The sequence below is a fragment of the Pipistrellus hanaki genome, assembly GCF_964339955.1.
Source record: "Pipistrellus hanaki genome assembly, chromosome: 1".
NCBI lineage: Eukaryota > Metazoa > Chordata > Mammalia > Chiroptera > Vespertilionidae > Pipistrellus > Pipistrellus hanaki.
The window spans coordinates 21,242,691-21,353,157 of record NC_140503.1 but is presented as its reverse complement, the minus strand read 5'-3'; the positions used below and the strand labels follow the sequence as shown (position 1 = coordinate 21,353,157).

At 40.6% G+C, this 110,467-nt stretch overlaps 2 protein-coding genes across 4 annotated transcripts; one reads left to right on the top strand and one right to left on the bottom strand.

Annotated features, from left to right (window-relative positions):
* Positions 1–1,429: 1,429 nt before the first annotated feature.
* Positions 1,430–72,762, top strand: YLPM1 (YLP motif containing 1). Of its 3 annotated transcripts, XM_084892029.1 has the most exons (21): positions 1,430–2,461; positions 21,050–21,283; positions 22,623–22,802; positions 24,815–25,785; positions 42,613–44,736; positions 47,167–47,287; positions 49,406–49,829; positions 49,943–50,032; positions 50,493–50,688; positions 51,155–51,273; positions 52,383–52,537; positions 54,962–55,024; positions 55,546–55,665; positions 55,881–56,057; positions 56,145–56,228; positions 56,514–56,597; positions 58,092–58,172; positions 61,390–61,441; positions 67,273–67,403; positions 71,941–72,124; positions 72,358–72,762. In XM_084892029.1, exons 1-20 carry the CDS (start codon positions 1,607–1,609, stop codon positions 72,085–72,087), a joined length of 6,408 nt encoding a protein of 2,135 aa, XP_084748155.1. In that variant the 5' UTR covers positions 1,430–1,606; the 3' UTR covers positions 72,088–72,124; positions 72,358–72,762. The 3 variants fall into 3 exon arrangements, 2 of the variants coding, with proteins under 2 accessions (XP_084748155.1, XP_084748156.1); XR_014795709.1 differs by lacking the exon at positions 61,390–61,441; XM_084892030.1 differs by lacking the exon at positions 42,613–44,736 and having other exon boundaries at positions 1,431–2,461.
* A 17,707-nt stretch (positions 72,763–90,469) lies between these two features.
* Positions 90,470–98,856, bottom strand: PROX2 (prospero homeobox 2; the record flags this gene model as incomplete). Its single annotated transcript, XM_084867464.1, has 4 exons — positions 90,470–90,802; positions 92,171–92,365; positions 93,640–93,741; positions 97,555–98,856. The coding sequence occupies 4 exons, from the start codon at positions 98,854–98,856 to the stop codon at positions 90,617–90,619; spliced, it is 1,785 nt and encodes a 594-aa protein (XP_084723590.1). The 3' UTR covers positions 90,470–90,616.
* Between the last annotated feature and the right edge of the window lie 11,611 nt (positions 98,857–110,467).

The window sequence follows — 110,467 nt, the reverse complement described above, 5'->3', positions numbered from 1 at the left end:
CCTGCACACCCCCTACTGGGGATGTGCCTACAACCAAGGTACATGCCCTTGAAGGAATCAAACCTGGGACCCTACAGTCCGCAGGCCAACACTCTATCCACTGAGTCAAATTGGTTAGGGCTAATTTTTTTTTTTTATTGTTGTTAATCCTCACTCGAGGATATTTTTCCATTGATTTTTCATAGAGAGTGAAAGGGAGGGGGTGAGACAGAGAGTGAAACATCAATGTGAGAGAGACACCCTGACTGGAATCCATTTGCTAGCTCTCAGTAGATGGCTCACACTCTATCCACTGAGCCAAACCAGCCAGGACAAGATGTGTAATTTATATATATATAAATTATATATATATATAATATATATATATATATATAATTACATATATATATATATGTAATATACACTTCAGCAAAAAGTTAAAAGAAACAAATTCCATTCTGAGAATGAGCAGCTCTTTCTTATGATGAATATTTAGATTTCCCACTTTGCACTCACATCCACCTCCGAAGACAGATGAAGATCTGGGTTGCTCATTAGGAAGCAAGGTCAAATCTTTAAATGGCGCACAATTTAATATTCTCAGATTTAGGTAGCATTTTCAGGATTCAGTGTGTATCAGCTTTGTTTTTCAGTGATTTATTCAAGCTACAGGAGTTCACGTTTAGTATTTTGCTGAGAGATTTGGTTATAATGTAGGTCGGCCTCTCTAGACAATCTTTGTATCTGTTCTTCGCTATCTTTGCTTTTAGCTGAGACTCTCTAACATGAGTTCTTATGTTGAATTATTGTGAAGAATTCAATTTCTCCCCTTTTATAACTGCTGGTGTTATCTTTCAGATGCCTGCAGGAATTGGTGTAGTCTTATATTCTGTCTTCAAAATACATTTCCACTCTTCACAGATTTGTTCTCAGCTGGGTTCTTTGTTATAATGGAATTAAGCCTATTCATTTAATTTGAGACGAATTTGACAGCTTTACAATTTTTCCGCTTTTTATTCAGATCACGGTAAGCCTCTTCATTATTTCAAGCCTAATTTTATCCCACTCCGATAGGATTTTGTATGGCTCCGTAGTTTTCTTCGTATAAACTCTACATATTTCTTATCGGAGTTATTTCTATGTGTTTCATGTTTTGTTTTGTTTTTTGTTGTTGTTGCTGTTGCGATTGTCGATGGAACCTTTTTAATTTTTAATTTTTTTCCCCCCCATTCAAAAATGAACTCCGTGGAGCAATAGGATCTCTACCACCACCCCTTTCCGCGGGGAGACTCTATGGTTCCTCCGTGCTATGACCGCGTTCTACTCGCGCCTACAGTATCCGAACCTGAAGGAAGGTGGCGACCGAGAGTTGCCAAGCAAAGGGCCCCTCTAGCTCGCCTTTGTTCTCCTCTCTGTGGCTACTGCGCAGGCGTAATCGCCCCAGTGCCGACCCCGCCTTCCCGGTCGTGGGCCCAGCTCGGGAGCGCCGGCGCACTGGCGCGCTCCGCTCACACGCTCCGGGGCCTGTAGGCGCCGCGAGTTCCGGCTGTCGCCGCCGCCGCCGCAGCTCCTGGAGGTCGGTTGCGACGAGTAACGGTGCTGGGACTAGCCCTGCGCCTTCTTAGATATGTACCCGAGCTGGGGCCGATATGGCGGGAGCAGCCACTATCCGCCGCCGCCGGTCCCGCCGCCGCCGCCGGTGGCGCTTCCTGAGGCCTCGTCCGGGCCTGGGTACTCGAGCTCGACGACTCCCGCGGCCCCCTCCTCCTCGAGCTTCATGAGCTTCCGCGAACAGCACTTGGCTCAGCTCCAGCAGCTGCAGCAGATTCACCAGAAGCAAATGCAGTGCGTGCTCCAACCCCATCACCTTCCGCCGCCCCCGCCGGTGATGCCCGGGAGCGGCTACGGAGACTGGCAGCCGCCGCCGCCACCGATGCCCCCGCCACCGGGGCCGGCCCTCAGCTATCAGAAACCGCAGCAGTACAAGCACCAGATGCTGCACCACCAACGAGACGGGCCTCCCGGTTTGGTTCCCATGGAGCTGGAATCCCCTCCTGCATCGCCCCCTGTGCCGCCAGGGTCCTATATGCCCCCGTCCCAGTCTTACATGCCCCCACCTCAGCCGCCACCCTCGTACTACCCGCCGGCCTCGTCTCAGCCCTACCTGCCTCCCGCCCAGCCGTCCCCTTCTCAGTCCCCACCTTCCCAATCCTACCTGGCGCCCACTCCTTATCCTCCCTCTTCCTCCTCGCAATCCTACGGGAGCCGTTCCCAGTCCTACTTGCCCCCTTCTCAGGCATCTCCTTCCCGCCCTTCCCAGAGCCATTCTAAATCCCCGCTGCTAGCTCCTCCACCACCGTCCACCGCTGCTGGGAATAAGTCAGCTGTCCAGCAAGAGCCTTTGAAGAGTGGTGCCAAGAACAAGAATGCTGAACAGCATCAAGCTGCCCCTGAGCCAGATCCTTCTAAGATGACTCCACAGGTAAGAGAGCAGGTGCCGGAGCCTCACCTTTTCACCTCGAGGGCCCTAAGTGAGCAGGCCTTCGGGCTTTAACCAGCGCTTAGCCTACTTATGACACTGTGACTAGCTAATGCGCACTCCAAAGGATTCCATGAAAGTCAGGGGTCTGACTGCTCCGCTTTTTTAATTACCTAAAATGTAGATTATTAAAACTGAAAATGTTTCTAGACACGACAGAGTAGTGAGGTGGCTCAAAAGTTACTTCTTAGATGTATTCCTTGGTTCCCTTTGACCGACTTCTTAGATTTTGTTGCTTTTGCAAATTGTGTTTTAAAATGCTTAAAAATTGTATTTTAGACTAAAATTTCCATTTGAGAGACAGCATAAAAAAAAAAGAAGCTTCCGAAAGAACTGACACCTGAAATGCATATGAACTTTATGACCAGTGAGCTACTTTAAAAGAATTTTTTAGGGGCCACAGACAGCTATCAGCTTCCTGAATTAAAAGGTCTCACCAATTGAAGGATTGAAATCGTGTGCTTATCAGGAGCATCCTAATTATGCTCATATATATATATATATATATATGCAATATATAGGGGAGTCTACACATTTGACCCTTTGGGGAGTCGATCGGTCATGTAAGAAATTGACCCATACATGCTTGTCTCACATCACTTAAAGATTTAAGACATGACCAATTTGCTGTATTGCATTGGTATTATCGTTCATTCCAGAGTAACAGCCTTGGGATTTGCCAAGATTAAAAAAAAAAAAAAAAAAAAAAATGTGTGATGCCTCTTCATTCATGAGAGAGCCATTCCTCTAAACTTCTATTTGAAGTGGTGCTTCCCAGAGAACGGTCAAAGACAGATAGGATAGCAGTAATAAGTTCTTCCCTTTAGAAAGAAGATAGAACTGAAGTGGATAAATTATTTCTTATGATTTCCTAAAATAGACTTTTAGCACTTCCTAATCTACCTTAGATTTCCTAATGAATCAAAAGATCCTTTTAATTTACAAACTCAGATTTACATATCAAAGATTTCCAGCCGAAACCGGTTTGGCTCAGTGGTAGAGCGTCGGTCTGTGGACTGGAAGGTCCCGGGTTTGATTCCGGTCAGAGGCATGTACATTGGTTGTGGGCACATCCCCAGTAGGGGGTGTGCAAGAGGCAGCTGGTCGATGTTTCTCTCTCATCGACGTTTCTAGCTCTCTATCTCTCTCCCTTCCTCTCTGTAAGAAATCAATAAAATATATTTAAAAAAAAAAAAAAGATTTCCAAAAGATTGGGATGAGGTATTTGAATATTATAGTGATTTGGCATTAGAAATTAAGAACAGAAATAAGTTGTTTTAAGTAAGCAAAACAACTTGTTTGGCACATCATCAGGAGAAAACACTTAAGGTGCTGGGGTAAAATAGTAGAGGAAGGGATTCTGTTGGCTTATGCTAGAGTACCATCCCACCAGGTTATTTCCCCCAGATTCCTCTATTTTAGAGACAGAATTTGTCTCCTTCCCCACTCCACTCTGAAATTTCCAGTATTGTTGTCAAACACTGCGTTAATTCAAAATATGACCTTTATATCTTCATCTCTACTGGACTGTTTTTCTGGCCTTTTAGAGAGATAAACAAATTGTTTTATTGGGTGGGGGGAAGGGGATCAAACCTGTCTTTAATATAATACCATGAGCACTGCTTTTGCTTTTCTGCCTTTGTACCCTTGTATATAGTGGACTTATTTTAGTGCTTTGAATATTCAGTACCACCAGTTCTTTGGTGAGAGCCATAAAGAAAGCAGTCGGAAAGAAAGCTATTAAAGATGAGAAGTGTGAATGGACTAATTATCAAAAACAGGCATTGTAAGCCTGTTTAGGCTTTCCTACCTCTACCCTAGAATTCATCCCAACTTCCTCAATCTTTTTTTCCTCCCTATAGTTGTATTGCTTTCAAGGCACATCTCACATATCAGGGTCTCTGAAACCATGCCCCAGCTCAGCCATTTGATTGGTTCTGTTCTTCAGATTGTAAGTCCCTTGCAGACAGGGACTATCTCACTCTCTTTTTATCTCCTGTAGCACCTAGGACAGTACCTTGCAAATTGTAGGCTCTCCACAAAGGTTTGTTGAGTAAGATACAAGAGTTGCATGCCCTAGACTTAGGATGCTTTGATTTATTAGGTGGTAAATATTTTCTTCATGCAAATCTCAGATAATTAATCCTATGGCATAATTTTCTTTGATTTATATTCTATTTTTGGAAAATGTCATTTAAAATGTGAAAGATTTTAAACATACAGAAGTTCCCACTCCTCCAATCCACAGTTTTGCTTTACTCCGAACATATTAAATGGAAAATTCCAGAAATGCTCAATTTACTGTGCTGTTCTGAGTAGCGTTTTGAAATCTTGCTCCATTCTGTCCATCCTTCCTGGAAATGAACTATTCCTTTATCCATAATTTCCACCCTGTATCAACTACTTATCTATTTGCCCATTAGTAGCCCTCTTGGTTAATAGATTAACTGTTGCAGTATTGCCATACTTGTGTTCAAGTAATCCTATTTTACTTAATGGATGCAAACACAGGAATAATATATTAGCAATTTGGAAATGCCAGAGAAACTGTCAGATGCTTCTTTCAAGTGGAAAGGTGAAAGTTCTCGAGTTAATAAGAAAAGGGGGGGAAATGACATGGTCAGGTTGCTAAGATCTATGGCAAAAACAAATCTTGTATTCGTGAAATTGTGAAGAAGGAAAAATATTTGTGGTAGTTTGCTGAGAGAGTCCACATTTATTATAACAGTATATTATTATAATTGTCCTATTTTATTGTCAGTCTCTTAGTGTACCTAATTTATAAATTAAACTTTGTCGTAGATATGTATGTATAGGGGGAAAACAGTATGTATATAGTTCAGTACTGCCTGCAGTTTAGGCATCCGCTGGGGGTCTTGGAGCGTATCTCCTTCACTTAAAAGGGACTACTGTACACAAAAGTGAAAATGGTGTGATTCCTCCCCCCCATATACCCAACATTCAGATTCAACAACTCAAGAGTTCGCCATGTTTACTTTACCTAGGCCTTTTTTTTTGTTGTTGTTCCTGCTAAAATACTTTAAATCAAATCTTAACTCTCATGTCATTTCATCCTTATATTCTTAGACATCTTTCCAAGAAACAGAGCCTTAGATTAACACTGTAACACCTAGCAAAATTAACAACTGTATACCTGATCCATTCAGAGGTCCCTTACTGTCTCGCCATACTAATGGAATTAAAAATAAATCCTTCATAGCATCTATGCTAAAATTCCCCAATAGATTTAATTATGTTTGGTTAGTTTGTGCAAATCAGGATCCAATATAGATATTTTGGATAATTCTTTGCTGTGGGAGACTGTTCTGTGCATTGTATTGTATTATGTTTAGCAGCAGCTTTGTCTCTACCTACTATATGTTACCCTGTTTCCCCCAAAATAAGACAGTGTCTTATATTAATTTTTTCTCCCAAAGTTACGCTAGGTCTTATTTTCAGGGATGTCTTATCTTTCCATGCGTTAGGTCTTATTTTCAGAGGATGTCTTATTTTCGGGGAAACACGGTATTAGCAGCCCCTCGTTGTGATAACCAGAAATATTTTCAGACATTGCCAATATTCCTTGGGGGAGAAGTGGGAGGGCAAAATCACCCTCAGTTGAAAACACCAGATTTAACTCAATTTCTTCTGTTCTCTTTTTCTATCCCATGCTATTGAACTTGATGAAAAATCTGTTGGTTGTCCTGTAGAATGTCCTTCATTCTGGATTTGTCTGCTGTCTCATGGTGTCATTTGACTTATTCTTCTTTTTTCCATGTTTTTTGTAATGTAGAAGTTAACTCTGAAGTTCAGCTTTAGATTTAAGCTCAACTTTATTTTGGCAAGTATACTTTATAACCTAGGTAATGCTGTGTGCTTCATTTATATCCCATTAGGAGACACTCAATGCCTGGTTGTCCCACTGTTGGTGGTGCCAAGATTGATCAGGGGGCGGCAGTCTGGTCCCTCCACTGTAAAGCTTCCCATCAATTTTGCATGTTCCTTCCATCTAGTGGTTCATCCATTGATGTTCTTTGCCTGAGTAAGTTATTTCTTCATTAGAGGCTACAATGTGGTGATTTTTTTTTCATGCCATTTCTTATACATTTATTAAATAGAGTTCTGTAAAGAAATACTTCCACTCATGAACCATGATTGTTTGATTGGAAATACAGTTAGTATAGGAAAGACAGGATAAATGCTTGATATCCTTCCATTTAGTTTCTGGTTTTCAGAGTAAAGCATTGGTGATTTAATGGAATGCATATTTTATCAATAATTAAATTTTCTGTTTCTTTAATGGACTAACTAGGTAAAGTGCATATTAGCCTTTTTTCATGAGTTGTGATTTTATCCTTTTAGTCTCAAAACTTATTTGGGAAAAGCTGTTGAATTTTTGTTTTGTTTTTTTGAGTTTTTAGTCCTTTATTTAATGTTCAAGTACTTTCTGAGTAGCAACTATGTGCCAGGTACGATGCTTAGTATTGAAGATGAAGTGGTAAACACCAGGCCTCATTGACTTGTTCTGATGGGGGGCGGGGAGGGGGAAAGAAGACATTTAAGTAACTAAGAGAAGAACAGGGTGTTATCACATTATAAAATACAAAATTTAGGATTATAAAATATAAAATATCACTCACTTGTTCCATAAAGAATCGGGAAAGGTGAGGTGTGTGTGTTTTTTTTAAGCTCAGGATCCAGCACATAGTAAGTGAAAAACAAATTTTTTGGAGTGGGGTTTCTGGATACCTCACAATTTCTTTTTTATTTCTTTTTTATTTTTTAAATTATTATTATTATTATTTATTTTACATATGTGTCCTTATTCCCCCATTACCCCCCATCCCCCACTCATGCCCCACCCCCCTGTTATCTGTGTCCATTGATTAGGCTCATATGAATGCATATAAGTCCTGTGGTTGATCTCTCCCCCTAATCCCCACTGTTCCCTACCTTCCCTGAGGTTTGACCTTATGATTGATATTTCTCTGTCTCTGGATCTATATATTTTTTTTCCCCCATCAGTTTATGTTCATTATATTCCACAAATGAGTGAGATCATGTGATATTTATATTTCTCTGCCTGGCTTATTTCACTTAGCATAATGTTCTCCATCTCCATCCATGTTGTTGCAAATGATAAGAACTCCTTTTTTATCTCAGCATAGCATTCCATAGTGTAGATCAGTGTTTCCCAACCTTCTCTCATGATGAGAATCACCTGGTGGAGTTGTTAAAACACAGATTCCTGAATCCCAACTAAGAAGTGCTAAACTAGAATTTTTGAGAACATATAGGTAAAATTGCATACCTAACTTAGTGCTCTGTATATAACATCTGTGTTAGAGCACTAGTTAATAGGTAAAATTGCATACCTAACTTAGTGCTCTGTATATAACATCTGTGTTAGAGCACTAGTTAAGTATACAATTTTACCTATATGTTCCCAAAAATTCTAGTTTAGCACTTCTTAGTTGGGATTCAGGAATCTGTGTTTTAACAACTCCACCAGGTGATTCTCATCATGAGAGAAGGTTGGGAAACACTGGTGTAGATGTACCACAGTTTTTTAATCCACTCATCTGCTGATGGGCACCTAGGCTGTTTCCATATCTTAGCCATGGTGAATTGTGCTGCTATGAACATAGGGATGCATATATCCTTTTTTTTTTTTCTTTTTTTCTTTTTTTTAATTGCCCTAGGAGTGGGATCACTTGGTCATATGGGAGTCCCATTTTTAGTTTTTTGAGGAAACTCCATACTGTTCTTCACAGTGGCTGCACCAGTCTGCATTCCCACCAGCAGTGCAGGAGGGTTCCTTTTTCTCCAGCACTTGTCATTTGTTGACTTGTTGATAATAGCCATTCTGAGAGGTGTGATTTGCATCTCTCTGTTGTTTTGATTTGCATCTCTCTGATGATTAGTGACTTTGAGCAGGTTTTCATATGCCTCTTGGCCTTCCTTCTGTCTTCTTTCAAAAAGTGTCTATTTAGACCAGTTGCCCATTTTTTGATTGGGTTGTTTATCTTCTTTTTGTTAAGCTGCATGAGTTCTCTGTAAATGGAGCTTAAACCCTTATCATTGATATCATTGGCAAATATGTTCTTCCATGCAGTGGGCTTTCTTGTTGTTTTATTGATGGTTTCCTTTGCTGTGCAAAAGCTTTTTATTTTGATGTAGTCCCATTTGTTTATTTTCTCTTTAGTTTCCATTGCCCTAGGAGCAGTATCAGTGAAGAATATGTCAGAGATTTTTCTGCCTATGGATTCTTCTAGTATTTTCATGGTTTTCCATCTTATGTTTAAGTCCTTGATCCATTTTGAGTTTATTTTTGTGTATGGTGTAAGTTGGTGGTCTAGTTTCATTTTTTTGCATGTATCTGTCCAATTTTCCCAACACCATTTATTTTATTTTTATATATTTAAAAAAAGATATATATTTTATTGATTTTTTTACAGAGAGGAAGGGAGAGGGATAGAGAGCTAGAAACATTGATGGAAGAGAAACATCGACCAGCTGCCTCTTGGACACCCCCTATTAGGGATATGCCCGCAACCAATGTACATGCCCTTGACCGGAATCGAACCTGGGATCTTTCAGTCCTCAGACCGACCCTCTATCCACTGAGCCAAACCAATTTCGGCCCAACACCATTTATTGAAGAAACTGTCTTGACTCCATTGTATGTTCATGCCTCCTTTGTCAAATATTAATTGAACATAGTGCTTTGCGTCGATTTCTGGGTTCTCTATTCCATTGGTATATATTCTGTTCTTGTGCCAATATTACGCAGTTTTGAGAACAGTAGTTTTTTAATACAGCTTGATATATGATATTGAGATCCCACCTACTTTGTTCTTCTTTCTCATGATTGCTGTAGTTATTTGGGGTCCTTTTTTATTCCAGATGAATTTTTGGAAAGTTCTTTCTAAGTCTGTGAAATACGCCGTTGGTAAAATAAAATAAAATGGGAAGTGCATTGAATTTATAGATTGCTTTGGGTAGTATGGACATTTTGATGATGTTGATTTTACCAATCCATGAACATGGTTCCATCTGTTTATGTCTTTCTCTATCTCTTTTTTCAGTGTCGTGTAGTTTTCTGTGTATAGGTCTTTTACCTCCTTAGTTAAGTTTATTCCTAGGTATCTTAATTTTTTTGGTGCATTGGTAAATGGGATAACAAGTATTTTTTTTTAAATGATTGGATATAAGAGGGACTTCTAACCTAGTTGAAGAGGCCTCCCTTTTTAAGTGATATTTAAGTGAAACCCAAAGAATGGGTAGGAATTGCCGAAACCGGTTTGGCTCGATGGGTAAAGTGTCGGACTGCAGACTGAAGGATCCCGGGTTCAATTTCGGTCAAGGGCATGTACCTTGGTTGCGGGCACATCCACAGTGGGGGATGTGCAGGAGACAGCTGTCGATGATTCTTTCTCATCGATGTTTCTAGCTTTCTATCCCTCTCTCTTCCTCTCTGTAAAAAAATCAATTAAAAAAAGAATGGGTAGGAATTAACCAGAGTTAAAGAAATTAAGTTCAGTAAGGCATACTAAAATCTGAGGGTGATGGTTGTAGGCACAACCAGATTAGGAAGGGCCTATCACCACTCTCCTTAGGGCAGTAGGAAAGTAGTGAGAGATTTTATATAGCCAAATGTGACAGATTGGTATTTGAAAAAATTCACTGTTTGCAATATAGAGAGTAGACTCAAAAGGAACAGGAGTGATTTATAGAGAATATTTAATAAATAATTCAGGCAAGAGATAGTAATGGCTACCATGGCCAGTTTTGCTCAGTGATTAGAGCGTGGACCCTCAGACCTAAGGGTTGTGGGTTCAATTCTCAGTCTCCTCCCCAGAGCGGGAGGCAACCAATAGATGTGTCTCTCTCATGTTGATCTCTCTCTCTTTCTCCTCCCTGTCTCATTCTCCCTTTCCCCTTCCTTTCACTCTCTAAAAATGAATGAAAAAACATCCTCATTCCTCAATGAGAATTAAAAAGAAAGAGAGAAAGATAATAGTGGCTTAGATTTGGATGGTGATCCTGGAGATGGAGAAAAGTGGAAGACTAGAGAAATGTTTAGGTGCTAAACTCCAATTTATTGAATATTAGAGAGGAAGGCATTAATGATGATGTCTGGCTTTGTAGAATAGACTGCTGGGTGGATGATGATCCCATTTATTAATAAAATAGGAGAACCTGGAGAAGGAGTTAGAACCATTCTGGGAATGAGGGGGAAATGATGAGTTAAGTTTTAGATCTACTGAGTTTCAAGTTCTTTTTTTTTTTTTTTAAATATATTTTTATTGATTTTGTACAGAGAGGAAGGGAGAGAAATAGAGTTAGAAACATCGATGAGAGAGAGTCATTGATCAGCTGCCTCTTGCACACCCCCCACATAGGAGTCCAAAGGGAGATGTCCAATTGGAAGTTAGATATAGGTTGGAATCTAGAAGGAGATCTGGGAAACATGATAGACTTGTGAGTCATCAGCATAAAAATGGTATTTGAAGTGTGTAGAGTAAGAATAGAGGTTAATGGACATTGAGTCTAGCCTCACAGAATCTCGGTGTCTCAGGGAACCAGCAGGAAAAAACGGCCACTTAGATGGAAAATCAGGACAGTGTAGTGCCACAGAGGTAAAGGGAAGACTGTTTCTACGAGGAGGGAGTGGCCAGTGTGTCATGTACTGCTGAGAGGTTGAGCAAGATAAAGACTTAGAGTTATATTTTGCATTTACCGACATGTAGATTATTGTTGACCTTGGCGGGAGCAGTTTCATAGTGACTGAAGCCATATTGCATTGATTTGAGGAGTGATGGAAGGTGAGGAAATGGGGATGGTGAGTATAGACCACTCTTTCAAGAAGTTTGACTGAAGGAGAGAGAATGAGGGCAAAGGCTGGAGAAAGACGTGAAGTAAAGAAGCTTTTTTTTTTTTTTTTTTTTTAAAGATGGAACTAAGATTATCTGGTGACCTTAATTTCTTGGAGTAGATTGTAAACCTCAAAAATACAGAAAATAAATATATTTTAAATAAATTTTTAAAATGGAAATCTAATATCAGATTCTCCCTCCTCCCCTTCACTTTAGGATATAAAAGACATAATACATTTAGTTTTATAGGCGTTTATAATAATAAACCTGGATAGGCAAGGCCTCAAATTAATTTTTTAAAGTTCTCTCACTCTTGCTTTCTCATTCTCTTACTTTCTTATTTTCTTTCTCATTCTCTTTATATTTCCCTACTTGAAAAATTATTTAGTGCCTAGTTCATAACTGTACTTACTGGTAGCCAACAGTCAGTATGTGCTTGGTGAATAAATTAGCACCTTTTTTGGGTAATGATATTTGTGAAAAATAATTCTTGCATCCTAACTTTTTAATTCCATTCAATTTCTTTCTTTAAAAAAATATATTTTTATTGATTTCAGAGAGGAAGGAAGAGGGAGAGAGATAGAAACATCAGTGATGAGAGAGAATCATTGACCGGCTGCCTCCTGCATGCCCCACACTGAGGATCAAGCCCAAAACCCAGGCATGTGCTCTTACTGGAAATTGCACCATGACCTGGCTCATAGATGGATGCTCAACCACTTAGCCACACTGGCCAAGGCAAAAATTTTTTTTTATTATGACATATGCTGTGATTTGACCTGATTTGTGAGCTAACATTCCATATGAGATGGAGTTGTGTGATATGATGGGACATTTAGAAGAATCAGGTACTATTCAGCTTCATTAGCAAGTGTAGGCAGATTTTATTCCTTTCTAAAATAAAAGTAAATCATTCTTCTTGGGGTCACTGAGGGCATTTTTTTTTTAATGATGTCATCATTATTCATTTAGAGAGCTTTAAGAATGTGTCCAAACTTAGTCCTAGCATTGAATTAAACATGCTTCCTCCTTATTGGGTTCATATTAAGTAGAAATTGACCTACAGTGCCTTCTGTCAGTAAACTGGCAATTACTTGAGCTTCTAATAAGGTGTTTAACTCTAGACTAAGTCTAAGACAAAGATAGGAAGCATGAAATAAGGAAGGTGCAAATTCATAAAAAATCTTCATCTTTGTAACTATTAGTTTCTAGTTTGTGACAGTTTGCATCTTTGTATCTTTTGGTGATGTTTCAAAGCAACCAAAAAAAAAGAAACTTTTAACTTCTGCTAGAAACAGAACTTATTTGCTTTTCTTAAACTGAAAGGTAAACATATTGCTATTTTTATAAAATAAGAAAAAAAGGTTGAAAATGTTTTCATACTGTATTATTATTAACTATCATGATCACTGTACTATTTTGATGGATTGCTTATTTTTACGATTGAATGGTAAAAACAATTATATCCTGGAAGCTGATGATTATGTGTATGATAATTAAAAACAAAACCCCAATTATAACCTAAACTTCAAAATGGAGTTAGTGAGATAAAATGTATTCTATAGCAGTGGTCGGCAAACTCATTAGTCAACAGAGCCAAATATTAACAGTACAATGATTGAAATTTCTTTTGTGAGCCAAATTTTTTTAACTTAAACTTCTTCTAACACCACCTCTTCAAAATAGACTTGCCCAGGCTGTGGTATTTTGTGTAAGAGCCATACTCAAGGGGCTAAAGAGCCACATGTGGCTTGCAAGCCGCAGTTTGCCAACTATGGGCCTAAGAGAGTTGTCTTCAATTGATTAACAGCAATTTACTGACATCCTACAGTATGGTCCAACACTGTTTGTTTAAGCACCAGATTTAAGAAAGAGTGAAACATTAATCTTCTAAGAAAATTATCCTGTGAGTGGTAAAATTATAACAAAACAGTATGTTAAATGAGAGTTTGCATAGATAATGTATATTTTATGCATTTGCTTCCATATAGAAAATTGGGGAAGTATACAATAAAATATTAGCAATATAAAATATTCTGGTTATCCAACAATAATGAATCACAGTGAATGCCAATAAAATGAATCCATTTAACATAGAGACCAAAAATTTATTGTAAAATATTTATTTGGGATATAATCTAGAAAAAACAGAGCTCAAAAATCATAAAGACCCTTGTACATATGTGTGTCATGTATGTGCCTAAATCCCACCTATAAATAAAGCTCTGTCAGAGCTATAGAAAAAATAATAATAAAGAGCCGAAACTAGTTTGGCTCATTGGATGGAGCTTCGGCCTGCGGACTGAAAGGTCCCAGGTTCGATTCCGGTTGGGGGCATATGCCTTGGTTGCAGGCACATCCCCGGTGCGGGGTGTGCAGGGGTTGGCTGGTCAATGTTTCTCTCTCGTCGATGTTTCTAGCTCTCTATCCCTCTCCTTTCCTCTCTGTAAAAAATCAATAAAATATATATTTTTAAAAATCATAAAGAATGGCTGAGTCTTAGAATGAACAAAAAATAAATATAAATTACATTTCCATACTATAATTTTTCTAACAAATTATATGGCAACATTATATATCATCTTTTATTTAGTTTTTGGATATACTGAAAAACTATTTTAGGGATTTATCAGTTTTACCAGGCCATTTTTCAACCTTTGATAGTCAAACATTCTCTTTTGTAGTTCCTATTATAAAAGTTACTAGTGGCTCGGTGTCTAAAATTCATGCACATTAAAAGGGAATTAGAGGAAATATTTTATTTTATTTTTTAGTTTTTTTTAATTTTTTTAAATTAAATTATTATCTTTGTACATTTACCGTTGCGCCCCATACATGCTAGAGGAAATATTTTAATATCACTATTATATCCTGTCAGAGTCTGGGCTGGCACCCATGGGGAAGCAGTGTCAAGTCCCCGCCCACCTGCATGCATCTCGCGCCTGCAGTGCCTGGTGCCTCCTGTGATGGGTCTTTATGGCATGAGGGTGTCACGACCACAGGCTTTTTATATATAGGACTAGAGGCCTGGTGCATGAAAATTCATGCACTGGAGGGGGGCGGTCGCTCAGTCTGGCCTGCCCCCTCTCACAGTCCAGAAGCCCTCAGGGGCGGAAGGTAACCCTGCGATCAGGGGAAGGCGAGGCCCCCATCACACCTTTGCTGCTGCCACTGCTGGCAGTGCAAGCCTCAGCTAACCCTGCTTACCTGAGCCTCGGGCGACCCTGGGCGGCTGGGCAGCCACCATCTGAGGCTTGCCTGCACCTTGGGCATTGGCTGGGCAGCCAACATCTGAGGCTTGCCTGTGACTCGGGCTGGCCCTGGGGGGCTGGGGGCTGAGAAGACTGGGGTACTCTGGAGGAGGGCTCACAGAGCTAGACTGGACCTACTTGGGGGCGGGCCCAGCTATGTTTCACGCCTGCTGCCCCAGCAGGGTTAAGGGGACTGGGCACCGCCATCTTGTGGCTGTGGGTGCCACCATCTTTGAGGGTATGACAGTTAGTTAGCATATTCCCTTATTAGCTGTAGAAGCTGCCATCTTTGTGAGGGTGTGATGGTCAATTAGTATATTCCCTCTTTATTAACCAGTAGGACTTTTGTTAAATCCTCAGCTCTCAGTAATGAGTTTCAAAGTTTTCCAACATCACATTTTATTAAATCCTGCATCCTAAAATAAAACACAAAACACACAAATTCTGCATCCTTATAATTATAGTAGAAATATATGCTGTTGTTAATTATAGACATATACCGGGCAGTATATTAGTGAATATTTTAGTGATGTGACAACTTTTTTTCCTTATTCAACTTTATAACCATGGAGATTATATAGTGACTCCTGGGATAATGAAGATCCTGTAGTTATTTGAGTGGTAAGATTTTTTTTGCTGATTTAAACAATTAGTTATTGCTTTTTTTTATGCAGTCATTTATCTTTATTTGAATATTTTGTTCTATACAGTCACCAAGAACTATAAAGTAACCAAGAACACTGAATTAGTAACTACTGAACCATTGCTCCTAAGGTAAATGCAGGGTTATGTTCCTGTGAGCCTTTGGTCACATTTTCATCAGCTAATCAAGGCATAATCTTGATTTATGTGTGTTTCTGTCTAAAGACCCTTATTTAATATATATTGTTGATTCATTAAAATTGATTTCACAGCTAGCAACACTAACATATGCATGAATGAAGCTTTATATAACATATTTTCTTTTTTATAATTTTAATCTTTATTGTTCAGATTATTATAATTGTTTCTCCTTTTTTCCCCTCATAGCTCTCCTCCAATCGGTTCCCACTCTACCCTCAGCCCTTACCTCCCCACCACTGTCCTCATGCATAGGTGTATGATTTTTGTCAAGTCTCTTCCTGCACCCCCTCACATCCCTTTCCTCCTGAGAATTGTCAGTCCACTCCCTTTCTATACCCCTGATTTTATTATATTCACCAGTTTATTCTGTTCATCAGATTTTTATTCCCTTGATTTTTAGATTCACTTGTTGATAGATATCTGTTGTTCATAATTTTTATCTTTATTTTTTTCTTCTCCTCTTTTTGAAGAATACCTTTCAGCATTTCATATAATACTGGTTTGATGGTGATGAACTCCTTTAGCTTTTTCTTATCTGTGAAGCTCTTTATCTGACCTTCAATTCTGAATGATAATTTTGCTGGGTAGAGTAATCTTGGTTGTAGATTCTTGCTATTCATCACTTTGAATATTTCTTGCCACTCCCATCTGGCCTGCATAGTTTCTGTTGAGAAATCAGCTGATAATCGAATGGGTGCTCCCTTGTAGGTAACTAACTGTTTTTCTCTTGTTGCTTGTAAGATTCGCTTTGTCTTTTGCCCTTGGCATTTTAGTTATGATGTGTCTTGGTGTGGTCCTCTTTCGTTTCCTTTTGTTTTAGGTTCTGTGTGCTTCCTGGACTTGTAAGTCTATTTCTTTGACCAGGTGGGGGAAGTTTTCTGTCATTATTTCTTCAAATAGGTTTTCAGTATTTTGCTTTCTCTCTTCTGGGACCCCATAATTCTGATGTTGGTATGCTTAAAGTTTTCCCAGAGGCTTCTTAACACTATCTTCAACTTTTTGGATTCTTTTTTCTTTTTGCTTTTCCGGTTGATTGTTCTTTGCTTCTTTGTATTTCAGATCTTTGACTTGATTCTTGCATTCCTCTAGTCTGCTGTTGGGTCTCTGTATAATATATATTTTTTTTATTTCAGTCAGTGTATGTTTAATTTCTAGTTGGTCCTTTTTCATATCCTCCAGGGTCTTGTTAAATTTATTGGCCTTTTCTAGGAAATTCTTGAAAAACCTTATAACCGTGGTTTTGAACTCTATATCCAGTCTTTTGTTCTCCTCCATTTCTTTTGTTTGTGATCTGTTTCCTTGTCTCGGGATTTTTGCTGCTTCCATAGTTGATAGTGTGGCTTTATGTGTTAAGGTGTCCTATATGGTTCAACGGATCAGCCTCCCAGTTATCTGAGGTGGACACTCTTGGTGCACCCTTTTGTGGACTGTGTGTACAGCCTTGTTGTAGTCAAGATTGTTGTTGGTATCACTGGGAGGAATTGACCTCCAGGCCAATTGGCTGTGAGGACTCGCTGTGTCTATAACGGAAGAATTACTGTGCTGGAGACACGCTTATGGGGCAGGACTTGTTCCCGTGGGGCTTCGGTGCTCACTGAGTCTGCCTCTTGAACGTGTTCTTTATGAGAGTAGTTGAAATCTGGTGTCATCTCACACAGACCACTAGATACACTAGCTTCCGGCTCTCCAGTGCAAGTTAGCTACTGTCTGAAGGTATCCAACAGGAGCTACAGAAAGAACTAGTTTTCTCCTCTTTGCTTGGGGTTTGGAGGTTTTGGAGCTGTCTGACTGGAGCTGCAGTTTATTTGTTTAAGCTGCGACAGGGTAGGCCATTTATATGCCACAGCCGCAGTGTGGAGCTTGGGTATGTTTGTATATTGTGCAGAGTGGGGTCTCAGGGCATCACTAGGCTAGGGCGTGACAAACAGCAATGGCTGCCAGTCAGTCTTCTCTGCCTTTCCGCAATTCCAAGTCCTCATGCCCAGTGTCCCAGTGCAGTAAACAATGATTGCTGGGCGCACCTCTGCAAGAAAATCACCCTCACTTTCCGACCTGATGGCCGACAGTCCAGCTTCTCCTCGTAGGAGTTTGGGTCTCCCGCGTGTCCCCAGAAACTGGATTTCAGAGTTTGGGAGCTTGTCTCCCTTCGGGTTGAAAAAAAGCATCGCCCGCCACCAGCCCTATTCGTGTCTTCGTACCTCCTCTTTCCAGGGCTGGTGCTCTTTTCTCTTTCCTTCTAGTTGTAGAACTTCCACTCAGCCAGCTTTCCCATGATTCTGGGTGATAGATGTTTTGTCTTTTAGTTGTAGTTTTGAAATGGTTGTGCAAGGCAGCAGTTTAGGTGTTTACCTTTGCCACCATCTTGGTTTCTCCTATATAACGTATTTTCTCTATAGTGTATGTCATAGCCTTCTGGCACCTAGGAACACTAGTCAGCACTTCAGCACTGTGCTTGGTGGCCACTTTAAACAACAAAATCACTAATAAAAAAAGCCCAGAGCCAGCCGGTGTGGTTGAGTTGTTAAGCATTTACCTATGAACCAGGAGGTCACAATTGGATTCCTGGTCAGGGCACATGCCTACGTTGTAGGTTTGATCCCTAGTTTGGGGCATGCAGAAGACAGCCAATCAATGATTCTCTGCCATCATTGATGTTTCTATTTCTTCCTCTCCCTTCCCTTCTGAAATCAATATATATATATATATATATATATTGGGTCGGCAGCTAAGTAATTGCGGATTTTTAAAAGAAAATCAGACAATTTTTTCATGGAACTAAATAACTTTATTCTGTAATGTATTGCCCATTTTTATCAATGACCTTTTGCCATCTTTCAGGCAGCATCATAATCCCACGTTCAAAAAACTTCTGGTTTTTATTAGCAAAAAACTGAATCAGGTACGATTTGACATCATCATCATTATTGAAATTTTTACCATTCAAGGAGTTTTGTAAAGATCGAAACAAAAAGTAATCAGATGGTGCAAGGTCAGGACTATATGGTGGATGTGGCAAAACATCCCAACCAAGCTCCATTAATTTTTGCCGAGTGACCAAAGATGTGTGTGGCCTTGCATTGTCATGATGGAATACAACACCTTTTCGATTTGTCAATTCGGGCCGCTTTTCTTCAACTGCATTGTTTAATTTCGTTAGTTGTTCAATGTAGACATCAGAATTGATCGTTCGGTTGGGTGGTAAGAGTTCAAAGTAGACAATTCCTTTGTAATCCCACCAAACTGATAACAAAACCTTCTTTTGATGAATATCAGCTTTTGATGTTGTTTGAGTTGGTTCACCTGGCCTGCTCCACGATCTTTTCTGCTTGATATTGTTGTAAACAACCCATTTTTCATCGCCAGTTATCAGTCGTTTTAAAAATGGATCATTTTCATTACGTTTCTTTAGCAAATCGCAGCTGCTAATGCGTTGCGTTAACTGTGATTCTTTCAGTTCGTGAGGAACCCATGTATCGAGTTTTTGAACATAGCTAAGTTGTTTTAAGTGATTTTCAATGCATGTATGTGATACATGAAGCTTCTCTGCAATCTCACGTGTTGTACTGTGACAGTCTGAATTGATTATTGCTTTGATTAGGGCGTCATCAACTTCAACTGGATGACCAGAGCGTTTTTCATCTTTGAGTGAAAAATCACCAGAACGAAATTTGGCAAACCAATTTTGACACTGCCGTTCTTTTAAGGCTTTGTCACCATAAACAGCACATAACTTTTTATGAGCTTGCGATGCGTTTTCCCTTTGCAGAAATAAAAAAGCAAAATATGACGAAAATGTTCCTTTTGATTTTCCATTTTTCAACGAACGCCAAACGAAAACTACAAAACAGATCAAAAAACTTTTTTTACTGATTAACAGCTGAATAGCCAACTATCAAATAACAAAATGTGTTTTACATTTGTACTACGTCTGCAAACTAAAAATTCAACTGAAGCCATATATGTGTGAAACCCGCAATTACTTAGCTGCCGACCCAATATATGGCAAATTCACAACTACAGAATCAATGAATAATGAGGATCAGCTGTGTTTTCTTATTTTTTTTTCCACGTTAAACTTGTGATCTTTTATTTTATTTTTTTTATTTATTTTATTTTTTAAAAAAATATATTTTATTGATTTTTCACAGAGAGGAAGAGAGAGGAATAGAGAGTCAGAAACATCGATGAGAGAGAAACATCAATCAGCTGCCTCATGCACACCCCCCACTAGGGATGTGCCCGCAACCAAGGTACATGCCCTTGACCGGAATTGAACCCGGGACCCTTCAGTCCACAGGCCGACGCTCTATCCACTGAGCCAAACCGGTGCAGGCGTAAACTTGTGATCTTTTAAAGTGAAAGCACAAAACAGGCTTCCAGAAAATGAAATTACATTATAATTTGGAAGTCAGAGTGAGACTTTTAAAATAAATAGAAAGCATTTAAAAAACACATTCTATTCTAATTTACGCACACAGTAGTTTCCCTTTATCTGTGCATTTCCTTTCTGCAGTTTCAGTTACCTGTGATCAACCACTGTCCAAAAATATTAAATGGGAAATCTCAGAAATATACAATTTGTAAGTTTTAAATTGTGCACCATTCTGCTTTGCTTATGAAATATCACACTGCCCCACACTGATCCATCCCATCATACCTTTGTCTGGCACATCCATGAAGTATATACTATCCATGCCATTAATCACTCACCTGTTTCAGTTATCAGATCCCCAATATTACAGTGCATGTGTTCAAGTAACCCTTATTTTACTTAATAATGTCTCATTCACCTCACTTCATCTCATCACGTGGGCATTGTATCATCATCACAAGAAGTGTGAGTTCAGTACCATAAGATGTTTTGGGAGAGAGAGAGAGAACCATATTTGTGTAACTTTTGTTACATTACATTATTATAATTGTTCTGTTGTATTGTTATTGTTGTTAATCTCTTATTGTGCCTAATTTATAAACTAAACTATCATAGGTATGCATAATTAGGGGGAATAAAGTAGGATATATAGAGTTCAGTACTATCCACTGTTTAGGCCGCCGCTGGAGGTTTTGGAATGTATCTCCCTTGGATAAGAGGACTTCTGCATATACCTAGGACTATACTACAAATATTTAAAAGAATATACAACAGATGATTAAAAGAGAAGGCAGTGAGAAGAGGCAGGATTATTTGTTTGTGTTCATTAATTAAAAAATCCCCCTGGATAAGTCTGAATCAACTGAAGACAAGTTAAAAGCAGATAGCTGTGAATACTGATAGGTTTACTTGATCATTTATCAAAAAGACTGCTCTCACTTCCAAAAGTATGTGTTTTAAAGAGTAGAGAAGTATGTTCAATTGATATGTATGGCATGGTTTAACTTAAATGTATAAATTTGGGGAAGGAATTGAAAATCTTGCTTATTTGTCTTTCTCAGTCTAGCTTTGCCTTTTCTTGCATATAGACACATGAATGAGGACACAAATGTGGAGCTCTCTAAACATCAAGTTGCAGCTATACAGGATTGTCAAGTAAAATTCTTAAAAATGATTTCTGTTGTAGGAACAGCAGCAGTATTGGTATCGACAGCACTTGCTTAGTTTGCAGCAGAGGACAAAAGTGCATTTGCCAGGACACAAAAAGGGTCCTGTCATAGCAAAGGATCCACCCAAGCCAGTAAAAGAAGTTACAGTACCTGCCACCAGTCAAGTACCAGAACCCCCTCCATCTGAGGAGCCCCCATTACCACCTCCTAATGAGGAGGTACCACCCCCTCTCCCTCCTGAGGAATCCCAGGTAACCATAAAGTTAATTATTTGGTTTTTATTAAATTGCTCAACTTTTTTTCTGATTCATATATATATATATTTTTATCATGAATAGATATATGTTTTTATGTGTGTTTTTAAGTACATGTAAAATTCCATTTATGGAATATTAGATTATGCCTTATCGGGTTTGGAAAAGGCATTTTTTGGCATTCCCTGTCCGGAGAATGCCAGCACCATTCTCATCTCTCTCTTTCCCTGGTATATTACCTTTGTCTTTTCCTCTCCTAGGTTCCAATGGCCCTTTTGCTTCTATAACTTGTTTCCAAAGCCCTTGCAGCCCAGCTGGCTCACTTCCACTACCTCTGTAACTTTCTAAATAAACTTTCTCTTACAATTTGGGGAAAAAAAGAAAAGGCTTTCCCCCCCCCCCATGGTTTAAATCAGAGTGAAGAGTTAGACACTCTTGTAAATTGTGTCTCTAAGCACGAAAGGACTGCCAGGTATTTTCAGATTGGCAGCACACAGCAATATTTAAGAGCTTCAACTTTTTGCCCTAGCCAGTTTGGTTCAGTGAATAGAGCATCGGCCTGTGGACTGACGGGTCTCAGGTTCAATTCTGGTCAAGGGCACATGCCTGGGTTGCAGGCGCAATCCCCCGTGGTGTGTGTGCATGCGAGCACGTGCAAGAGGCAGCCAGTCAATGATTCTCTCTCATCATTGATGTTTCTATCTCCCCCTCTCCCTTCCTCTCTGAAATCAATAAAAATATATATTTTTTAAAAATAACTTATTATTGTCAAATGACCTAGGCTGCTGTCCAGGGACTGCCATTTGCTGGTGGTGACTCTGAGCAAGTTAGTTAACCATTCTGTACTTCAGTATCCTCATCTGCAAAATAGATTGTAGCATTAAATGTAATTTAGGATACTTACTGACACATGGAAAGTTCTCACCTTGGTCCAAAGGTCATTGTCCTCCTCATAGTCATATGTGGAAATTTTATTGAATCATAATAATTACACTGTAACCCATTGATGAAAGGTAACTAAGGTGCAAGAGAAAGATTTCTCATAGAGTGAAAAGGACATTAAATGTAGATTGACTTTGTTGGGTAATGATTGTCCTATTTAAGAACAGTGAAATGATTATTCTAGTAAAGACTGGAGTTTATAAACTCCTAGGTATTGGTATCCATTATCACAGTAAAGATAGAGCTAGGTATTTATCTAAAGATAGAATAGCTTTTATCAATCAGGCAGAGTTGTAGGGATTCTGGACTTGTATTACAATAATTTATAAAATAGGTTTCTTACTAATTTAATTGCTGTTTTATGATTTAAAAATGTATCTTCTTTTATATTTAGTCTGAGGACCCGGAAGAAGATGCCAGGTTAAAACAGTTGCAGGCTGCAGCAGCACACTGGCAGCAGCACCAGCAGCATCGAGTTGGCTTCCAGTACCAGGGAATAATGCAGAAGCACACTCAGCTACAACAGATCATACAACAGTACCAGCAGATCATCCAGCAGCCACCACATATGCAGGCAAGTGCTTCTTCAATTCACACATGGCAAATCGACCCAAGAAATTTAAAATACTAGTTATTCCTGAAGGAGATTGAAATGTGAAGAAGGAAAGATATTTCTCAAGTCGTGCCCAAGTAGTTATCTGCCACATTAACTTGGGGGCTTGGGAAATGTGGTATTATGCAAATGCTCTCATATCAACCCAGACAGATGTTAGAGTACTCTTACTAAGTTACTAAGTACTGATTATTACTAAGAGATTTAAGAACCAGGGTTCTTATCATTTAATTATAAGTTTATTTGTGTTTTGCCTACAAACCACTACAGTAACAGACAAGCAAAAATCCACCAAAAAAGGTCAAAACAACCACCACAAAAAACCTAACGAATATACCATAGAAGATGAAATGACTTAGATACTTGCTTGTCTTTTATTGTTGCAGTATAAACTTATGTCTGTATGTCTATAATAATAGATTGTTTTTTAACTTCTTATAAAAGCCTAATATGCAAATTGAACCACAGAATGACCAGTCACTAGGACACACTGATCACCAGGAGGCAGATGCTCAATGCAGGAGCTTCCCTCTGGTGGTCAGTGCGCTCCCACAGGAGGAGCACTTCTCAGCCAGAAGCTGGGCTCACGGCTGGCAAGTGCAGCAGTGGTGGCAGGAGCCTCTCCGCGGCAGCCCTAAGGAGCAGAGAGCTGAGCAGTAAAGAGCAGTGAGCAGGCAGGCAGTAAGGAGGGAAGGGTCCTGGACTGTAAGAGGGATATCTGACTGCTGGCTTAGGCCCACTCCCCGAGGGGTCCTGGACTGGGAGAGGGAACAGGCTGGGCTGAGTGATACCCCCACCACCACCCCCACCCCGTGCACGAATTTTGTGCACTGGGCTTCAGTCCATAGTAATATTAAAAACTTGGAAAATACTTATTGTTGAGGTAGCTATTTGCTTTTAGTGTTTGCTTGATTTTTTCAACTCAGTGGTAACTTATCCAGGATAAGGCAAAAGTAGGTTTACAGTTGAGAATACACAAAACAGTTTATTCTTGTATTATTATTTAACTAGAGGCCTGGTGCGTGTAATTCGTGCATGGGGGTGGTGTGGGGGCTGTCCCATCAGCCCAGCCTGCACCCTCTAATCCAGGACCCCTCAGACATCCCTCTCACAATCCTGAACTGCTGGCTCCTAATCGCTCACCTGCCTGCCTGGCTGGCCACCCTGCCTCCCCCCCGACTGCCTAATCGCCCCTCACTGCCCCCCCCCCTGTGAGTCTGATTGTCCCTAATTGCCTCCACTGCTGGCCAGGTCGCCCCCAACTGCCCCCTCCTGGTCAGCCTGGTCACTCCTAACTGCCCCCTTTTTCCTCTTCCCCCCCCTTGGCAACCTGGTCACCCCTTACTGCCACTTCTGTCAGCCTGGTTGCCCCCAACTGCCTCCCCCCCCCACAATCCCAGTCTCCCCTCATGGCATCCCTGCCAGCCTGGTTTCCCCATGCAGTCTGCTGTTCAGTCATTTGGTCGTCCCTCACTAACCCCCCTGCCTGCCTGGTTATAGGCAGCCATCTTGTGAGGGCGTGAGGGTTAATTTGTATATTACCTATTTATTATATAGGATTATTATATTATTTTCCATATGAACAACTGTAAGCCTACTTTAGCTCCACCCTATATAATTGAATCAAAGGAAGAAAGAAGAATGATCATCACCAAATGGATTTACCAAGCTTATCCTTATCCTCCCAAAATCTTTAGTGTTTTAATGTCCTAAGACTTTATATGCCCTTGATGCATTAATATTTTTTAAAAATCTTTATTGTTCATATTATTACAGATGTTCCTCTCCCCCCCCCCCTCCATTTCTCCCCTCCACCAGGTTCCACCCCACCCTCTGCCCTTTCTCCACCCATCATTGTCCTCATCCATAGGTGCACAGTTTATGTTCAGTCTCTTAGCACATTGATGCATTAATTTTGATCTTGTTATTAATTCTATGAATGTCTTGAAATAATTTTATGTCTTTATTTGTAGACCATGTCTGTAGATGTGCAACTGCGACATTATGAGATGCAGCAGCAACAGTTTCAACATCTCTACCAAGAATGGGAGCGAGAGTTTCAGCTGTGGGAGGAACAGCTTCATTCCTATCCGCATAAAGATCAACTTCAGGAGTATGAGAAGCAGTGGAAAACATGGCAGGGACATATGAAAGCCACTCAGACCTATCTCCAGGAGAAAGTCAATTCATTTCAGAATATGAAGAACCAGTATATGGGAAACATGTCAATGCCACCTCCTTATGTTCCATATTCTCAGATGCCTCCACCTCCACCAACAATGCCTCCTCCTGTACTGCCTCCATCATTGCCACCACCAGTGATGCCCCCTGCCCTACCTACTTCAGTGCCACCACCTGGCATGCCTCCACCTGTGATGCCACCTTCTCTACCAACCTCTCTGCCCCCACCTGTGATGCCTCCTTCTCTCTCTTCAACAGGGCCACCGCCAGTTCTTCCTCCACCTCCCCTCTCTTCTGTGGGGCCACCACCAGTTCTTCCCCCACCATCTCTCTCTTCAACAGCACCTCCACCTGTCCTGCCCCTTCCACCATTATCTTCAGCCACACCTCCTCCAGGAATACCTGCCCCTGGGGTTCCACAAGGGATACCTCCTCAATTAACAGCCCCAGTTCCATCAGTCTCTAGTTCTCAGAGTTCACAACTTCCAGAGAAACCTAGACCAGCGTTACTTCCCACTCCTGTGTCTTTTGGTTCAGCTTACCATCCTCCATTGCAATCAGCTGTTGGCCCTGGAGAACAAGGGAATTCTAAAGCTCCTCTGAGCAAGTCTACTCTGCCATACAGCTCATTCTCATCTGAGCCAGGACTTGGGGAGTCTTCAATTGCTCCATCTCTGCAAATCAAGGACATGCCAATGAGGTCAGGTGGACTGCTTCCAGATCCTCCTAGAAGCAGTTACATGGAAGGTCCAAAAGGGCCAAGGTAGGTCTGACTTTGTTTTTTTGGTTGGTTGGTTGGTTTGGCTGATTTCTTGATTTAGGCTGAGTAGGCCTTGATGGTATAAAAAACTTCATTTATACAGTTTTGGTACTCTTAGCATTTTAATCTATACACAATCCTGGTTTACAATTAATTATGCTAGTGTTCACTTACTAGACATAATGAAATGTAGAAATGGTAACCATTTCTTGTGATGTCACTACCTTATCCTATATGTAATAGAGATTATGGTGTAGGACAGTGGTCGGCAAACTGCTGCTCTCGAGACACATGTGGCTCTTTGGCTCCTTGATTGTGACTCTTCCACAAAATACCATGTGCGGGCAGGCGGGCATGTACAGTACGATTGAAACTTCATGGCCCATGTGCAGAAGTCAGTTTTCAGCTCTCAAAAAGAAATTTCAATTGTTGTACTGTTGATATTTGGCTCTGTTGACTAATGAGTTTGCCGACCACTGGTGTAGGATGAATGTGATGTTTCAGAGTGATGGTTATCAATTACTTACTGATGTTTTAACTTCAGATGTAATATTGATTAGACTTATTTATCTCTTTTGCTTTTTTGTTTATTTGATAAATAATTTAATTGATAAATTCTCTTTGTTAGCTTATAAGCTAACTGTTGGAGATAAAGATTAATAAGCCAATATTGTAGTGAAATAAGGCAATGAAATTTAGTGTAAAGATATATCAAACTTTTGTTTTGCCTATTTGTTCAACAAATATTTATTAAGTTCCTATTCTCTGTTTATAGCAGTGAGTAAAACAGAACAAATGTTCCTTAATTTGGGAGATATTTTTCTTTTGTCTACACCACTTTTTTAAGAAAAAAATACTTTTATTGGTTTCAGAGAAGAAAGAAGAAAGGGAGAGATAGAAACAATGATGTGAAAGAATCATTGATCAGCTGCCTCCTGCATGCCCCCTACTGTGCCTTGACTGGGAATCAAACTGAGACCTCCTGGTTCATAGGTTGATGCTCAATCACTGAGTCACTCCAGCTGGGCTGAACCACATTTTTTTTATAGAAAAGTACACACAAAAATTTACTTGTGGTTCCTGAATTTTTTTCTCTTTATCTTTTAAAATATGTTAAATTCATTTTTCTAAGTTTGTAAAAGTATATTTTTCTCACCACTTTGACCTAAATGATAATTTTCCTAAAGAAAAAAATTCAGTAAGATTTTCTTCCAATTGGAAATTGTAATAGGCATATTTTAGACAGGACAGAAGAGGACTGAAAAAAGTAAAAGTCACCTAATTCTACTGTTAATTATTTTGGGGGAATAATAGTTTTTAAAATATATGTTTTTAAAATGGCATCATACTACGTATATTGTCATAACTTGCTTTTTCCACTATCAGTACATTGGTTAATTTTCCATCTTAGTGTCAATGGATCTACATATCATTTTTAATTTATACCTAATTTCAACAATTGACAACAAAATATATCTTGTATTTGTTCCCCAAGTTTCTAATTCTGAAAACAATACAGCTCAAACTTAATCCAAAATCAAAGCTAATTAGAGGCTATTAACATGATTTTCTCTGGCTACTAGAAGCCTTGCCAGAGACTTTATATACATTGTCTTATGGAGTCTTCTCAACAACTTGTGAATTTGTATGCCCTACTTTTACCCTTTACAAATGGGCTGAGAGGATTGGGTAACTTGCTCAGGATCAAATCACTGGGACATTAGAGCCTGAGTTTATACCCAGAGAATCAGAGTAAAAGCACTAGTGTGTAAGTATTGTATGTAACACTCAAGTTTCAATGATATTCATGCTTTCAGTGATGTGCATATTTACAAATACATTTGTAGCCTTTATTTATTTATTTGGTATGTGTATCTTCTTGATTTGAATTCCTACTTATCTATTGGATTGAGTATTCCTTTTAGATCTGGTGACTGTTTTGTTATCAGAGAAACACATAACACTTCCTAAGACAAAGATTTCCTGCTCCCTTCTTTTCCTGTCATATTAACATTTCTCTCTTTTGCCTACCAAATCTTAAGTTTATAAATTTAGGACCAATTTTAAGTTTTTTTTCTTGTCTCACGGTACAATTAATAGCTATGGTGCTAGGAGGATCTTAGCAATGATATAATGCAGTATCCCCTCTTAGCAATTCACGGTTGTGTTGTATTTTAGTTTGTAATCTTGTGCATATTACCTTATTCCTCTCATTGATCTCTTGAGGTAAGTAGATAAGGAAGCTGAGCTTTGGAGATGTTATAAATAAATTGCCCTAGATGACACAGCTAGCAAATAGTTGAGATGGGATTAGAATCCAAGGCTTCTTACAGTTCAGTGTGCTTCCTATGATAAGCAATTGATGGGCTCTGCTTGAACACTGACCGTTTTTTGGAAAGTTTATTTCTTACACTACCCTAAATATATTACTGTAACTTCTACCTGTTGACTCTAGATCTACTTTTATGATACAACACATCATGAATTATCCTCTCTTTTACATTATGTTCCTACACTTATTTAAAGATGATCCTCTTGTCTTCTTTCTCAGCCTTCTTTACCCACTCTGCTCTGCCATCACATAAACTCAGATTTCTTTCTTTTCACACTAACATTGGTTCCAGCCTCCTCCTGCTTTATTGCTCACTGTCATTAGAAGGGCTTTTGGTTCATCAAGTCTCCTTCAAAGGAAGAGGACTGTAGACCTACCCTGTTTCCCCGAAAATAAGACAGTGTCTTATATTAATTTTTTCTCCCAAAGTTGCGCTAGGTCTTATTTTCAGGGGATGTCTTATCTTTCCATGCACTAGGTCTTATTTTCGGAGGATGTCTTATTTTCACACTTTGTTATAAATAATATTCTAAATTGCCCTTTTTTGGTCAGCACTCTCAGGTATGATTGTAAGTACAGCTTAGTGAATTTGTTCAAATTAGATGCACCCATGTTATTACTACTCAGATCAAGAAATAGAAATTCTAGTGTATGAGATGTCCCTTCCCATATTCTCTTTTAATACCACTGATTAGCTTTATCTGTTTTTGAACTTTATATAAATGGAATCATACTGTATGTACTCTTTTGAGTGGCATCTTTCATATAACATTATATTATTGTGAGATCATCCATGTTGTGTGTAGCTGTAGTTTGTTCATTCTCATTCCTGTACAATATTTTATTGTATGAATATACAACAGTCTATCCATTCTGATACTAATGGTCATTTAAGTTTTTTTATTATTATGAAAATACTGCCATGTGTCTTTTGGTGCTATATGTCTCACCTTAAATGCATACACATATGTGTGTGGATGTTTAACCCTTTGCACTCCGAACCATTCTGGACATTGGCTACCAGCTACTCGACGCTACTTTGCGGCGGAAACTCAATTCCCCGTAATCACTAATAAACTGCAATCTCCCCTGAGAGGGGACATCCGAGTGATATGCTAGAATTCCAATGTCCCCTGAGAGGGGACAGCGGAGTGCAAAGGGTTAATTTTGTTTAGATATATACCAAAGATTGGAATTGCTTGATCATAGGTAGGTATATGTTCTGCTTTGATAGATCTTGTCAAACAGTTTTCCAAAGTGGTTGCTTTAATTTATATTCTCACCAGCAGTGATTCTGTGTTCGTTTGGTTTTGCATCCTCATTAATACTTAGTATTGTTAAACTTTTAAATTTTAGCCATCTTGATGGATGTTTAATGGTATTGTAATATGGCTGGAGATTTTACTTCTGATAAATTTCACATCTTTATTAGAGCCTAGTGTGCAGCTGTAAGGACATTTATCTTTTGATTCAATATATTACAGTATCTTATATTAATTTTTGCTCACAAAGACGCGCTAGATCTTATTTTCAGGGGATGTCTTATTTTTCCATGAAGAAGAATACGGTACACATTTATTGTTAAATGAAAATAAAGGAAATTTATTACCTGTATACTGTACGGTAGTACGGTAGTTGTCAACACAAACCAGACAAACTGTGAATCCTATAGTATCAAGAATTTACTCATTTATTCAGTGACAATCATGTCATCATCTTCTGGAACATCATCATAACAATCTAATTCCTGAATTTCCTGGTGAATTTCTTGTGACTCCATTTCTTTCAGAATCAGTGGACCAAATCTCTCATGTTTAGCAATAGCACTGTCTTTAAATGAGTACTTCTTGTCAAGGTAGCCTGCTTGCAGTGCATTTGCAATGCAACTGTCAGTGATTTTCTCCCATGAATTCTTCACCCAAGTCACAACTTCTTGCAGTTTAGGTTTCAGAAAGTTTCCATGCTGATTTCTCTCCATTCTATTTTCAATGTAGTCATTAATTTCCATGCGCAAATTGTCTTTGAATGGCTTGTTTATTGCAATATCAAGAGTCTGGAGATAGGCCGTCATTCCTGTGGGAATCATTATCTGATCTATTTTTCTTTTGTGAAGAAATGTCTTCATGTTTTTAGCGCGGTGAGTGCTGGCTGCATCCCAAACTAGCAGACCTCTTTGGCTCCCTCGCATAACAAGCGGCAGCATTAAATCGACCTACTTCCTTATAACTGCTTGTGTGGCCCAGGCTTTTTCAGTTTCAAGAATAAAAATGCCCAAAAAACGTTCAGTCTTTTCCTTCTTGCCCTTAGAAATGATTAAAGGTGGGATTTTAGTGCCATCCAGATGAATTGCCAAAATACAGGAAACACGTGCTCTTTCCTAAGCAGTGGAGGGAATGTAAACTAAGGAGGCACCCTGCTGTTCAATTGTTGTTTGAGATGATTGGCTCATAAACACTGCAGTTTCATCCATAGCAATCATGTTGGAAAGATTGTATTTAGAGAAGTCAGCATCATCAATAACGGACTTGAATGCAAATGCTCGCTTAATAACTTGAGTATCTTCCAACCTAAACAATGTTGTAGATCTTCTTCTTTTTTTTTAAAATATATTTTATTGATATTTTACAGAGAGGAGGAAGGAGATAGAGAGCTAGAAACATTGACCAGCTGCCTCTTGCACACACCCTACCGGGGATGTGCCCGTAACCAATGTACATGCCCTTGACCGGAATCGAACCTGGGACCTTTCAGTCCGCAGACCGACGCTCTACCACTGAGCCAAACCGGTTTCAGCTGTAGATCTTCTTAAAGACAGTTAACTTCGCTGAAGGAAATTATCCAGCCAGTGTTGTGATGCTTTGAAGTCTTCGGGGGCTATGTCAACTGTGGTGCATTGCAAGGGCAAATTCTTGAATCTGAGCCCTATTCACAACCAAAGCCTTTGCTCTCCTGTCAACAACCCATTCACAGATCAGGTCTTCCAGCTCGGAAAATAATGGTTGCCAACCTGATCCACACTTGTGCTTTTTAGCATTTCCCTTGTCCACTTGTTCAATGAGGTTACCATACTTTGCTCGCCATTTTTGGACCAATCGGATACTCAACATCTTCTCTTTGCAGAAAGCAGTAAGATTTTGGCCCCAAGAGTCTTCCAAGATTCCTTTCTTGTACTCCACAGAGTAGCTTTTGCTTTTTGCGCTCATTTCTAGGGATAAAAAAAAGGAATTGGGGTATCAAGGTGGAGGGAGGAGGATCACTTAAAATGACACAGGGGGATCAGAGGAGGGAATCAAAATGGCACAGGAGAATCAGAGGGGGGATTACCATTTTAGTAACCCCTTTTGATCCTCCTGTGTCATTTTGATTGCCCACTCTGATTCTCCTGTGTCATTTTAAGTGATCCCTCTCCCCCCACCCCTGTGCCACTGAACACCTTCACCAGACATCCCCCCTACCCCTTTATCAGACATTTACCCCCTGGGGCCTGCCTGGGGACTGTCACTGGGCTTGCTGGGGCCTGAATCTGGGCTGGAGCAAGGTCTGCCACTGACTGAGAACCTTCAGTCATCATGAGGGCGGCCACGAGCATCAGGTAGTGTTACCAGAGACAGACCAGCACTCACCACCTTCGCCGCATCCCGTCCGCTCTAATCCTCCTGTTCTTCTACACCCATCTGTGAAAGTCTCCTCTCTCCCGCCCTGCGTTCACCGCTCACTCTGACCTCCGCTCCGCCTCCACACAGCAGTGACGTCAGGACTCCACATAGCTTCACTGGTTGCTAGACGCCAGTCAGGGCGGCCCTAGCGACCAGTTTACGGTAAATTAATTTTCATGCTGAGAAAGAGCCTAGGGGGGGCCTTTTTTTCAGGGGGATGCCTTATATTTCACTCAGAAGGAAACCTGTAAATAGGTCTTATTTTCGGAGGATGTTTTATTTTCAGGGAAACAAAGTAATAGTTTTGGTACAACTTTGTCACTTTGCTTTTCTTTGTCCTTATAGTCAGGAGATGAAATTTTCTGAATTCTCAGTTGTGCTGAATGAAGCCTAAAAGCAAGCAGGTGTGACAGTTTATTTCACTGTTGCCTCATCCTTCTAGCAATTCTATCATTATTTTGTTGTCTTTGCACTTCAATCTTCTTTGGCATAGTTGGGGAAAATAAATAATAAGTAATGATGAGTATTAATGAACTCTAAGATAAGGAATTCACAAAATGTTTCAAGATCTAGAAAAAAATAAAAATCACTTAAGATCTAACATCTTAGATTTGTGAAAGGATCCAGTGGATCCATATGGTAATTGCAAGATAATTTGAATTTTGTTTTTTTAAAAAAAATATTTTTTAATTGATATTTTTACTGAGAGGAAGGGATAGGGATAGAGAGTTAGAAACATTGATAAGAAAGAAACATCGTTCAGCTGCCTCCTGCACACTTCCCACTGGTGATGTGCCCGCATCCAAGGTACATGCCCTTGACCGGAATCGAATCTGGGACCTTTCAGTCCACAGGCCAACGCTTTATCTACTGAGCCAAACCGGTTAGGGCTTGTTCTGTTTTTTATAAAATAAATTTTCTCTTTGTTCCCTGGAAGGCCAGTAAGAAAAAAGTCACAAAAACCCTGGCTGGCATGGCTCACTGGTTAGAGCATTGGTCTGGATACCAGAGAGTAGTGGATTTGATTTCCATTGAAGGACATGTACTTGGGTTGTAGGTTCAACTCCCGCCCCCAGTCGGGCATGTGTGGGAGGCAGCCAATTGATGTGTCTCTCTCACATCAATGTTTCTCTTTCTCCCCTCCCCTTTTCCTCCCTCTTTCCCTCTCCTACTCCCCTCCCTTCCACTCTCTAAAAATCAGTGGAAAAAATATCCTCACTCCTTAGGTGAGTATTAAAAAGAAAAGAAATCACGAAATATTAATCTCTGCAAATAGAACTGTTAAAAAAACAAACCCTCAAAAACTACAATCAGTGAGCTCCATGGACTAATGATGTCTTTTGATAAATAGAAATTCTTTTTTTATTGATTTTTTACAGAGAGGAAGGGAGAGAGATAGAGAGCTAGAAACGCCGATGAGAGAGAAACATCGATCAGCTGCCTCTTGCGCACACCCTACTGGGGATGTGCCCGCAACCAACGTACATGCCCTTCACCGGAATCGAACCTGGGACCTTTCAGTCCGCAGACGACACTCTACTACTGAGTCAAACCGGTTTCGGTGATAAATAGAAATTATTGATTTTAATTTAGTTGTAATTTTAATGTATTGATCTTTGCTTCTGTTATGTTTAGTGCTTTTTTGTGTCCTGTTTAAGAAATCTTTGTTCACTCCAAAGCCGTAAATATATTATCCTATTTTATCTTCTTTTATTGTTTTATGTTTTATTTTAAAATTAATCCATATAGAGTTGGCTTTTTTGTTAATATATGGTATGAGGTAGGGGTCAAAATTCTCATAAATGATATGTATAGATTTGTTTCTGGACTCTACCTTTGATTTATTTTTATGTCCTTGCACCGTGTCACATGGTTTTAATTACTGTAGCTTTATAATAAACTTTGATATCTTTTAGTTTATTCCTCCAATTGTTTTTCTAGATCAGAGGTTGGCAGACTTTTTCTGTGAAGGATCACATGGTAAATATTTTTATGCTTTGCAAACCATGTTTGGTCTCTCACAAATATTTTTCTAGCCCACCTGCCTAGTGTTGCCTAGTGGTTGAGATTCAACCCATGAACCAAGAAGTTACTAGTTTGTTCTTAGTCAGGGCACATGCCCAGGTTACAGGCTCCATCTCCAATAAGGGGGGTGCAGGAGACAGCCAGTTAGTGATGTTTCTCTCTCATTCATGTTTCTATCTATCCCTCTCCGTTCCCCTCCCTCTAAAGTCAATAAAAATATATGGGGGAAAAAATTTTTTTTAACCCTGGCTGCTGTGATTCAGTTGATTGGGGCATCATCCCTTGCACCAAAGGTTGCTGGTTCAATTCCTGGTCAGGGCACAAGCCCAGGTTTCAGGCTCGGTACCCGTCCCCAGTAGGGAGAATGCAGGAGGCAGCTGATCGATGTTTCTTTCTGTCTCTCATCCTCTCTCTTTTTTCTCTAAAAAATCAATTAAAAATTTTTAAATATGTTTTTATTTCTTTTCTATTTATTTTTAACCTTTAAAAATGTAAAAAGGGCCCTAGCTGGTTTGACTCAGTGGATAGAGTGTCAGCCTGCGGACTGAGGAGGTCCTGGGTTCGATTCTAGTCAAGGGCATGTACCTTGGTTGCGGGCACATCCCCAGTGGGGGTTGTGCAGGAGGCAGCTGATTGATGTTTCTCTCTCATCAATGTTTCTGGGTCTCTAGCACTCTCCCTTCCTCTCTGTAAAAATCAATAAAACATATATTTAAAAAAAAATGTAAAAAGGTCATTATTAATTGGATTTGATCCATGGGACATAGTTGGATGACCCTTGATTTAGATTGTCTTGACTATTCTTGGTCCTTTCTATTTCCCATATAATGCTTAGAATCTGCTTATCTGTTTTTAAAAACCTGCTGGAATTTGATGGGGATTTTATAGAATCTATTGACCATTTTGAGGAAGAATTGATATCTTTATAAAATCAAGACTTCTGATCAGTCCCATCCACTTTTTTATTGGCTTTAATCAAAAAGCACTAAACATAAAGGAAGCAAAGATCCTAATACTGGAATTGCGAACCTCTTTCATTCTGTAGCTGTCACACTAAGATGAGCAAGGCACTGCTAAAGAAGCTTTTCTTTATGCTTCCATTTGTCATGGTGGTTCCTCTTTATAGTGTTTACTTCTTTTTTGGGTATTTTGATTTTAGGATCTTGGATTAGAAAATAGGCATTATTTCACATGAAAACCAAAAGGGAATTTGATTTGAAAATTTAATGTGTTGTAATTCCCGTGGTCTGCTGATTTGAGTATATTTATATAAACATGGTGATAATCAGATAACAACTTGTTTAATGGTATTTGTAATTTTCATAGTTCCTAAGTTTTCACACCCAATTTGGAGTATATTAATATCAAATTTTGAAGTCTTTATACCTAGTTCTAGTGGTTTCATACCTAGTTTTAGTGTTTTTATTTTTTAAAGGTTTCTGAAATACTTAACTGTACAAACAAAAATTTTCTGGATATTTAAACCTCAAATATTGGTTTATTTTTTTTCATCTAATCAATGTGCAATGCATGTGTTTTGTGTGATTGTATTTAGAGAATAGATACTATGTTTGTTCTTTATTTCAAATACATGATTTTATATGTTAAAAAGTCATAGTATTTAATTGTGTTGGTGTAAAATTTGCTTTATTTTGTACATACTTTTAACATGAGTATCTTTTAATATTATTTATTTCAAAAGCCTAAAAATTTTTTACTTTTATAAATCTAAAAGGTTTTGATAGTTTTATGACTTCATAATATCCTTGAACTTTGAAAATATGAAAGTGCACTATTGATAAATAATTGCCATTTCTATGTAGTGTTGAAGATATATTTCAATTTGTTTAACATTTTCTGATTCCCAGAATAAAAATAAAATGATGACCCTTGGCTGTTGATTAGCAATTTAATCTGAAAGCAAAGCATGCTATCTTTTCATGGCAATTGCAAATTGTATGTGTAGGCATGAAGCTTGCAGAACTTTTCTTCCATGTTCTCTTCCTTCTTAGCTACACACATTTAGTGCTTCCGCTTCCTTTATTCTTTCCTTTGGTCTTTATATATGCTCTTCTCTTTGTCTGGAATCCCTTTCCTGTCACTTTTGCTTTACTAATTCCTGTTTTTCCTGCCCCCAGGGTTGCACTTCAATAATTGAATGCACTTCAGTAATATGTTGAGATCCTTCATTGAGTCATACAATGGGATACACTTCAGTGAACAAGACCAAAATGTCCCAGATTTACAAAATTAAATTTTGTTCTAATTGTTGATTTACTTGTCATACTCTTTCTATGGACTCTGAACTCTCTGAGCTTTATTTCAGCAGTAACACAGTACCTGACAATAAGTGTTCCTTAATCCCAATACGTCTCAGTTATGGATAAAATTCTCAGGGCATTCATAATTTAGTTAGGAAGGCAGTTCATTCATATTCAGAAATGGATTTTAATATAAGATAATGTGTTGACAGGCTCTTTAATGACTTTGAACATTGTAGAAGATAGTCTTATCACTTATATGAACTAATAATTGTGGAATTAATACAAAGCAGAGGATTTTATACAATTTTAATGATTTAAGATGTCATTCCAAGCACTTTGAATTAACAAATGTAACTTAAAGAAAAGGAACCAAACCATAAGCTCTGAAACTGTATTCTTTTTGCTCTTTGTAAATGTGTGGTCTCCATTCTTAGCATTTGGATGCTTCCTTTTGACAAGTCTCCTTTTCCCTTTCCCAACAATAGCTGTGCCAAGCCTTCACTTGGATAGACCCCTAGTGCTGCTTTCTCTATCTTAGCAAACATTTTATTTTCTTTATAGCTTTAATTTAGATTCCTTTCAGGCCAAGTAAAACTCAGCTTCCTATCTTTATCTTTCCTTCACCTTACTATCCTCATCTTCTTTCTTAAAACTCACAAGCCGAAACCGGTTTGGCTCAGTGGATAGAGCGTCGGCTTGGGGACTACAATAAAAGGTCCCGGGTTCGATTCCGGTCAAGGGCATGTACCTTGGTTGCGGGCATATCCCCAGTAGGGGGTGTGCAAGAGGCAGCTGATCGATGACTCTCTCTCATCGATGTTTCTAACTCTCTATCCCTCTCTTCCTCTCTGTACAAAATCAATAAAATATATTTAAAAAAAAAAAAAAAACTCACAAGAAGACTTTCTCTTGGTTAGGACTAATCTTGTCTCTGTGCTCTCAAAAGAATTACATTTTACATTTTATCAAAGTGATGCATACACATAGTTTGAAAGAAAATTAACCATCCATTATTTAAAGCCACTAGATGTGTTTCCTAATATCATCTTTTATTCTTTAGCTGTTTCTTTTGGTAGTTATTTTTATATCATTGACAAATATGCTGCTACTTTTTTGACTTACACTTTTTAGGTATTATATATTTACTTCCTGTTCTGATAAAGGTTTATTAGTTCTTATACTATTCTCTAACCCCATCTGCTCAATATGTTTATGTCACTATTTTGATACATCAGTAAACAATGTTGTTTGTTGTAGAGGTAAGCAGTGTGCTGTGATTACATTTTCTTTCATGTAATAACTTTTCAAAATTTCCAGTTATCTTTCTTCTTGCAAAATCTTAAAAATAATCCTTCAACCCCAGTCCCCAAAACATCTATTACTCTTGAGGAGATCTCTCTCCCAAATTCATGCATTCTCTTGCTTTTGCCTAGGCTGGTTGGCTGGTTGGTTGCTCTCAAGATCTGCCATATAGCTGTTGTTCTCATATTTCCCTTGACTATCCTCCTGGATTTGGATACACTGTTTATTGAATCTCATGGCTTCCTGTTTGTGGGTTAGTGCTTCCTTTTCCTTGAGTGCATGCTCAGATAATTTACTAAGAAACTGTATATTGAGGGTGAATTTTCTGAGTCCTTGCATGTCTGCAAATGTCTTTATTTAACCTCACATGTGATAATACTTTGGATATGGAATTTGAAGTTGAACATAATTATTCCTCAAGGTTTTTAGGTCATTGTTCTATTTCCTTCTGTCACTTAGTACAGCTGTTGTGATGCTACTCCAATTCTTTTTCTTTCTAGATGACTTTTCCTTACTGCCAGAAACTTTATTTTATTCCTGGTTCTCTAATTTTATTTTTTAAACTCTCACCGAGGATATATTTTTATTGACTTTAGAGAGAGGGGAACGGAAAGGGAGAAAGAGAAACATCAATTGGTTGCCTCCTTCATGCACCCCAACTGGTGATCAAAACCACAACCTGGATATGTGCCCTGACCAGAAATCAAACCCACGACCTTTCAATGTATGGGACACTGCTCCAACCAACTGAGCCACACCGGCCAGGATTTATTCCTGGTATTCTAAAATTTTAGTGATTTTGTTGTTATTGCTTTGTTTTGTTAGTTATACTGGATACTGAATGAACTAGTTTCTTACTGTATGGAGATTAGAATCTCTTTAACTCTGGGAAATTTCTTTGTGCTATTTCTTCTATAATTTTTTGTCTTGTTTTCTGTTTTTGGAACTCCCTAGTAGAATTTTGGATCCTGCTGGATTGATAATATTTGTTTATTTTTCTCTCTCATTTTGTTGCATTTTCTGAGATACTTTTAATCATTTTATTGCACTTTTTTATTTTGAGAAATAAAACATTTTCTGAAGTTCTTCTGGTTCTGATCCCTTTTACATATAGCTATTTTTTCTTGGTTTGTAGATACTCTCTGAAGATGCCAATTTAGGAGTGGGTTTTTTTTATTTGTTCTCTTCTGTTTTGTTTTGTGGGTGTGTTTTGTTGTTTGTTTGTTTTGCTTTATTTATTTTTTTTTGCATTATCTCTGTTTTTTTCCAGATTTGTGTACTGTTTATCTTTGGTCTCTTTCATTTTGAAGACATTCCTCAAATATCTAGTCATCCTTGGTTGTCCATTTCTATTTGAGAATGGGAGACACTGATAAGCTGATTGGGAGCTCTCTGGGCAGGGAGCTTATGAACTGTTAGGCTTTGTTTTAGGTGATTGGACAAAATGCTAATGCTATAGGACCCTCCAATTCAAGAACTTACAGATTTTCAGCCTAGGAAAAGGCTGGTTGATGGATCGGAATGTAGATTTTAATTTATATGTTTTTAGGGAATGTCAAGCAAGAAGTCTTACTTTGCCCTCCGGTAACTGAGAATCCTGACCTCTCTGGGGTTTTATAGGCAAGCCAGCCCCACCTTCTGTTCTCAGCACCCTACGCTGTAGCTTTTTCCTGCTCCATATGTTACCACTCATGTGTGTGCTTTCTTCAGAATTTTAAAACAAAATTCTCATCTGCTGGTGGCCCCTTTTCTGTTTTTAGTGGGTTTAAATACTTTTAAATTGTTATGACTATAAAGTGTCAACTTGGCTAGGCTGAAGTATGTTTCCCAGAGTTCCCTTTTTTATGTTTCTGATTAGGAGATTTTTGCACCTAGCATGAAATATTCCCGGAAAACCAAAAACATTCTAACCGTTTTCCCAGAAAAGGATATAAAGTTACCTCCCCTTTTTTTTGTTTGTTTTGGGATATCTTCATTCTTCTGATTCATACTTCCTCTTTGATATTCTGTAACAAATAGAAAAGTAACTGTTATTACTGTATCTTATTTTTGATGATAAAGAAGAAACATTAACCAAACATTTTTGATTAATATTTATGTATATATTTAAGCATATAATATCAAATTAAGGAAGAAATATTCATATCTATCACAGTCCTTATTTCTACAATTGGTCATGTGATCATCGTTTTTATAACTACCTTCTTTCACTACCCTTTCCATATTCCCTTTGCTCTCAGCAAGTACCTCAGCTGGTCCTGGTTTCTTGCCTAGTGGGTGACCCAAATATTCATTCTTTGAAGGTCTGGGCTATTTGCAGTCTGCCTAACTTGTGTTACTGTAGTTTTCCACTGACTTTAATCACAGGACATGGAAGTACTAAGGTGTCCTAGAGGATCTGTATTCCAGACATATTCCTCCTTACCCTCATTGTATAGTAGTAACCCAATTTTGCCTTGAAAGTCAGGATCAATCCTTCCCCTCTACCAGTTCCCCCTCCCCCCGCCCCCTCAGCCAGTTTAGTAAATCTTTTCTTTGCCTATTGATTCAGAACCCAAAATGACCAGGTATCAGTCTTAACTTGAGTTTAGTAGACTCATTGTTGTGTCCTTGTATTGATGGGAGCATTTCTCCCTTTGAAACTAGGGTACTAGACCAGCAAAACCAATGCCACAGGGATAGGAAATAAATATTTTGCTGAAACTTAATTTAGTACTCTTCATTGATTTCCCAAATAAATGAAAGAACAACCTATTTCCCATAAAAGGCATAGCTATCCACTCAGGCACCTAAGCCAGAAACTTTGGAATCATTCTAAATTCTTCCCTTTCCATTATCATTTAAATCCCACCTGTTAGAAAGTTCTGTCTGGCCAAAACCCATTTGGCTCAGTGGATAGAACCTCGGCCTGTAGACTGAAAGGTCCCGAGTTCGATTCTGGTCAAGAGCAGGTACCTTGGTTGCAGGCACATCCCCAGTAGGGGGTGTGCAAGAGGCAGCTGACCGATGATTCTCTCTCATTGATGTTTCTAACTCTCTATTCCTCTCTATTCCTCTCTGTAAAAAATCAATAAGATATATATAAAAAAAATGTTTTTTAAAAAAAGAAGGTTCTGTTTTAGGGAGCATTTGAGATCTTGCTTCCTGACAATTGTCATCAATTTGGCTCAAATAAAATCTTATAGAAAAAATTTTTTTTCAATCTTACATGTTGTAGCTTCCTTCACATCTCTCACTTGTATCTTCTCCTCTACATCCTCATGTCAGTCACCGCCTTAAAACAGGAGACTTTACCTTCACTTTCTACAATAGGCTCTTCCCACCTATTCATCTGCAACTTTTCTGCTAGAGCAATCTTTTTTTTTTTTTTAAATATATTTTATTGATTTTTTTATTTTTTTTTTACAGAGAGGAATGGGGAGAGATAGAGAGCTAGAAACATCGATGAGAGAAAAACATCGACCACCTGCCTCTTGCACACCCCCTACCGGGGATGTGCCCGCAACCAACGTACATGTCCCTGACCGGAATCAAACCTGGGACCTTTCAGTCCGCAGACCAATGCTCTTCCACTGAGCCAAACCGGTTTTGGCTAGAGCAATCTTTTTTAAAAAAAATCAGACCATATTTAGGGGCTCTAAGTGCTTATTAGGCAATTCGCAGTTCTTACCTAGCCAAATTAATTCATCTGTTGTAACAGAAATCCAAAGTCACATGGCTTTAACAAGTTAGAAGTTTTTTTCCTTTCCGGACTTATATGATGGCTCTACAGTATCAGGAATCCAGATTCCTTCTGGTTTGTTATTTCAACATTCCTTACTATGTTGTCCTCAACTACATGGGCCAAGATAATTTCACTACCGTGTCAGAGCTAGCGTGAAAAGGGAAATGATGAAGGAGAAAACCGTGCCCTTTAAGAATACAACCCAGAAGGATGTGTAAATCATTTTCATTCTCAGCCCATTGCCCAGAACATGGCTACAAGGTCTAGCTGCAAGAGAGTTTGGGAAAGTGACTCTTTAGTTTGGCTGGCCTTGTGTCCAGTTACAAGTGCAGAAGCTCAATTATTGTAGAAAACGGGGAATGAATACTGGAGGAACACCAGTAGTGTTTGCCATAAAAGGTAGTCAAAATCTTCTGGACATTGACTCTTGCCTGCCATTTTACCTCATCTCTTAATACACTGCTTTCCTACTCCTTCCCCCGCACTCCCTGACTCTGGCTCCTCTTTGCTTCAGCCATGCTGCACTTTTGCATTTCCGTACATGCTCTGCTGGTATGTGCTTCTCTGCCTTTCCTCAGAATACTTCCTTAGTCTGAGATGCCCTGGCCTCTCACTCCTCTCATCTCCAACATACTCTGTTAGCCTGATCTGAGAAAATTTGTCTTTCAAGACTTAATGTAAGCATTTATTGAATAGCACCCCACCACTACCCTGGTAGAATTGACGATTCTTTCCTCTGCCTCCATTATTATATTCAGGCAGACTTTAGTTATTGCACTTTTAAGCACATATTTACATTTATATTCTGTTTCTCCTTGATTGCAAACCTTTTGGGTTCACAGATAACATCTTATTCATATAGCCCTTGAATGTAGTGTAGTACCTGATAGGGGATGTGCATTAAAAATGTGCACTAAATATTTACTGAATCATTGAGTGGGTCCATAGCAAAAACATCTCTGTCCAGACTTTAAAATGTCAGGACACACTCTGAAAATATGGCTGGCTGCTGGTTTTTTAAAACTTTTGTCAATCAGTTAAAATCATAATGCTAGCTCCAACAATATTTATCAACATCCTATATTACCTTGTTGGTTGTTTCATAGTGTTTAGTGATATTTTAATTCTAAAAGTACTCTTGAAGATAACTTGGAATTTTTTTCCCCCATTAAAATTAGTGGACTTTTCTGTCTACTAAGGCACAGCATTTATAATTGTGTGATGTTTTTCTTTTGTTTTTGTTTTTTTCTTTTTTTTAACGGTTCAGTACATCAGTGACTTGCTGCAGGAGATGTGTCGAAGTGAATTAAATAAAACTGACATGATTTCCAAAGCCTGTCCTAAGGCCTTCAGAGTACTGCCGCTTCAGCATGCTGGTTCTAAGATATATATCTCAGGATTTGTTTAATGACTGAAAGAGTCATTATTGTAAACAAATTATAAGGCAAGATTGCCTTAAATATTCTTACATGGAGAATTTTTTTTCTGCTTTACTGTCTTGAGTAATATCTTTTGTTTTACTTGTAGATTTGATGGTCCTCGAAGATTTGAGGATTTAGGGTCAAGGTGTGAAGGACCGAGACCCAAAGGGCCTCGTTTTGAAGGAAATCGCCCCGATGAGCCAAGACCCAGATATGAAGGTCACCCAGCAGAGGGCATTAAAAGCAAATGGGGAATGATTCCCCGGGGGCCAGCATCTCAGTTTTATATTACCCCCAATACATCCCTAAGTCCTCGACAAAGTGGACCACAATGGAAAGGCCCCAAACCAGCTTTGGGACCGCAACATCAGCAGCAACCTAAGTCACAAGCAGAACCTCTTTCAGGAAACAAAGAACTATTAGCAGACACCAATAGTAACCAGCAGAAGAATTTAAACATGCAATCAGCTGCATTATCCATTGGTGCAGATGTAAAGTATGCCAAGGCGGCTCAGGCAAATGAGAATCTAAGCGACTCTCAACAAGAGCCACCTAAAAGCGAAGTCTCGGAAGTGCCCATAGAGCCTTCTAAATGGGACCAGAATTCTCAGAGTATGGAGACTCAAATGGACAAAACCCAAGCTGTTACTCAGCCTGTATCCCTTGCAAATAAACCTGTACCTACTCAATCTACTTTTCCCTCAGAAACAGGGGGGATGGAGGGAGGAGCAATAGTAGCAACATCATCATCATTAAACACAGATAATGATTTTAAACCTTTAGGTATTGGTCTGCCCCATTCAGAAAATAACCAAGATAAAGGGCTGCCTCGGCCAGATAACAGAGATAATAGGTTAGAAAGCAATCAAGGCAGCAGCTCGTCTTACAGATGTCCTGGGCAAAGCAGAATGGAAGACACACAGGATAAAGAACTAGTAAATAGAGGTCGAGGCCAGGTAATCAGCTGTGACCCAGGGTTGGTCAAGCAAGAAGACTTTCATGATAAGGTGATGGGTAAAAGAGAAGACAGTCGAGAGAAGATGAACAGAGGAGAAGGCAGTCGGGAGAGAGGGTTGGTGAGACCAGGAAGCAGCTGGGAGAAAGTGCCAGGTGGTCTGCAAGGTAGCCAAGACAAGGGTAGAGCTGGCAGTCGAGAAAGGGGACCACCTCGGAGGGCTGGAAGTCAGGAGAGAGGACCCCCTCGAAGAGCTGGGAGCAGGGAGAGAGTACCACCTCGAAGTGCTGGGAGCAGGGAGAGGGGGCCGCCACCTCGAGGGCCTGGCAGTCGGGAAAGGGGACTGGGAAGACCAGATTTTGGTCGTGACAGAGGTCCATTTAGACCAGAACTAGGAGATGGTGGGGAAAAAATGTATCCATATCACCGAGATGAGCCACCTAGGGCTCCATGGAACCATGGAGAAGAGAGAGGACATGAAGAGTTCCCACTAGATGGTAGAAATGCTCCAATGGAACGAGAAAGACTTGATGATTGGGATAGAGAGCGATACTGGAGAGAAAGTGAACGTGACTATCGAGATGAAACATTAGACCCATATAACCGAGAGGACAGGTTCTCGGCACCACCATCTCGATCGCATGATGGAGATAGGCGAGGCCCTTGGTGGGATGATTGGGAGAGAGATCAGGATATGGATGAGGACTACAGTAGGGAAATGGACAGGGACTTGGACAGGGATGTGGATCGGATTGGAAGACCCATGGATATGTATGATAGAAATTTGGATAATGAGTGGGACAGAGATTATGGGAGACCACTGGATGAACAAGAATCACAGTTCCGTGAACGGGATATTCCATCTCTTCCACCTTTACCACCCCTCCCACCTCTTCCACCTTTGGATAGATATCGGGATGATAGATGGAGAGAAGAAAGAAATCGAGACCATGGGTATGATCGAGATTTCCGTGATAGGGGTGAGTTGAGGATCCGAGAGTATCCAGAAAGAGGAGATACGTGGCGGGAAAAGCGAGATTATATTCCTGACAGAATGGACTGGGAAAGAGAACGGTTGTCAGACAGATGGTACCCATCTGATGTGGATAGACATTCCCCCATTTCGGAACACATGCCCTCCTCACATCATTCTTCTGAAATGATGGGGTCGGATGCAAATTTAGACTCTGACCAAGGCCTTGGAGGGGTAATGGTTCTCAGTCAGAGGCAGCACGAAATCATTTTGAAAGCTGCACAAGAACTGAAAATGCTTCGGTAAGTTGACTACTTACGATCATTTCTTTTAGTCAAAGCCACATTCTGACTGCTTTTTAAAAATGTGATATATTTGAATGGAATTAATTTTACTTCAAGTTCTTATCACATAATTTTAATTATATCTCTGGTCATTCCGTGCTGTTTTAGGGTTAGGATGGGTTTTTAGGAACTGTGTTAATTATAAACTTATGTTCTGAAATGTGAAAATTTGATGGCCATTCTTGGCTTTTATAGATGTGTTGCTGACATGCCATGCCTGTGCATGTTTCAAGTGTCAAACTTCAACTTTCTAGTGCTCTGGATTTCAGAGCTCGTATGTAACACCCTGTTTTTCCCCAGGATGCAGTTTGTTCTTCTTTATTAGATCTGATAGACTTCATATTCATTAATCTTTGATATAACTTTGGAAAATGCTGTGAGGACTCTTTATTTTTCTCTGTTGAAGCTAAGAATGGTTTACCTGCAAGCATCCTCAGATTTGTCTAATCATTGATACTTTTGGGGATGTTTTATCTTTCATTATAATTAGAAGCTGATTATCTCTACTCAGGATGTTACTTATTTATACTTAATTAAGTATTTTCTTTGTGAGGTGGAGAATAGAATTTGGATTTCTTAACTTACAGGCAACTTACTATGTATGTATAGGTATCTATAGCTTTCCATGTAGTAGCAAAAGCTAACATTTATTGTATGCTTATGGTGTGCCAGGAAATGTTCTAAGTGCTTTGTGTAAATTGTTTTATCCTTAAACCAGCTATCTGCTAAGATAAGAATTTAGGCGTCATTGGCAGATTGTAAGGTTTTTTTAGTTGTTTTGTAGGAATTAGCTGTGTTTTGAGAAAATAAATTAATGGTTAGTTTTTTATATATGACAATGTATTATGTTTCTTTGATTATTCAATTCTGGTCTATATTTGTGGTTTATACCAATTGAAATTATAACAAAAGCTTTCTATGAGGTTTAACTTTTCCAGATTATTAATGGTATGGAAAGCATACCCTAGAATATTTAGCTACTATACAACTCACTTTTAATTATAGACACCTTTAATTTAACAATCTGTGTGCTAGTTACTGTGCTAGTAATTTAGCATATATTACCTCAATCCTCCTATCTCAAATCCTTATATCTCAATGGCCTGTAAAGAATAAGTAGTATTATCCCCACTTCATAAATGACACTGAGGCTCAAAGAGTTTAAGTCCACTTGGCTAAAAAGTGGCAGATCCAGAATTCAAATATAGTCTGTCCAACTCTAAAATCTATTTTGTTTTTTGAGAACACCAAGCTGATTGGTGTTGCTAATCTGCCAAAGTTTCTTTCCTTTTCTTTTAAAATTTTCCTTTTCCTTTCATTATCGCTTTGCAAAGAAATGCTGAATAAAAAGTGCTTCTTCATCATTCTTTTTTAAAAGCTCTTTCTAGGCAACAAAAGCATAATTAAACAAAACATATGAAATGATGGATAAAAGTGGTCACACTCAGTTGAATACAAGAAAGCTATGTTGTGTTGGTATAAAGTCATAATTTACACAAGGCATAAAATAATATTTTTATATACTTGACCCTTATTTTGTATCCATTTGGATCACTATATTTTACAAATGCAGGGAGAATATTGTAAAAGGTGGGGACAGGTTACGTGTGTTTAAGGTGGACATCGTAAGGAAAAGGAAAAGGAATTTGACCAGACATTTTAAAAAAAATTTGAAGAGTTACATAATTACTCTTTAGGAATATACAGTGTTGTTTTCAAAGGTGTAGACTGACCATTGTTATCACATACACAGCAGAGGCCATTAACTAAAATACCCACAAGAAGCTGACAGGTAACAAAAATGAGTGAAAGTGGCAAAAGGTCTTTGTCTAAAATGGGCAGCCACTACTCTACTCACCTAATTGTTGGCACGTGGGGAATGTATGCCCATTGTTACCAAATCTCTTTAACATTTGAATTTCTATATAAGATACTTTGCTTTGTAAATAAGGGCAACTAATTCAGATTTTGAAAACTGATGTGAACGCCAAATTCAAAAACATCTTTCCAGGTCATAGTGGTCCATTGGCCACCATTTTGCAAACTCTGGACTAAATAAAGAATATTGAACAAAAAGAGGCAAGAGAGCTTTTGATTGGATGAAAAAAAAAAACATGACAAGTAAATGAAATAGTAGAATAAACTAATGAGGTGCAGATTGTAGCATCTATCCTTGAAGATCTTCAATAATTTATAATTATTTACAGGTTGTAGATGTCTGATCAGTTAGCTACATCAAGGCAAGAGAGTGGTGTTACTCTGGAGGTGCTCTGTGAGCACTGTAGAGGATTTTAGAACAAGATTTTTAGGTCTCTTAATATTAATTGTAGTCATTTAGGAATGGAGTAGACATGCCTCATGTACAATGGCAATTTTATTTGTTTACAGGGAACAGAAAGAACAGTATCAAAAGATGAAAGACTTTGGATCTGAGCCACAGATGCCTGATCATCTACCACCCCAGGATTCAAGATTGCAGAATCCACCTTCAAGACCTGGAATGTATCTGGTATGGGAAAATATGTGCTCAGAAAATGCAGTGGTTCCTACTTTGTATGTTTGTCCTTTGGTCTTTTGATATATGAAGCAAGTATAAATTTTTTTCTATAAGTATACATTTTGTTCACTCTGTGTGGCTCAGTGGTTGAGCATTGACCTATAAATCAGGAGGTCATGGTTCAATTCCCTGTCAGGGCTTATGCCTGGTTTGCAGGTTCCATCCCCAGTAGGGGGCATGCAGGAGGCAGCCAATCAATTATTCTCTCTCATCATTGATGTTTCTCTCTCTCTCTCTCTCTCTCTCACTCTCTCTCTCTCTCTCTCTCTCTCTCTCCCTTTCCCTATTTTTCTCTTTCTCTCCCTTCCTCTCTGAAATAAATAAAAATAATATATTTTTAATGTAAATTTTTGGAAAGGTAAAAAGTTAATAGTAATTGACTTTTGAAGATCTTAAAAGTGTGGTCTTTTCCCCAAGGTTTTGATAAGTACGCCAAGCACATACGAACTTTATGGCGCATGTTCACAAATTGTTGAGTTTTTCTAATATCAATAGTTGTTTTTGTTCAAATAGTCCTGTTTTTCATCTGGGCAGTGCAAGGGCTCCCCTTGAGCCCTGCTCATGTGAATCTTATAGTCTCCCCACCTCTTCGAGCTACTTGTCCTTCAGCTAGGGAAAGGACCAAACATCATGCTCCAGTTCGTGTGGTAAAGTTGTTTTGCTCTCATGTTGTCTTACCTTTTAACAAACAACACAATAAAAGAGAGAAAAACATGAATCATTTCACCAAATTAACTCTTCGTTTCTCAGTGCTCCTTTTCATCCTCGTCTAACACATACCACTCATACCTAGTTGTTGGCATAAACCACCATCATGATGTTAACTCCTCAAATTGTATCTCATGACCTATGTATGCATCCATTTGCCTACAGAGTTTCTCTCTCTGGACATGTCTCCTGTCAAATTCAGCATATTCAAAATGGGACTCATTATCATCCTCATCAAACTTGTGGTGACCCCAACCGCTAGCAGGGTTGCCTAAGACCATCGGAACACAGAGATACTTGCATTACAATTCATAACAGTAGCAAAATTACAGTTATGAAGTAGCAACGAAAATAATTTAGTGGTTGGGGTCAACACAACATGAGGAACTGTATTAAAGGGTTGCGTCATTAGAAAGGTTGAGAACCACTGCAGTAATACCACTTCTAGGATTATATCCCAAGAAAACAGAAACCCCAGTCGGAAATGTTCATAGCAGCACAATTTACAATAGCTAAGATTTGAAAACAGCCTAAATGTCCATCAGCCGATGAGTGGATTAGAAAACTGTGGTACATCTACACAATGGAATATTATTCTGCTGTTAAAAAAAAAAAAAAAGGGAATTCTTACCACTTGCACTCCCTCTCTCTCCCACTCCCTTCCTCTATCTAAAACATATCCTCGGGTGAGGATTAAAAAACTACCCACAAGGATAGTTTTCCATTATGCTAATAAGCCAGTCAGTGAAAAATAAATACCACATCATCTCACTCATTTATGGAATATAAAGAACATTATAAACTGTTGAACAAAAATAGTGGCAAAGAAGCATCGAACAGACTGTCAAACTACAAGGGAAGGTAGTGGAGGTGTCAGGGATAAGAGATCAACCGAAGGGCTTGTATGCATGCATATAAGCACAACCAATAGACGCAAGACACTGGGGGATGGGGAGGTGAGGGCAAGTGCTGGGGAGTGGAGGGGTGGTAAGAGGAGGCTCGAGGGAGTTCCAGGGGGGGGGCGGGAAACATATGTACTACTATTTGTAATACCTTAAATAGGAAGAAAGGAGGGAAGGAGGGAGGGAGGGAGGACCAACAAAAAAACAAAAACAACAACACAGTGTAGATATTTATTGGGGAAAAAATGTGTGCATAAGTGGATCCACACAGTTCACATCTGTGTTCCTCAAGGGCCAATTGTATTTTCTCCCTAATGGTGTATTTTAAAGCACAAAAGATTTGAATTTTGAATGAGTACAGTTTATTACATTTCTATGTATTGAAAACCAGATTTGATGTGCAAAAACATGGTAATATTCTCATCTCTCATTCACTAAAGCTATTTACTCTGTTTTCCAGCCTCCAGGATCCTATAGACCACCACCTCCTATGGGTAAACCACCAGGTCCAATTATAAGACCCTCTGCTCCACCAGTAAGATCATCTGTTCCTTTGACCAGGCCACCTATTCCAATACCACCACCACTACCACCTCCTCCTCCTACACTACCTCCTCCTCCAGGGATAAAGCCACACACTTCAGCTATAGAACAGGAACGCTGGGATGAAGATTCTTTCTATGGCCTCTGGGATTCAAATGAGGAACAAGGACTGAATTCAGAATTTAAACCAGAAACTGTAAATATTTCATCTGCTCCATTGTTACCACCCCCACCTATTCACCCTTCCATTCCCCCTCCTGGCCCAATGCCACCAATGGGTATGCCACCAATGTCCAAACCACCACCAGTACAACAGACTGTTGACTATGGCCATGGCCGAGGTGAGTGATATTGGTTAAGTTTGTATTTGGGATTCTGAAGGAATTTTTAGCTTCAATTTTGCCTTTTATAAACTTCATTCATATTGTGTTTTATCCCTGATTTTGTTTGCCAGATATGTCCACTAATAAAGTTGAACAGATACCCTATGGAGAAAGAATAACTCTGCGCCCAGATCCACCTGAAAGATCAGCTTTTGAGACAGGTAGGAGTCCTAGAGAGATCAATATTTTTTAAAAAAACTTTTAGGGCCGAAACCGGTTTGGCTCAGTGGATAGAGCATCGGCCTGCAGACTGAAGGGTCCCGGGTTCGATTCCGGTCAAGGGCATGTGCCTTGGTTGCGGGCACATCCCCAGTGGGGGATGTGCAGGAGGCAGCTGATCGATGATTCTCTCTCATCAATGTTTCTAACTCTCTATCATTCTCTCTTCCTCTCTGTAAAAATCAATAAAATATATTAAAAAAAAAAAACTTTTAGGACCTAATTATCATATGTTTTTTTTCCCCTTTGGTAAGATTATTTGGGCCTCTTTTTAATAAAGCTAAAAGATTTATAAGTTGAAATTAGGGCAACAACTTATACTAGTTCTAAAGTTAGATTTGTACTTTTTTGCCTTTAAGAAAAAAGGGTATTGTTCTTATTTTGTACTAATTGTTTTTGTAGAGCATGCAGGCCAACGTGATCGTTATGATAGAGACAGAGACCGGGAGCCTTATTTTGATCGTCAAAGCAATGTCATGGCAGATCATCGAGATTTCAAAAGGGATCGAGAGACACATAGAGACCGAGACCGGGATCGTGGTGTTATTGACTATGACCGGGATAGATTTGACAGAGAACGCCGACCTCGAGATGATAGGTATGCTATGAAAAATAACTTTGCCAGGTAATTACCATATACTTGAGTCCAGCAAAAGTCAAAGGAAATTTAGTAAGTGACATATTCTTTCTTATGTATAATTTTGAGAGGAAAGAGTAGTTCTGGACCAATTTTCAGGAAACTAGATGCTTGAGTTTTGCTAGCTTAAATTCCAGAAAGTGAAATGGGTGAAGGAGAAAGCCAGAAAAGGAAGGAAATAGTATCGTCAATAAAGGTGTAGTGATTACTTAATTAGTAGGCAAACAATTTGTTTTTGCAATTGTGAGCTCTTTAGATATGTCTATGCAAGGGAGATCTAAATGGAAAAGCAAAATAAAAACATAAATATTGACTACGTGTAGTAACTACTTTTAGAGAAAACTGGGCAGGTAATGGTATTGCATTATGAGACAGAGATCTCCAATTATTTTTTACTTACCAAACCTCTTCCTGTTACACCTTCTAGGACTCAGTCATATCGAGACAAAAAAGACCATTCTTCATCCAGAAGAGGGGGATTTGATAGACCATCCTATGACCGAAAGTCTGACCGACCAGCCTATGAGGGACCATCCATGTTTGGAGGTAGAGCAGTGCCTTGTTAACTATAAAGATGTTGAGAATGCTAACTGATACTTCCCATTGTAGCTATAGATTTAAATTTACAGAGTAAAATGCACTCAGGTTTCTAAGGCATGGCAGCATTATCATAAAAAATAGCAATGTAATTAATATAATAAAACAAATTGCTTTTTTTATATTACTAAAGTTTAGAAAATAGAAACAAAATCACTTATAATCCCACCACCCACCAAATCACAGCTATTATAATTTTGTATGTTCTCCTCTCGTTTTGTCTTCACATACATATTAATGAAGTTATAATCAAAATATAAATACAATTTCTTTATTGTGCTTATTCCTATTGATAATTTTTTCCACACATAAATCTATTATATAATGGCTCTATTACATTCTACTGAGTGGATATAAGACTTATTGTTAGACATTTAGGTTGCTTTTAATTTTTCACTGCTATATATGTGCTTCTAGTTTAAGTGGAATTTATAGCAGTAAAAAATTAATGTATGTATATATTTATTGATTTTAGAGAGGAACGGGTATGTGAGAGAGAGAGAGACATCCATCAATGGTGAGAGAGAATCACTGATTGGCCGTCTCCTGCACACCCCCTACTGGGGATGGAGCCTGCAACCCAAGCATGTGCCCTTAGCCGGAATCGAACCTGGGACCCTTTGGTCTGCAGGCTGACGCTTATCCACTGAGCCAAACCGGCTAGGACAAAACCTATATCTATTTATAAGAACAAACTTTTTAAAGCTGATGACTCTTGTCCTTAAAACTGTAAAGCAGAAGTTACAGACAAACTCTTAAGTCATACTTGGAACCATCCAGTAAGTATTTATTATTCTAATATGACCTGTTGCTTAACTTTTTCCTAAATTTAGTACAAATAAGGATGAATTGAGAATTTCTCAAAACATCCTGTTTGCCTGAAATAATATCTAAATCTTTTAATTTTCTTGATTTTCATTACTTAAAAATTTTCTAATACAGGTTAAAGTGGCTCCCAGATCATTATGAATTATATTACCTTAGGATAAGTGCAAAGAGTTAAAATTTTAAATAATTACTACACAAGTAGTAATTCCATTCATCTGCTGAAATTCCAGGAGAACGAAGAACTTACCCGGAGGAGCGAATGCCCCTGCCAGCTCCTGCACTCAGCCACCAGCCACCTCCAGCTCCACGGGTAGAGAAGAAACCTGAATCTAAGAATGTGGATGATATTTTGAAACCCCCTGGCCGAGAGAGCAGACCTGAGAGAGTGAGTCCTATGTAGTTTTCTTTTTTTTTTTTTTTTTAAATGTATTTTATTGATTTTGTACAGAGAGGAAGGGAGAGAGAGATAGAGAGTTAGAAACATCGATGAGAGAGAGTCATCAATCAGCCGCCTCTTGCACACCCCCTACTGGGGACATGCCCGCAAACCAAGGTACATGCCTTGACCGGAATCGAACCTGGGACCCTTCAGTCCCCAAGCCGACGCTCTATCCATTGAGCCAAACCGGTTTTGGCCTATGTAGTTTTCTTGCAAATCAAAAGTTTATGAGATCTTTTAAATTTAATATCCTGAATAGAATTTCTCTACTTTTCTGTGACATACTAATAATATGAGATTCAAGGTATCTTACCATCTCCAATATATCATATAATCTAAAAAATTACCTACCCTATAGAACAGGGGTCCTCAAACTTTTTAAAGTGGGGGCCAGATCACGGTCCCTCAGAGAGCTGGAGGGCCGGACTATATGAACTACTAATTCCTACTGTAACACCTCGGCTGCACTCACTGCCCAAAAAACCTGGCGGGCCGGATCAGACTCCTCTGCGGGCCGCATGTGGCCCGCCGGCCGTAGTTTGAAGACCCCTGCTATAGAATCTCAGAAGTTAGAGCTTAATTGCTTGGCAAATTTTCCTAGTAACCTCCAAATGTATACATTTTAATTTTATATTGCATAATAATTACATTCCATTTTAAATTGGCAGTGGACATTTTTATCAGATATTTTGATGTATCTGTATATAAGTCATTTAAAATTATTTCATCTATTATTAGTATATTTTGCATCTATATTTTCTGTGGTTGCTGTTTGCATGATATATCTATTTCTATCCTTTTATTTTCTATCTATTTGTGTCTTTGAATCTAAAGTATGTCTTCTATAGACAACATGTAGTTGGGTCGGTCATGTTTATTTATGCAGTCTGACAATTTCTGCCTTTTAATTAGATTGTTTAATTTATTCACATTTAATGTTATGATATAGTAGTTTTAATTCCATTTTTGGATTGTTCAGTTGTATAGAAATACAGTTGATTTTTGCATATTGATCCTACATCCTGAAACATTCTTAAATTCATTTATTAGCTCTAATAGATTTTTAGTGGATTTGTTAGAATATTATATACACAAGCTCATGGCATCTGCAGATAGAGTTGGTTTTAATTCTTTCTTTCTAATCTGGATACCTTTTATTTCTTTTTCTTGCCTAGTGGCTCGGGCTAGTAGATGTGTGAGTGGATATCCTTATTTTATTCCTGATCTTAGCAAACTTTCAGTCCTTCACCATTAAGTATGATATTAGCTATGGGTTTTCAATAGGTGCTCTTTATCAGGTTGAGGAGGTTCCCTTCCGTTTATATTAGTTGAATGTTTTTTATCTTGAAAGGATGTTGGATTTTGTTGAATGCTTTTTCTGTTCAGTTAAGGCTTTTGTTTTTATTATATTATTTTTTATTTTACTCTATTGTGTGTATTTTTGTTTTTTATTTATTATATTGATATATATTACGTGAATTATTTTTCAGATATTAATTTATATCCCTGAGATAAATTCACTTGGTATATAATGTTTTTTATATGTTTCTGGATTCAGTTTGCTAATATGTTGAGGATTTTTGCATCTATATTCATAAGAGATATCTGTGATTTTCTTGTGATGTATTTGGTTTTGGTATCCAGGTTATCTGTTTGATTTGAAATGCTGGCCTCATAAATGAGTTGAGAATTGTTCCTTCCTCTTCCTAATTATCTATTTCTTGAACCGCTTTTAGTAGTCTGTGTCTTTCTAGAGATTTGTCCATTTTATGATCTAATTTGTTGGCCTATAATTGTTCATAGTATTCCTTTATAATCCTTTTTTTATTTCTGTAAGATTGTCAGTCATATCTCCTCTTTCATTTCTGATTCTAATAATTTGAGTCTTCTCTTTTTCTTTGTCACTAGCTAAAAGTGTGTCAATTTTTTTCATCTTTTCAAAGAACCAGCTTTTACTGTTTTTCTGTTCTCCATTTTATTTACGTCTGCCCTAATGTTTATTATTTCATTCCATCTGGTTGCTTTAGGTTTAGTTTGTTCTTTTTATAGTGTCTTAATGTAAAAGGTTAGGTTATGATTTGAGATTTTTCTTCTTAATAAATTTCCTTATGAGCACAGGTTTATATATCTCATAAGTTTTGGTATTCTGTCTTCATTTTTAATTATCTCAAAGTACTTTTTTATTTTTCTTCTTGTTTTTTGTTATTCCATTGTAGTCATAGTACTTTATATTATTTCTATTCTTTCAAATTTATTAAGGTTTGTTTCATGGCATATCATGTGAATTGTCATGGAGAATGACACAGACCATTATTATAAGATTTTATTATAAAAAAATCTGAGTGATTCTTTTTTTTTATTGTGTTTCAGATTGTTGTTATAATGAGAGGATTGCCAGGCAGTGGAAAGACGCATGTTGCAAAACTTATTCGAGTGAGTATGGAAAAGCCAAAGAGTCAGTTGCTTTTATTTTTTAATTTTTTATTTTTTTATTGATTTTTTATAGAGAGGAAGGGAGAGGGATAGAGAGCTAGAAACATCAATGAGAGAGAAACATCGACCAGCTGCCTCCTAGGCACCCCCTACTGGGGATGTGCCCGCAACCAACGTACATGCCCTTGACCGGAATCGAACCTGGGACCTTTCAGTTCACAGACCGATGCTCTATCCAGTGAGCCAAACCGGTTTCGGCGAGTCAGTTGCTTTTATTAGCTGCTTGTCTTTTTACCAGGCAGCATTTATCAACACAGAATTTCCCATTTGATCCATTCTTATTTGTTCATAGGTAGAGGCTGTCCCAAATAAGTTTTGGTCTGCTTAGACAAATATTTTTGCTTCTGTTTGATTTGAAACCACCAGAAGATTGGATATTATTTAGCCACAAGAAGGAACTTTAGTGTAAACATTAATTTATTTCATTAGTTCTCTAACTTCCTTGACTATCTGATTCTTAGGATAAGGAGGTAGAATTTGGAGGACCTGCTCCCAGAGTTCTAAGCCTGGATGATTACTTTATCACTGAAGTGGAAAAAGAAGAAAAAGATCCAGATTCTGGAAAGAAAGTGAAAAAGAAGGTATGGTTACATCCTAATTCATTAACAGTGAAAGGAGAAGTATGGCTTTTTTTTTTTTTTTTAGAAAAGGGTTTTCTGTTTTTTTAACACAAACTTTAGTACTAAGGTATAAAGTAACAACTACAAATCCATCTCTATGCAGATGCTGACTAAGGAAGAGGTGTTGGATGATTCTTTGCTTTTGCTAACTCCATATCTCTTTTGGGGGATCTTAGGTAATGGAATATGAATATGAAGCTGAGATGGAGGAGACCTATCGCACCAGCATGTTCAAAACTTTCAAAAAGACTCTGGATGATGGCTTTTTCCCTTTCATCATCTTGGATGCCATCAATGACAGAGTTAGACATTTTGACCAGTTTTGGAGTGCAGCAAAAACCAAGGGATTTGAGGTATAGACTTAAAATAATTTTTGAGTACTTTGTGTAATCATGTAAGTGCTGTATTTGTTTGCCTAATCACTATTCATTCTTTCTTAGGTGTATTTGGCTGAAATGAGTGCAGATAACCAGACTTGTGGCAAGAGAAATATTCATGGAAGAAAGCTTAAAGAAATAAACAAGGTGATTTTTTGAAACATAGAAGGTGTTGTATTTTAAACTTTATTTAGGCTGTCTCATCTATGATGTCTGGAATTTCTTGTTTATTCCCTTTCCTTTCAAAATATCTTTTCTATCTGCTTTAGTAAATGTTTCTTATCCTTTGTATCTAAGTGAAAAAGATGGCCTACCTCTGCCTGGAGCTAGCCTGTTAGACTTCACAACGTTAGTTAATTTGTCTTGGATGTTCCCTTGGTCTTTCTTTGAATAGTTTACAGAGATAGCTTGACCCTCTGAATCTCTCAATAGATGGCTGATCACTGGGAAACTGCACCTCGTCATATGATGCGTCTGGACATTCGTTCTTTGTTGCAAGATGCTGCTATTGAAGAGGTGAGGATCTTTTGCCTAAAAGGCAGTGCAAATTGACCCCTTCTTTACCCTTTTACTTTGAAAAAAAATTTAAACTATAGAAAAGTTGCACAAATAATATAAGAACACCTGTACAACTATGATTGAGATTCATCAGTTATTAATATTTTGCCACATTTTTCTCTATATAGATAATATTCTCCCTCTCTTCCTCATTATTATTACTACTAGGGAGCCCAGTGCACGAATTCGTGCACCTTGAAAGGAACTGTGGGTTGCAAGGCTGTGATGGGCACAGGTCTCAGTCCATCCTCCGCACCCCCACCTGGCCCCTCCCACCATGGCCCTGGCCCCCTGTCTGCCAGCAGCTCCACTCCCACCGCTGCCACTCTGTCACACTGCTGGTGCCAGCCAAATTTGTACCCATTGATGTTGCAGAGCGATTGGGGCCGTAGCCAGCAGCAGGTGCCAGAGGCACCCCTCAGGAGCAGGGGGAGGTGGCGAAGCCCTGAGGGGCGGCGCTCAGAGCTGGCATCCACTGTTTGCACCAGGTGATCGGTGCCAGCGCCAGGCACCAGCAGCGGGTATAGTAGCAGCTCTGGGGCCAGCACCAGCAGCAGATGCGAGCTCCAGGCGGGACCACAGCACAAGGGAGCAAAGAATTTTCAGTAACCACCAGAGGCTCACTCCAATGACAGCTATCAGCACCCTACCTTGGTCTGGTGCTCCCCCTCCCCCCCACTTGCTCCACCATCCTGCTGCCGCCAATGCCCGCCATGTTCTGCATGTGCTCCCTGGTGGCCAGCACATGTCAGTGACTGATTCAATTGTTCCCCTGCTCAGTCTATTTGCATATTAACCTTTTATTATATAGGATTATTACATAGGATTGTTATCACTATTATTGTGGAACCATTTGAGAGTGAAGTTGCAGATCTCATAACCCTTCACCCCTCAATATTTCAATAGGTATCCCAAGAACAAGGGCATTTTCTTAAAAAACTAGAAGTCTGAATCACCTCATATACAGTTCATATTCAGATTTCACCCTATAAATACCTCTCTAATTCATCTCCTCTCTATTTGCATTGCTACCATTCTGGACCAAGCTACTGTCATTTTACTGTTCACTATAACCTTCCTTGCATTTTAAAATTTGGATCATATACATGTTTACTTGATTAGAAAAATGTTTGCTAAAGGTTCTTGAAGGAAATCTTAGTAATTCATAGGCATTCAAAACAGATAATTATCAACGTAGGACAGATCATTATATTCAACTTCATAGGAAATTGTAAAGATAAATATCCCAGAAAATAGAAAAGCAGGAATATTATTGCCTTTTATCAGTGTATTTTAAAGTTTAGGGTATTAAAAATTAATTAGTATGTAATAGTGATTCTGTGCTGTCTCTCTCTGGGCAACTGTATTCATTTCAGAACTCAATGAGAGAATCAACATTTTCTTAAATGTTAACTCAATCTTCTTTTTATTATGATTATTGGGGTGGTGTAGGTAGAGATGGAAGATTTTGATGCAAATATCGAAGAACAGAAGGAAGAAAAGAAAGATGCAGAGGAAGAGGAAAACGAACTGGTAGGAGACAGATCAACCACTTTGAACAAAGTGTCTTTTTATTAAAATTTTTAGGTGTTTAAATTCAGATCGATGGTCAGATTCTTACTGTTGATGTGCACCTTAGTGGTAGAAGTTTCCATAATCATCTTCAAGGAGACTTCTGGATATTTTTTCTCCTGATCAAAAGAACCCTCTACTATGTATTACAAGAAAATTTTAAGAATGCTAAGAAACTTACCTTGTATTCATTCATCTATTTGTGGGTGGCTTTAGGGGAGTATACGTTTTAAGAAAACCAATTACACATCAAAGGGTATTCTTGCTCTTCAGCAGATATCTGGTACAGCCTACCTCATATGCATAATTGTCTCTTCTTTGCTGTAAGATCTCAAAATTGAGTTTCTGTCAACTGAGGCAGGAAACTTATTGAAGGAGGAGGCAGAGGGTTGCCATAGACTTCTGGATTTGTCCTTCTGCATTTTATTCTGTTAAGTGATGGGGAAAATTATTTGACTGTGTAGGCAATGCATTTTGCTTAGGCTGATTCGAGGCTTACATAGTGTGAATTCAAAGTACCTGTGTATCTCCTGTAAATGTTTTTGATCATATGTCTTAGAGATGTTTGCCTTACTCTGTCATCATGATATGTGACCTATAGAATTATGTTACTTTTCTGTGTTTGGTAAATGAGGTACAGAGATTAGTGATGCCTTGAAATAGTGTTGCTTTTTAAATTCAAGGTATTATTTGGTTTACTTAATATTTCAACCCTTGCTAAAACTACTTCTCATATTCCTCTGAAAATATACAAAGCAAGAACCATGATTCCTACCTCCCAAAGAATACAGGCTCTTTAAGGAGTGGTCCTATTAAACCCATGTCTGATATGGGGATTCTGGATAGAAACTGTGTGTTTATATAAAGATGGTGCCTCTACGTTCCTAGATTTTATATGTGGATTAAAAAATAAGTTTTAAAGTTAATGGCATTTGAGTCTCAGTTTTTCTTTTCTTTAAATAAAGTATTTTTCTTAATTAGGTTGTATTCTGGCATATATGAGCTAAAATGTAAGTAGGAAACTCACTTAAAAGTCCACGCTGTTCTGGAATACGGCTATTGACCTCATAAGCTATTGCAGCGTGTGTACTAGCAAGTGATTGTGTGAGAAGTCTGTAATGTTAGTTTTCTGAAGGTCCATTTTTCTTTTGTGGAGATTCAATTCAGGACTTGGTTCATAACATCTGATTTGCTTAGGTATAGGTCAAAACAGAACTTTTGATTTTTAAAAATAAAACACATTGTAATACTACATTTTTATAGCAGAAAACTGGCAAGGAAGCCTTAGGACTCTACCCTGCTGGACTACCTCTTTTATTTCCAAGTGGCTTAACATTTTAAGCAGTGAGAAGATGTTTTAAGAACAGGGTGTGGTTCCAGCAGGGAGAAATTAATATATTTGTTTTGCTTATCTTTGTTATAAAACTTAGCCCACTCAAAAATGCATATTTCAGATCTTCTACTATTGGGTTTTATTCCAAGAGTAAAAGATACTAATATTCTTATTTTGCTTATCTTTGTTATAACACTTCTCTTAACCCATTCAAAAAGGCAGAGTCTAGATTTTCTATTATTGGGTTTTATTTCAAAAGTAAAAGATTCTTGGTGAATTTTAACCAAAGGATTAAGAGCAAATCTCATATCATTCAGACCATTTTACTGAAATTTTCAATAAACTTTGCATTTTGTACTCTCTACTTATTGATTACTATAGCTGGGTGAAAGCCAAACTTTTCTTGGTTAAGAGAAATTTGGGGCGGGTAAGAAAGATCATTGGTTTGATATTTTGCCTTCATTAGTGCTTTAGTGAATCTAGTTGATGTGACTCAGAATTTATAATTATTGTAATGATACTTAAGGTTTTCAGATGACTTTTGAGGTATAACTTGTACAAATTTCATCAATACTTAATTAACTTTTAACACCATCCCTTTAGCATAGTTTTGTCTTGGTTTGTTCTTAAAATGTATTTGAAAAAGATGGTATAATTTATAAACCTGAAATACTGCCTAATGGGTTGAAGTTGAATTATTGATTTGGCTTAAAGACTAGCAATGTATAAGATCTATAGGTTTCCTGGAAGAATGATTGATGCTCTATTAAACTCTTACACAGATATTACTGTCATAAACTGTTCAACATACTTTGCAACTTACCTGTGTGTCAGTCTATATTATGAAATTGAACATTTCCAATAGTCAAGAGATATATTGATTCTTGAAAGATGATGCTGACACCTTTGTTGAATCTGTTCTGTATTATTATAAGTTCTAGTATTTAAGTTCTGTATGTTAGGGTCTAACAAAGAACAGAGTCCAAATGAAGGAAAAGGGGAGTCATGGTAAATTACATGAAAAAAGCATACATTTACCTGCCAGGTTATAAACTGAAAGGATTACTTCATAGTTAAATAGGTACATTGGGAAATTTGAAAATCTTATGGGACTTTGTTTGAAATAAACTACCCATAATTTATTAAGTAAGACATAAATTGCCTGTGAAAATTTCTGGTTTTTCATGTAATAGGAAAATGTAATTTTAGAAGACATCAGAAATAATCATCAGATTCCAGATTACAAAAAAGAAATCCTTTGAAGTTGATTCAGTAAAATTAACCTTTGTAAGATCTGCTAAGTGGATGGAGTCGTTTAAAAATGAAGTTGAATTTCATAGTTATGTTCAGTGATACCAAGTTTTCTCTTTTCTCTTGAATATTTAAAATTATGCTGGACTATAAAGTAACTATCTTGAAAAACACTCTGGACCTCATGCCTACTATCACTTGAGAATAACAGTTGAATTGAGAAAATAACCTAACTAGTATTAGAAATCTTCTGCTACTCTGAATGATATAATTTTAGCACATATATCCTCACCTTATTTACTATACAGCTGTTGTTCAGACTACAGTTGTATGTCCTGAACTGTAGCTGCCTCTAAGCGCCTTCATGATACTATTTTGAAGTGACTACTCTGAAATCTGGGCACTGCAGATTTATGAATTTGGAAATTCAGTTTCTTCAAAGATAATGAGATTGTGTTTTCCCTAAAGATATATTTATAACTAGTGAGTGGAAGCTGAATCCATTCCCAATTTTAATGCTTTTCCAGTTCAAAAGTGATATGCATGTATGTGTCTCTTTCTAACCCTTCGAGCTTCTCTCTGTGTACAATTTAGGGTTACATTCCGAAAAGCAAATGGGAGATGGACACATCTGAGGCAAAGCTAGGTGGGTATTTCCTTTTTCCTGTTTTTATATGTGATACCTGATGGTAATGATCATAGATCTTTCTGCTATAAGAAGAACAGATTCCCCAAAAGTTCTGCTTAAACCAGGCTTTTGGCCTACCTACATCCCCAGTCTGTTTTGCTAGTTTTCATAACTAGTTTAACTAGTTATATCTTGTGACAGAGTGAAAGAAGAGCATTTTAAAGGAACTACCTTCTATATCACTTAAAGTTTTTAGAGTAAATGGAGATATGTAATAAATTTAGTAATAAAATACTGTCACTTCTGAAATTCATTCTTTAAGATTAATCAGAAATGTTAGTGCCAATGAGATTTCTGCTTTTCTAAAAGAGTATTTACTGCATTTCTAAAAGAGTATTTACTGTCCAACGTTGAACCAGATTGTGAATACTTTGTGTAATAATAGTAAGAATAAATAGTGAAGCTTACAAATTAATTAATTAAAGGGCAGTTATTTTCCTTGTATAATAAATTGGAGTTTCTAGGTGGGGAGCGGTAGACACAATTTAGGTCTTTGAAGAGCCTGCCTTATAAGATTCCACTTACATTTTCCTTCAACTTGCCTTTAGTGCTAGATTACAAGGTTAATTGGTTAAAATTATTATCTAAATCAAAAATTGGAGTTGCTTAGTGTGAAGTTATCTGCCAATAGAAAATCATGCATATCCACTGGATTTTCCTCCACTATTTCAAAACATTTTTTCAGGGTTCTTTGTTTTTGTTTTTACCTTACTTAAAGAGAATCATTTAACATGTAGATTAAGATATGACAATAAATAAGAAAGTGTGATAAGGACTTTTTGAGAAGATTGACTTTTCCCAATGTATGAAGTATGGTTGTCGGTCATGTTTCTCTTCCTGGTTATCATACTATTATTTCAGAACTAAAATAACCATCTAAAGATCATAAAATCATAGGTTAAATTTGAGTCATTTAGCTGCTTCACTGTTTGGGGCACATTGTGTTTCTGACATAAGAGGGTGTACATTTTACATACAATCTCATAGGCTATACCTTTTATTTTGCCCAACTGATGACATTTGCAATTGATGTTGACCAGATCCTATGTCAAAAGATAATTCCATAAACTGTAGTATTACTGTATTATTGGGATAGTTACTTGGTATAAAGTCTAGAATTTTTCCTAATATATGTCATGTGAAAATTGTACGTGGTTACTGACTTATTCTTTCACTAGTCTTCCCTCTGTGGGAAATCTTAGCAATAACTATCTCCTTTTCTAAACTTTTAAAGCATTTGTAAGTTTTAAATGCAATTAAATACGTAGGAAAATAATAATAATCACAACTTATTTTTAATAATAATAATGCTTTAGATATTCTTATTTTGACATTAGATTAAGAATATTGAAAGTTCTGTGTTTTTAGGATAACCTGTAAGACTATAAACATCATGTCCCTCTTTTTTGGTTCTCTAAAATAGTGTTTATATTTGAGAGCAAAGAAAAGTCATAAAGAGACAAAGGGATTGTAAAAGTGATAAATATTTCAAATAGGCATGTAACCAGAGGCCTTAAACTTGAGCTCATCCATTTTCTGTTTTCCTTCCTAATTTTTAAAGAGAAAGGAAAATGGAATTTAGTAGTAATGATTCAAGAAAATATGCCGTTGCCCAGTTTGTGTGTGGCTCAGTGGTTGAACATCGACCTATGAACTGGGAGGTCATGGTTTGATTCCATTTTGTTTCCTGGTGAGGGCACATGCCCAGGTTGCAGGCTTGTTTCCCAGTGGGGGGCATGCAGAGGCAGCAGATCAATTATTCACTGTCATCATTGATGTTTCTAATTCTCTCTCTCCCTTCCTCTCTGAAGTCAATAAAAATCTATTTTAAAAAAAGAAAATATGCTATTAATATTGGTATTGATTTCTGGGGAAAATTCTGGCCTGTCTACCATTTGCTTCTCAGAAAATACATTTTATACAAATTCAGTACATTTTAAAGATAAAATGTTACATAGTGAATTCCAGAAATGGATTTGTTAAATAAACCATTTCAATTAAAGCCACTGAAGATCTAGTAATGAATGTAGAAAATAAATTCTAACGTTTGCAATTGGGTTTTTATTTACTTTTAATAAGAGTGACATTGATGTTTCATGTAATGACTTGCTTCTTGCACCTCTTTGTTATCTTGAGACATGATCTGCCTGTCGAGGAAGACAAATGGAGTGTGAGCATTCTTGAGAGTGCTTGCTTCTTTGAGATTGGCCCATGGGACCAACTGAAAAGAGCAGTCTTCTCTAAAATATGAAGATCTTTGTCTGATAATTAGCCTATTTATGTTGCCTTTCTTACCATAACAAATTCAGTAAACTTGATTACCAGTACAATTCTTTTCTTTTTAGTACTTTACCAACATTCTTATGTTACTCTTGGTAACTTGATTAAGCTGGATGGAAACAGTAAGCTTTAGCAGCGTCGAATTGAGCCAGAAGAGCTGAATTTGTGAGGGATTTTGATTCACAAATGAGTCTGCCAATGAGAAAATACTCATCTGTAATCTTTCAAGGAGTATGTTAAATCTCATTGCAGACTCTTGATCTGTGTTCATTAAGTACAGTATACAGTACAGCCTCTGTTTGAGTGTTTCAGATTAGAAGTGGTGTAATTTTGGAAACATTCAGAACTGGCCTGCATTACATATGGCCTGAGTATCATAAAGTTGTTGAAAACTGTGTCCCCTCTTCAGTCACACCTGACTCCTTTGCATCTGAAACCCAGGCACCCTAATGCACATCAGATGCTGGAATTTAGCCTGGAAGCTACTTAAGTTCCAATGACATGATTTAGGTTTCTGCATATCAAGTCCTTTTGCTTTTCTCATCTCTGTCATTTGTCTCTGTTTATGAGTTATTGTGTATTAGCCTTCTATGTGTTAGGAAGTTTCATCTCTTCACAATTGGAATGCAGTTATGATTTGTATAAGCACATAATCCTTGTATGGTTCACTATAAACAAATGTTCAGAAGCATCATTTATTTGGAAAATACATAGGCATTTCTAAAAAAATTTTTGTTGCTCTACAATAATATATACTGTCTTGAGGATGTGGTAAGATTCTGGGACCAGTCAGGTTGGATATTTAAACTTTCATCTTCATATTAAACTTCATCTTTAGAAACTCAAATTTCTGAAAACCATATGTATGAGTGTATTGGTCACCAGTTGTCTTCTGTAATTAATACCCCAGATTCCTCTCCCTCACCTTATGCCATACATGTGTGTTCGGGTTTCCAGGAAGCCATGTGGAAGAGATATGAACTTTTCTTCAGCCCAAGAAAGAAACTTTAAACATGTTGTGCACGGTCAGATTTCAAATTAAACATGACAAACAAGGGTGTTCAGACTAGATTACATATTCTGAACTTCCATGTTGCAAATGGAGAAGGCCTGGTCTGTAACTCCTGTCACGGTGGAAGAGAAAACGTTCTTACAGTTTTCACACTGTGCTTCTGCATTGCTGCTTGGCTGTGCTTATTCTTGGTATTGATATGTGAAACTTTCCTTTGAAGTACGTTAATGTCATACATAGGTGATCTTATCAAGTTTGGAAATCGTTTGAAGTTATTTAATAAAAAGTGTATGAGAGCTTCCTACTCTTCTGATTATATTCTACACTGTTGAACTGAGAACAGTTTTTATGGTTTGTGGGACTTCATTGGTTTTCTAATACTATGTCCCTGTACAATCAAAGGGTCACTTCTTTTTTTATATATAAATATATTTTATTGATTTTTTTACAGAGAGGAAGAGAGAGGGATAGAGAGTTAGAAACATCGATGAAAGAGAATCATCGATCAGCTGCCTCTTGCACATCCCCTACTGGGGATGTGCCCGCAACGAAGGTACAAGCCCTTGACCGGAATCGAACCTGGGACCTTTCAGTCCTCAGGCCGACGCTCTATCCACTGAGGCAAACTGGTTTCGGCAAAGGGTCACTTCTTTAAGATCCTGTATAATATGGCCTGTCATATACATGTAGATAGAGCCATTTGGTACAGCATGTGATTTACAGAGGTTAAGAGACTTTCTGTTTAAAAAAAATTTCCAAAGTGATGTGATAAAATTTCCTGAGTTTTGTAAAGTGTTGTAGTTTGCCTTGCTGGTTTTTTAAATACTATTACTTTTAAGGGGGAGATATTAGGAAATAAAGCTTTGCCAAGTATGCAAAATCTTACTTGTTTTTGTAGCCTGTATGGTATGGTTCAGTTAGTTGTGTGTGAAACTTTTACATTTGAAGCATAAACTCACCCTCTCTTCTGCCACTGCTTCCATTGTACTTTTCATATCAAGTACTCTCCAACTTGGCACCTAACAGCTTTCTATTATATACACTCTGCATCCTTTATGGAGTCTAATGAAGTGTAAATATTGAGTGTCCTGAAGTATTTAGGTTTTCCTTTATTGACCTGCTTAGTGTGTTTATATAACTACCCTGTTTCCCCGAAAATAAGACAGTGTCTTATATTAATTTTTGCTCCTAAAGATGCGCTAGGTCTTATTTTCAGGGGATGTCTTATTTTTCCATGAAGAAGAATACGGTACACATTTATTGTTAAATGAAAATAAAGGAAATTTATTACCTGTATACGGTACGGTAGTATGGTAGTTGTCAACACAAACCAGACAAACTGTGAATCCTACAGTATCAAGAATTTACTCATTTATTCAATGACAATCATGTTATCATCTTCTGGAACATCATCATAACAATCCAATTCCTGAATTTCCTGGTGAATTTCTTGTGACTCCATTTCTTTCAGAATCAGTGGACCAAATTTCTCATGTTTAGCCTGGGGGGGGGGGGGCGCCTTATTTTCAGGGGGATGGCTTATATTTCACTCAGAAGGAAACCTGTAAGTAGGTCTTATTTTCGGAGGATGTCTTATTTTCGGGGAAACACGGTACAAATGATTCAAAAGTTCAGTGCTTCAATGTAACTAAAATATATAACTCATAATATTTCACATGTAGAATCAGAATCAGTGTTAACCAATAAAAAAGATCACACACACACAAACAAAAGACCACACATTTTCATCGTGTGTTCTTCTTAAAGACCCCTACATTTGTATCTCATAATTTCTGAACAGCAATCCCTATCATTTAATTCATTACACTTCGGGGGCTTTGAAAAAAATTGAGGATTCAGAAAGAAAATTCAGATCTGGTCAATTTGGCTGACTAGCTCTTAGGCTCAAAAGGTCAGCAGTACTACATGGTATAACCAAAGAAAGTGGTGATTTGTGCAGTCTATTTACTCGGAAACAGTTACTCATAGTGAATCTTTTCACAGAGCTCAAAATCATAAGAAACTGTTCATCTAAAACTTTTTAAAACATTAGCTTGGCTCATTAAGTTTTAGGTACTGCTTTTCATATGACACAGTATCAAACAAATGGGTGGTATTAATATTGTGTTAAAAAAAGAATGGAAGAAGTTATTCATTTTAATCCAACTTTGCGTTTTCCTTGTGAACATTAGAACTGAAGTGTTGTGTTGGGGTGGAGGGCGGCATGGAGGACAAAGAGGCCATGAGATAACTGCCTTTCTTGCTCTGCCCATATTTGTTACTTAAACTAACATCATGTAATGGCTGCCAATATAGACATCAAATAAATAATGAAATTGCATAGAACTTGGTGTTATCTCAGCTGCGAAGATAGTTTGGACCTTCAATAATGCTGCTCTCAGAAATGTGGATGTTCCAGCCTTCTTTTCCCTTGTTTGTGTGTCACGCGCCAACTCTCACCCTTCCTTAATGCTGCGGCTCTGTGTTTGCCCCTCAGACAAGTTGGATGGCTTGAGAACTGGTACTAAAAGGAAACGTGACTGGGAGGCCATTGCCAGCAGAATGGAGGATTATCTTCAGCTCCCGGATGATTATGATACTCGTGCTTCTGAGCCTGGGAAGAAGAGGGTAAGAGACTTTGTCACTAACTGCTAACAGACGAAGGTCCTTTTGGGCATCTGGTTTTTGAAAGTCATAAACAGGTAACCACATGGATGATATTTTTGTTTTAATATATTTTTATTGATTTCAGGGAGGAAGAGAGAGGAAAAAGAGAGATAGAAACATCAGTGATGAGAGAGAATCATTGATTGGCTGCTTCTTGCACATTGGACCAAGCCCAAAACCCAGGCATGTGCCCTTGACTGGAATCGAACCTGGGACCCTTGGGTCCGCAGGCCGATGTTCTGTCCACTGAGCCAAACTGTCCAGGGCTGAATGCTATTTTTTTTTTTTATAGCAATGTAGTTTATACTATGTCATATCACACATCAGAAAAATGAGTCAAATTTTACAAATTATCGGCTCAAAATGTACAAGTAACTTAAAAATGGAGAACAGAAGTGACTAGCATGTTATCAACATTAAAGGACTTTGGGATGGCCCCTTATGCCATTTTTGTCATGGAGCAAAAGAGCCAGGTTCAGAGAAGAGTGTTAAAGAGAATTTATAGACTTATTATGGATTAGCTGTAGAGAATCCAGTAGTGGATAGGATCAGGGTGGCTCTTCTGGTTCTGGTCATAAGCACTTCATGTATGTGGTGCCATTTACTGAATTGGAGAAAAACTGGAAGAGCCATAAGTTTGAGTCAACAATTATAAGTAAGTTCAGTGAGGGACCAATTAAGTTAGAAATGATAATAGGAATCAGGACTCCAAAATTTGGAAGTTTCAGGTAGAGGTAAATGTTTCAAGAAATAAAGAGTAGTCCATCATTAAATGATATAAAGAAGACAGGTACATTGGGAACAGAGAAATAGCTATTGAATTGGCACATGGAGATCATTTATGATTGATCAATAATCAGTCAAATTTTCTTTGAAAGTTGAAGGACAGAAGCCAGTTTGGAGCAGATTGAAGAAGGAATAGGAAATAAAGTACAGACAGCAAATGTAGACAAATTTTTTTTATGTATATATTTTTATTGATTTCAAAGAGGAAGAGAGAGGGAGGGAGGGAGGGAGGAAGGGAGGGAGGGAGAGAGAGAGAGAAAGAGAGAGAAAGAGAGAGAAACATCAGTGATGAGAGAGAATCATTGCTCAGCTTCCTCCTGCATGTCCCCATCAGGGATGGAGCCCACAACCCCAGGCAGGTGCTCTGAATGGGAATGGAATCGTGACCCGGCCAGGCTAGACAGCTTTTTTTTTTTTTTTTTTAATATATTTTATTGATTTTTTACAGAGAGGAAGAGAGAGGGATAGATAGCTAGAAACATCGATGAGAGAGAATCATCGATCAGCTGCCTCTTGCACACCCCCAATGGGGATGTGCCTGCAACCAAGGTACATGCCCTTGACCGGAATCGAACCTGGGACCCTTTAGTCTGCAGGCCAACACTCTATCCACTGAGCCAAACCGGTTTCGGCTAGACAGCTTTTTTGAAGAAGGTTTGTTATAAAAAGGAGCAGAGAAATTAAATTGGATAGGTCTTCCACATAGATATCAAATTCGGTAAAAGTGACAACATTTGTTTATATCCTTCAAAACAAAAATAACAAAGCAAAAGGGATCATATATACTAGAGGCCCGGTGCACAAATTTGTGTATGGGTGGGTGCTGGACCGGCTGTGGTGGAGACATGAGAGGTTTGCCAGCTGAGGGAGGGGCCATAGGTGATTGGGGGGGGTGCTTGATTGGGACCCCAATTGGGCTGGTTGGCCACCACAGTGCAAGTCATAGTGACCAGTTCTGGTGTTGTTTGGCTTTTATATATATATATATATATATATATATATATATATATATATATATATATATATGATCTGCATAAGCCTTTTTCAGTGAATCTGTTCATCATTCTATATAAGTACCCACTCAAATGGCTTCCTTGCGTGCCATATTTGGTTGTACAGTCAGTCATTTTTCCAGTACCTTGTTGGTGGATACTTAGGCTGTTTTCATTTTATTGTTAATATAAATACTATGATGAAAGTCATGGAGTATATGTCTTGGCGTCTCTTTAATAGTATTTCGCTAGATTTTTAGCACTAAAGTTGCAAGCTCATAGAATATGATTTATCATTTCTGACAGTTATTGTGAGATTGTTTTCCAGAAAGGGTGCATCTATTTAAAACCCTCTTGTCAGTAAGTGCATCTCCCCCCCCCCCCCCCCCCCGCCCAAATTTGGGTGATAAAATTGTAGGATATATTTTTTTTTTTAATATTTTATTGATTTTTTACAGAGAGGAAGAGAGAGGGATAGAAAGTTAGAAACATCAATGAGAGAGGAACGTCAATCAGCTGCCTCCTGCACACTCCCTAACTGGGGATGTGCCTGCAACCGAGGTATATGCCCTTGACCGGAATCGAACCTATTGTAGGACGCTTGAGTCAGCAGGCCGACGCTCTATCCACTGAACCACACCGGTTTCAGCAGTAAATGCATATTTTTCCATACTTGTCCCCACAGTGCTGTTATCAAACTTTTCACAATCTAATAAGGTATCTCATTTTACATTTCTTTTTCTTAAGAATAAGGTTGTGTATCATTTCTTTATACATCATTGCTTTTTTATGAATTTCCTCAGTACACTACTAGTGAAAGAACACTTACTGTAAGAAAATAAAACTTCATTATGGTAGATGCCATTACAGAGAACTCCAGGTTTCAAAGCTCTTACGCATACTTTACAGTCCCTAACCTCTGATCCCCTCACCCTTTGTCTTGTAGCTTGAGGAGTTGGGGAAGGGAGATCTGATTCGTGGCCTCATTTATGTGCTCAGCTGCACCGAGGAACTACTTATATTGACACCTCTTATTCCCCTTTTAAGGTTGGGGCAACAGAATAAAAATAACTCTCCTTGGGAATGATAATTTGGTATAGTTCTGGTAACAAATAATCTCAAATGAGAAGTTTTTATTCTATTTTTCTTTTAAAAAAAATATATTTTATTGATATTTTTACAGAGAGGAAGAGAGAGGGATAAAGAGTTAGAAACATCGATGAGAGAGAATCATTGATCAGCTGCCTCTTGCACAACCCCCACTGGGGATGTGCCCACAACCAAGGTACATGCCCTTGACCAGAATCGAGCCTGGGACCCTTTAGTCCGCCAGCCGACGCTCTGTCTCCTGAGACAAACCGGTTTCGGCCTCTATTTTTCTTTTAAATGGCTCCACTTGAACTCCACCCCTGCCTCACACCCTCATTTCAAATAGTTTGTTTTTTAGTGTTTGTTTGTTTTTTAATAATTTTAACTCTCAACCCACTCAGCAAAATCAACATCAGAGCACCGGGAGATCTGACAGGTAGCAAGGAATACAGAATTCATTGTTCATTCCTTTCCTGTGCTCTCTTGATTTCTATAACTCAGCTTTTTACAAATACCAGGCAGGTTCCTGGGATTAACTTCCACTATAAGAAAAGATCATTTAGTAGAATTGATCACATTCGAATTTTACCAAAATGGTAAGGTTTTAAAATGTAATTTATTTTTTTAAAGTTTCTCTTGCTTAATTGGGTATAAAATGGTAGCTCAAGTGGACTTTCAGTTTGTTTCTTTGATGACTGTGGAAGGTGAACATATCCCTTTTTTTATTTGCTGAACTCACTCATTTTAGAAATATTTTTAGTGACATGGATGAAATATACGTACCTCCACATTTTCAGTGTTAACATTTTTCTGTTAATAGTTAAGATAAATGGCCAAAACATTGAGACTGTAAATCTCAATAACAGTACCTCTAGGAAAACAAGGAGGGACACTGACATTTAAGAAGCCATTTCGAGCTGAAAGTCATTATTCTGTAGGCACTGCCCAGAGATGCAGCAGAAGAGTAGACAGAGCTAGCTTCAGAGGAACCTGATTTTATTCTGTAGGGGAAGGATTCAAAGCAGATGAGAGTCACAACTGTGTCTTTTTTTTTTTTTTTTAAATATATTTTATTGATTTTGTACAGAGAGGAAGGGAGAGAGATAGAGAGTTAGAAACATCAATGAGAGAGAGTCATCGATCAGCTGCCTCTTGCACACCCCCTACTGGGGATCTGCCCGCAACCAAGGTACATGCCCTTGACTGGAATCGAACCCGGGTCCCTTGAGTCCCCACGCCGACGCTCTATCCATTGAGCCAAACCGGTCCTGGCACAACTGTGTCTTTCAAGGAGAGTGAGATTGAGGGATTGAGAATGCAGGTTAGTGCTTACTTTAGGTTAAACAAACAAACAAAAACAGGTCAGTAAATGAGTTATAGGAGTTGGAAGGAGCAGGACTGAGCTAAAAGCTGAACTGTTTGGGAGTTGCAATGGTTAGGACTTGGTGGTTAACTAGAGAGCTCTTTCCGTAACTTAAAAATTTGCCTTTCTCCAATTCATCTAGTTAATTTCTAATTTTTAAAACTGGCTTCATGTTAGTTGTCCTCTCTCTTAAAATATTCAGAGAGGGGGAAGGCCTTTTGCATGTTTATTTTTCCTAAAGCCCAGCCTAATGCTATGTTCTTTCCAGGTGAGATGGGCAGACCTGGAGGAAAAGAAGGACGCAGATAGGAAAAGGGCCATAGGTTTTGTGGTCGGACAGACTGATTGGGAGAAGATCACAGATGAAAGTGGTCACCTGGCTGAAAAAGCCCTCAATCGAACCAAATATATATGAGACTTTGTTTTTCAAACGAAGTCATTGTTCCTTTAAGGTAAGGATACATAGTCATACAAGTCCTGCTGTGTGGTTGATAAAGGGTTTGAGATAAAGTAGACGGCATGCTTTGTTAAAAATGCTTCTGTATTGAGTAAGTATTTCCCAGCTACATTTATAAAACACTATTCTAAAAGGAAGTATGCCTTCTGTAGATTTGTGAAGGAGTGGAGCACTGAAATGCTAAGGTACTGAATTTCCCTGGCTGACAGTCTTTTCTTTTCCTTCCAGATGGTTCGCTTTGAGGTGATCTGAAGCCAAGGCTTCCTGGAGCTTTGTTGCGTGTCACCTTGCTTCCACGGTTCAGTTTTTGTTTTATTCCTACCACCTTAGTTTTTTAAAGTTCTTCAGTGTCCCCAAGAGGTATTAGGATCTTGCTGTAACTAAGCAAGATGTTAATTTTTAAAAACTATTGGGGAGGGTGGGAGTGATAGCTTAACTGCTGGAAGCAGGTGGGGATCTGCTGGAGGATTCCGACAGAAAATATTTTCTCCACTGTACAATGTCACGGACTATCTATCATCGTTGCTTTATGGCTGTTTTTATTTTTTACTGTATGTAACTGGTAGCTGATTGTACTAGGATTAAAAACAATAAACTTTCATGATAAAGCCAATGAGATTCATGGGCTGTACAGCATGTGCCCCTTTCTCTTGTTTTCTTAATTTTATGTTTATTGCTTTTTTAATATGGTGTGTTCCAGTTACATGCTAGCCAAACATCCCCAAACCTCATCCCCATTGAATATTAAATAGCTCAGTGATTCCATGGTGCATGCTGGAATACAAGGCTCAGTGATTTTTCAAAACACTCACCTTTGTTTTATTGCTGGTTTTAAATATTCACTTGTTCCCTGGAGTACATCTGTCCTGTCACATGATGTTTTATTATTTTAGTTTCTGATCCTCTCTTTATCTGTCCCTCTTTCCTGCCCTCCCTCCTTTTACTCTCTCCCTTGATGCTGTTATGTTTTTATTTTCCTTGCCCTGACTTTGACACCTGGTGGCCAGCACTGATGTACTCCATGAACTCAGGAGCCTATTGCCTTAACTGCTGAACTTGAATTGTTGATTTTTTAATCAGAGTTGCAGGGAAGGAGTGTGGAGGTGCAGAGCCCTCTGGCAGGCAGCCTTGAAGCCTGTCAGGCTTTCAGGTTCCTGCCAGATTGCTCGTGATCAGGAAGCGGGGCCTTCGGCAAAGACTCCTCTCTTGTGGATAGTACCAGGAGGAACCTAGAACACACACACCTAACAACCAAATGCCATTCACATGTAAAAACAGGAAGGTCTTTTTCCCTTTTCATTCTGCAAAGGAAAAGGTGTCATTTTCTAGATGAGAGGAGGCACAGAAGAGCCTCTTCCTCAAACACCATTCCTGCTTTGTAATCCAACTCAGCAAGTCATAAACGGTTTCACAAAAGGGCTTGAATATTGTTAAATGTTCACTTTTGGACTACAGACAAAAACCTCTTCGTTTTATGACCTACATTAAATACTGTGTGTATAGAGATAATATTTATTAGTATTTGGATAGTATCACTTTGGATTCAAGAACATGAAATTAAAGTACTGGAGATTAATTCAGTGGGAACTCCCTGACAACTTTCTGTACTTTTATCCTCCCTGAAATTCTGAATGTTTACACGTAAAAGGCGTTAAGTTCATTAACAAGTCAATATTGAATGTACAGTTTGCTACACTAAATAGCCTCCCCCCCCCCAAAAAAAGTGACAAAAACAAAAAACCCTCCCACTGTTGGTAATGTTTAACAAGCTATTGTACTTAGGTTGCTTTTGGCCAACAACACTTTTGTTTTTGTTTTGTTTTGTTTTTTTAATATATTTTATTGATTTTTTACAGAGAGGAAGAGAGAGGGACAGAGAGCCAGAAACATCGATCAGCTGCCTCCTGCACATTCTCCACTGGGGATGTGCCCGCAATCAAGGTACATGCCCTTGACCGGAATCGAACCTGGGACCTTTCAGTCCGCAGGCCGACGCTCTATCCACTGAGCCAAACCGGTCCCGGCCCAACAACACATTTGTATGTACTGATCTTTCTCAGCCGCCTTTATTGTGTTGCATGAAGGTACATCACAAGGTAACCAGTAGAATTGTTTGTAAAAAGACCACAAAATGTGTTCTCTGGTTCAGAAGAAAACAGAGGCATGTACGTTCTTACAGAGAATGTTTTACTTTCAATTGTCGGAACCTTTTAATATTTTGACTGGCAGTGTTCAGAATGCCAATGAAATCAGAAGTGGTACTCACCCATGAAGCACTTTAAATTCAACATGTTTTTGCTTTGTAGCAATGGTTCCTGTCTGTGATCTTATGTCAAGAGGGGCTGGGGAAGAGTGAACAGAATCAGAAATAGTCTCTGCCAACTTTTGGAAGATATGGATTAAAATGGCCTTAGGGCCCAGCAGGCGGCTCAAAAATTCTATCAATTGCTTCATCTGTATTTCAGGGGTTGAAGGTCAACCTATGAACCAGGAGTCACAGTTTGATTCCTGGTCAGGGCACATGCCCTGGTTGCAAGCTCTATCCCCAGTGTGGGGCATGCAAGAGGTAACAGATCGATGATTCTCATCATTGATGTTCCTCCCACTCACTTCTTCCCTGAAAGCAATCAAAATATATTAAAAAACAAACAAATAAGTAAAATAGCCTTAGGGAATGAACATAGAGTGTTGCCTACTTTAAGATACTGGTATAGCAAAAAATTTCACTGAAAGGAGATTAATGAAGAAATATTAGGAATGAAACAGAGACTGTCACTTAATATTTAATATGTCTAGTCCCATATGAGACTTAAGAAATTCTTGACTATATGAGTCTTAAGAAATTCACTAGAAGCAGAATAGAATAAAAAGTCCAAAAATATTTTGGAGAAATTTGGTGTAGGTAGAAAATGCCTTGATAGCACAAGTTTTTTTTTTTTTTTTTTTTAGTTTTAAAGTAAAGTTTATTCCCCAGTAATGAACGGGACTCATTACGGAGGTAGAGAAATCAGAATTGAAGGAGTTGGGAGGGGGGTTGGACCCAGCCGGGCTGCCACCTGGACATGGAGGATCAGCCAGCACAAGTATTTTTAATTTATTAAGAGATGTCCTTGAAATACAGAGAACCAAACGTGGGATTTATTTGTTTGCTAGCATTTTACTGTTTTGTTTTTTTTTATTAGCCTTGTTTTTCTTATCTGAGAAAACTGATACCGTTTTTAAAATTTGTATTTTAATCCTTTAAGTTTATTTAAAATTTTGTGGGGTTTGTGTCTTAATACAAAATAGGCTAATTTGGAGGCAAGCTCCTGATATCTTTAATGTTTCAGATCTTTTAAACTAAATGTAAATCGTCTCACTTCAAACTCCCTGTGCAAGTAACTTGGTAGATGAGATGTAGAGACTTTTCTTTTGGGAATCATTTATTTAGGGTTAAGTTGACATGGTTAAAATATGCTGTGACTGAATACAAAGATCAAAAGCTATCAATAATATACAATAGTTCGTTGATGCTTATTTGATTCACATAATTTTCTAGAAGTTTTAACTTAATTCAGATATCAGTAAGTCAGAAGTTCATTAACAAAGATAAAATCTTAAATTTTCTAGATGGATTTATTTTCCTAGTCAAAGAATTCTAAATGTTGATTGGGCAAACCAAAGTAAGTGCCATCTCATCTGGAGACCAAGCATCTGGAACTCTGAATTGGATTGACTAAAAAGTTCAACCTAGCTTAACTTGCTTTGGAGGCCACTCAGCTTTTTGTTAAGTATTATATTTTTCTAACCATGCAGATTTGCAGGTATTTTGGTAATAATAGGTGTCTACTGCCTGGCTTACTACTAGGACTGTAAAAAGCAACAGGTTGTCACAGTTTTTTGTTAGTTTTTTGGTCTTAAAGGTCATTCAGATAATGTATATAACATTACCATTCTCATTTCTTCCCTCCTCTTTTCCTTTCTACATCAATTGCTTCATCCGTATTTCTATTCTTTTATGGTATGATATATATATATAGTGTGTTTGTGTTTCACTACAGTTTCATTACACGTGTAGGTTTGTGTGTCTATCCCTATCTTCCCCCCACCTTTCACCCCCATCTCTGACTTACAGTAGTATGTTCTCCATTTCTCGTAATTTTATAATTTAAACACTGTTACATAAATGAAATCATATAGTATGTAACCTTTTGGAATTAGCTTTTTGGCTTTATTCACTTGGCGTAATTTTCTTGACATTCATTCAAGTTATATGTATTAATTGTTCCTTTTTGTTGCTCAGTAGCATTCCATCCCATTCTCTTTTACTATAGCTGTAGAATACATTTTGTTCTTACCGTAATTTATTTTATTTTATTTTTGATTTTTTAAATATATTTTATTGGAGAGATGCAAATCAAAACAACAATGCGGTACCATCTCACACCTGTAAGAATGGCCAACATCAACAAATCAACAAACGACAAGTGTTGGTGAGGTTGCGGATAAAAAGGAACCCTCGTGCACTGCTGGTGGGAATGTAGACTGGTGCAACCACTGTGGAGAACAGTATGGAGCTTCCTCAAAAAACTGAAAATGGAACTCCCATTTGACCCAGTAATCCCACTCTTAGGAATATATCCCAAGAAGCTAGAAACATCAATCAGAAAGGATATATGCACCCCTATGTTCATAGCAGCACAATTTACAATAGCTAGGATTTGGAAACAGCCTAGGTGCCCATCAGCAGATGATTGGATCCAAAAACTATGGTACATTTACACAATGGAATATTATGCTGCCATAGAAAGAAAAAATTCTCATCGTTTGCAGCAACCTGGATGGAATTGGAGAACATCATGCTGAGTGAAACAAGCCAGTCAATGAGAGAGAGACACCACATGACCTCACTTATTTATGGATGATAAAGAACATTATAAACTGATGAACCAAAAGATAGATATAGAGACAATAAAGCAACAAGCAGACTGTCAAATTACAGCGGGGAGGGGAGGGAGATTTGGGGGAGATAATAGATCAACCGAAGGACTTGTATACATGCATATAAGTACAACCAATGGACACAAAACTCTGGGGAGGGAGGGTATGTACAGGAGGGGGGGGCATTGGTATATGTACAAAAATAATTTAATAAAAAATATATTTAAAAAAATAAATATATTTTATTGATTTTTTACAGAGAGGAAGGGAGAGAGATAGAAACATCGATGAGAGAGAGTCATCGATCAGCTGCCTCTTGCACACCCCCTACTGGAGATGCACCCACAACCAAGGTACATGCCCTTGCCAGAATCGAACCTGGAACCTTTCAGTCCACTGGCCAACGCTCTATCCACTGAGCCAAACCAGTTTCGGCTCTTACCATAATTTAGTATACTCGGTCTCTACTAATGGGTATTCATGTTCTCTTTTGCTCTTATAAATTGTGAATTCCATGTATTGCCATCACTCTGCAACCTCCTATACTTGCCTAATTTCTATCAATGAAGGAACACAACTAATGGCATCCTGTACATATATTGTACCTATACTGTGTCATGTACTGTTTCCTCAGCTCCCTATAGCTTCCTGTTTTACTGCCTCTCTGTTATCCTTTAGAAATGACAACTATATTAAGGCCCAGCTCTCATGATACCTTCTCCCTAAAAGCTGTTTCTGATTTTTCTCTTGCTCCCTCTTTCCAGTTCTTACAGAGCTTTACTTGTATTTGTCTTTGATCTTAATTTGCCTTTCTAGTTGAGTAGTAACATATACCTATCTAGTCTATCTTTCCCATCCCTTCCCACTCTTAAATACAAGCTCCTAGATACCTGTTACATACATTTGATGCTCAACAAGCTTATTTAGAATTGATGATGTGTTAAATTTAAATATAGGTTAATACATATGTAATTTACAAAACTCTAACTCTTGTGTTCGCTTTTTCACTGCCTCTGTATCTTCCAGTTGGGGGCATATCCACAAATATATAAACTGGACATCATAAATTCAAATGCTTGCTATAGACAGGAAGATAAAATTGAGAGAATTGGCCAATAGTTTCATAACAGCATGTAATATTCCTTCATCAGAAGCATACTTTGCTTGCAAATTAGACATGTAAGAATATTCTTCCTTCTATGGGAAAATATCCTCTCTGCCATTTTCTTTGAAACATTTGACAATCCGTATATTTTTAGTTTTCCCACTTTGGGTAGAGCTAAAGTACAAGTATCAATTTTCTAATTGACTCTACTACTAGTATAAGCAAAACAGCAGCAGAAGCAGAATGATAATGTCAACTTGACATTCAAGCTCAGTGTTGGGAGCACTGGGGCATGGTAGGGTTTGAGGTGATACAGAGTGCTTGCCCTGTCTCAATGAGACAATTCTCCAACCAGTGGTTGCCATAAGCAAGGTAGACCCAGTGTTACCAGATGAAGATAAAGTGGAAATCTGGATTTTTATGTGAAATGATCTTTTCAAAATACTATGGGGACAATATAGTAAAGGCAAAACAAATCATATCTGGAGGCCACATAGTATCTACAGGTCATCATTTTGGGACTCTGGCATATACCATAAAAGATATACCATAACAATTCTGAAAGACAGTTGTTGCAAAGATATCTATAGGAGAGGAAACACCCAGGTATATAGATTGTATGTAAATATTTTGTATGTAAATAGCACCTTTTAATTGATATTTTTGAATGAGCAATTCTGCTTTCATTGCATGAGATGACAAAACATATGTAATATACAGATGTTGAATTTGCAGTGGGTTGGTTGGTTTGCTTTGTTAATCCTCACCCAAGGATATTTTTTTATTGATTTTTAGAGAGAGTGGAAGGGAGAGAGAAAGACAGAGAAACATCAGTGTGACTCTCTCACATAGGTTGGTTGCCTCCTGCACATACTCCTGGTCTGCCACAAGGTATGTGCCCTTGATTGGAATTGATCCTGGGACCTCCAGTGCTATGGCCAATTCTCTATCCACTAAGCAAAACTGGCTAGAGCTGCAGTGGGCTTATTTTTGTCCGTTGTTTGCTTTTACATGGAAGCATTTACATTACTCCCGCTTTGGGAGTAGTCCTTCCAGTGTCTCCATTTGTCAGGATGCAGGTAAGCACCTGTGTGTGCTCAGGTAAACTCACACACCTACCCCAGAGAGAAGACAGCAAGAATTCCCTCTGGTGAAGCAGAGCAGCTGGACAGCCACGCCTGGATGTGAATTTGACCAGAATATTCTGCTCTTGACTCACCATTGCTTTCTACTAATTTCCAATGGGGAAGCGGATGTGTTGTTTTTCTGTTGGTTCCTGTGCCAAGGTGGGTATACCTTTGCTCTGTTTGGTTTTTTAAAGTACTTTTTGGGCATTACCTTTTCCAAATTCATTTCAGCCATAAAATATGAATTCATTATTATTTAAGAAATGTAAATACAACAAATAATATTAACACACACCCCTCCATTGAGCAACAGACATCTTAAAATCTTAGAGATAATTGCTATTACCATTTTAGAATGTGGCTTTGCAAACCTTTTTTGTGCATCTATAATATATGACATATATACCTATGAGGATATAGTTTTATTTTTTTATCACAAGTGATAGTCTTTACATATTCTGCAGATCCACTATGCTTTGTGTGTGTGTGTGTGTGTGTGTGTGTCATGTACACACACACACACACACACACACACACACACACACACTAGTGGCCCAATGCACAAATGAAGATTCGTGCAAGAATGGGTCTTCGTTCCCCTGGCTACCTGCACCGCCTTCACTCTGGCTGGAGTCACCTTTCTGCCTTCTCACGCTGCCCAGAGCGGCTGGGGTGGTGCTAACTGTAAATATCCCACCCTGTCCTGGTGGGTTAATTTGCATACTCCTGATTGGCTGGTGGGCATCGTGAAGGTATGGTCAATTAATATGTTAAATATATATATATTTTTCATATGTGTATATATTCCATTATATGTACCTAACCTCAGTTATTTTTCCTTATTTGTGATAGTTCTCTAGTGTTATAATGTTCCATTGAACATCCCTGTAAATGTCCCTTTTAGGCATATTCTCAAGTTTTCTGGGGAATGTACAGAAAAAATTGAATTACTGGGCTATAAGGGAAGCAACTCCTTTTATATCTTAATAATTATCCACATTTGTTTTAGAGAGAGTCCTAATGTCCACAGTATAAATAATTCTTATATTTTAAAATTCCAGTTTTGTATGCTGCTCTCATTTGAATTGTGCTCTTTAAATCAACTTGGAATTGATACGGATAAGCAAACTAGGTTCTAAATAGTAGCCATAGTTCAAACTTAATAAGCTTATGGGAATATGTGGTATTTCATTGCTAGAGAAAGTAAATTGCCAATTGAGATAATCTTCCTTAATCATGAAGTTCTTTTTCTCAAGTTTTTCTCTGACCCTTTGGAATTATGACAGCTGGATACATAGGTGCTATGAATATATGTTTTCACATCACACATCTTTAATACTAGTTTGAGTAATTGTGAAAATATAGGTTTTGATATTGGACCCTTGCTTGTTGAGAAAAAGTTAATTTAGTGGTCTGGAATACCCACTTTCCTTGAGAGGATCTAGTTAATTTAATTATTAAACCTTTTAAAGAATATTCTTTACAGAGATTACTAAGATCAGAAGTGAAATATCACTACAGATCCCAAGGTTATTAAAAGGCTAACAAAGGAACAACTCTTTGCCCACAAATTTGATAACCTAGTTGAAATGGATCAATTTCTTGAAAGACATGTCTGCCAAACACAAGAAAAAATAGACAACTTGAAGAAATTGAATTAATTGTTAATTTTCCAAAAGGGAGAGCATCAGGTCCAGATGGGTTCTACCAAGCATGTAAGAAAGCGCTTACACCAGTTTATCTGTGGTCTGTTTCAGAAGGCAGAAGCAGAGGGAATTCTTCCTAACTCAACTATGAAGCCAGCATAATCCTAATATCAAAACCAAAGACATTACAAGAAAAGAAAACTACAGGCGGCAGATCTCATGAACCAAACGCAAAAATTCTTAACAAAGTATTAGCAAATGGAATCCAACAATGTTTAAAAAGAATTATACACCATAACCAAGTGGTATTTATCCCAGCTATGCAAGGCTGGTTCAACATTTAAAAATCCGTTATTGCATGGGTGGACCTGTAGAGTATTATGCTAAGCAAAATAAGCCAGTCAGAGAAAGGAAAGTATCACATAATCTCACTCATGTGGAATCCAATGAACAGCATAAACTGATGAACAAAAATAGATCCAAAAACATAGAAGTACGGAACAGACTTTCAAACCTCAGAGGGAGAGCAGCGGAGGGTGAGCGGTGGGAAAGAGATCAACCAATGAACTTGTGTGCATATATGCATAACCCAAGAACAAAGACAATAGGGTGGTGAAGGCCTGGGGTAGGGGGCTGGGAGAGGTCAATGGGGGAAAAAGAAGACATATGTAATACTTTCAATACAAATGTGTTTTAAAAAAGTCAGTTAATGTAATCTACCACATCAGGCTAAAGAAAAAAAAGCCTTAAGTACTCAAGGAGGTAATCACCAGCCCACATTCATGAAAGAACAGAGGAGGAAGATAATCAGCACTAATGATCATAAAATGAAAAGAACCAGAAAATAGGCCAGATTATTATTTTTATTTTTATTTTTTTAATATATTTTATTGATTTTTCACAGAGAGGAAGAGAGAGGGATAGAGAGTTAGAAACATTGATGAATCATCGATCAGCTTCCTCTTGCACACCCCCTATTGGGGATGTGCCCGCAACCAAGGTACATGCCCTTGACCGGAAACGAACCTGGGACCTTTCAGTCTGCAGACCGACGCACTATCCACTGTGCCAGACCGGTTTCGGCGGCCAGATTACTTTTAATTAGAAAATAAGCTTTGTCTTTATGGAAATGGAATCTTGAACGTAATTTTTAGATGTTGGAACAAAAGCAGGCTTGTATCAGCATGCTTCCATCCACATCCACCTCATTGAAAAGAACAACCAGCCTCCTGTAACAAGTGGAACGACTACAACAATGTTTTGACAAAAGCAGGTTAATATTTTAGCAAGCAACTAACAAGTAGCAATATTAGTTGCTAAATAAATCCATCAACATAGGACTATGATAGAGTAAATGAAAGAATGCATACAGAGTTTATAGCACAAGGCATTTTTTTTAAGTTGGGTGTTACCTATCAGAAAAACACATCAACTTAAAGCTAGGTTTTATGCTGTCATGTAATAGCTATTAGTGCATGCTACTTCATGTAGTATAGTGAAAACTAAATTCAGAATGTTTTATTTTTAATTGATTTTAGAGAGGAGGGAGAGAGAAACAATTGGTTGCCTCCACATGTGCTAGGATGGGGGATTGAACCCACAACCTGGGTTTGTGTCATGACTGGGAATCGAACCCACCCCCTTTTTGTATATTGGATGACACTCCAACCCACTGAGCAATACCAGACAGGGTCAGAATAAGTTTTATATCAGTAATGTCACACATCAGTGCCATTCTTAATAACTCCCTTTCACTGTAAACAGTACAAATTACTGGCTTTGCTAACAGTTTATGACTGCTGAGTAATAATATGGTTAATATTTACTGAGCACATGCTGTGCATTAGGAATATGCTGAGAATGTTACCTATATTTTATCTAAACCTTATAACAGTACTCTGAGATAGGTGTTATTTTGTCACCTCTATTTTACAGATGGGAAAGCTGAGGCCAAGAGAGTAAGCAACTTGCAGAGATCCAAGGTGCTTGAATTGAACTGTTATTGGCACCTCTCACCGACACCAGAGAGCTGTTACCAGACAGCCCAGAGTCTCAGCTGGAGAGGGCTGTCGTCAGCTTCCATCCTTGTCTTCTCATATAAATGAATCATACCAGAGAACCTAACTGCGCTGTGAAAAGCCCGTTTATTGAAGCATGCACCTTTATTGAGAAAGCAAAGAAAGAAAGCAAACCTATACATCTGGCTTATGAAGCACAGACAAGCTCTCAGCGAATCTGAAGAGCAGGTTGCGTGGGGTCCAAGGCGTTACATACCCTCCTGTCTATAGTTCTCAAAATTCCTCTGCTGGCCGAAACCGGTTTGGCTCAGTGGTAGAGCGTTGGTCTGCGGACTGAGGAGTCCCAGGTTCGATTCCGGTCAAGGGCATGTGCGTTGCGGGCGCATCCCAGTGGGGGGTGTGCAAGAGGCAGCTGATCGATGTTTCTGGCTCTCTGTCTTTCTCCCTTCCTCTCTGTAAAAAAATCAATTTAAAAAATATATATTTTTTAAAAAATTCCTCTGCTGAATACTTGGTACAGATTGGTTCTCAAGGTCCCTTTTTTCTTTGTTGTGGCCTTTCCAGAAAATCATGAGAAGCACCTGGCAACTTTATCTTGCCAAGCCTTGAGACTGCTGGCGAGAATTCTCTGCTTAGGGAGTAAAGCTGCCCTTTTTTCCTTTCCTCTTTCTCCCTCCCTTTCTGCATTCTCTCATTGGGGAGATTTTTTTTTATTTTTTTTTTAAACCGTTTGCTCTGTGTCCTTGGCTGGGGGATAATGGCTTATTAGTTGCAAGCTGGCTGCAAATTGCTCAAACTGTTTGGTTTGGTTTTAACTTTCCTGTCTCAGTTTCCCTATTCCTGTGCCCTGGCATCCTGTCACAGAACCAGGATAAAACATGTTCTCCAGGGCTCATCACCTAACCACAGTCACCTACTTAGGAAAGGTGTTGGTTGCGGGGAAAGTAAAAGGGTGAGGGTGCAGGCAGCAAATCAGATAACTGCCGCTAACGGCTAACGTGGAGATGACTGAGCACAGACACATTCTTGCCTAAGGCCACATTTCCAGGCCAGAAGCAGTGTTCCAGGAGATAGGAGTCTGAAATGACAAAACAAAAATTGTGAGCCTGAAGGAGAGAGACTGCGAGAAACAACATAACCCCAGAAGACTCTTGGTGAAAGAGAAGGTGGACTCCTCAGTGAGTAGATGGACATGTGAAACGGGGGAGGTTTGGGGCAGATGTCCCTCTGCTGTTTCCATGTCGGTAGATATTCCCTTCCTCTTGAGGCTAACAATCTGGGAGTTTAAGATGTGACTGAGCATTCAACTCCTGGACACTTGGTTGCACTATTTAGGTTTATGTAGTCTGGAAGAGCTTCTTGATCTATAAGAATTATCTACCCCTGGAGTCTTTCCACAGTTGAGCACTTAGTACATACAGTGTAGGTACCATGATCTACCTCAGAGACAGATTGCATTATTAATGCTGTGAAATAGGTCATCAGAGTTCATTCTTTCCAGTGTATATTGTATCTACTTAATTCTGACCAATTTTTATACTCTCATAAGAGGTATTATATTTGCCATATTGTCACAAGATTCTCCCCGGACCACCACCACCACCCAGAGCATAATTTAATCAGCCTGATAGAACCATCTATACTAATAATAGCCTAGGTGGTGTCATACCCTCACGTCATCACAAGATGGCCATGTACACAGCGGAGGCGGGGCCCAGCAGCTGCTCCACATGGTGAGGCCTGGGGGTCCTGCAGCACCACACTGCATGGAGGAGGCTAGTCCCAGCATCTCTGCCACCTCGCAAGGAGGAGGCGGGTCCTGGCAACAGAGTCAGGTTGTGGCAGGGCAGTTTGGGGCAATCAGGCTAGCAGGGGAGGGCAGTTGGGGGCTATCAGGCCAGCAAGGGAGTGGTTAGGGGGCGATTAGGCTGTCAGGCAGGCAGGCAGGTGAGCAGTTAGGAGCTGGATTGTGAGAGGGATGTTGGATTGCTGGTTTAGGCCTGTGGGATTGGGCCTAAACCAGCAGTCAGACATCCCCCAATGGATCCCAGGCTGGAGAGGGTGCATGCTGGGCTGAGGGACCCCCTCTCCCCCCATGCATGAATTTTGTTGGGCCATTAGTAACTTATAATAGCCAATGTATTTTTTAAAAATATGTATTTTTATTGATTTCGGAAAGGAAAGGGAGAGATAGTAACATCAATGATGAAAGCAAGTCATTGATTGGCTGCCTCCTGCACGCCCCCTACTGGGGATCAGCCTGCAACCCAGGCATGTACCTTTGGATTTGAACCTGGGGCCTTTCAGTCTGCAGGCTGATGTCTATCCACTGAGTCAAACCAGCTATGGCCCAGTGTGTTCTTTATCTCTCTACCAGCCATCATTCTGTCTCATTATCTCTTCAAATTTTCTCAGTCCTGAAAAAATGATCTCGTTCTATGTGAAATTTATACAAATGCCTAATAGAGTTTGTGTAAAAACATCAAAGGATTTTTTAAAATCTATCTTTCTTTTTGAATGAATGATCTGCTTTATAGAGCTGAGGATCAAAACTGTAGAAAAAAGCTAGTAACAAAGATTATGAAAATTTAGAACATATAGGAGCTCATTCCGGAAACTGGTTACCAGAACTTTAGCAAATTTCATAAGGATTTTTTAAAAGAAATATTTTCTAAATGCACATGTAAAATTATGTTATGGAGGTCTTATTTTAAATTATTGAAATTAAGTTGTCATTGAAAACAAAAACAACTTATTTTATTTTATTAAATATATTTTATTGATTTTTTTACAGAGAGGAAGGGAGAGGGATAGAGAGAAACATTGATGAGAGAGAAACATCGACCAGGGATGTGGCCGCAACCAAGGTACATGCCCTTGACTGGAATCGAACCTGGACCTTTCAATCCATAGGCGGACGCTCTATCCACTGAGCCAAACCAGTTTCAGCAAGACAACTTTTTTTTAAAAGGACCTTCATATAATGTGGGGCTGTGTTTACTGAAGAGTGCTGTGTTATTGCTGTCATTTTTGCTTTGCCTTTTCTCTGATGGAAGGGAAATGGTTTGGGCACTCCTTATACGTCCAAGAGATACCTTTGGCCTCTTTGCTGTATGAATCTAATTTGGAGCTGTGTATACGGTATAAAACCATCTATGTATATAAAAGGCTAATACGCTAAGTGTCCTTTCAGATAAAGACGTTGCATAGCAGCACCCGGCTTCCTCTCCTTAGCAACAACTAGCCCCCTTGCAGTTTCTTCATCCCAGAAACACAACTTGCTTTATAGCCAAGTGCAAACATTTCACACCTTAACCAAGTGTCTATGAAGTTTTTTTCCCCCCTGTGCCTCATCTTATTTGATCCTCACACAAGTCCTGGAGTAGGCAGATAGGAGACTCAGTGGAATCTTATTTTTGTCTTCTGTAGGGAATGGCTCTAGGGTTAAGCCTCAGACTTACCTTTGGCAGGGTCACAAACAAGTCCCAGCTTGGAGGGCAGAGCCCTCTTAGCTTAATTAAGCTTGACCTTATAGCCCTCCCTAGTTCCTTCCTAGATAGCTAATGGGCTGTGGGAGGTGCAGCAACTGCTGCCAAAACAATGTGAAACTCACAAGAACATTGTAAACATGTTGACCACTCCCCTTGTTTTGATCTCACTATAAAATAAAGCCATGGCTTGCAGGCTGGATCTTTTTGTGTCCTCATCCAGGCACGAGTCCCAGCTGTATTCTCTTGTCTGTCTTTTCTTTAATCCTTCACCTCCCCTCCTCAGGCTCACCGAACCCTTGGCTGTGCTGGCACAGCACACTTTTCATTAGCCAGAAAATGGAGATTTAGGAAGCTTAGAAACTTGACCCAACTGAAAAGTAAGAAACGGTGGGCCTTGAAAATGACTTCAGGTTTTCTCACTGTGCAAAATATAGTCAAACGCTGCTACAGTTAAATATTTTACCCTTTGTTCTCCCTGTGATCTACAATAATAATCTGCTTCATGTTGATATTTACTGCTGTGTTGCTGACAATTACCTGAAGGAGAAGTTGGGCTTCACTGGGCTGGAAAAAGTTTGGCTAAATCATAAAGCAGGTCTAATTAAGCAAATTTATTCTATATCTATAAAAGGCTAAGTTGACTTGCGCATGCAAGATACATATAAAGCTCTCACTGGCACCAATCGCACACGTGTTTCCATCTGTCATTGTTGATCATGAATTTGGTTGACACTTCTATTGTAGAGAAAGGTCAAATAGAGATATTAAAATATTCTAATTCATTTCCTTTCAATGTGCACAGATTCGTGCACTGGGCCACTAGTGTTTGAAATAAGGATCCTAATAAACCTTTTCCTGCATAGAATGTCACTTAACTGCCTGCTTTTCATTAATAACTGGGCATTAACTCCTAAATAGTGCCATCATCATAAAACACAGTCCAGGCTCCACTACTCACCATTGAAGTATTAGACAATTATGCAGTATTCAACCAGACTCTGAACATGTCTAATTTGGGAGAGAATGGTGCCCACATATATCTTAGTGGAAAGAATGACCAGACCTTGGCAATGTAATGGCTGCTAAAAGAACAATAACCAGCTCAGCTTACACTCAGAATGCATTCCCAGCAGAAAAAGAGATATACTTGGTAGAAAAAGAAAAATATAATAAAACAGACTCCTGTTGGCAGAGCATATATATTTATACATTCTTCTGTGTTTAGCTCAGTGGTTTGAAAAACAGTTCCTGGAAAGACTGCAGGACACAAATGTTTTCCATTTGCATTTGTACATTTCACCTAATTGGTCCCTGGGACAAGGTTCACTGCTCTGGAGGTGGCTTGGCTCAGTCTTTAACAAACACAGTAATAAATTTCAGGTTTGGGACAGAAAATGGCTGCTCCATATCAAACAATCAGGAGAACTTGGAATTGTTTCCCACGAAAATCTTACATAGCCATGCAAGATCCCTGGGTAGTGGGCTCTTCTGCTGTCTCCATACACATAACTGAGTTCCTTGCTCTGGGGACTCGGGGCTTGCCTGCTTTTAAAACCCAGATTTGGCAGATTCCTTCACTTTTGTAAAGAGAACATTGTTGGCGAAAATAGGGCAAAGGTGATCTGAGTGCAATTGGATGTACGGAAGGACACTTCAGAATAACCTTAAAGCGAGAAGATTCGTTTGGGCTGAGCAGGCTTGTTTTGTTTTTCCTCTCAGCTCTTTGAAGTAAATGAAAATGCAAAAGAAAGTCATCTTTCATACATTTTCATGCTGACACATCTAGCGATAGTTTAGGGATTTTACTTCATCTGATCCAGCCCACCGGAAAAGTCAAGAAAGTGGGTAATTGGCCGAGACCAGTTTGGCTCAGTGGATAGAGCGTTGGCCTGTGGACTGAAAGGTCCCAGGTTCGATTCCGGTCAAGGGCATGTACCTTGGTTGCAGGCACATCCCCAGTAGGGGGTGTGCAGGAGGCAGCTAATTGATGATTTTCTCTCATTGATGTTTCTAACTCTCTATCCCTCTCTCTTACTCTCTGTAAAATATCAATAAAATATATATTTTTTAAAAAGTGGGTAATTGAATATGAAAACTTGTTTTATGTCAATGGGAAAGAAGGAAGCTAAAGTCACAGACACCCCTTAATCAGAATGACAGAGCCTGAGCTGTGTGCCCTCACCCCAGCCTGCACACCTCGGGCAGAGTTTCCAAACACTTGATTCTGACTCTCTCAGAAGACAGACGCATTATTCGTCCTGCCAGATGACTTGCCTGTGTCCTCAGAGTGAGTCACAATTTGCATTGGGCCAGTAGGAAAATAGTAAAATAAATGTTGGTTCCATGAATTCCTCTATCTGTAAAAGATTGACCATGGACTGTGGTTTCCTTATGGAGGGGGGGAATTTCCCTTTGTGTGACGCTGTGTTTGTCCCAGTTGTGCCACTCGTGGTCTGTGAGGTGTGCACAGGCTGTGCAAGCCTCCTGTCTGGGCCTCCGTTTCCTCCTTCCTGATGGGAGCAGGGTGGGTGGGATGATCCCCTAGGCCAGTGGTCGGCAAACTGCAGCTCACAAGTCACATGCCGCTCTTTGGCCCCTTGAGTTTTTAGCAAAAGCCAGCTTACGAGTACCCTTAATTAGGGTTAATAACAATGTACCTTCCTATATAGTTTAAATTTTAAAAATTTGGCTCTCGCCCTAGCTGGTTTGGGTCAGTGGATAAGAGTGTCAATCTGCAGACTGACAAGTCGGTCAGGGGCACAGGCCTGGGTTGCAGGCTTGATCCTCTGAGGGGGTGTGCAGGAGGCAGCTGATCAATGATTCTATCTAAATTGATGTTTCTATCTTTCTCCCACTCCCTTCCTCTCTGAAATCAATAAAAAATATATTTTTTAAAAATTTGGCTTTCAAAAGAAATTTCAATCGTTGTACTGTTGATATTTGGCTCTGTTGACTAATGAGTTTGCCGATCACTGCCCTAGGCCCTTCCTAGCTTTTGCATTCTGAAGTGCAGCTTCTGTACATAGGTGAGAGCATCGCATCAATTCGTCAACTACAGACAACTTGGGTTGTCCAGTGGATAAATACTTCAGACAAATGTGAATGAACAGCAACACTCCAGTCTGGCGGAAAGCTTGTGTGGGCTTGCTGGAATGCTCGGAGAAAGTTCTGGGTGGGGAAGCACTCCCACAGGCTGCGCGGGGGTTGTCAGGTGGCAGTGTCCCCTCCGTGCGGGTGCTCACTGGAGGAGGTCTGCTGAAGATCGTAACGGGCAGCGTGAGATGCTCAGGATACAACCTAGCATCTGAGGTTCGGGTTCCTGCACACGTCTGACTCTCCCTACCAACCCAAATGCCCTCGCCTTGTACGTTGGCGAGTTATGTCACTTCTAAAATGTCTGTTTGGTTATTTTTTAAAAAATGAAGATAAGCCAAAACCAGTTTGGCTCAGTGGATAGAGCGTCAGCCTGCGGACTGAAAGGTCCCGGGTTTGACTCCGGTCAAGGGCATTACCTGGGTTGTGGGCACATCCCCAGTAGGGGGTATGTAAGAAAGAGGCAGCTGATCAATGATTCTCTCTCATCGATGTTTCTGACTCTCTATCCCTCTCCTTTCCTCTCTGTAAAAAATCAATAAAATATATATTTTTAAAAGATAATATCTACTTTTCAGTGTAAAAAGCTTAAGATAATGTATTGGCAAGTGTCTAGCAAATAGGTGGAACTTGACCAATAGGTAACTAAGACCAGCAATTTGTAACAGACAGAACAACTAAGATAACCTTATTTGAAAGCCAAGGGGGAAAACACGAAGGTGCAGTGATATCAGTTCACAGAGTATTTATTTACAGATGCAGAGATTACCTACAAGGTCCTAGGGTCACAATACTTGGAAATAGTAGATTGGGGATTTAAGTCCTCTGATTCCAAAACACCATTGTGTTCCTTTTACAATATGTTACCAACACACCATTACACTTGGTTGGTCTGTTAAGGTTAAGGTTAAGGTTAAGGTTAAGGTTAAGCTTTGGTGATTCTGGAAAAGGAAATAAATTATTAGAATGGTAATAGTTCCTGTTGGGGAGGGAGGTGTCTGTCCTTACGCCCCTTTTATATCACCACAGCAGCCATTTAAGACAAACCCAGGAAAACCGTGGCCAGCTGCGTCTCGTTCTGTGGGACTTAATTCCGAAGCAGCTCCTGGGGATAGCTGGAAGATTTGAAAATCTCTGGGATGTCACTGTCCAGCTTCGAAATAACTTTATAAATGGGTTTCTTCCAGGAAGGATCTGAGTCTTTCCCTGCAGAGACAGCCCTGAAGAACTCCTGTAATGTCAAGCTGGCGACCTCCAAGAAGCAATCCGGGACCTGCATTCCCAACAAGACACACAAGAAAGAGAAGACATGAGGCTGGGAAGCCCTGGAGCCCTCACTGCCTGACGCTCCTGTTCCCGGGGCGGCTGATAAGAGCATTCCTGCTCTACTGGGCCCTGATTCTTGCAGCTGTAGGAATCCTCTGCTCCCTCATCGACTACAAACCTTAAGAGGCTGGTACCAATGAGACAGCCCTGGGAGAAAGCCTATTAAGGACACTCCGTTTGCAGCAGGAGCTGATTCCACTCATGGCAGACATTCTGGCTTTGATTGAAACGAAACCTTGGTTCAAAAGAGGTGTTAGCATTCTTTTCTTTAGTGCGTACCATGGAAAAGAGTGCCCCCTAGTTTATGACTGTCGTGCTGCATCCCACCATCTTTAGAGGCTGGATGCATGGGCCTTGGAATCATTTCTGTTGCCAAAATCAACCATGAGGTTGAGGGGGCTAAAGAATATGTTCCAGGACCGCACTCGGACTGGCACCCACAGGTCCTCCCGACCCAGCCTGGCCCGGGCTTGCCACACTGCATGCCAAGCGGCCACCCCACCTGGGGAGATGTGGCAGCACTGCCTGCCGCACACATCCTGACCCCCCATTGCCTCAGGCGGCACGGTCCGTTCCACCCACAGATCAGCTTAGTTCCAAACATATTCAGATGAAGCACCTGACCAGCACTTGCCAGCAAGTCTCCCCTTTCCTGGAGGTATCAATACACTGCTCACTGTGATCACAGTCAAGTGAGAAATCAAGAAGAGGTGAGTGGGCTGGGTGACCAGACACACCTGGCACCTGCAGAACAAGACGCCGGGCGCACAGAGCTGTCGGCTGCACGCAGGGAAACGCGTGTCTGGATCCCGAGTTCTCTTAGACCACTCGCTCTCCCTTTTCTGATGCCTTACCCCTAAGGTGCTACCAAAGGACTAAGAAGCTTGAGTATTGTTTGTTCATTATTTCCAGAAAGGATTTTTGAGATGACTTGCCAGGAAGGCCCACAAAGAAAACTGTTCAAGTGAGGAGAAAGATAAGAACCAAATAACGGACAGAGATTGTTGTAAAGAAAACTTGGGCCAAGCCTAGGTGCTGCAACTGAGCCCAGCATTTAGTCGTGGCCCTCCAGTCAGTTGGTAATCACGGAGTGTTAAGCCTATGCGTGAAGTGGCATAATCCCTGGCAGGCCTCTGCTGACTCGGTGTGCAGCATCCATCTGTTGCCTAAGAGAAGCTATGGAGGCTGTAATCTTTGCAGATGGGACAGAAGTTAGCCCGGGCTGCCCTGGCTCTCGCTGATGTAAAGACAGACACACAGAAGGGGCTCTTTTCTAAAACTCCAACCTCCTGGGACCCCAGGTACATGCTCTTACCTCAAAGTCATTCCCCTTGTTATAGTGCATATTGAGTGCTCGAAAAAGTTCTGAGTCGCGGAGAATCACGAGCATTTTGGGATCGGTGACGCCATCTGCAATGGCCTGCCTGGCAGATTTCTCCATTTGGATGTAATAGAACTCCCGGAAGTTGCTGAACCACTTGATCATCTGGGAGGTGATGCAGCGGTTGAACTGCACGAGCAACAAGGTCCATCAGTCAGCTGTGTGCCACCAGGTGCTCAGGGGTGGAACTCTCAGCGTCCAGTTCAACAGCAGATTAATTGGAATGGCGTCAGCCAACACGAGAAGGGCCTCTTTTGAAAAAGAAGCCATGGCTTTAGCTGGTTTGGCTCAGTGGATAGAGCATTGGCCTGTGGCCCAAAGGGTCCTGGGTTCGATTCTGGTCAAGGGCACCTACCTTGGTTGCAGGCTCCTCGGGCCCTGGCTCTGGTTGGAGGCAACCAATCGATGTGTTTCTCTTACATGGATGTTTCTCTCTGTCCTTCCCACCCCTCTTCCACTCTCCCTAAAAAAAGATCAATGGAAAAATATCCTCAGGTGAGGATTAACAAAAAGAGAAGAATTAGCATCAGCCATGGCTATTTTCTAAGCCATGTTCAGAAAAATCTGGATTAGTTGTAGTGCTCACTAGAAGGAGGAAAAAAAAAGTTTTTTGATGTCCTCAATTTATGAAGTTTTTTCACCCATGAAAAGCTCTCCATGTGACTTTGGGAATGTCCAGAGTCAAGGCCAGTTTTGGTACCAGCTTCTGTTGTGCCTGGGCCAATTGCATGGCAGCCCCAAAGCCCCAGGACGAAGGGAAGGAGTGAGTGTGCAGATCAAAGAGCAGTTAAACAGCAACTTGGAGTTGCAGAGTGACTGGAAATCAGAGCTTGGGGTAGGGATCAACCACCAAGCCACAGAACATGAGGGGAAAACCTGGGAAAGGCAAAGGAATGACATAGATACACAGGATTAGCCCTAACCCAATTCCCAAGGAAGCCGAGGCCCTTAGAAACTTTATGGGAACAGACAAGGTCTGGATCCGACCATCAGATTTTCCTTGTTGTCACACTTGATTGGATGTATCTCCACTCCCTTTGAAACACAGCTATTTGGATGCCCGTTCAACAGTGTCCAACTCTCTGTATATTCTGTCTTTTTCACAGTGTCCTCAACAAAGACAGAACACTGAGCCAAAGACCCCATTTACTAATGTTTCTCATTGCCCCCCTGTTTCCTTCCCACATGCTTCTGTGTTTACACTCCAAGGCTCAACTTTCCTAATTCCAAGTTATTCATGATTGTTCAGGCCAACTCTCACCCCTGAACTGGAAATCACCCCAGTGCGGCCAACATGAAGGGGAGCACACATGATGACCTAGGACTGGGCTCACACCTCACACGGGGTGAAACCAATGCCACTGGGAGTTGTGAGAAGCTGACACTCAGTAGGGTGACTTTACCTGGACGTCGCGGAAATACGCCTTCAGGAGGTTGGAGCTGGGATAGCGTGTGAAGAAAAACATCAGTTTGGCCTTCTTCAAGTGACCAGGATTTAGACCCTCCTGGAATTACCCCCGGGTCAAGGAAAATGAACAGCCATTTATCAACTAATACTATCAAATTATCCAAACAGTGAATTAGTTGTCCTGTTCCTTATGCTTTTTATTTTTAATTTTGGTTGAATTATGTATTTGCTCCATTTCTGTGTCTCTAACAAGTCTGATCCAGTACGTTTTTTCTTTCTGGGCACTGAAAACCATATATGCACAGCACAGTTGCAGAATTTAAAAACCACCTCGATGTGTGAAAGTTCTATGCCATAAATAAGTTTGTTGTACTTTGCATGTGCTTTCAGAATAGGATAGAAAGAGATGGCAGTTCTTTCCCAGATAAATATTTTAAAACCCCAAGAAGAGATTTACTTTCCCTTTTGCCTCAGTTTCCTCCTCTGTAAAATAAGAAGAGTCAACTCAATGATCCCCATTCTCACTCTCATAATTGCCTTTGCAGTGTGTGAGCCAACAAGTGTCTAACCAGACAGTAGCAGATCACCGCTGGCTTTGCCTCAAGGAACTTGAGTTGCTGCTCTGCACCTGCTCTCGGTCCGCCTGGAAGAACTCCCCTCTTCCTTCCTGTCTCAGTTCAGCCACTTCCTCCTCGGGGAAACCTTCCTTGCCCAGTTAGACCGTCCTTACCCTGGGCTACCCCGGCACTGTGCACATACCTCTGTTGTAGCTATGACCTTATTGCAATTTTCACTGCATGTTTGACTCCCTGTTTAGACTGTGAGCTCCTCAGGGGGCAAGGACCTTATACTTTCATCTTTGTATTCCTCGTGCCTAACCCAGGGCTAGGAACATAGTAGGTGCTCAATAAATGTTTGTTAGATAAAGAAATGTGGGAATGATTAAATGGTGAACGTTAATCCATGCACAGCTAAGAAAAATGTCTTCCACCCATACCTCAGTCTGGGAATAGATTCCTTCCCCTTTAACAAGAGCAGGGAGCTGTGGTATGACTGCCTAGCACCAGAATGGGAGGGAAACGAAGTTTTTTGTGTTTTTTTTTTACACAGAAATATTAAGCATTGCCGGGGACAGTCTCAGGACCAGATGAGAAGCTTTCCCCAGGAACCTTGGAGGTCTCGGGTCTGGCAGCTATAGCCTTAAGACTCCTCAGTAGGATATACCAGTTTAGCTAAAGGAAATCAACTCAATAGAGTTCTAGCTGGCCTGGCACTCAGGCTGCTTCCTGAAGCCCCTTGCACCTGCCTCACTGGCACTTCTTACTCTTCTCACAGGTTCACACACGTGTGGACAGAATCCTGGACTTGGGCGTCTGAAGACCCAGTTTCAGATACTGATTTTGCCACCGATTAGTTGTGTGGGTTTGGGCAAGCCACTTACCTTCTCTGGGCCACTTCTAAATGTAGTGGTGACAGCTTGGCAGTCAGACCCTGGTTTGAATCCTGGCTATCTTGTGACATTGGGCAAGTTCACTTTTCTGCCCCAGCTCTCAGATACCGGGTCTAACACAGATGCTCAGGGCCCACAACCTATCATGTGAAACACTGGCCAAATGGAGGCCAGATCTCAGAATTCTGTTCGTTTATGCAGGTGATCTGGTCTGTGTACCATAGTTCAGTTATTCCCACAGCAGAGGCTGTGGCAGCCGTCTATAGTCCAATACATTAATATTTCCACAGCTAGACGGATGACTATTTACACTCAGTGGGGCGATCTATAAGTCACCTCCAGTCAGTGCAGGTCAGGTTTTGCCACCAAAAACAAAGCTCCCATCAGCCTTAGGGAAAAGAAATCGGGGGTTTTCAGAGCTTTGCGAGTTCCAGAATGTAGCTCAGCGGTAGTGGACTCGTACATGGGAAACGCTGGCCAGCAGTGCCTGCCGCAGAGCAAGTGCACAGCAAGTGCCACCTCGCTATTAGCTGCTAATCATACCCGCTTCACGGGGATGTCGTGAATGTGCAAGTTCTTCTATACGTCAGAGTTATCTTGCTCTTAAGTGGCTTTCGTGACCCACAGGAGTGCATCTCTAATGCTGGGATGTAGGCAGCTGGCATGGAATATGTGGGGGGTCAGGCTGCTGCCTGGGGGCTCCAGATCATCCCAAACGTAGCCGAATACCTCACCTGTGCAACCAGGCCCAGCGCCTGGGCCCTGAGGCTCTCTGAGCCCAATCCTCATTTCACGGGGCAGGGCCAGGCGCACAGTAGGTGCTGAGAAAGGTCAGCAGGCCCCTCCCACGGGAAGTAGAGCTGAGGAGCTGTGGGGACTGAGTTCTTGAGTTCCTTCCCACATTGCCTGACCTTTGCAGGGAGTCTTCACCAGACGGTAGCCTTTCTCACACAGGGTGATCGCCTAACAAGAAAATCTGTCTATGCTGCTATCTTTATACCAGCAGAGGCAGTGGTGGCAGGTGACGCGTTTTTGGCATTGGTTTTATCCTTGCTCCTGCCTGCCTGGAAAGCACTCGACCGCACCCAGCTTTGGGGTGTTCCCAACATCTGTGACCAGCAGGGGGCGCGCATAGCATTCAGGACACAAGAGCCGGTCCTGGTGTGGCAATGAGCTGGTCCCACCCCATCCTGCCGCCCTCACTACAGCTTGCCAGACTGTTCACACCACAGGCGCATCGACCTCTGGACACTCGATTCAGGCTGCCCTTGAGAAGCAGAGGCGTGAGCTCAGCTCACTTTAAAAAGGCAACATCCCAAAATGTGCTGTCAGGAACGTTAAGTCCTACAAGACAGGCGTTGGTCACGTGAGTTTGGGACCGCATACATTCTCCTCTTACGAGCTTCACAGTGGACTTCAGCATGTTAAAGGCTCTGAGAAGTCCGGCAGCAAAGACATGAACCCAGGCTTTACTATAACTATTTCTCTCCCTCCCCTCACCCCCTACCCCTTCAGTTCAGCAACCATTAATATCCGGAGGGAGCTTTACTCTGGGAAACACTATGTAAGAAAGGAGTGCTCGCTTCGGCAGCACATATACTAAAATCGGAACGATACGGAGATTAGCATGGCCCCTGCGCAAGGATGACATGCAAATTTGTGAACTGTTCCATATTTAAAGAGAGAGAGAGAAAGAGGAGAGCCTGCCTCATGGTGGCAAAGGCGATGCAAAAGGTCCAGGCTCCTGCACACCAGCCTGGCCCCTCAGCCTTCCCCCGGGGCTCTCCTCTCCCTCCACATGCCCAGCCCCGCTTCAGTCCTCTCGCCTGCAGCTGAGACGCTGCTCCTTACCCTTAGGGCTCCTTCCCCCGGCCCAGTTGCCTCAGGTCTAGTCCCCAAGGAAAATGTCTCCTTCGCCGTCTGTCTCAGAAGTGCCTGGGCCCTCAGATCTTCCTCATGGATTAGCTAGACCAGCCAGCGCTAACCGGTGCTCCGCGAGGTCCCAAAGGTTGGCGAGCGCTGATCTAGACCGCGCGGGCCTTTTGCCAGGAGACCAGGAGGCTGGGAGCCATGCCTCAGGTGAGGCCATCCCTTTGACCCTCCCTGCTGAGGTGTGTAGGCAGCTGACCACCCAATGTGGAGCCCTTCCTTCCATAGGGGATTTGTCATATTTTGGAAGCCCATTGGAGCTTAAAAACAACACCCTTTCAGACCCAAAGCCTTTAAGTGAGTGGTGGCAGAATCTGAGGGGCCATGGAGGATGGACCTTCCCTCCCAGCAGGCTTTACCCTGGAGGGAGGTCACCACGGCCTCGGGAACCTCGTCATGGTGAGCCTCCGGGAAGAAAGCCCACCACGAAAGACACGCCGTTCCCGGTGCCAGGTAGCTCTCTGTCCCCGCCTCCCCTCCTTCCCGGTCCCCGCTCCGGGCTGTCCCTGGAGAACTTCCCTTTCCGGCAAAGGATATGTGGACGGAGGGGCATGGGAGCCCCTCGGCGGCAGCCTGCAGGCCGCCCTGCTCCGTCTTCACGGAGGGGAGGAAGGGCAGCTTCTCCAGGCGGGCGGAAGCCAAGGGCACGGGGTGCTGCGGGCTCACCACCGAGGGCCGCAGTGTGACGGCTCCCCAAGGCCGCAGGGCAGGCTCCGGGGAGGAGGGACTTTGGGACGATGCACCCTGGGGGAGACGGCCCCTCCAGGGACCCGGGGGTCCGTGACCCAGGAGCTGACCTAGAATCTGGCTTTCCTGCAGGTGGGAAGGCACGGCCACAGCACAGTTGGTTGGGGGGCCCCGGCAGGGTTTGGAGGTCATTCTTGGGGAGACGGGGTATCTAGGAGAGTCTAGAGGCTTGGCCAGTGATGAGTTTCCCAGTGGGCACCCAGCCTGGGCCTGGGCCCTCCTGGGCAAGGCGGCCAGTGGGAGGGCGTTTTCACAGGCACCTCCCTCGGGTGAAGTCTCGCTTCTGCCCCCTGGCACCGGCCCCCGGAAGCTTGGGCCCCGCTGGGTCAGGTGGCCTGGCGGGTCCAGTAGGACCTTCTGTAACACGGAGTCCACAGCCTGGGACACTGCCCCCCTCAGTTCTCTCCTCAGGATCTCCAGCAAAGCTCGTGTGCCGGAAGGAAGGAGCCTGGCTTCCTCAGGCTGGCGATCGACCTCAGCCACTCTGTGCTCCTCCAGCCCAGGGAGGTCCCCGCTGGAACCCTGGAGGCGGCCGCTGTCCACGGCCCAGGGCCGCCGCCCACAGCCGTCCCTCTGCTCTGCACTCCCAGGGCCGGGCGCTGGGCCCGGGGGCTCCGTCTGCAGGATGTGCGCCTGCAGTTGTCTCAGCTGCTGCTTCAGCAGGTGAAGCTGTTCTCTCACGCCAGGGCCCCCCTTCCTGCCGCCCTGGCTCCCGGCAGGGCCTGGCTTCAGCGGGGGCTGCTGCATGGGGAGGTCCTGCTTCCTCTTCCGCTCCCGGGCCTTCTCGGGGCAGCCGGGGCTGTCCCTGGCGCGGGCACTGCCGAGCCCCAGGGGGCTGGGGGAGAGGCACATGCCTCGGATGATGGTCTCCACGCGGGCCCTCTTTGCCTGGATGTGCTCATCCCAAAACCAGTCAGGGTCGGTGAGGCTGGGGCTGGGGCCCTGGTTCCAGGGAAAGGAGGCCTCTCCGCCCTGCTCACAGGGCGATGGGCTTCTCCTTCCTTCCTCACAGGGTTCTGCCGGCTGGGAACAGGCCCGGGATGGCGCAGGAAGCAAGCCAGCGCTCCGATCCATCCCCTGCTCCATGAGGGAATCCCTCTCCTAAGGTCCTCGGCTGGGGGTGCAGCTGAATGAGCCGGGTCGAGGATTCAGCCTCTGGGATACTGGGGCTTAGGAACCTCCCAGGGTGACTCTGAAATTAAAGACAAGAAGAATAGCTAAGATTTGGAAACAGCCTAGGTGCCCGTCCGCAGATGACTGGATCAGAAAACTATGGTACATCTACACAATGGAATACTATGCTGCCATAAAAAAGGAGGAATTCTTACCATGCGCAGCAACCTGGATGGAATCGGAGAACATTTATGCTAAGTGAAATAAGCCAGTCAGTGAAAGAGAAACACCACATGACCTCACTCATTTGTGGATAATAAAGAACATTATAGACTGATGAACAAAAAGATAGATACAGAGGCACTAAAGCACCAAACAGACTGTCAAATTACAGCGGGGAGGGGAGGGAGATATGGGGGAGATAAAAGATCCACTGAAGGACTTGTAAGCATGCATATAAGCATAACCAATGGATGCAAAATACTGGGGGGTGAGGGCATGTACGGGAGTGGAGTGGGAGGGCAATGGTAAGATATGTACACATATAATACCTTAATAAAAACAAACAAACAAACACAGGAAGAACACAATACATGTGACGCTCAGTGGTGCTTTTCAAACTTGAATGTGTGCTCAGGCCACCTGGGGACCTTGTCAGAACGCGGATGCTGACTCCCGGGTCTGCGAGCGGCGGGGGCCGCGTCTCTCCCCAGCCCCCCAGCTGCCGTGGTGCTGCTGGTTTGGGACCACACTGTGGGGATTCCCGAGTGAGTGATCCTCCAGAGAGGAAGTTCTGCCTGGGCATAGCAGTAACACAAGAATGGCAATAAAAAAGAATACCGATGACAGCGAACCGCATCACTGATGTTATGCCAATAACGGTACATCCATCACCTGATTTAATGACCATAACAACTCCCTGAGGATGTTGTCATTCCTACTTGACAGATAAAGGAACCGGCTCAGAGCGGTTACGAAGTTGCTTCCTGAAGTCATACAGCTAGCAAGTGGCAAGCTGGAGTCAAGGCAAGATTTGTCCGATTCAAAGTAACTTTCATAGTGACTACCTGCAACGGAGTCATCCGGCACTTGTTAAAAATAGCAGGTTCAGCCCTCTCTGGTTTGGCTCAATGGATAGAGCGTCAGTCTGTGGACTGAAAGGTCCCAGGTTTGATTCCGGCCAAGGGCACATGCCTGGGTTACGGGCTTGATCCCTAGGGGGGGGCATGCAGGAGGCAGCCAATCAATGATCCTATCTCATCATTGATGTATCTATCCCCCTCTCTGTCCCTTCCTCTCTAAAGTCAATAAAAAAATATATTTTTAAAATAGCAAATACAGCCGAGACCGGTTTGGCTCAATGGATAGAGCGTCGGCTTGGGGACTGAAGGGACCCAGGTTCGATTCCGGTCAAGGGCATGTATTATACCTTGGCTGTGGGCATATCCCCAGTAGGGGGTGTGCAAGAGGCAGCTGATTGATGACTCTCTCATCGATCTTTCTAGCTCTCTATCTCTCTCCCTTCCTCTCTGTACAAAATCAATAAAATATATTTTAAAATAGCAAATACAGCAGTCAGTTCTGCTACCGCATTCCCCTGAAAATAAGACATCTTCCAAAAATAAGACCTACTTACAGGTTTCCTTCTGAGTGAAATATAAGGCATCCCCCCGAAAATAACCCCCCCCCCCCCAAGCTCTGTCTCAGAAATTTTGTGAAACCTAAACTGCAAGAAGTTGTGACTTGGGTGAAGAATTCATGGGAGAAAATCACTGACAGTTGCATTGCAAATGCACTGCAAGCAGGCTACCTTGACAAGAAGTACTCATTTAAAGACAGTGCTATTACTAAACATGAGAGATTTGGTCCACTGATTCTGAAAGAAATGGAGTCACAAGAAATTCACCAAGAAATTCAGGAATTAGATTGTTATGATGATGTTCCAGAAGATGATGACATGATTGTCATTGAATAAATGAGTAAATTCTTGATACTGTAGGATTCACAGTTTGTCTGGTTTGTGTTGACAACTAGCATACTACCGTACCATATACAGGTAATAAATTTCCTTTATTTTCATTTAACAATAAATGTGTACCGTATTCTTCTTCATGGAAAAATAAGACATCCCCTGAAAATAAGACCTAGCACATCTTTGGGAGCAAAAATTAATATAAGACACTGTCTTATTTTCGGGGAAACAGGTAAATCAGAATCCCCCAGTGTTGGGGTAGGGAACCTGCCATTGAAACAAATAAAAAATTGAGAGCCAGCTGTCCGGCTCCTGGGAGAATCAGCTTATGCATTCATTTGCATGCGCTCAACATGGAACAGCTATTTATTAAGCACGTCCCATGCATCAGGCCTTCTCTGGGCACTTGGAGAGACAGACAGTGGGAAGCAGAGCAGCAGAGTCTGCTCTCCTGGAGCTGGCTGCCTAGCAGGAGAGAGAGAATAAGCAGTTGGTTTTCAGGTCCTGATCCCTGTTAAGAAGAAGCACAATGGGGATTGGAAATGAAGGCCTGGGGAAAAGAAGGGGCTATTTTAGGAAAGGCTGCCTTAGGCTGTCTTATTTCCACCAAGTTTCAAGATACACTAAGCTTTAACCTGGAGGCTTCTGATAGCAGGTGGAAGACACTTTGAGTTTATGAAATGCTGTACGTTACCTCATTGCACCTCACACCAAACCTGAGAGTCAGGGTCATTCTCCCAGCCAAATCTTTTGATACCAAATCTTTTGCGCAACCGCAACCGCACTTCAGCTACCTCCCTGCAGGTGGAAGGACTTTTCTGTTAAGCAGATTCCTCCTTTCCTACAGGAGGTAAATGATTCCCGCCCCTCCCCCTCCCCCAATAAATGTCCCCTGTCCTTCGTTCCTCTTGCGCAAAACGCTGGCTGGCGGGAGAGTTTGCTTTCTCCTTCCCACTTTCATCCTAATGCTTACTGGGAATTCTCTACCTCAGGCAAATCTCAGCTCTTCTGTGGCCAGTGGGTCTCCCCTCTGTGGCCAGTGGGTCCTCGTCCTCTACCTGCAGCCTCCTGGTGACTAGCAGAGACACCCAACACAAGCTCCCGGTGAGAAATGTCACTCCATGCCCCAGGGCAGAGGCGGAGGTGGGGACAGCTGCAGTGCCACCAGGAGCGACACGCCGCTCGCTGGAAGAAGGCAAGGTTCTGGGGTCAGAATAATGAGAAGGTTCTTGCTTTGAGTGAGACATTTGTAAATTACAAACATAAAAACAGATGACGTGAGCCCTGGCCTGTGTGGCTTAGTTGGTTGAGTATCATCTCATGCATCAAAAGGCTGTGCGTTCAATTCCTGGTCAGGGCACATGCTCAGGTTGCAGGTTCAATCCCCTGTCGGGGTGCATATGGCAGGCAATCAATAGATGTTTCTCTCTCCCCCTCTCACTTTCTCTCTCTCTAAATCAACAAAAATATTTTTAAAATAATTTTTAAAAATAACTTGACAAATTAATATAATTAAAGAAATTATTGCCAAGTTTAATCTAACACCTTTGGAGTCACTACCCTTAACACTCACCTATGTTTTCTATAAATTTATTTTAAACTAGAGGCTCAGTGCATGAAATTCATGCATGGGGGCTTCCCTTAGCCCAGCCTGCACCCTTTCCAATCTGGGACCCCTCTGGCTTTTGGATTAGGCCTACACTGGCAGTTGGACATCCCTCTCACAATCTGGGACCACTGGCTCCCTGCTCACCTGCCTGCCTGCCTTATCGCCTCTAAGTGCCCCTCCTGCTGGCCTGGTCACCCCCAACTGCCCCTACCCCCACCCGCCTGGTCACTCCCAACTGCCCCACCACCATCGGCCTGTTGCCCCACATACCTGTTTGGTTGTCTGTTCAGTTGTGATGGTTGCTTAGGCTCTTATTATTATAGATTATGTTGATGGATGATATTATTTTAGTTTCAGGCATACAACATAGTGATTAGACATTTATATGCATCATGAAGTGATCACCCTGATAAGTCTAGTACCCGTTGACACCATACATAGTTATTGACTATATTGACTTGACTATATTGACTATATTCCCTGAGTGGTACTTTGCATTCCCATGGCTGTTTTTACAACTGGCAATGTTTACTTCTTAATTCCTTTCACCTTTTTCACTCATCCCCCCCTTCCTTCTCCCATCTGGCAACCATCAACACTCACTCACGTTGAGCTGTCCTGGGCTTTGGGTTCCACGAGCATCCAAACTCCTTCGTGCCTCATGTCTTTGCCCTCACTCTTCCCTCGGCCTGGAAGGCCTTTCTCCCACTTTTCCACCTGATAAATCCCGGCTCTTCCTCTAAAACCCAACTGCAATGTCGCCACTCCTCTAAGGTGATCACATGACTTCCCCTTCAGACTGTGAGCTCCCTCTGTGTCTCCCAAGTAGTGCCCAGCTGCCAGCTGTCACCACACAGATGTTTGCCGACTCTGTTGAATTAATTGTTCTGTAGGTGCTTCATGTACGAGTAGTCTGACTCCTTGTAGTAGAGGCGCTTTATTTCAGATTCATGTAGCAACTACATGGAACAAAGTCAATTCAGAGAGAGAGGGAGGAAGAGAGAGAGAGACCACACATGTGCGAGAGAGCATAGACCCACACACTAGGCCAGCTCTCCCTTGTGGGTAGTCAAGGTATGGTGTCTGAGGTTCCCTGTAGTGTGTGTGTGCTCCAGAAGCCAGAACTATTAGGAGCTCGGCGTGTCTCATGAAGTGACAATCAGCAGGAATGTCTCGAGGCAGGAATCTGGAAATGCAGCCAGACTCCACTGCGGTCGGGCACCCGGAGGTGTCTGTGCCCGACTCTGCAGGACAATCATGGAAACTCTGCATCGGGCTGAGAAACAGGAAACCTCTGTGCTGGGGCAGCGTGCTGCCCAAAGCCCTTTATCTGGGTGTGGCGGGAAGCAGCAATGCTTTCTGTTTGAAAATTAACTCGCAGAACTCTCCCATCCACTGATAAAAGGAGCAATTGCCACAGCCCTTTAAAAATAGCTTTACTGCTCTTCTGAGATGGTGCAAGTAATACGGGATCACTTTACTCCGCAAATATAGAAATGTATGAAGAGCAAAAGAAAGACGATGATAATGCGCCTTCCAGGAAAAAAAAACACACACACAAATAACATTTTGGTGTCCATTTTCTTCCAAACTTCTTTCTCTGTATGCAGATAAATTTACAAAATTTCTCATAATCGTATAAATTGTAAAAAAAAAAAAAAAAAAAAAAAAAAAAAAAAAAAAAGGAAAATTATACACTGAGTGGCCAGATTATTAGGAAATCTGAACGCATAAAAATCTATATATCCTATATAATAAAAGGCTAATATGCAAATTGTCCCCTCAACCAGGAGTTCGACCAGCAGGCAGGCCAGCCAACCTCCCCCTGGCCAGGCTGGCCGGACCTCACCCATGCACAAATTCATGCACCGGGCGGCTAGTATATATACACTGAGTGGCCAGGTTATTATTGCATTCAGAGATCATAATAATCTGGCCACTCAGTGTAGGTACATAGTTCTATAGCTTCACTTTTTTTCTCTTTCATGTCAATAAAAATCAATCAACATTGTGAAAGCTGATGAGATGGCATTGCATGGGTGTACCCTAATTGATTAGTAAAGTCCCTTTGATAGATTTGTTCCTGTGTTTTCACTGCTATAACAGTAGAGACAACACAGCATGAAGATTGAGAGTGTGGGCCTCTGAGTCAGGTTACCTAGACTTGATTCCTGAGGGCCACTTACTTGCTTTGCAACCTCTCTGTACCTCAGCTTTCTCATCAATAAAATGGGAATAACCATAGTACCTACCGCTGTTATAGGTTTCCCATGAGGATCCAATGAGTTAACGTATGTTATGTTTTTAGAATAGTTCTTCGCACATAGTAAATTGCTGATAACTGTTAGCTGTTATTATGAGTAAGAGTAATATTGAGAGGAACACTTCTCTCTCTACATCTGTGGGAACTTATCCTATCATTTCCTTAGGATTTCTTTCTAGAAGAGGAAATTCTGAGTCAAAGACATTTTGTTTATTGCCCAAATGCCCTCCAGAAATGTACCAACTGTTTGGGATGAGGACTCATGAAGAACTTTCTATTTTTACTCTGTATATTTCTGTATTAATTAAATTTTTATTTTTATTATTTTTTTAAATATATTTTATTGATTTTGTACAGAGAGGAAGGGAGAGAGATAGAGAGTTAGAAACATCGATGAGAGAGAGTCATCGATCAGCTGCCTCTTGCACACCCCCTACTGGGGATATGCCCGCAACCAAGGTACATGCCCTTGACCGGAATCGAACCCGGGACCCTTCAGTCCCCAAGCCGACGCTCTGTCCATTGAGCCAAACCAGTTTCGGCTGTATTAATTAAATTTTTATAAGAATGTTTTCATGCCCTAGCTGGTTTGGCTCAGTGGATAAAGCATTGGCCTACAGACTGAAGGGTCCCAGGTTGATTCTGGTCAAGAGAAGATATTTTGGTTGCAAGCTTGATCCCCAGCCCTGGTTGGGATGTGTGCAGGAGGCAGCCAATCAATGTGTCTTTCTCACATTGATGTCTCTCTCTCTCTCTCTCTCTCTCTCTCTCTCTCTCTCTCTCTCTCTCTGTTTCCCCGCTTCCTTCCACTATCTCTAAAACTTCAACGGAAAAATATCCTCGGGTGAGGATTAACAACACAACAACAACAACAAAGAATGTTTTCATGCATTATTTGTATATATACATTTAAATAGCCTATTTGTTCTCTTACCAACGTATCTATAAAGAACACATATCCCCTCATCTTCATCAACATTGGGCATTGTCAATCTTTTAAATCTTTGCCAATATGAGTGTTATCTCATTACTTGTATTTCTTGACTCTCAGAAATCTTACTTATTTTTCATATATTTTTGGGAAATATTTATGTGGTATATATTATAAAGCAAACATGTTTTTACCATCTGAGTGAATAATTCTACATCTAAGAAATAGAATCAAGAAAATAGGCAATAACCACAGATTTATGTCAAAAGTGATTATCCCAGTATTATCTATAAGAGTAGAGATTGGTGAAATAAACTATAAAATATGTATCATCTTCAAGTGACTATATTATGCAGCTATTATTTTAAAATTGTGTTTAAGAAGAGCTTATAGAATATTTATAGTAAGTGGGGGAGAGAAATTACATACAAAGAAATTAAATACAAATAAAAGCGATGAGAAAGAAATACATTGAAGTGTAAGCAATAGTTTTTTATGAGTGATGGAACCATAGGTAACTTTGTTTCTCTACTTCTTTTTCTTTTCTTTTCTTTTTTTTTTCTCTTTTAACCTTTATTGTTGAAAGCATTACATAGGTCCTCCTTTCCCCCTACTAACCTCTTCCATCTCTCTCCCTTCCTACTCCCTTCCCATTGTCTTCTCTACTTTTTTTCTGTATTTTCCATGTTTCCTATGGGTATATTTTTACTATTCTAACTTAAAGAAAGGCAACCTTTGCCTTTAGTAATTGAGAACTTGCACTTGAGGGAGAAGCTGTGCATGCACGGAGGAAATTTCTGTACATTCTGCTCAATTTTGCAGGGAACCTAAAACTACTCTAAAAAATTTAGTCTGTTAAACAAACAAAGCTTGCATTTTCTCTGAGTCTTTCCCAAATATATATATTGCTGTGCACCAGACATAAAAAGCCCCACTGGAGAAGCAAATTTTGCTACAAACATGAGCACAGAACACGGGGCTCACGAGATCTCTGCGAAGAGGTTATGTAGGATTTTACAGCTACCAAGTGTGACAGGAGGGCGAGGTTGGATTTTATGTAACACACGTAAGAAAGAAGCCGCGTGCTGTCTCCTTTCCGCTGATGTGTTAGAAGAAGGCAGGAGATTCTGCGAGATTATCATCACACAGACCGCCGCCTAACCAGGGAGCCCCACTCCCCGGGCCTCTGTGCCCTCTGGGGGTCTCCCTGGAGACCTCCCACCCTCTGCTCAAAGGGGTGGAGGGAGGGTTCTCACAGGCCGGCTGAGACCACATTTAGGGAACAGCAACCGCCTCTGACATTTCAGCAGGGCCACCAGGGAGCCGATCAATACAGCAAGGCTGGCTGCGGGGTCCTTAGGTAAGAGGCACCACGGGAATCCCTGGGGTCCTAACTCTTTCTCATCACTGTTGATCCTCTCTCCAGATTTATACCAGGGGGGTCATCGTGACTTCCTTGATAGAGTTCCTGCCAGGTTTTTACTGGGAACATTTCGTGTTTCTCTTCATTTCCTAGACTTATTTGGATTCCAATTGCACCAGCCTTGTGCCTAGTAGAGAACCACCCACAATATTGTTAGGAAAATATGGAGGAAAATGCCTTCTCCTGGATCAACCTCTCCTCTGCAGAGGCGACAGGATCTAAGCACCCAGCACGGGCCCATCATAATAGTGACCACTTGATCACACATTTATATCCAAACACACTTCTCTCTCTCTCTCTCTCTCTCTCTCTCTCTCACACACACACACACACACACACACACACACACGGTATTCCTGGACCATCAAGTGCTTCCCTCTCGTCCTTACCAGGCTCAGCAAACTTTAGCTGCCAATGTAACGCTTGTTCAGTAGCACATCTCAGGGTCGGGCAGTATTTTTATGTTTGACTAAGGTGTTTGCATATGCAACCTCATCTCTGTTTCATTCCTTCAGATGGGGCCGCTGGGAGGGGTCCTGCATCGCCCCCGCATGGACCACCCATCTCTGGCCCAGCCCCGAGAGCTCCCTGCCGCACGGACGGATGGTGGAAATGGGGAGAGGCGGTCAGACGGACGGCTCAGGCCACACAGTCCTGTCCACTGATAGACATACAATCAAGTCAGAAGCCATCATGACCAGCGTCCCTGGAGCCTATGAACTGCTGAGCGATCTGCCTACCGGGGGTCAGACCTCCGTAGGATGCACTAGCTCTCTGTGACCTTATGCAAGTTAACTTCGCCTCTTCCCCCCTTTTCTTCCTCTGAAAAACGGGGCTGATGACAGTGCTATCTCCTAGGGTTGCAGTGAAGATCACATGTAATAACACATGCCCGGGGCCTGATAATAGTAACTTTTGGAAAGCTCCCAGCCCCGAATGTTTGTGCTGGAAGGGATTACCTGATACAATGAGCAGTTTCCAAACTTTTAGATTTCAACCACTGATCACATAAAATAACGGGGCCAACTCCAGAATTGCTAGCATCTTATTTGCTGATAAGAGCACAAAAAATTAGCATACAAAAGACTATAATTTACTATCGTTTCTATTTCGTAAAAGAATCTTAAGCACCATGTTTAAAAGAGAATGAAGGGCATAAATAAATAAATTTAGCTTTAAAACAAAAACAAAAACAAAAAACTCCATCCATCGTCTATTGTGAAAACCAATGAAAACCTCACAGACCCGTGTCAGGGAGCCCGGGATCGTCATGCGTGGCCTTGCCTCAGGGATGAGCAGACAGAGCCCAGAGGGATGACGGGGAGTGCCTCAGATCACACACCGTGGCTGTGCCGGCTCCTCGCTCTCTGGGAACACACCCCTGCACAGACGGGATCCTTCCACCCCCGGGCTGTGAGGGGAGTCAGACAGGTGCCCTGGCTGTGAGGTGAGAGGTCTGAACACTCTCCCCAGCCTTCTGCCCTCACGCCTCTGCCTTTTCCACTTTCCTAAAACAGATCATCGCCCCCTCACTCAAGGCAGGTGTGCGAACCTAACGGAATAAGGGTTTCAAAAGTGCTCGGGAGAAGCAGCCAGGCTCCGCGGGAGGGCGATGGTCTGTGGCTGTAGTTCACTTGAGAGTATTGCAGCCAACAAAACAGACGGAGCAAACATAGCCATAGGCCAACCGTTGTTAAGTCTAGATGATGGGTATGCAGACACTGCCAGTCCCTCCACTTTTCTGCATATTTAAACATTTTAACAATAAACGTCCCATCGTTTTAAAAAAGTGCTCCGGCGGCGAGGTGAAGGGAAGGGATGGTGCTACTCACAGAGGAGATGCTGGCTTTCGGGTCGGTCTGAGTCCTGGGCTCTGCACTCTGCGGCCAGGTGGGGCCCACCAGCCGAGGAGATGGAGGAGAAGGAGCGGTCCGCCCTTCACCAGCCTTGGGCACGCGGAGCCATGGTCAGGAAGTGATTCTGGTTTCCCTGCTTCCTCCCCAGTCAGGCCTGGTGCCTGTGGCTGGGTGAGGGAAGTCTTCTGCCCCTTCTCAGTGCGAGGCGAGGCGAGGCGGTCTGACAGCCCAGCCCTGCGGCAGCCATGGGCACTGGGGACAGTGGGGGCTGCCTAGCACAGCCAACCGGTGTGGGGGGCTTATGAATATGCAGATAGAGGCCACAGCTGGTTGGCTGACCCCCTACCATGTCCCACCCTCCACTTCAACTGGTGCCCAGAAAAGTCAGCTAATAGAGGACCCTCCTGAAGTGCCATCTCTTCTGTCCTTGTCTGCAGACCTACTGAGCCCCTGAACATTGGGGGATCGAGTGACTCAGCCTCCAGCAGGGAGCTCCTGACAGGGAGCTGCTTCCAAGTCCGCCAGCGAGGCAGCTCCAAGGTGAGCATCCTTCTCCCTGTATCCTCCCGAGGAGACTGAAATCAGCCCAGCACCGAGATGTGGCGTCTCAGCTCCGCAGAAAGGAGCGGCCCTGTGGCTTGTTCTGCTGCAGAGGTTCAAACACCGGTGGGGAGGCTGCCTGCTGGGCCCACATTCCCCGTCTCTGGCAGATCTGGGGAGACCTCACTGGCCAGATCACCCACACCTGAACATCACTTGAATTCTGCCATCTCCTCCTCCTTCGGGTTGGGAAGTGGAGTGAGTGTCTGAAATACGGCAATCAAAACCAATGAACTACAGCTCAACTTGACATGGATAAATCCTCGAAATGTAATGTTGGGTGAAAGAAGAAGGTCACAGAATGAATGATACGGGCACTGAGACTCCATTTATGTTACATTTTAAAATAGGCCAAACAATGTCTAGGTCTTCACTGAGTATTCACCTATCCATTCGTTTTAATTTAAAACTGAATGGAGCCGAAACCGGTTTGGCTCAATGGATAGAGCGTCGGCTTGGGGACTGAGGGGACCCGGGTTCGATTCTGGTCAAGGGCATGTACCTTGGTTGCGGGCACATCCCCAGTAGGGGGTGTGCAAGAGGCAGCTGATCGATGACTCTCATCGATGTTTCTAGCTCTCTCTCTCTCTCTCCCTTCCTCTCTGTACAAAATCAATAAAATATATTTTAAAAAAAATAAAAAAATAAAACTGAATGGAGAGATAGACGGAATCTACATGTCATGCATCATAGGAAGCGGATCGTCTCTATTTATGGAGCCCAGAGTGGAAGGATAGGCAATAGCCCCATCTGCCATTGGTCAGTAATGTTCACAAAATATGTAAATGAGGGTGTGAGTTCAGACCACACACACACACGAACACTGTGGGATTTCAGGTAGGGGAAAAGAATGCTCTGTGTGTGTGTGTGTGTGTGTGTGTGTGTGTGTGTGTGTTTTAAATCCTCACCTAAGGATATGTTTTTCACTGA

Bases quoted from the DNA above. Each gene is read 5' to 3' on its own strand.
- YLPM1 (XM_084892029.1), top strand. From the start codon at position 1,607: ATGTACCCGAGCTGGGGCCGATATGGCGGGAGCAGCCACTATCCGCCG. The intron at 25,786-42,612 runs GTAGGTCTGACT...TTTTACTTGTAG, and splicing joins GAAGGTCCAAAAGGGCCAAG to ATTTGATGGTCCTCGAAGAT. The intron at 58,173-61,389 runs GTAGGAGACAGA...TGTACAATTTAG, and splicing joins AGGAAGAGGAAAACGAACTG to GGTTACATTCCGAAAAGCAA.